At 40.5% G+C, this 143,803-nt stretch overlaps 3 protein-coding genes and 10 non-coding genes across 16 annotated transcripts; 4 read left to right on the top strand and 9 right to left on the bottom strand.

The window, feature by feature from the left end:
- The first annotated feature begins 45,984 nt into the window (after nt 1-45,984).
- Nucleotides 45,985-97,874, top strand: CEP295 (centrosomal protein 295). 2 transcript variants are annotated; one of them, XM_054725800.1, is made up of 29 exons: nt 45,985-46,118; nt 47,226-47,426; nt 49,123-49,247; nt 49,913-50,006; nt 52,810-52,905; nt 58,434-58,574; nt 60,973-61,156; nt 61,374-61,541; nt 64,104-64,319; nt 68,038-68,127; nt 68,284-68,387; nt 71,285-71,422; nt 74,546-74,643; nt 74,916-78,156; nt 79,437-79,584; nt 79,734-79,877; nt 86,174-86,326; nt 89,642-89,745; nt 90,265-90,364; nt 90,769-91,011; nt 91,740-91,879; nt 92,742-92,925; nt 93,573-94,225; nt 96,029-96,160; nt 96,975-97,059; nt 97,192-97,344; nt 97,440-97,533; nt 97,612-97,711; nt 97,789-97,874. In XM_054725800.1, exons 1-29 carry the CDS (start codon nt 46,011-46,013, stop codon nt 97,825-97,827), a joined length of 7,476 nt encoding a protein of 2,491 aa, XP_054581775.1. In that variant the 5' UTR covers nt 45,985-46,010; the 3' UTR covers nt 97,828-97,874. The 2 variants fall into 2 exon arrangements, with proteins under 2 accessions (XP_054581775.1, XP_054581774.1); XM_054725799.1 differs by having other exon boundaries at nt 97,612-97,798.
- Nucleotides 89,872-89,951, top strand: LOC114234353 (small nucleolar RNA U2-19). Its single transcript, XR_003620531.1, has one exon. It is a non-coding gene; the product is annotated as a small nucleolar RNA U2-19 (small nucleolar RNA).
- On the top strand, nt 90,116-90,185 carry LOC114234352 (small nucleolar RNA U2-30). Its single transcript, XR_003620530.1, has one exon. It is a non-coding gene; the product is annotated as a small nucleolar RNA U2-30 (small nucleolar RNA).
- On the bottom strand, nt 97,755-108,313 carry TAF1D (TATA-box binding protein associated factor, RNA polymerase I subunit D). 3 transcript variants are annotated; one of them, XM_054725798.1, is made up of 10 exons: nt 108,134-108,313; nt 106,418-106,545; nt 105,746-106,130; nt 104,384-104,559; nt 104,009-104,069; nt 103,498-103,666; nt 100,987-101,018; nt 99,918-99,970; nt 98,227-98,262; nt 97,755-97,982 (listed from the first exon to the last, which is right to left on the bottom strand). In XM_054725798.1, the coding sequence occupies exons 2-6, from the start codon at nt 106,474-106,476 to the stop codon at nt 103,514-103,516; spliced, it is 834 nt and encodes a 277-aa protein (XP_054581773.1). In that variant the 5' UTR covers nt 106,477-106,545; nt 108,134-108,313; the 3' UTR covers nt 97,755-97,982; nt 98,227-98,262; nt 99,918-99,970; nt 100,987-101,018; nt 103,498-103,513. The 3 variants fall into 3 exon arrangements, with proteins under 3 accessions (XP_054581773.1, XP_028012774.2, XP_054581772.1); XM_028156973.2 differs by lacking the exons at nt 97,755-97,982; nt 98,227-98,262; nt 99,918-99,970 and adding an exon at nt 102,441-102,486 and having other exon boundaries at nt 100,999-101,018; XM_054725797.1 differs by lacking the exons at nt 97,755-97,982; nt 98,227-98,262; nt 99,918-99,970; nt 100,987-101,018 and adding exons at nt 101,223-101,263; nt 102,441-102,486.
- LOC114234348 (small nucleolar RNA SNORA25) lies at nt 98,068-98,195 on the bottom strand. Its single transcript, XR_003620526.1, has one exon. It is a non-coding gene; the product is annotated as a small nucleolar RNA SNORA25 (small nucleolar RNA).
- Nucleotides 98,469-98,596, bottom strand: LOC114234350 (small nucleolar RNA SNORA32). The gene has a single exon (XR_003620528.2). It is a non-coding gene; the product is annotated as a small nucleolar RNA SNORA32 (small nucleolar RNA).
- On the bottom strand, nt 99,218-99,290 carry LOC114234345 (small nucleolar RNA Z40). The gene has a single exon (XR_003620524.2). It is a non-coding gene; the product is annotated as a small nucleolar RNA Z40 (small nucleolar RNA).
- On the bottom strand, nt 99,646-99,784 carry LOC114234349 (small nucleolar RNA SNORA1). The gene has a single exon (XR_003620527.1). It is a non-coding gene; the product is annotated as a small nucleolar RNA SNORA1 (small nucleolar RNA).
- LOC114234347 (small nucleolar RNA SNORA8) lies at nt 100,039-100,176 on the bottom strand. Its single transcript, XR_003620525.2, has one exon. It is a non-coding gene; the product is annotated as a small nucleolar RNA SNORA8 (small nucleolar RNA).
- On the bottom strand, nt 101,093-101,164 carry LOC114234359 (small nucleolar RNA SNORD5). The gene has a single exon (XR_003620535.1). It is a non-coding gene; the product is annotated as a small nucleolar RNA SNORD5 (small nucleolar RNA).
- Nucleotides 101,313-101,443, bottom strand: LOC114234351 (small nucleolar RNA SNORA18). The gene has a single exon (XR_003620529.1). It is a non-coding gene; the product is annotated as a small nucleolar RNA SNORA18 (small nucleolar RNA).
- On the bottom strand, nt 102,631-102,755 carry LOC114234356 (small nucleolar RNA SNORA40). The gene has a single exon (XR_003620532.1). It is a non-coding gene; the product is annotated as a small nucleolar RNA SNORA40 (small nucleolar RNA).
- A 284-nt stretch (nt 108,314-108,597) lies between the features above and the next one.
- C13H11orf54 (chromosome 13 C11orf54 homolog) lies at nt 108,598-129,506 on the top strand. The gene is made up of 9 exons (XM_028156969.2): nt 108,598-108,664; nt 114,567-114,714; nt 117,264-117,362; nt 120,527-120,600; nt 121,146-121,247; nt 122,191-122,367; nt 124,157-124,306; nt 128,163-128,279; nt 129,200-129,506. Exons 2-9 carry the CDS (start codon nt 114,660-114,662, stop codon nt 129,371-129,373), a joined length of 948 nt encoding a protein of 315 aa, XP_028012770.2. The 5' UTR covers nt 108,598-108,664; nt 114,567-114,659; the 3' UTR covers nt 129,374-129,506.
- Nucleotides 129,507-143,803: the final 14,297 nt, after the last annotated feature.

Raw genomic sequence — 143,803 nt, 5'->3', positions numbered from 1 at the left:
CACACACACACACACACACACGAGAGCTGACTGGAGGGATTGTATAGTGCAGTGTGAGGTATATTCCAAGTTTGAGGAAGTCCTAAAATTTCTAGCATCAGTCTCAAACTCACCTCAATCTCTTTAGCAATTACCATTATTGGACCCAAATAATCAGTCTCGGGCTGTGTTTTGAAGCTCAGCCATGGCTGAATTCTTGAGACTTCCTAACCTGAGGCAGGCCCTGGCACAGCTGTCTCCTTATATCACTTTCCCTCAGGTTTGTATTAGTTTTCTAGGTGTGCTATGCCAAATTATCACCAACTGGTGGCTTAAAATAGCAGAAGTTTATTCTCTTACAGTTCTGGAGGCTAGAAGTCCAAAATCAAGGTGTTGGCATAGCCATGCCCTCCAGGGCTCTCAGGGAGGATCCATTTCTTGCCTCTGCAGCTTCTGCGGGCTACTGGCATTCCTTCGCTTATGGTTGCATCACTGTAATCTCTGGCTATGTGACCATTTTTTCTTTTCTTCTTATCTGTATCAAATCTTCCTCTGCCTTCGTCTTATAAGGATGCAAATAATTGCATTTATTCCCCACACATACACACACACACACACACACACACACACACACAGATTACCCCCTATCCCCCCACCAACCCCCCACACACACACACAGATAATCCAGGGTAATCTCATCGTGTAAAGGTCCTTAATTTAATCCCATCCCTAAAGTTCTTTTTTGCTATATTAGGTAAAAGATATGGATCTGAGCCCATGTTTTTTAGGGGGAGTGTTATTCAGCCTACCACACTGTTACTGATTGCTAAAACGTGACTTTTCTGTCACTTGAAGGCAGAGGTTGGCTAAGAGAAAAGGGCTGAGTAGCTCATCGCAGCGTGGGGCATTTTATGGGGCATCCTAGGCTCCTAAAGCCCTCCCTGATTTAAACTACCAAATAAGAGCGAACACTCCGATCCCAGTCAAGTGGAGAGCCTCCAGATAATAGAAGTAAATTACATAAAGTTTTTCAAGCTACCTTAATATTTCCCTTAGGGGGATTCGTGAAGAGTTATTTAAATTTGGCCTGTGTGTAATTCAAATGAACATACCATGTAAATTAAAAATGTCTCAAGCGGTGTCTACCTCTCAAGGTTTTAGGGAAATGGTACTACATCATTTTGTCATCTTTCTGGTCACCCACTATTAAGAGCAAATAGTTAATTGCATAGGGCTTCCACACCTCTTCAAGGTTAGTGGCATTTGAATGTTTAGATTTGGTCCATAAGTCCTGAATGGTACGACCTTACCCTAAAATCCATTCTGACCTGAATCACCCAGCTTGCTGGCCCGTGGCAAGCAAATACACCGGATAATTATGCAGCACTGGCCTTTGCTCCGGTTGGGTACACACAGTTAGCTCGTCTAATCAGGAGCAGCAACGTAGCAATGCAACTTAGGAAAGTAGAAAGACCAGATCTCAGCCCCAGCACTGGATTTAACGGACGATGCTTAAGTAATGAGAACAGCAATATGTGAAAGAAAAATAAAAGCAAGGGACCGAGAAAACTTGCCAGGAAGCTGGTGAGACATTGAAAGCTTTCCTTATAAACAGCAACGCCTGCTTGTTGGGCTTGCCACCCAGCCCCACCCTAAGCAGTTAGGAGTAAAGTCAACTCTGTATTAACTGAATGCTTTCATGTTGCAAAAATGTCCAATAATAATGACATCCCTGAGCTGCTAATTGACTGTGGAATGCTTTAAGAGCTTTATGACAGAAAGAAGGTACAATTAGTTATTATTAGATCATACAATTCATTAACTTTAAAGGGCAAACAAAACCTAAATGGCAAGTGTTTCTACATAGCTCCAGTGAGAAAATAGACTTGTCAGGCCACTGTTCTCCGCTATTAGCAATGTCACTTCCTCACCAGAATGGAATTTGCATACTTTGTCACAATATGAAGTTTTCCTATAAATAATGTTTGGAGCAGAGATAGGTGTGCTAATTTATTTATTTATTTTTAATATATTTTTATTGATTTTAGAGAGGAAGGGAGAGGAAAGAGAGAGATAGAAACATCAACGATGAGAGAGAATCATTGATTGGCTGCCTCCTGCATGCCCCACACTGGGGATCGAGCCCCAACCTGGGCATGTGCCCTGACCGGGAATCGAACCGTAACCTCCTGAGAGAAAGGTTTAAATGGAACTTACATAATAATTTTTCCTGTACTATCCCATTTTCTGTTCCCTAAAACATAAAGGGTATTATATTTGCCCTTGAGAGCCACCAGCCATTAGTTGTAGACTAGCTACTGCTCTAAACAGGCTCGTTAAAATTTGGGGAACCATAGCTGTCATTAAAACAGGCATATAGATCAATGGAACTGAATAGGGATCCCAAAAATAGCCTTTATGGTTAAGTAATATTAGACAAAGGAGGCAAGAACATATAATGGGGTAAAGGCAGTCTCTTCAATAAATGGTGTTGGGAAAATTGGACAGATAGGTGCAAAAATATGAAACTAGACTACCTTCTTACACCATATACAAGAATAAACTCAAAATGGATTAAAGACTTAAATGTAAGACTCAAAACCATAAAAAATCCTAGAAGAAAACATAAGCAGTAACATCTTGGACATTTCTCATAGCAATATTTTTTCTGCTATGTCTCCTCAGGCTAGGGAAACAAAAAAAAGAAATAAATAAATGGGACTATGTTGAACTAAAAAGTTTTTGCACAGCAAAGGAAACCATCAACAAAATAAAAAGACAACCCACTGAATAGGAGAACATATTCACCAATGATACATGTGATAAAGGGTTAATATCCAAAATTTATAAAGAAGTTATACAACTCAATAACAAAAATAACAAACAATCCAATTTAAAAAATGGGCAAAAGACCTAAATAGACACTTTTCCAAAGAGGACATACAGATGGCCATAGACATATAAAAAGATGCTCAATGTCACCAATCATCAGAGAAATGCAAATCAAAACCACAGTGAGATACATCTCACACCTGTCAGAATGGCTATCATCAACAAATAAATAAACAACAGGTGTTGGCAAGGATGTGGAGAAAAGGGAACCCTCATGCACTGTTGATGGGAATGCAGATTGGTGCAGCCGCTGTGCAAAACAGTATGGAGTTTCCTCAGAAAATTAAAGATGAAGCTGCCTTGCCCAGCTGGCATGGCTCAGTGATTGAGAGTTGACCTATGAACCAGGAAATCATGGTTTGATTCCCGGTCAGGGCACATACCTGGGTTGTGGGCTCAATTCCCAGTGTGGGGCATACAGGAGGCACTGATCAATGATTCTCATCATTTATGTTTCTATATCTCTCTCCCTCTCCCTTCCTCTCTGAAATCAATACAAAAATATATTTTTAAATGAAACTGCTTTATGACCTAGCAATTCCACTTCTGGGAACATATCTATAAAAACCTGAAATACTAATTCAAAAAATATATGCACCCCTATGTTCACTGCAGCATTATTTACAACTAGAGGCCCGATGCACGAAGATTTGTGCAAGAATAGGCCTTCCTTCCCCTGGCTGCCAGCACTGCCTTCGCTCTGGCCCGGAGCCACCTTCCGCCTCTTGCCTTGTCATGTCAATTTGCATATTCTCTCCTTATTGGCTGTGGACATTGCCATCTTTGTTGCAGAGTTACGGTCAATTTGCATATTCTGTCTTTATTAGATAGGATAGTCAAGATGTGGAAGCAGCCCAGTGTCCATCAGCAGATGAGTGGATAAAAAAGTTGTGGGACGATCAAGCCGGCAGGGGAGCAGTTAGGTGTCAATCGTGCCAGCAGGGAAGTGGTTAGGCATCAATCAGGCCATCAGGGGAGCGGTTAGGGGATCAGGCCTAAAACAGTAGTTGGACATCCCCCAAGAGGTCCCAGATTGGAGAGGGTGCAAGCTGGGCTGAGGGACACCTCCTCCCTCCCAGTGCATGAATTTTGTGCACCATGCCTCTAGTTTTAAATAAAGTAAAAATTGGGGAACCATAAATTGAAAAGGGTCCCCAAAAAACAAACTTAGAAATCTTTATGTTTGCTCTGTGATTAGTTATCCCATTGATTAGATAGAAAATTCACTGAATGTCTTTATATTGCATCTATTGGGGAATTATCTGGATTCTTTTGATTGCTGGTGACAGTTGCTCAACTCCACCATCCTAAGCTAGGAGACGTATTGGCTTCTACAGTCATGGAAGGAGTGAGGGTGGAGCTGGTCTTAGGGATGCCCATATTCAGGAACTCAAATGCTCCATGGACTCTGTCTCTATAACCTGTGTCTGCTCCTTTCACTCATTTTATTGCCAGTAGGACTTATCCACAAGGAACATGATACAGGCTGCTCGGGGCTTGCAACCTTCTTGCTTAATAATCCTAATGGAAGGAGAACTCTCTTCCAGATGTTGCAGAAAATGTCCAGGGGAGGGCTCTGGTTGGCTTAGCTTGAACTGCATAACTCTTCAAGGATCAATCTCTGAGGACAGGGGAATGGTATATTATAACCGACCCAGCCTGAGTGGGATGCTTATACCATTCCCAAGATTAGTAGGGAATGTCGTTGTTGTTTTTTTAAAATATAAGTACATAAATAGTAACAATGAGGGGAGATGGAATAGCCATAGCCACAGCCTCAGCCACTGAGGAACTTGTGCATTGAGTACCACCCTCCCTCAGTTGGTACCTATTACCTTCCCTGCATGCACACAGGCAGGCATTCCTATTTTGCACTGCAAAGGGTCAGACAGAATAGGTTTAGTCAGAGAAGAAAACTATCTTCTGGAACAACCCTTCCCTCCTTCTCTCCCCCCACCCTCGCCCCAGAATAGATACATTGAAGTTCCAAGCCCCAGTACCTCAGGATGTGCCCGTATTTACAGATAGGGGTTTCAAACAGGCCATTTAGTTAAAATGGGGTCACTAGGATGAGCCCTAGTCCAATATGTCTGGTGTCCTTATAAGAAGAAGATCTGAATGCAGGCATAGAAGGAAGGCCATGTGAAGACACGGGGAGAAAATGGCCATCCACAAGCCACGGAGAGGCGCCTGAGACAGATCCTTCCCTCACAGCCCTCAGTAGAGACCAGCCCTGATTATTCCTTGGTCCCGGACTTCTAGCCTCCAGAACCTTGAGACAATCAATTTCTTCTATTAAGTAGCCCAGTTTGTGGTACTTTGTTATGGTAGCCCTAGCTAACAAGGACATCTTCCCACAGTCACCCATGTCACCATCAAATGAGTTTCTCCTCCTCTTTCCCAGGGAAGAGGAACCCATTCAACAACTAGTTATTGCACAGTAACCATAAGGCACCAGACATTAGGCCCAGGAGCTACAAAGGGGAAGGACGGGATAAAAAGGCATGTTTTATTGTTTTTGTTTTTTCTTAAACCCCCACATTCACTAGCTAGAATATTCCTATCCAGGAATAGCAAATTCGAAGCATAATTTCATAACTAATAAACATTATTACCCCCGGTCTCATGACCATGATCAAGACCCATAATCAAACACTGCACTCTACCCACTGAGCCCAGAGCACTGCCTCAGAATCCTCTTTAACACAATGCTCTAGGAAATCACTACAAAGAAGCCAAAATTCCACTTGAGATGAGACTTACTTGCCCTATGAGGCAGAAGGTACTTATTGCCTACCCAATATCTATCTTCTGCCTTACTGAGACAGCCCTATTTTTATTCAGTAAAAGCAACATTTTTACCTTTTCTTCTCTCTAATACTGGTCAATCCTATATAATAAAAGCCTAATATGCAAATTGACGGAACAGTGGGACAACCGGTTGCTATGATGTGCACTGACCACCAGGGGACACACGCTCAATGCAGGAGCTTCCCCCTGGTGGTCAGTGTGCTCCCATGGGGGGAGCGCTGCTCGGCCAGAAGCTGGGCTCACGGCTGACGAGCACAGTGGCAGTGGCGGGAACCTCTCCCACCTCCCTGGCAGCACTAAGGAGCAGCGAGCCAAGAGGTAAGGAGCAGAGAGCAGGCAGTCGGTAAAGAGCGAGGGGTCCTGGACTACAAGAGGAATGTGGACATCCCCCAAAGGCTTCCGGACTGGTAGAGGATGCAGGCCGGGCTGAGGGACCGCCCCCCCCACCCCCCCCCCCAATTCCCCAGTGCACAAATGTCGTGCACCAGGCCTCTAGTAAGATATAAAAAGAGATACTGACTGGAAGACTCCTCAAAAGAAGGACAATTCAACAACACATGCTCTTTTACCTTCCACTTTATCCTTCTTGCTTTCTGGAATGAGACTGTGATGGCTGGCACTTGCGCAGCCATTTAGGATTATGAGTCCACAGTGATGATGGAAGCTAACACTAAGGATGAAGCGGGAAAAGATGGAAGGAATCTGTTCTCTAAATGATTATGAAGCCTCCGTAGCAGCCCTAGATTGCCTATATCCAGACTCTTTTGTGTTTGGACTGCTACTATTTTTGTTTTCTTGCTATATGTTGCCAGACCTAACACTTGATCTAAAATGATGACATTTTAGAGGTATTGTATAATGGCTTACTCATCACCAATTATCAATGTCTTCTTATTTGTGTCCAGCTGTATAGAGACCGGAAAGCTGAAAACTCAAATACCTACTTCTCTTCCTTGCAGCTGGATGGCCATATAAAATATAAGCCATTTCTGTCCATTGAGATCTAAGTAGAAGTCAGCTGGTGACTTTTGGAAAAAAACTCTCCCTTTTTCCTTCTTCCTCTCTCAGCCTGGAATGCAGAAGCGTGGCTGAGTGGCTCGGCAGCCCTCTTGCAACCATGAAGCAACAAGCATGAAGACAAAAGAAGCCAACAAGCTAGAGATGGCAGAGTGGGAATGTGAAAAGGGCCTGGGTCGCCAGTGGCACCGAGCAATTACATAAGCTCTGGGCTGCTTATTGCTGAGCCTCCTGTCATGTGACAATAAATGGACTCTATTTGTTTAAGCCACTTTGATGGGTTTTCTGTTATTTGCAGCTGAACATTCCTGCCACCATCCCAGACGCCAGCCATGCGAGAGAGGCCTCCATGGACCTCTCAGCACAGGCCTTCTGCCAGCTGAATGCAGCGGCATGAGTGACCCCAGACAGCACTACGTGGGACTGAAGAACTGCCCAGTTAACTCACAGAATTAAAGACACTAAGTTTTGGGGTTATCTTTTGGCAATAGATAACAGAAACAATCACTGATGTAACACCTTAAATATGATGTTTGTTTTCCCCAAGACTATAAAGAAAGCCTATTTAATCCATAAACATGGTACATTTGCAATGAAATAATAGAAAATTTGACATACTATCCAGAATGCCTAGAAAATCAAAGAAGGCCTTAGGTATTGGCAGGTATTGAAGACAAGAAACCTCCCCCCCACCCCCTACCCCCCTACTCCCCATCAGAATCAGATGAAAATCAGAAAAGCACTTAGTCTCCTTGAATATCTCTTCTTCCTGGACAATCTGTTTGTTTGTTTGCTTGTTTGTTTGTTTGTTTGTTTTAAGGAAAGAAGGGAAAAAGAATTAAAAAGAAAAGAAAAACCCTTCAGTTCTGATCACTTTACAAACTCAGGCAGAATGACTTTCACAGGCTTCAGTCAAGTTCGTCAAAAAGTCACTTTCTGCCGAAACCGGTTTGGCTCAGTGGATAGAGCGTCAGCCTGCGGACTCAAGGGTCCCAGGTTTGATTCCAGGTCAAGGGTATGTACCTTGGTTGCGGGCACATCCCCAGTAGGGGGTGTGCAAGAGGGAGCTGATCGATGTTTCTAACTCTCTATCCCTCTCTCTTCCTCTCTGTAAAAAATCAATTAAAAAAAATTTTTTTTTAAAAGTCATTTTCTATATGACTATTTCATTTACTTTCACAGGACACAGAACTTCTCCGAGGCCGGAGGGAAAAGCCTTTTCTGACAAGGGTGAGCAGGGAACTCGGTTCCTTCCAACGTCCCCTTCCTTCTAGCTACTTGGCACGGGTCAGAGATACCAAGGGCAGGCTCCCCTCAGCCCGCAGGCGGCCTGGCAAGCCCCCGCGCGGAGACTCCCTCCTGGCAGGGCCAGCAGACTGCTTCTGACTCCCTGCCAACACCGATCTGCTGGCGCCAGAGTCATAGACAATTGGAAGCAGCAACCCGGCTCCGTGGGGGCTGATACACAGCTGAAGTCTGAGGCGATCCAGTGTGGCTTCCTGTGTACCCGGGGGGTCAAATGGAGGTGGAATAAACTGAAAACCAGTTTTGGCTCCAGCTTTACTAAGTAATTGATGGCAACACAGACAGAGATGAAGATCCTCCCAGAAAAGGAAAGCAGGCAGGTAAATTACTGAGGCTCTCCGAGTGATTCCCAGTTTTGTTGCTTATCTTCGCATGCTGCCTTCTTCATTTATTAACGCTGCTCCTTTGCCTCATTATTTCTGTACATAAATGAGAAGACTTTTTATTAGTGAGTGGCCCTAAAGGATGCCACCATTTCCCCGCACAGACACGTCTGTGTGCGGTGTCCCCACCCATCCCAGCACACCTCAACCTTCCCCTCAGTGCCCCAAATCCAATTGCGGGCTGTCATGAAACATTAGTGAGGTTTAATTACAGCGTCTAATTGCAGTGATAGAAAGTGCTGTGCAGAGAATAATTCCACGCATGCACCAGCATACTCAAAACTTTCCAAAGTAAGACACTGGAAGGGGTGGGATGAGGGCATGCGACAGGGGGTAGGGGTGGCTTGGGGAAGTCCAATGGGGGGAAAAGGGAGATATATGTACTACTATGTGTAATACTTTAAATAATAAAAAATAAAAAAGAGTAAAAACTTCAAAACAAAAAAAAACTTTCCAAAGTGCTTTAACTGGCATTCCTGGACTCCCTTATACTGTGTGCTGTGGGGGACAGTTGAGAAGGTGGCCGCATTCCCTTGCAACCTCTGAAATGAAGATGCTCAAAATATGGGCTGCTTTGACAGAGTGGAGAAAGGACGATCTTCGCCAGACTCTACCCACACTGATCGTGGGGAGACTTGCTGTGTCCAGAGTTCTGTGTTGCCCCAAAGAGGAACCTAGGGGAGGAAATAGCAGGGTTGAGAGGTCGGGGTTTTTCTGGTCTTAATATCTGTCCCATTTGGTCAGCACCTATTACGGGCTGGGCTAGGCACCTTAGACACATACCTTTTCACCGTTAATTCTCAAAGCAGCTCCTTGAGTTAGGGGCTCCTGGCCCCAAGTTGTGGATGGTTACTTCACCTTCACCTGAACACTCTCCTCCCTAACCAGCCCGGCTCCCTTCACCTGGTTTCCTTCTCTTTACCCGTTAGGCCTCCCTCAACCATTACCACCCGCTCTGAGAATGCTTCCCTGACTCCCCTCCCCGGGCCTCTGAAGCCCCACAGCTCCTGTGTGTAACACCGTTTAGCCCCTATTATATGCTGTGTGGCAATTCCTCATTTACTTTTCTGGCCGCCTCTACCAGACTCCTGGGGGGAGGAATTTGATCTGATTCACCTTTGTGTCTCTAAAACTCTGCACAACGCCTGGCCTGTGGCAGGTGCCGAGGAATGTCTCTGAATGAACTGAGTACATTGCCCCTCGGGGAGCAGTTAATAAGGGTGGAGCTTCCGCCCCAGTCAGGGCCCTGGATTCCAAAGCATGATCACAACAGCTTCTATTCATGACTTTTTATTAATGAGTCACAGTATGCAGAGCATTGTTTCAGAGAGAGGAAGAGGGAGAGGGAGAGGGAGGGAGAGAGAGAGAGAGAGAGAGAGAGAGAGAGAGAGAGAGAGAGGAGAGAGAGAGAGAGAGAACTCATTATCCAAGTTTAAACTGATGTGAGAGGTCATGGGGCATCTTCTGGCACTCTTGGAGAATGGGCTTCAGGTGCTATGTCGTGGGTGAGAACAGGGGTTCCCATCCATGGCTGTGCAGGATGAACTGGCTGCTTCTGCAGATGTCGCCTTTCCAATTCTGCATCCTTTCCAGCCCTGCTGTGCCCTGGAGGTTAACAGCCCCTCCTCCTTCCTCTCTTCACAGTACCAAGATTTCACAGCGCACTGGAAAATACCCCGCTCAGGGGTTTAATCTTGTCCCCTCCTATGAGCTGAATTGTGTGTCCGCTCCCCAGAATTCATATGTTGAAGTCCTAACCCCAGACCCTCAGAATGTGGCCATATTTGCAGGTAGCTTCTTTAAGGTGGTAATTATGTTAAAATAAGGTCAGGGTGGGCCAGCCTGATCCAATATGACGTAACTCATATGTGACCAAGGCCAGCAACCCCCCCCCCCAATATCTCTTCTCAGACGTGTCCTTTTAAGAAGAGATTAGGACACAGGTGCAGAGGGGAGATGATGTGAGGACATAGGGAGAAGACAGCTGTCTAGAAGCCAGGGAGAGAGGCCTCAGAAGAAACCAGCCCTGCCGCGGCACCTTCACCTCAGACTTCTGGTATCCAGAACGTTGAGAAAATAAATTACTGTTGTTCAAGCCTCTCAGTCTATGGTACTTCGTTATAGCAGTCCTAGCAAACAGACATATACCCCAAGGTAAAAGCTGAACAAACAACTGGCAAGGTATTTTAAGTAGCCAAGTGGTGGCTTTTAAGCAATAGATGGTCCTATGGGTCCAGTTTTTTGCTACTCCAAGAAGGCATAGGAAAAGGAATTTATGGAGACAAAAGTCTGCATAATAGTACAATGTCCCACCTCCATCCCCGGCAAGAGCATCTCCGCGGGCCATGCTGCAATTGGAAATGCTTCATTTCACCCTGGCTGGGTAGCTCAGCTGGTTGGAGCGCCAAGTCGTCCCAGTGCGCCAAGCTTTTGGGTTCCATCTCAGGGCACATACATGTATCAACCAATGAAAGCCTAAATAAATGGAACAACAAATCAGTGTCTCCCTCTCTGTCTTCCCCCCGCTCCTCTAAAAGCCAATAAATAAAAATTAAAAAAAAAATAAATGTTTCCTTTCCTCTATACAATGTAGAATGCATTGTGTGTTTGTGTATTGTTAATGTGCGAGTGTGTCCAAGCGTCCTAACAGTTATACACAGGATCATCCTAACAGTTATACATAGGCCGAGGAGGTCTAAGTGCACCTCATCTCGGCTGAGAGACTTTGAAGGGGGCTGTTAAAGCCCAGCCTGAATGATTCTGTTGAATTCAAGATTAGACTGAAGAGCACGGACTTTGCAAAATGACCTGATGGGATTTCTGTCCTCCAGGCTTGTCCCAGGAATGGTGGGACAGATATTAAGACCAGAAAAACCCCAAAGGGGAGGGCGTGGGATTTCCCTAAAGGGTGGTGGTTTTGTACTTTGGAGCTTTGAAGAAGAATGTGCTCTCCAAGAGGGTGTGGTCCACCTGAGGATAGAGATCACTGGGAATTGAGGGGTTCGCCTGAGGGGGTCCCCTGTGAAGGAGTGGATTTTGCTCTTGTTTTCCATTGAGGGCAGAAATAACGTTACTTTGCAAAGCCTTTACCTGACAGAGTGCTTTTTCTATCTCTGTGCTCACAGTCTTCACCACAAATTTCCAAGATAGGAAATCAGATAGGATATCCATGTTATAATTAAGGAAACGGTTTCAGAGCAATTGGCTCATTTATAAACCAGGCCATGTGGTTAGAAAAATGATAAACTGGGCCTCAAATCCAGCCTTTGTGATTCCACATTCCACGTCCTTTAATATCTTATTAGCATTTATTGCGCACCCACTAGGTGCCAGGCTTCACGCTGAGAGATATGATGCATTACCTCATTCAATTGTCCACAGTGTGGACGCCACACATTCCCCTACAAGCAAAACCTCCACTCCACCTCCAAACGTGGACATCCAAGTTGAGCAACACTTCGAAGACTGTGCCAGGGGTAGGTTCCTATTCAGAAGCTTCTCTTGTGGTTGCTCAGGGGACAGAAACACTGCTAATTACAGTGACTCCAGAGATCTGTTCTGGGCAGAGAATACTGATGCTGAGCTTGAGTCAGTCTCACAATGAAAGAGTCTAGACCAATGCTGACTAATAGAACTTCCTATAATAAAGGGGATGTCCTATATCTGCGCTGGCCAATAAGCAGCCACTAGCACATGTGGCTACTAAACACTTAGTATGACTAGCGTGAATGAGAAACTACATTTCATCTAATGTGTACTGCTTTCAATGTAAACTTAAATAAACCACACATGGCCAGTGGCTGCCCTTTAGAGAGCACAAGATTCTAGACGATTGAATCAGGAAAACTTGAATTCAAATCTCAGATCTGCATGACCTAGCTTCTCTGGACACCACTACCCTAAAATGGGTAAAACAAGATCTACTTCACAAAGATAATAGATGTAAAGAGTCCAGGAGAAGGCCTGGCATCTATTAGGTACTTCGGGGGAAAGGGGAGGTCATGGTTGTAATTTCTTGGTTAATGTCTCTAATCCCGGCCAGACTGTAAGCCCCATGAGGTTAGAAACTCTATATTAGTTACATATGCATCCCTAGCAATTAGCACAGTATGCATAGCAGGTGCTCAATAATATTTCTTGAGATGAATTTAATAAAGAATTGAAATCTGAACTAAAGCAAAGCCAAAAAACGGGTGATTGATGCTCATTATCCCCCCAGCCCCCAAATGCATTTTTCCTGAATTGCACTTGGAGGTACTGCCATCGGGCCAATATTGGAAGATATTATGAGAAATAGTACTATAAAATTTATGGAAGTCATGTTGTAAATATGTAGTTGAGGGTATTGTTAACTATGTTAAACAGTGAGGTTGTCTGAGGATCGTCAGAATAAATGTCTGTCTTGGTGTAGAATATAACTACTTAGAGTTGTTATAACCTGTTTTATCTCATGGCACTCTCAACTATAAAAACAATGAAGTTTTCATGTTCACATCACAAGGTGTCTGAAAAATCTGGAAATGTAGAATAAACTTATTTTTAACTTATTTTTAGTATATTAGTTACTTTTGCAGACAATATGCTGACTACTACAGATATGTGTCCAAAATAAATGCGCCACAGAATATCAGATTGCTCATCTGAAAAAAAGAAAATAAATCCACTATTTTCTGTTTTGAAACTTTACTTTTGCCACCCTGCTGTATATTGTGCTTTTTTTTTTCAGATTAACAATTTGACTCACTACTTACATTTGAACATGTAACTAGTATAATGTATAAAAATAAACTTACTCTGCATTTCCAAAACTTTGAAAGCTTAGAGCCAAATCTCTGGCCCAGCTTTGGTCGGGGATTGTTTTGTTGTAAAGAACAGAACCCACTCCAGCTAGCTGAACTAAGAAGGAGGGTTCCTGGAAGGACTATCACACTGACCCTGAAAACTGTCTCTCTCCCAGGAGACAGAATCTGATTAGCTCTGTCCATCTAATACTTTGCCCACCCACTCCCCGAATCCTGGTCCAAGCCGAAGAACCAAGCCTACCACAGCTGACCACACAGCAGGGGGAAAGGGAAGACGTGGCTGAGACATTCTGCATATTACAGGAGTCCTTGTATCTATATTACGTATGTTTAGAAACAGATGGGAGACCTGGGTGGCATGAGGGGCTAAGGATGTTGGGGAGCAAAGATGCAATTATCGTTTATTTAACAAACATTTATTGAGTGACTACAACAAAGCCATCTAAGAAACAGTTCTAGTAAACCCAATGAAAACTTAGTTGGGATGCTAACTTTGGTACAAGTCAAAGGTTGCCAACACGCACTCTTCAGCTTTTATATTTTCAGGCCAGTATGACAAAAGTCAGTGTTCAGAGCAATGACCCCAAGGTCATCCCAAGAGCTCCCATCGCCGCTGAAAGACAAACTTCTAGTTCATGGAACTGAGGGCAGGAAAAGGGACTTGTTTATTTGGAAACATTTTCAACCAGATCTGGACAGATAGGCTTTAGAGTCGATTTTAAGTTAGCCTTCCCTTGAACAGAACCCTCCATCTAAGCCCTTACTGTAAAAGATGCAAGTAGATGGGGATAGATAAGTAAAAAAGAACTTTTAAAAAAGAACACTCTGGAGGAATATCATTTAGTGGTTGATGGCAGACACAAAGTGATTAACTGCTGCCGGCATAATCTGTGTGCACCTGCAAAACGATGCAAAAGATATGCCCAAACAGGAGAGTACAAAACTAAGCTGATGGGTTTTGGGCACCTGAGTGAAGAACTCTGGGAAAACCTTAGAGGAGGGCACAGTGATTATGATAGCTACCAGGCCAGGGACCATTGTGCACTTAATATCCAATATCTTATTAAGTAAGATACATGTGCATATGCACATATGCATATAAATATACATGCACATACTAGTATACACACACACACACACACACACACACACTATACATATATACATATATATATCTTGTATATAACTCTGAGAAGTAGGGGTTATTATCACCCCCATTTTACAGATGAAGAAACTGAATCTCAAGAAGTGAATAAAACCTTCTGATTACCCAACCCAAGTTGTTTTTAATAACTTTTGTGGCCTAATAAGTCAATGTCTAAAGAGCAGAATATAAAGTGGAAAGTAAATTAGGTCATTACTCAGTAGTTGTCCAGAGATCCAGCCCAGATCATTCCAGCCTGGAAATGGATTTTGGAGGGCCAGAATTACTCATTTAGCTAAGTGGGTTCTAATTCTACAATTTAAATCAGGAGCAACCTCCATACCAACTCATGCAGAGAAGTGACCACCACTTATGAAAATCCATAAGGAGTCTCCCTCTTCAGTTCAGCTGTGGTGTGGAGCTCAGCCAAGAGTCTTTAACTCAAGCACACATGGGGTGGGGTAGCATAATCGCATTGAGTCAAGATCAAATCTGACCACAGGGAAGTCATCTATTAAAGTAAACCATTCAAAGACCACAGCAGAATTGCATATTAAAAGAGATCAGAAAATGTGGTGCAAATGTTGATGTTTGTTAACATTTTTATTACTGTCATTTTAAAAGGATGGCTTAGCAGAATTTGTCTGTTCTGGGGCCCCCAGTTTGCCTCTAAGGAGCTTACCTTATAAAATTAGTGAACTCAGACTACGGCTGTGAAAACTGGGGCTGAGCAGCCCTGTAAGGGCTTCTCAGCAAAATCAACCACCAACAGATGCTGTATTATTATTTGACGGGGACCGTGTCATGTGGCACAGCCAAGGACATGAAGTCACCTTTGGCAAGAATATAAGATTAGGTAGTCTTGAAGCAACAGGGAAGGAAAAAGCACTCACATTTTCAGGTTGCAGTCACCAATGTGGGACACTGTCCCCTGTATTCCCTTTTACTTTCTAGTTGACCTTTTCCTCGTGGCCCTTTCCTCCGGGCTCTTAAACAGAGGAAGTATCCTCAGATAAACACCACTCCTTCAAAGTGCTTGCCCTCCAGGTATCGGTGCTAACAATACCTATATTTCTTAGCTTTCGCTAAATGTGCAGCATTCTAATTGCTCTAAATACCTAACCTAATTTATTCTCATTTATACCAGTACTAGAGGCCTGGTGCATGAAATTCGTGCATGGGGGGTTGTGTCCCTCAGCCCAGCCTGCACCCTCTCCAATCTGGGACCCCTCAAGGGATATCCGACTGCCCATTTAGGCCCGATCCTACCAGGATATCCAAGTAGTGTCTCCTTCTCATTCTCCTGCTCACCTGCCTGCCTTCCTGATTGCCCCTAACCGCTTCTGCCTACCAGCCTGATCACCCCCTAACCACTCCCCTGCCAGCCTGATTGATGTCTAACTGCTCCTCTGCCAGCCTGTTTGCCCCTAACTGCCCTCCCCTGCAGGCCTGGTCACCCTTAACTGCCCTCCCCTGCAGGCCTGGTCACCCTTAACTGCCCTCCCCTGCAGGCCTGGTCACCCTTAACTGCCCTTCCCTGCAGGCCCGGTCGCCCCCAACTTCCCTCCTCTACCGGCTTGGTCACCCCTAACTGTTCTCCCCTGCAGGCTTGATCGCCCCCAACTGCCCTCCCTTGCAGGCCTGGTCCCTCCCAACTGCCCTCCCCTGCTGGCCATCTTGTGACAGCCATCTTGTGTCCACATGGGGGCAGCCATCTTTGACCACATGGGGGCAGCCATCTTGTGTGTTGGAGTGATGGTCAATTTGCATATTACTCTTTTATTAGATAGGATAGAGGCCTGGTGCACAGGTGGGGGCCAGCTGGTTTGCCCTGAAGGGTGTCCTGGATCAGGGTGAGGGTTCCCTTGGGGCGTGGGGTGGCCTGGGCGAGGGACCTGTGGTGGTTTGCAGTCTGACCACGCCCCCCGGCGACCCAAGCGGAGGCCCTGGTATCTGGGATTTATTTATCTTCTATAATTGAAACTTTATAGCAGGCGTCCTCAAACTATGGCCTGCGGGCCACATGCAGGTGTTTTTGCCGTTTTGTTTTTTTACTTCAAAATAAGATATGTGCAGTGTGCATAGGAATTTGTTCATAGTTTTTTTTTTTTAACTATAGTCCAGCCCTCCAATGGTCTGAGGGACAGTGAACTGGCCCCTTGTTTAAAAAGTTTGAGGACCCCTGCTTTATAGCCTTGAGCGAAGGCCAAGGCAGGCCAGGGCTGCGGAAGCTTGGCTTCCTCCATAGCTGGGGGCAACTCAAGCTTTCTGCTCTCTCCAGCTCCATGGCTGCCGCCATTTTTGTTGGGATTTATTTATCTTCTATAATTGAAACTTTGTAGCCTTGAGTGGAGGCCTGGGCCGGCCAGGGTGTGCAGAAAACTTGGCTTCCTCCATTGCCAGGGAAACCTAAGCCTCCTGCTCCCTCCCTGGTTGGGTTAATTTGCATATTTGCTCCTGATTGGCTGGTGGGTGTGGCTTGTGGGTGTAGCAGAGTGGTGGTTAATTTGCATATCACTCTTTTATTAGATAGGATATATGAAAGCTGAAATCAGAGAAGTGACTTTATGGCTAACACTGGGATTCAAATTCAGTGGTGCCTACAGCCACACTCCTAATTCCATCACAATACTCCCTCTCATACTTCCTGTGTTGTGCACTTTGACCACCTCCTGTCACCTCCACATTCACTGAAGGGTATCCTCTCCTTCCCTCACTTTCATCTTGGAACAGGGAGGGAACCATTGGAAGGATAGGAGAGGTTATAGGGCCACTCTGGGTAAGGAGTGGGAAGGCAGAATTAAAAATAACCAGGAAAAAGTAACCACTGGGAATATCCAAGTATTGCCTCCTTCTCATTCTCTGTCACAACAGCATCCCCCCAACACACACACACACACACACACACACACACACACACTAAGAAAGAGTAACTAGCTAGGTGTCTTTGTGTCTTTTCGTTTCCCACAGCTTGCATCCCAGGCAGAAAAGATGTTCTTTCAGGTTCCTACAGGGAACTGGCTTGAAAGAGAAATGCTGAAGGATTTAAACAGCTTTCTGAATAAGGCAAAACTCAAACTGTCAAGGAGATTCATATTACACTTCTTTCCCACTTCTCCTCACCCTTCTGTCTTTCCTTTTGTTTTTCTCCCTAGAGGCAGCCTGTTCTTTTCCTTTTGCTACTCTCCCTCCCTTTTTATCTCCTTCACAAAAACTACAAGACAGAGAAGCTAATAACATTGCTTTAACTGCATCACAGCATTTGGGGAATTAGGAAGAATAAATGCCATCCCTCATTAGAACACTGTCAGCCCAGAAAAAAAATAAAATAAAATCTAAGAGACCTGGGAGCGGAGTAGCAGGAGCTGCCAGGGAACAGCTCATGGCAGTGAGATGAGAAGAGCTGCATCCCTGGGCGGATTTTGCTTAACCAGCTGGGTTGATGGCAACTTTCACTGACGCTGGCACCATAAGCACAGGACCAAACCTGCAGCAGTTCTCAATATGTATTATTTCTCTCGGATATTTTGGCGGCACGTACGTATACGCAAGGTCTCTAACATTACGCCACTGCCTTGCAAGCCAGTGCAACCCTTGCATCAGAGACAACAGTGGCAAAAAGAACCTCAATAATTTTCAGAGATGTCATTTCTGTGGGTTTGAGCAAACATGGGAACCTCAGGAGGACAGTAGAGAACTCTGCATTCAAAGTCAGGTAAAGGGAATAACACCTACTGTGAGCCACACCTATGGATTCCTAGCATTCCTAGCCTGGGAGCCTCAAAGTCTGCTGGGGAAGTAACCTGCAAGAGAGATTAGAGATAGAGATAGAGATAGAGATAGAGATAGAGATAGAGATAGAGAGATAGAGATAGAGATAGAGATAGAGAGATAGAGATAGAGATAGAGATAGAGATAGAGATAGATAGATAGATAAATGCGACATAAGGCTAAGACTATACAGAGAAGAATTTACTCTGCCTTAATGAGAGAAACAGCTTCCTAACCACCTATAGCCCCACTCTCTCCTACCCTAACCAGCTGCACTCCCTCTCACCCCTCAGTTCCCATCAGTGGCCACACATCCACCCAGAGGCTGACATTACTCCTGCCTCAACAGCAGCAAAGATTCCTCACCTCTGAGAAACCGTCTGATCCTGACCCAGCAACTAGTAGTGCCTTGACCCTTTGTGGTTTCCCAGATTTCTCACTTTTAGCCTATTTCTGACCAGAACTACCCATTCACTCCTTCATCTCTGTTTACAGACTTTGGAGACACCTGACTTCTATCTCTGTCCACTGATATCCTACTCTCATGTATCTTTGGCTTAACCCCCTTCCCCAACCCCTTCCTCACCCCAGTGATCAGCCCAGACCCCAGCTGCCTCCTACTTTACCCGGCCTTGGCCCAATGGAGTCCCTGTGGAATTCAAATGTCTTATTGGGTGGAAGGTCAAGATCCAGCATTCTTGCCCTGGAAGATTTTCTCAGTGGTTAGAGCATCAGCCCAAGGACCAAAGTGTTGTTCAATTCCCTGTCAAGGGCACACACTTCGGTTGCAGGTTTGATCCCTGGCCCTAGTCGAGGCACGTGCGAGAGGCAACCAATCCATGTGTCTCTCTCACTTTGATGTTTCTCTGCCTTCTCCCCCTCTCCTCCCTCCCTTTCACTCTCTCTGAAAGTCAGTGGAAAAATATCCTCTGGTGAGGATTAAAAAATAAAATAAAATCTATTATTCTTGCTTCAGTTAAGTGAGTTACATTACAATCCTGGAAAAATGCAGAAATGATAGAATTCCTCTTGCTATAATGTGCTATCCCTCCCTAAATGAAATTACCCAAACAGTGAGTCCCTACAAGGTTTGGGATCCAGAAAGAGGCCTCTGCGGCTTTAAGAGATCAACCAAGGGGTCACCATATCAGTGTAAATCTCCTCCCCTTTCCTAGTTATAAAATGAACTAACCCCACAGAGGAAGTATGCAAGTATCATCGCTACCTTGAAGAACTCCAAAAAGTACTGTAGCTAAACCATCTAAAATGTCCAGAAGTACTAACATGCTGGGTTTATTAGGGTCTGATTCCTCGTGTGGCTCAGGTCAGCATAAGGAAGGAGTAATGGGAAGCTAACAAGAGGAAAGCCCATGCCAGCTGCCTTCCTTCTCTTTCTCCTGATCTGTACACCAGGTATGAAAATACTGTTCCTACTTCGCAGGGAGATACTGAGGAAATATTGGGAGTATTCCCGCTGGATTTGAAGCCTGGAGGATGGAGGTAGCAGCCTAGGCCAGTACCTGGCACATAGTAATAGCTTCATTAATGTTCGATGAATAAATGATTAGGCCTCCTTTATACCCCATTTTGAATCTTCCAATGAAGTATTCCTTCAATTAACATTTCTTGAATTGAATTCAAATGTCATTAACAGAGGTTAAGAGACCTTTCTAACATGTTGGCTTAGGAGACCCAAAATGTTTCGCTAAAGCCATGATTTCCCTTCTGCTTAGGCAGCATATAATATTTGGCCAAAAATAAATTAATTTGGATCCAATCTATTTTGGCTCTTAAGTTGGTGTCACTGTGCTGTGACCCTCAGATACTAATAGTCTGGTATTTAAAGCTTAAAATCTCTGTTTCAACTGAGGTTGAGAGCAGCCAATTGAATGCAATTGACTAAGAATTTTCCATTGGGTCACATTTCAAACATTGATGTAAAAATTATATTGTGTTTTCTTCTAACATTGTAGGAGTACTAATAGGGAGATGCATCTCTCTCTCTCTCTCTCTCTCTCTCTCTCTCTCTCTCTCTCTCTCTCTCTCTCTCTCCCTGGAGTAATTCTGCAGCACTTAATCAGAATCTAAATAACAGTGACCTAGATATGGCTTTTGAAAGCAGTGGCAGCACTTAAGAATCACTTTACCTGAGAATGAAATGCACTCCCTTCTCCATGAAACCCAGACAGAGTTGCACATGCACACGGGACCTACTGAAGGTTAGTGGAGCCAGGACCCAATGCAAGGAGGAAAATCTGCTGTATTTTTCTCAGAAAACAAATTCATTCCTCCAGAGATCTTGCCAGGATCCAGGGATTTAATAAGGTGTTTTCTGAACCTTTTCATGATCTCCCAGTCATAAGGCCATTCCCTTTACAGCTTGGTCTAAATGATGACATCTGCTTTCCAAGACTTGGCTGCTTCTTAGTAAAGCTGTAAAGATGTCTAATTTGTCTTTGTGACGCACCCCGCCCCCCGCCCCAGTTCAACCTTCTGTACCCTTCCCTAACCCCTCTATGCCACTTCCCTCTGCCCAGTCATCCTTGAGATACCCAGGCCCTCAGCACAAAGTTCTCAGGAAAGGCTTGGCATGTGCACTTAACTACTAGTAACTGGATTTCCTATACTAAAAAGCATTCCCTCTGGAATGAAAGCCTTTACCCCTCCCAATTTTGGGTGGAGGGATGGGGAGACATATGTGTAGGTTAACGCGTGTGCAGGTGTGTATATATCTATGTGCCTCAGGAAGGCCTTCCCCAGTACCTTTCAAGTTCAAGGAATGTATTCTCAGCATGTTGGAAAGGCAAAAGGGTGTGGGGCAGTGACTCTCAACCTTGACTACATGTTAGGATCGCCTAGGAGGCTGTGTAACATATCAACATCTGGTCTCTACTCCAGGCCAGATGATCAGACTCAGCCAGGGTTTAAAAGCACCAGCACGGAAGAACACAGTTGAGCTTCGGCACTGGCAGAAGCAGATTCAAATCTCAGCCCCAATACTTGCGAGTGGCATGATTTGGAATAAATTCTTTAACTTTGGCATATGTTAGTGCTTTCGTGTATAAAATGGGGTAGTGACACCAATCTCACTGAGGTGTAGACCAGTTACTAGTAAATGATTAACAGGGCACCTGACCCATAGTAGGTAGTAACTTTGGTTCCTTTTCTTGACTCTGCCAGGCACTGAACTAGGTGCTAGAAATCACAAAGAACCAGGTACCAGGATAATATCTTGCCTTAAGTAAACAAATACCTTCCTTTTGACAAAGAAAGAAACTTTCAGAGTGGTGATTACTCACTTCCGGATTAGAATCACTCTCAGATTTTTAAAAAAATGCAGATGGATATTGGCTTCAACCCAAAGATTCTGATTTAATTGATCAGAGATAGGAACTGAGCACCACTATTTTTTAAAAGCTTCTAAAGTGAGTCAGGGTTAAAAAGCTACTGTTCTGGAATAAAGACAGATGCATTATTGTGGCAGGAATAATGAATAAGTGGTCAAAAGATGGTTTTGCCTTCCAGCTCTGTCACTTTCAGTATCAACATGAATATATCTCATAAATTCCCCCAAATTGATAATGGAGATAATGTTATTTGGCTTAAAGGACAGTCGTAGGATCAAATAATATAATGTAAGTAAAAGTGCTTTTTAAACCATAAAGCACCATGCAATTTTAGCTCAGCATTCTGACGATGACAAGGTCTTGGGTTACAAGTAGCATGGTTGGTCTGCATCCCTTCCTGAGACTGTTCAGTCCCTGAGGATGGGGTAGAAAATTGGGGCGTGGAAATACAGAAGGACATGATGTTGACTATAACAAGGCTTTGCCCACTTTCTCCAAATGGAAAAAGAGAACGTTTTTCTCTGGGTTAAAAATCCATCAAACGTTCAAGGCAAACTGAAACAGCAAATTTCTCACCATCCCAAACCATTTACTTAATATGTAATCAGTTGGTGGGATTTCTTATATTTGTAATAAAATTTCTGCTTCCCCAATTTGGCTTCCTCTTTCTCCTACAATAGTCCCCCACTGACAGGTCTTCAAGGTAGATTGCAATAGTTCATTATTCTAACCACGCAGGTCCTGGGTATAGAGTTTAATTTAGCTGCCTGTGCGCTACGCTGCTGGGACATTTTCAAACCTTTAGCCCCTGGCTCTGTAAATCAGTCTGAATATCAGCCAGAAAGAGTGTGAGATGTGAGTTAGCCTTGTGTCCACAAAACACCACTCATTACTTCTGTAATGTGAAAATAACAGCAAATGTTGCATTTAAACCTCCTTTGTGGCAGTTCTTAAATATCAAGGAAGATGAATTGGGGGGAGGGTTATAAACGCTGCTCTGATTCCCAGGCCCTTCGGGATTCAGGCACTCCGGTAGCAGTGACCATATGCTGTTCCAGCATTTTTCATCCTTGGTCCCATCTTTTGGGAGTTTGATAAAAATTAGATCTCAAACACCACCTCAGACTCAGTGATTCAGAACCTGCATTTTAGCCTGCACTTCCCACCAGTGATTTCTATGCACAGTGAAGTCTGAGAAGCCCTGTCTGATAATCATCTCATCAAATCCTCATTCATAAATCTAGTTATTTCCCCATTTTACAGATGAAGCAACTGCGATTCAGACATGAACCATTACATGGCTAGGTCAGGACCACACAGCTAGTTATTGCTAAACTGAGACCCGTCCCAGATCTGCTGGTTCCAAGAGCAGAGCACAGAACCTCCTGGCATTGGCCTTGTAGGACTTGGTTATTTATAACTGTCATGGAGAGCATGGAGTCGATAATTTATTTTGCATCCTCCTCTGCACAAAGTAGTTTCTCGGGGGTTATTCTTAACAGATTACCTATAAACAGAAGAAAAAAGTAAGATTGCCACTGATAAGAACCTTTGTAAGAAAGCCAGAGAAAGGCTTCAATCTATGGATTTCTGGTAACCCTGGAAACCTGTGCCTTTATAGAACACGGATAAAATCCTCAGAGGATCGGGGTGAAGATTAGTTACATAATTAGATAGAAGGCAGATGGACCCCTTGGAGAAAGAAATCAATACCCACACAAATGCAGAGTACCAATATAGAAAACACCACCCCCACCCCTTCCCCCTCACCCCACTTGCTGAGGTCATCCCCCGAAGCAAAACGTGCTGTGTCCTGGGTGGGGCCAAACATCAGGGGCTTTGACTGATGGCATGGCCCCCACCATCCTGCATCTCTGTCCTGCCTGATCCAAACTGCAGCAGTGCCACAGGCTGAAGGAACAGCCCTACGCAAAGGAAAAGCATTGGAATAGGATGGGAAGATGAACTAGCCATGGGACCTTGGATAAGTCACTTAATGTCTCTAAATATCAGTTTCCAGAAAATAATGAACATAAACTGAAGAACAAAAACAGACCCGGTGACAGGGAAGCATTGATCAGACTGTCGAACCTCAGAGGGAAGGCAGGGGAGGGTGGGGGGAAAGGGGAGAGATCAACCAAAGGACTTGTATGCATGCATATAAGCCTAACCAGTGGTCATGGACAACAGGGGGGTGGGGGCATACGTGGGGAGGGGTTTGGGATGGGAATAGGGGGATGAGGACTATTATGTGATACCATAATCAATAAAGAAATTTTTTAAAAATCTCAGTTTCCACATTTATAAAATGGGGGATAACAAATCTGCCCCGCCTCCATCATAGACTTTTTGAGTATTAGCTATGTTAATCCATGTGGAACTGAAAGTTCATTATTTTCTCATCATAAAGCCTGATGATATGGTGTTATAATACTAGTTTTTGGTTTTGTTTGTTTGTTTGGCCAAGCCAGGCCAGACACTTGAAATTCACACTATCTTGCTTAAAATGGTCCAGTGCTATGCAAAAGTCATCAGCTTCTGGGCTGCCTGAATTGTGGGTCAAGCTGGATGCTAGCAAACTGTGGAAGGTGTAATAATACAAGTAGTTTAAAAGGGACTAGGAATAATCCAGAAAAGGCCCCTTGACAAAGGAACTCCCCAGTAGCAAGCCCCATTGCCTCATATTCCACTAAAAGAGCAGTAAAAGCTTTGAAAGGCAAATATTACTAGGAGAGGTTAACATATTGACTGGTTGCCAGTCTCTTACACTTCAGTCTGAATTAGTCTATTCACAGATTCCTTCAGTACTGCTCTTAAACTCCCCAACAAAGGGCCCCAACCAAGGGAATTGAAAGATAAATCTGATAGTGGAGAAAAGACAGAATTTTGGAGACTGAGACACTGCCTTGAGAGGCAGGCCTCGGCAGAGCCCTGCAGTGGATACAAGAGGGGACTGGGCGCCTCATAGGAGGTAAAAGTCCAAACTAGTGAAATGAAGAGTAAATAAAGGAATGGTAGAGAGTGCTCAATCAAACTCACTTTATACTTTTTCTCAAGTTCTAAAACGGGGAGAATTAAATCCTGCGTTCCTTTGCCTAGTCTGACCCCCTCTTTGGGACAATTATTTCCCTTTTCTTCTTTGTAGCAAAGATTTTAGTTTGATAGCACTCCAGGTAATGAAAAAAACAAACAAAGCTAATTTAACAATCTTGACTGTTGCTCATTATAAATCATTGTTTATCCCAGACAAGTAATTATCTGCAAGGCTCTCCTACATGTACCATCTTTTAATCAAAAGTCCTTTAAAGTGAGTTGGAAGGCTTTTGTCCAATATAAGTTACCTATTTTTAGACAAATGCATTGAGGGCTCTAACAAAGATTCTCCAAGGTTGTAGACAAGGGAAGTGTTCTAGAACCCTTCACTGGTGTAACATGCTGCCTCAGTTTCCCCAGGGTGATCGGCATCTGGAGAGCTAAAGACAAGACAATGAGCGGAGAGAGGACAGCATTGATCCAAGCAAATACAAAATGGATAGCTCACATTTCCCTGATGGACCCTAATGAATTCTGTTCCCAAGCCTAGACATTTGTGAACCTTCATCTCATTCACATCCCGGCCAGTCACTGGTCAGTGGACACAAAACACCTAGGTTACCCATGGTGCTCACCCTTGACCCCACCCTACCTCCAAATTCCTGTGCTCCTCCAGTTCTGGTGGCTTCTAGCCTCCATGGTCTTCCCTTGTAATTCTGTCCTTGCTCTCATCCATTGCACTTGACCCCTAAATTTAGATTCCAAATTTGATCCTCAGAGCTCTTTACTCACTATAGTAGATTGGATTCACTCATCACCAAATATTCTGATTCTCCTCCCTATGAGAGGATTCTAAAAGCCGGCTCCATCAAACTGCAGAATAGCTATGGGCTATGACCAATGAAAAGTGGGCAGAAGATAGTTTGCCATCTTTCTTTTCCTTCTGTCTCAGTGACCGAACAGGTTCCAGGAGAGGCCACTCTATCGGCCTGGTCCCAACACACAGATGTAGAGTGGCAGTGAGCCATGTTGGACACAGGAGTGAGAAATAACCCTTTGTTATCATAAACATGGAGATTTGGGAGTCTTATCTGTTATGATAGTGTAACTGATTCACACATCCTTGGATTCCCACCCCTTACAGAAACTCTAGACAGACAAGATGCATAGACTGCCAGACTCGACTCCAGCCCCAACACACCGTGATGTTCAGAGAAAAAACGTACACCATCTGCCCAGGAAAAGCAACATCCTCAGGTATGCTATGACGACTCAGCACCTGAAGTGGTATGTAATGTTCTCAGCCCCTTGATGTCATCTGTCTTTCTGGGTTTATGGCCTTTTAACAAAACCTCATCCCAGAATCCAGCGTTCTTGAATGCCAAGATCCTCTTTGAGTAAACGAGGATAATCCGAGAAGGCTGTCCCTAAATCTCATGATATGGCCCTCTTCCAGGCCTTATCTGAAATCATCCATCAGGCCTTGCCCGGGCCATCTACTCACCTAGAAAATTACCAAACTCCATCCAACACTAACTATAGAATTGCATTTCTAAAAACCCAGCAGCAATCATTAGAAGTGTTACTTTTTATGTCAAATTTTCTTCATGTATGGATTTTCCTTTCTTCTCTTTATTCACCTTCTCAACCATAAAAATAAGGTGGCAAATTCAAAAGACAGCTGCTCTAGGGTCTGACAAACATGGGTTCTGATTATGCCATGTCCCCAAATGTGACCCTGGGACTGCCCCTCCTGGCCCGTGAGTCTGGGATAGCTCTTCAGAGCCTACCACTTGCTGGGAGTTGTGCCTGACACTGAGTACGAAGGCTTTCCCAAAAGCGGGGGCTGCTCACTGTCATCACATCTTCTGAGCCCTGACTTTCCTCCTTATTGTAAACAGATACATCCCAGGGGGGTGTGTTTTGGAGAGGCATTTCCTTCATTAAGTCAATGCGTAAAAGTTGTGTATTTCTGTGTTTTGGCTCCTATCCCCACCCCATACCTCCGGGAGACTGTATTATCTTGAGGATTGAAGTTGTGATAGACTCAGTGGCTCCAATGTCTCCAGAGTATAATCAGTGTTCAATACGGGCTGTTAAATAAAATCATGAATGAACTGACTCAAAATGGTGAGTATTACAAAATAATTTACTACTATTTATCCTTTCTATTTATTTCCCCTTAGTTCTCTCAAAGGAAGGGAACATGAATGTGTGTGTCACACACTGAGCTCTTTAGAAGTGGAGTGTTATGTCAGAAAATCTGTTCAAAATATATTCTGTTGACGTCCAGTTGGAGAGGAGAGGGTCTGCCCTCGGTGGCTAGTGATTGTTCATCGTTCTTGAACTCTGCCATGCCCCAAGGGGGTCAGCCTTAAACAGACCGATTCTGCTGTGCTGGTTGATTTTCACTGTGTTCATGGTGTACACAATTTATGAGCTAGAGTTACAGCCATCCAGTGGTTTAAATTATATGTGAAATCATAATACAAATTTTAAAAGGTAGCCAACATCCCAGCCTATGTTCAATTTTGTAGATTGTGAAAAATAACAAGCTTCTGGTTTTGTTCTTAAATAGATGCCGATCTCTCCCTTCCTGCCCTCAGTGTCTGGCTGGTACTCAACCCAACCCTTGCTTTGGGACATCTGTCCAGCTGTAGTGGAACTCCTCCGGCTCCTCCCAAAGCCTGGGATGGTTCCAGAGGCTTCCAGGGGATCTGGGCCCAACTAAGTAAAGGAAAATCTTTGTTACTATCAACCACACCACCCTTTTGAATTGCTCTGGAAATACAGGGTGGCTCCCGTCCCAAAAGCACATTCAGAAAGTAGGCTAAAATGCAGTGCGTTGCAAACTGTGTTCCACCTGCCTCAAAATCCCTAGGATGGGTGGGTTAAAATGCTGACTTCTCAGCCCTGCCCAGATGGGCTGGAGCAGAATTTCAGGGAAGGAAGCATGGAGATCAATATTTTTCATAAGCTTTCTAGAAAATCTTCTACCCAGGAAATTATGAGAATGACTAGAACCTCTGTTAAGAGCACAGGTTCTAGAGCCAGGTGGGACCTAGTTTGAATTCTTACTAGCTATGTGATCTTAGGCAAGTACTTAACTTCCCTACACCTACTAGTAAGTGCCCACACATCTGAAAAATGCCCCCACAGTGTGTTGGAAAGATAAAATGGAATGAGATTAGGCATGTAAGGCAGTGGTTCTCAAACTCCACGTGCATAGGAACCTGGGGGTCTCGTTAACGTGCAAATTCTGATTCAGTGGGTGTGGATTGCAGCTTGAGATGCTGACTTTTTCTAGCAAGCGTCTTAGTACCATATCCACACTTTGAGTAATTGTCAGACACACAGTAAATTCTAAATAAATGTTAGCTACTCCATTACAAGAATTGGCTGGGCAAGAATGGAAAGATAAAGAAAGCAGTGATTTTTTAAAATCACGATCATCCATTGTAATTATCTCTGGTGCTTTGAAAAAAAATGCAGGTGCCTGGGCTTCCATCTCCAAAGGTTCTGATCCAGTGCCTTCACGGGGGAGCCCAGGAGTCTATGTGTTTAAAGTGCAGCAAGTGAGCCAGGATGGAGAACCACTGGATCGAAAGCAATAAGTATCTCAGATGAAACTTAATTTGCAGCCACTAAGAGATGTTAAAATGTCCCACTAGTACAAAACGTTGATTCACCATTGCTATAGTCTGAATGTGTGGGTCTTCCCCAAAATGTATATGTTGACATCCTAATCTCCAGGTGATGGTATTTAGAAGAGAACCCTGGGAGGTAACTGGGTCATAAGGGTGAAGCTCTCATGAGTGGGATAGTGTCATAAAAGCAGCCCCAGAGAGCTCCTTAGCCCCTTCCTCCTTGTGAGAAGATGCCACCTATGAACCAGGAGGGAGGCTCTCACCACACACTGAATCTGCTGGTGCCTTGATCTTGGACTTCACAGCCTCCAGAACTGAGAGAAATACGTTTCTGTTGTTAATAAACCACCCTGCCTATGGTATTTTGTTACAATGGCCCAGACAGACTAGGACACTATGATGCCAGTCTAAAGCATACTGCCTGAGTCATGGCCATCAACAAAGGGAAGAGGAAACTTTGGTCTCAGCTCCTAGACTGTTCTAACAATTCATTATAGGGCCAGTCTCAGTTGCTCTTCTGTCCTTTACTGTACAAAGGACAAAAGGGTTACAAGAGGCAAACACCTTAAAGGGTCCATCCAATTCCATCACTTAAAAGCTGTGGGATCTTGGACATCCTACATTAACTCCCTGCTCCTCAAAGACTTCATCTGTAAAATAGGGCGAACAGCTACCCCACCTACCTCATAAGCTTGTAAGAGTCCAATGAATACTCTATAACTTTGCTACTCAAAGTGTAGTCCACGGACCAGCAGTATCAGCATCGCCTGAGAGCTTATGGAAACGCAGAATCTCAGAACTACGGAATAAGAATTCGCATTTTAACAGGACACTCCCTCCCCACCCAATGATTTCTTTGCCAAACACTTCTTTATGGTACTAAAAAATTATAAGGAAGTGTTGAAAGATGAAATAGCTCTTGGCCCTTAGGGTCCTACAGTCTCGCTGGAAGTCATATATTATACATGAACAATTAGAGATGGGTACAAAGCCAACAAAATTAAGTGCGAAGGAGTGCCCACATTTTCCAGAAACCAAAACCATTAGAAAATAACAGCAGCAACCACAGCATTGCCATTCTTTCCAGCTCAGATAGTAAGTGCTTCCCAGATGTTCCCATAATCAAAAAACAGATAAAGAAAGGAAGAATGATGTTTATACGTCGCAGTGGGATAAAGGGACGGGGTTGCGCAGGACCAGAGTCAATTGTCTTGGGCACTGCTTCTGAAACTTAACTGGGCATCTCATGAAAATGCAGATTCTGAGATGAGGCCTGAAATCCTGCTTTTCTAACAAGCTCCCAGAAGTTTCCCAGGTTACTTGTCCCTGAGGGGTGAGGATTGGGGAGTCAGGCCACCCAGCCCGGTACCAGCAGCCCTAAGGGCCAGAGAGAAATCAGTATCTTAGTACACCTTAACACATCTATGGCTCAGTGGATGGGAAGCACTATTCTCACTCAGATTAATTTGAGCTAATTCATCATTTATATTGTGACCAGAAAGTGTTGTTCCTGCACCCGAGGGCTTCTCTATTTTATTTTATTTTTTTAATTAAGTTTACTGGGGTGACATTGGTTAATAAAATTATGTAGGTTTCAGGTAATTCTATAACACATCATTTGTATATTTAATTGTGTGTTCACCACCCCAAGTCAGGTTTCCTTCCATCACCATTTACCGCCCCCGCCCCCCCCCCCGCCACTTTACCCTCTTCTGCCTCCCGCCCAACCCCCCTTTCCTTCTGGTAATCACCACACTGTTGTAGGTCTATGAGTTTTTTTGTTTTGTTTTATTTTGGTTTTTTGCTTAATCCCTTCTCCTTTTTCACCTAGTCCCCCTCCCCTCTCCCCTTTGACAGCTGTCTGTTCTCTGTATTTACAAGTCTGTTTCTGTTTTGTTGCTTAGTTTATTTTGTTCATTAGATTCCACATATAAGTGAAATCATGTGGTATTTATCTTGCTCTGACTGGCTTATTTCACTTACAATAGCCAAGATTCAGAAGCAGCCCAAGTGTCCATCAGTGATTGAGTAGCTGAAAACCTGTGGTACATTTACACAATGGAATACTATGTGGCCATAAAAAAAAAAAAAAAGGAAAGCTTACCTTTTGGGGAGGTGGGGGGAGGGGGCAGCATGGATGGACCTGGATAGTATTATGCTACCTGAGGGCATCTTTTTCGTTTGGTTTGGTTAATCCTCACAGGAGGATATTTTCCCATTGATTTTTAGAGAGTGGAAGGGAGGGGAGAGACAAAGAGAGAGAACTATGAATGTGAGAGAGAAATATTGATTGGTTGCCTCTCACATGGGCCCCAACCAGGGATCCAGCCTGTAACCGAGGTATGTGCGCTTGACTGGAATCGAACCGGGGACCCTTAGGTCTGTGGGCTGACACTCTGTCCCCTGAGCCAGACCAGCTAGGGCTGAGGGCATCTTTAATGCCTCACACACACAGGGTGAGGATGGACAGGAAGTCACCTACCTTAGTGCGTAAGTATAGCATCACCTTGTGGTCAGATATATGTCAGCCAATACTGTTGCCTGGAAGGGAACTAGCTGGTGATGACATGGTTCTGCAAGCTGAGAAACCTGTCCAGGCAAACCTTTCCGAGTCCCCAGAGCTGTGTAGTCATGCTCATTTGCATGTCTCCCCTTGGAGCAGAACAATGCGAGTGCACACCTTCCAGGAGCTACACAATGTTCTCTCTCTGGCACCTGCTTTATGCACAGATGCTAACGGCCGTGTCAGTTCACCCTTCTGTGAACTCCCCAGGGAACTGGTTTCATGGCATTTTTTTCTTGGCATAGTATTCATACCCCCCATATTCCTGGGACTACATAACTCATATAGTCATACTGACTCATGATATAATTTTTAGAAGGAAATTTATCTATAAGAAAAGAATACCTTCAGTAAACATTTCTAAGAAAGCAAGCCTGTGCAATCTCAATATTCTTATTGGAGAAATTAAAAATCACCAGGGAAAAATGAATAAACTTGACTGCAAAATATATCGTTAACTTCTTTTTAGCAAAAACAAGGTTGAAAGACAAATAGAAAACTGGAAAATACTGTTAATTTAAACAAAGATTTAATACTCAAAGAATAAATCCATAAGGGAAATAATCATAAGAGAAAAGTAGACAAAGAACATAATCTAGAAACTCACACAAACAATGTATGTACAAATGATTGATAAATCTATACGTAAACATTCAAATAATCTCGAAATGCAAATGAAAAGAAAATATTTTGTCTATGAGATTCCTAAAGATGAAAAGTGTTGACAAAATGCCTTTTGGTGAGTGTTGGGTCAATGGCACTGTCGTGTACTCTGTGGATGAGACTATAAATCAGTCAAATGTGTCAAGTATGCCTTTAAAATTCAGATCTTGTAGTCAGTACTGCCATTCTTAGAAATCTACCTTAAGGAGATAATCTCCACTAGAAGATGAATATTCATTCATCTGTATTGAGTCCTTTTACATGTGCCAGGCATTGGATTGGGAATTAGTGGTACAGCTAAGAACAAAACAAGCAAAATGCCTGCCTTCAAGGAGTATGCATTGTAGTCAGGGGAGACAAATGGCAAAGAAATCAATTGAGAGAGAGAGAGAGAGAGAGAGAGAGAGAGAGAGAGAGAGAGAAGAGAGAGAGAGAGAATGTGCATGCACGCGCGCATTGGTGGTGGTAGTGATATTCATAAGAAGAATAAAGCAGGGTAAGGGCAATAAGAAATGGAATGCACTGGTCCTAGCAGGGTGATTAGGAAAGGCCTCTCTGATAAGGAGACACAGAGCAGAGGCTTGAGGAAGTAGGGAAGCAGGGTGTAGGAATACTGATGGAAAGATGATTCCAGACAGAGGAAAAGCAGGTACCAAGGTGGGCCCAGTGAGTCTGGAGCAGAGTGAGGAGGAGTAAAGCGGTGGGGGCTGAGGGAGTGGTCCTCTGAGACTACACAGGGCCTTGTTCACCACAGTGAAGCCACTGGGGTTTCACCATTGGCAAAACAAGCAGAATTGGAGGGCTTTGAGCAAAGCGACGATGGTCTATGACTTGAGTTTGTAAAGATTCTCTGGCTCCTGGTAAAGAATAGACTGGAAGCAGGCAAAAGTGTAAGCAGGAAGACCACTCAGAATGTGATTACAATAATCCAGGTGAGACACGGTGACGGAGAGTGACAGTGGAGATGGTTGAAAGAGCTTGAATTCTAGATATGTTTTGAAGGCAGAGCCATGAGGATCTCTGGACAGAGCAGATATGAGTCATAAGAGATATAAAGGAGTCAAGTTTGGCTCTGAGATTTTTGGCTGAGAGGGACATTTATTGAGAGGGAAAACTTGCAGAAAGAGAACTTAGATGAGATGAGGTCAGAGAAATCAAGGGCTTTCAATTTGTCAAGTTTGAATAGTCTGTTAGACATCTCAGCAGTGATGTCAGGTAGGCACTTGGATTAGGAATCTGGAGTTCAGAGAGAGGTCTGGGCGTATGGATAGTGTTTAGTTCTGAGACCAGATGAGATTTCCTAAGGTGTGAATGGAGGAGAAAGAAGAGGTCTGAGATCTTTTGAACACTGGGATGGCCCCAAACTGGAGGTGAGGAGAAACTATGGACAGTGAAAGGCACTGGCTAATAAAATGGGGGGAGGGGAGGAGACAAGAAAGTGGTTTCATGGAAGGCAAGTGAAAAACTCCAAGAAAGAAAGGAATGGTCAATGTGGCAAATACTGCAAAAAAGTCAAAGACGAAGGACCAGCCATTGGGTTGGACAGCATGGTGGCCACTGATGACCTGTAAGAACTGTCTGTGGAGGGCTGTGGGTGAACACCTGATGAGAGTGGATTCAAGAGATAGCAGGAGGATAGAAAGTGAGATTGGCAAGTATAAACACCTCTTTTAAAAATGTAAGGTGAGTAGGGAAACAAAAAACATGGGCTATAGCTGGAGGTGGAGTGACATCAAGGAAGATTTATTTTAAAGATGGGAGCTATTGATCTGACATCTATGTCTAAAGAAAGGGTATGGCAGAAAGGAAATAATGACAAAGGAATTAAGGGAGATGAGATGGGATGCCTTGGATAAAGGGAGACGCAAAGAATTTGTTACCCAATTGTTTATAATAAAAAACTGGAAATTAATGAAAAGCTTATCAATAGGAACTGGATACGTGATAAAATACAATCATTAAAATTTATAGTAAAGATTCTGTATTTATCTGAACAGTAATGTATCTACAATAAAAAATGATGAGCCCTAGCTGGTTTGGCTCAGTGGATAGAGCGTCGGCCTGCTGACTGAAGTGTCCCAGGTTCAATTCCAGTCACGGGCACATGCCCGGGTTGCGTGTTCAAACCCCAGTGGGGGGCATGCAGGAGGCAGCTGATCAATGATTCTCTCTCATCATTGATGTTTCTATTTCTTTCTCCCTCTCTCTTCTTCTCTGCAATCAATACAAATATATTTTTTAAATATGCATTTTTTTACACTGAGTACATATATAATTTGCTTAAAGTTATTTTCTCTACTTAGAGTTGCTGCGTTAAGAAAGACAACACCCTGCCCTGAAGCCCTCTTAGAGGTTTTGAATGATTTGTTCACCCCTTCAAGGCATCCCTTTTCCCACCTACCTCCTCCTTAACAAACATCAATTCAAATCCCAAGTCTACCACTAATTAGCTTCTTGCTTTTGACCAATATATTTAACCTTCATAAGCCTGTTCCTCCATCTATAAAATAATTATTTTAAAAATTTGCCTCAGGAGACTGTTGGGAGGATCAAAGATGATGATGCAGGTAAAATGCCTAGCATGGTGCCTAGCACATAACAAGTACTAAATGTGCTGATACCTGTTCACTTCCCTAGGGCAAGCCTAGTATGCAAGCTTAGTACACAATTAGAGAAAAAAATGCGGAGGAAAACCCACCCTTATCGATAGCATGCCTCTGACTTTGCTTTTTCCTATTTCTGGCCTCTTGTCTAATGCAGGGGGATTTTTGAAAGCAAAAAAAAAAATTTCCCCAGGCTTCACAATGGCCAGCAAACATTCCAAAATTTGACTAATCTGCCCTCTAGTGGTAGACATAGTAATTGCCACTTCTTTTCCTCTAATTGGAGTTAATATAGAACAGTGGTCGGCAAACTCATTAGTCAACAGAGCCAAATATCAACAGTACAACGATTGAGATTTCTTTTGAGAGCCAAATTTTTTAAACTTAAACTTCTTCTAATGCCACTTCTTCAAAATAGACTCGCCCAGGCCGTGGTATTTTGTGGAAGAGCCACACTCAAGGGGCCAAAGAGCCGCATGTGGCTCTCGAGTCGCAGTTTGCCGACCACTGATATAGAAAATGCCCCAAAGGGTAGCATCTGAGGTGTTTGCCTCACCTCCCACTACTGGTCCTGCCACCACCACGGAAAGGTGCAAAAGTGCCTACCTAAAACTGGCCCAGTGCTCACTACCCTTTTGCTAAGACTTTGAAGGTCCTCCTTAAAATACAAACCTGTATCTGTGCCTAGGAGGAGTGGTCTGCCTGTGAATCCTTTAGCTTGGACTTAGCAGCTGGGACTCCGTGGAATGAGAGTCAGCAAGCCCATGAGCTGTTAGCCATAAAAGTGAGCTTAAAGGGGCCCCAGGCTATTCCGAAAGAGGTGAGTAGAAGATGAGAATCCCCAACATACTTCCTTTGTTCCCTCAAAAATTTTAATTGTCTATCTAGAAGTAATACCTCAAAACAGCAGTTGGTACAATAAGATTGGAAATCAAGTCTTGGAGTAAAGGAATGCATAAATTTTCCTAGCCTTAAAGGTGATTCATATATCTCTTTATCTATCTATCTAGACAGAGACTTTTGACCCAAAAAGTCTATATATATATATATCTAGATAGATAGATAGATATCTAGATAGATAGATAGATAGATATTAGTATGCATTTGTGCTGGTACAAATAACTTTATATTTTGTGTCAAAAGTCCAGGGATTGAGGACCAATGAATTGGAGATAGGGGACTTAACTCATAGACAAAGGATAGGCTTTTTTTAAATTAACACACAGAATTATTTTTGAAGCTGGACCATATTATAATAATCAGAACACAGCACTGAAAAGAATATAATACCTAATATTTGTAGGTATATATACTCTTTCACTTATTAATTGGATATTTATGGAGGCCCACAAGGTTCAAACACTGTATGCTCTACTCAGCCCTTTACGAGTGCAAGATAAATTAGACATGCAGTTTCCTCCAAGGTGTTTGCAGTCTACCAGAGGATGTGACATACTTATAAAATAATTACAACACTAGGTAGAAGGTACCATTAATGCTGAGTAGAGATAGTTCAAAATATAATCTGATCACAGCTGGCTTAAGAAGAACTTTGTTCCCACAAGTAATAAATATTTATTGAATGATTGGAGTGGAGCAGAAAACAGAGTGAACAGGGAGCAATGGGACAAGTATGGATTTTAATGTCAGAAATACATGGGTAGAAACTCAGCGCTGTCACTTGAGCCATGTAACACTTGGGCAACTTCAGGGCTCAATATTAGATATTAGAATGTCTAAGACTACCTTGGCCTTGAAAGATGGGTAGGTTACAGATATGTGGAAATAAAGAGAAGGGCACTTGTTTCCCACTACTTATCAAGCGCATACTTGGCTTGACACTCTAAGGAATCATCCTTCCGAACACATACAAGCAAGCAGCAGGCAGGGTGCTAGGAAGACTAAAGCAACCCTGGGAGTCACACAACATTGGCCCCACACCAGTAAGATGCAAGGAATCCCACACACTTTGCATATCTCTGATTCGATGCTGTGAAGTAATGAGTTGTGAGCGTGTAAACAGCCATTTCGTGTATGTCACTATCCTTGCACTAGCTTCAAGAGGAAGTGTTATGTGTTGAATTGGGCCCCCCAAGAATTCATGTTTTGAATACCATAGACTAGGTGGCTTATAAACAACAGAATTTACTTCTCACAGTTCTGGAGGCTGGGAAATCCAAGATCAAGACATCAGCAGATTCGGTGTCTGGTGAGCACCCACTTCCTGGGTCATAGATGGCTGTCCTGCTGTGTCCTCACCTGGCAAAAGGGACAAGGGAGCGCTGGGGCCTCCTTTATAAGAACACTAATTCCATCCCAGGGGCTACACCCTCATGATCTAGTCACCTCCCAACAGCCCCACCTCCAAACACCATCACATTGGGGGTGGGTGGAATTTAAAATATGAATGGGGGGACATAAACATTCCATCAATAGAACTACCTTCCTGTAATTGTCGGCTTGGTCATCTGGCCACAGATGGGGAAGCGATCTTCTTTCCTACTAAACATGGGCATGGAGAGAGAGGGCTCTGGGTCTTATATATCTTTTTTTTAAAATATATTTTATTGATTTTTTACAGAGAGGAAGGGAGAGGGATAGAGAGTTAGAAACATCGATGCGAGAGAAACATTGATCAGCTGCCTCTTGCACACCCCCTACTGGGGATGTGCCCGCAACTAAGGTACATGCCCTTGACCAGAATCGAACCAGGGACCTTTCAGTCCACAGGCTGATGCTCTATCCACTGAGCCAAACCGGCTCTGGCTATATCTTTATTCTCATTGTCTCGTAAAGAGCCTGGTAATAGTGGGTGTTCATTAAGGGCTGAATTTATGCACCTAAAGGGAGAACAATGACCTTACTAAATAATAACCAGTTAGCCTGGGTGACACGGGCTCGAGGTGCCACATTTCATAAGTAGGGGAAGACTTCATGGAGGAGATAGGCCATGAACTAGAACTGAGAGGCACGAAGGCTATGAAGAGCACATGCCACAACAGGGCCAGGAGTGACAGCAGCCGGGAGCACTGACCTAACACTTACTGTGTGTCGGGCACTGTCCTAAGGACTTTATACCAGTAACTCACTTTAATCCTCCTCACAGTCCTGTAAGCAAGTACCACTATCATCCAGACCCCAGGCAGTCTGGCCTCGGGTCTGCTCTCTCCCCACTATGCTGAGGCGTGACACCAGCTCAGACACTCAGACACGGGGAATGGTCACAGCTTGGTGTGGCTCAGCTGAAGAGCAGCGGAAGGGGTGTCCTAAAACAAGGTTGGCTGGACAAGAGCACCATAATAATAATAATGTTTGCATAGTATTTGGTGGTTTACAAAGTGCTTTCAGATGCATCATTTTGTTTCGACTCTCACAGTCCTGTGAATTTGGCATGGTGGATATTCTAACTCCTGTTTTACAAATAAAGCAACGAAGGCTCAAAGCTATTAGCAATCAACTCAAACCCTGAGCTCTGCTCTTTCTAATGCCATAGTCTAGAGGATTTGGAAAGCTATTAAGAGACATTTGGAGTTGATGCATTATGTAAAAGAGAACCCCTGTAGGTTTAAGCAGGGCAGGAATGCTTACAGAGGAATGCTTGGCTGAAAGATTTGTCCCATGTCACCACTTTCTGGAATGCTGAGGGGAAAAACAAGCCCAAACATACAGACGTTGAAGCAAGCATAAATTTATACTGTCAGCTGTGCTTGGCAGTGTCCCAGGCGAGCAGAATTCCCTTCAATATGCCTGTTTAACCAAACTACAATCATCTAAATAAATATTTTACACCATCAACACACAATAATACCCTGTGCATTACATTATCAAGACATTGCTCCCTTTGGAATTGCTAGAATATCTTCGATTCCCACCTGTCTTCTTCCCGGTGCCAAAGATGTATCACTGAAATCCCTTCTTTCTGGAAACCATAAAGTGCTCACCATATGTGCTGGATCTCTGGCATAGCAGAACCATCAATTGTCTCCTCAGTAGTCATTGCCCCCTTCCTTCTGCTAATCCTAGGCCTCAGTTCACCAGTTATGTAGGGCCCCCACTTTAGGCCCAAACAGGGCATGGTTGGGTACACAGGTGTGTAAGGAATGAACAGGTTGTTGCACTTACCATTCGGTCTTCTAAGAGCCGTTCACAGGCCTGCACTGCCTTTTTGAGGTCAGGATCATGTCTATCATGTGCACTGCTGTCTCCTCAATATCTGGTTAATCACTGTACTCTCAACCAAAGTACTGGCACTTAGTAAATGCTCAATGAATATTCAATGAATGAATACAATGCAGCCAACATGCTTATAAATGGGTAAGTACCATCTTGTTAAGATGCCCAGTACATAGATACAGCCCAGGTTTTTGGGTGAGAGCTCCCATGTAGAGAAATATGATACATCATAAAAAGAACACCAATCCATCATATTATTACTCTTCTAGACACTCTCTATTGGGGGGGAGGGGATTAAAAGAACAGTGGGTTCTCTGTTCGGTGCTTAATGCTTCATGTACATTATAGATATTACAACCCCGTTTCATCAGTGAGGAAACTGAGTGACTGGTTTTCTAAATTAAGTGGCAGAGCTAGGATAAGAACTCCAAATCCAGCAAACTCTACCGCACCTCATACCTGCACCACAAGTGGCCAAGGTCTTCGTTAGTAAAAGGAACCACTATCCTCATTTTCATGGTGGCATGGTCTGTCTCTGTTACTCGTTCATATGCTTCCCCTTTTCTATTCTGTGACCCTGTCCCCAGTTTATCTCACGTGGGACTTCGTGTAGAGCACTGCTTCTTCTCCAGCTTTAATGTGTGTAGGAACTGCCTGCAGATCTAGTTCAAATGCAGACAGTCTCTGGTTCAGCAATTCTGGGTGGGGCCAGAATGTCTGCATTTCTAACAAGCTCCCAGGTGCTGAGGATGCTTCTGGTCCTCAACCACACTTTGGCAGATCAGTGCTATGTTCACAGGTAAATGGAAATAATTTTGGATGATGAGAACTCTGACCCCATAGTACCGATTCATGTTATATAAAAGCTGGATCAGGTAAAGCAGGTTAAAGGGCAGAAACAAAGAAACTGCAGTGCAGAAGTTACCTGCCCGGAGTCTGTACTGGTGGCCAAATTGTAGTATGGTCTTTTATAGTTAACTAGAGGCCTGATGCACAAAATTCGTGCAAGGGTAGGCCCTCGCGGCCCTGCTGCCTCGTGGCCCCGCCCCCCCGCCCATACCTGCCTTGGCCTGGCGCTGCCTGTGTCCACCACCCCACCCCCCTGCCCCGGTTCCCCGGTTCCCTGGAGCCCCCCAATCAGTCACCCACAGAGGGTGGGCTGGGCCTCCCTCTTTGGGGCCATCACAGAGCACCACCCCCCAATTGATCACCCCACTGCCCAACGGCCTGGGCCTCCCTCTGCAGGGCGATTGTGGGGCTATGGCGGGCCCCCCAACCAATTTCATCATGCCCGCCTTGGCTGGCCTGGCGCCAGTGCGTGTCATAGCATGGTCATCTGGAAGGTCATCAACAGTCGTTCTGCTGTTTGGTCGTTCGGTCAATTTTCATATTACACTTTTATTATTATAGATTATATGCTTCTATGTAGGATATTTACAGCTTTTTCTGTTTGGTCTTTACAACTGCTCTATTAGACAGGATGGGTAATAAAATTCCTGGCACATAGAATGCTCAATAGATTTGGGGTATTTTTATCCCTGCTTTATAGAGACTGAACCTCAGAGAGATTAACTGTTGATCAAGCAGATGTTCAAATCCACATCTTCTGACTACAGTTGCAAAACTCTTCCCCACCTCACCCCATCCTCCCCGACTGCTACATACTCTTCTGGGTTGTAAATAATTTCCTTTTTCTCCCCTTTTCATTTAGGCATCCTGTCTTTTTACGTGTGTAATTCATAGTCACTCATTATGAGCCCCCGCACTCCACCACCACACACACTTTCATGTCAGTCTCTCCTATTCAATATGGATCAAGATGAAAGGAAACCCAGAACAGTGAAACTGCTAGCATCACAGAAACATCTTAAAGGACTCCAATCCTAACTGGCTTCAGTTACACTCTGAGATGAGGCAGCATTACATGGTGACCAGTCACACTAAAGCCATTACTTGATCACTGATGATTAACATTCATTCCCAGTGTGATAACAACACTAGAAACTTTACATACATACTTCTCCCTAGGCCAAAAGGACCTAATTAAAATTTAAAGCCAAAACACCAATAAACACAAATGAAAAGTTGTTGGGATTCTTTGCCTCCTGTGGTCTAAAATGAATGTATTAAAATAAAAGTGAAAAAAGGTAACGTTTAGTGCACACTTTGTGCCAGGTACTGTCTTAAGAGCTCTAAACCACACAATAACCTCTTGAGCGCTATTACTACATCCCCTTTAAAGATGAGAAAAATGACTTCTGGGGAGGTTCAGGAACTAGTTCAAGGTCACAGACCTGCTAAGCCAGAAATTTAAACCCAGGCAGTTGGTCTCTAAGTCCAAGATCTTAACTTCTATTCTCTAGTATTTCCCAAGATGCCCAGATGCTGTTTGTCTGCAAGAATTTAAATATAAATCTACAGCCTCTTTTAATTTGCAAAAAAGTGAAACTCCCATTCAAAGCAGCTTAAGTAAAAGGGAGTGTAATGGCTCCTACCAGTGACTTACAGAATGGGCTGACATCAGAGACAGTTGGATCCAAGGACTTGAACACCGTCAGGATTCTCTCTGTGTGTTCCTTGCTGAATGTCAGACTCTTTCTTCCAGACCAGTTTATGGGAGCCCACATGGTGGGTCATTTGGGGAAGCTCCAGTTTCATATCCTAACATGACTCCAGACAGGAAAATATCTGTCCCTCATGGCTCAGGTAAGAAAAATTCACATGGAAGACTCTGGTTGACCCAGTTTAGAGTATGTACCCATCCCTGGGTCATCCCAATAGCAAGGGAGACAGGATACTACGATTTGCCCAGTCTTCGCTACATGCCTACGCCTGTGGTCTGGAGGGCTGGGTCTGTACCAGAAGAGGGCAGAAAGGTGCTGGACAGAAAAAATAAAATAGTTGTTAAACTACCTCCTTAGAGCTTACAAAATGCTCTCATATGATTTGTGCACCTTGAGTCTCACAACTAGCAGGGTATTACTAAGAAAACGTGGGCTACTACCATTGCACTCATCTGTTTACCTCACATCACTGGGTGCTCCACAGGCATGTGAAGTTCAAGGTGTCCAGAGCTGAGCTCATCACCTTGTCACTTCACTGACTCCCCATTTGATTCCGTCCTTGGTTGGTGGCACCATCATCAACATTGCTCCCCAAGGGAAGTAGCCTGTGAGGTTAACTTCACTCTCCCTTTTCCCTCAACCTCACATGCAATTGTTTGTTAGTCCTGCTAATTTTGCCTCCTCCATATTTCTGCAATGTATGCCTTTGTCTAAATGTCCCATAAACACCACAAACTGAAAATATTGAAAGCTTACCTCCTCCCTCAAAACTGCTCTTCTTCCCGTGTTGTAGTTAGGATGTTATCCCCATCCACTTAGTTGTCAAATATGGAATTGGGTATCAAGGTTGATTTCTCCTTCTCCTTTGACTTCCATGCTTATGTAACTACCAGTTCCTAATGTTTGGCATCCGATTGGTCTCTTAAACCCACCCACCTCTCTCCATTCACAGTGCCATCATCTCTCACTTCCTGCAGCAGTATCCTCACTGGAGCCCCCGCCTTCAATCTTCACTCCCTCTGACCTCTTCCACAGGAGGAAGCCAGAACTGATCATGCCAGCAACTTCCCTCTCCCCCACTTCCCATTTTCTAATCCTTTGTTTCCTAGTATGTATGGTTAACTAGACCACACAATCCTATCTAATAATAGAGTAACATGTAAATTACCATCACTCCGCTACGCCCACGATTGGGCGGCGGGACGCTGGGTGGCGGGACTCGGGGTGGCCTATCCGGCCATTGAGAGGCACGGATCCGCTGCCCCTGAGGGGGGCTACCCTGCTGTTGAGAGGTGCAGGGGGCGGGAGTCTGTGCCTCTCAACAGCCAGATCCGTGGCCTGCCTCGGACACCCAGCTGCGCCTCTCAACGGCAGGGTAGCCAGGTGTCCGCAGCAGCCCCCCTCAGCGGCCTTGGACCATCAAAAGTGGGGGAGCTGGGTGCCTGTCTGCTCCGGCACCAGGCCTTTCAGAAGCCTCTGCCGAGCCGGAGGCTTCTGAAAGGCCTGGTGCACCAGCGGACAGGCACCCAGCTCCACCGGAAAAGCGAAAGCAGCATGTAGGGGACCCTACACGTGCATGATTCAATCATGCACTGGGCCTCTAGTCTAGTATAAGGGCCATAATTCATATACCCCTATCTCCCTTTCATGTAGCACACTGTGCTTGGCACAATAAATAGGACCCTGTACTCAACCCCTTTCTGATTATAGCTTGTTTGCAGCAGATAAGTCCTTGACATGTACTAAGTGTGTCGGACCTCGAGAGGCACAGAGTCTCTGGATATGGTTCTACAGCCTGTGGGCCACATGCGGGTGTTTTTGCCATTTTGGTTTTTTACTTCAAAATAAGATATGTGCAGTGTGCATAGGAATTTGTTCATAGGTTTTTTTTAAACTATAGTCCAGCCCTCCAACGGTCTGAGGGACAGTGAACTGGGCCCCTGTTTAAAAAGTTTGAGGACCCCTGCGCTGGCGACCCTTACAGGAAGCATCAGTCTAGCGTCCTCGTACCAAACCAAGTGTGTAGTCACTACACAAATGGATGCAAATCTTCAGGATCTACAGCCGCCCTCGCGGCTCTGGACCAATATGTTCCCCATTCGCGATCTCTGTCCCCTAACGCGTGAAAACAGCATGTTGAGCGACAGAAAGTGAAACTTCAGAGCCGGGTAGTGAGAAACAAGAGGGCTCCACGTGGGGGCTAGCGCGTCCCCGCGCGAGTGAGAGTGCGCGTGCGCGTGCGCGGCCGTCCCGGCGGCCCCCGGGGGAGGCGGGAGCAAGCGGATTCCCGCGGTTTGGCCCCGCCATTGGCGGGCGGTTTGAATGACGGAAATGACGGCGGCTCGGTGATGGCCGTCCCGCAGGCGCACGAACGGCTGTTGGGAATCTGAGCGGCGGTGGCCCCGGGACCTTCCCTGGCGGAGCTACGCCTCCTGGCTCCCGGCCCCCGGCTCCCAGGTGAGTGACGACCGCACCGCCTCCCCGCGACCCGGGCGTGCACGACCCCGGAAGCCTGGGAGCCGGGGGCGCGCCGGGGAGGGGGACGCCGAGCGGGAGCGGCGCCGCGAACGCCGCCAGGCCCGCGGTGCCCGGCCTCGGCGGCCGCTCTCCCAGGCCCGCGTGGGCTTGCGGCTCTGAGCAGCTGCGGGACCCGAGGCGCGGCCCGACCAGACCCGTCCGCTGGCGCGAGAGGCAGCCCCGGGGCCTTTGCGCGTGTGGCTCTGCGCCTCTCCCGGGCCCGGTCGCGCGGGGTCCCGGAAATCCCAAGGATGGTGGGCAGCCGGGAGCGCCTCCGCGGTGCTGCTGCACCCTGCTCCGTGCGTCCTGCCCACTCTCGCCCGTGGTCACCTGGACGAGGCCTGAAACCTGGTCGCCGTTGGAGAGCACCGCCGGCATCGTTTCCTGCGGAGAGCGTGCTCTTTTTTGGTGTCTGTCACCTTTAATTTTTTTAAGCAATAAGTCCTGCCCCAAACTGAGCTTTTAAAACAGTGGGGAGGGTTCGAGTCTTTGGTGGTGTCACCTTCGTTCAGTCACATAATCACCAGGACAGCCTGTTGGGGTTACTCCCATTGTCTGCACAGTTTAGGAAAAAGGCCAAAGTGACTTAGGTGACTTGGCCCCAGAGTCTTGCTGCTTTAAGTTCCAGTGTTGGGTCTTGAACCCAGTCATCTAAGTCTGGTATTAATTTTGTGGTTACAATGTGTCAGGTGCCACTTAATCTGAACAAAATCTTGCAAGATAAGTAGTATCTTTCTTATTGCATAGCAATAATACATAGGATTCCAAAAATCCATTTTCATATGAATAAGTGAGGGAGCAGGGGAAACCCTTCCTCTTAGTAGGTCTTCAAATGTAAGCCTAGAAGGAATAATGTAAACAGAAAATACCTCTTGATAAACAGCACAGTAATTATTTCAGACATCAATCACCAATGGATACTTAACGTAATGGGCAGAAGTTGGATGAGCAGCAGGATACTTACAAAGCCTCAACCCTCTCTCCACCAGATACTTAGAAATGAAAAGTAGTAACTACAGTGGAGAAATCTGGTAGGTAGATACCACCTTAACCACCTGATCAAAATTCACATGGCCAGTAGGAAGACAGGTTCACTTCGTTTACCTTCCTGAAGTGGTGCGCTGAGAAGGCTGCATAATCACTTCTGTGGAGGTCTTGACAAAAATGCGTAACCTCATTCTAACCACAAGAAGAGATGAAACAGATCCAAATTGAGAGACATTCTACAAAATAACTGACTGGCCAGTGTTTTTCAAAAACGTCAAGATTTTGAGAAGAAAAACAGGCTGAGGAACCGTCCCAGATTAGAGGAGTTGAAGAAGACATGACAGCCTCCTCCGCAGCCATGAGAATGTGAAGCACCTGCGTTCTGAAGTCCATTGGCATGGACGCTGGGCTGCTCCTTGCCAACCATGGAGCTTTGCCAATAACTGAGCATAGCAGGCCTGTTCCTGAGAAACAAGGCACTCTCAGAGGGCTTGCTGGACCTTCCTTAGACTGCATGGTCATGTAGGAGGCATCTACCCAGCTTACCTCCCTCCTTCACTCAGTGTCAGATTTGCATAGAAGTCTGAAGTTTTCCCAGCTTTCTCCCCATTTTTTTCTGACGCAGGCATTTCCCCTACTAAGAACCTTTGTGGGCGTAAGCCCACCTTGGTATCTGCAGAGTACCACAACAATCAAATGCAGTGTATTTTCCTTGGATTGAATCCTGGTCCAGAAAATGGACATTAGTGGGATAATTGGTGAAGTTTGAAGGTTTTAACTTTTTGTATAGATTAGTTAAAAGTATTGTGCCAGTGCTAATTTCCTGGTTTTGATTATTGTACTGTGGTTACATAAAATGTTAACATTCAAAGAAGTTGGGGAAAGAGGTTACGGGAATTCTAAGTCTGATATTATTTCCAAATACGTTTAAATTTTGTTTAAGTTATATACAAGAGAAAACAGTTGTTCTCTCACACCGAGGTAAAAATAAACAAATGTAGTTTGCTTTCCTATAATCCTCTAGCAAATGAAATGGTGAATACTCAAAATTCTTGGAAATGACAGTGATGGGAATGGGGAAGTATCAGAGTGACCTGAGAAGGGTTTTCAAATTACAAAAACTTACAGATTCTTATATTTTTTCGATTTTTCTCCAGCAGACTCCCCCAAATAGGGGCATGTTAAACTAGGGAGGAGAGTGAGAATACTGAGTACAAACAGTACCACTAGACGTATAGAACCGGAAATCTAAACACTTAACTCATCCAAACAACAGAATTGTTCCAAGGGGATTTTTGAAAATAATTATTTATTTAAAAATCACCCCATTGTAGTTGTTGAAGAATTGTTTACTCCTCAGGGGTTGATAGGTGATCAAGTTGTGTATAACAGATTGGAAGTTAAATCTAGAGACCAGTAGCCCTTGCAATTACAGCAGTAATTGTGAAAACATTTATTCTGTGCCAACACATCTCTTTAAGTCTTCGGGCTTTTTTGCCTTTAAGTAAATTGGAAATCCCAATTAGGAATAAGTCAGGTCTCTAAGCTAGGTAAACAATAATCTGCTGTAGATGGAGAACATTTTTTTCAAGTACTTCCCATCTATCTGAGAAACCCTGATTTAAGTGCTGCATTAATAATTGATGTTTATAAATAATTTGGACTTTGTTTACCCAAATTAATGTTATTTGCATGTACACAGCCCTTAATTGTCAAATATACTTGTTAAAAATTATCTTTGCTGCCCTATTTTAATAGACATTTTTCCTTTTTAAAAATTCAGAACCGTTTTATTTAAAGAACACAGAAATGAAAAGAAAGGTAGTGAATCCTGGCAAGATGAGATTGAGTCCTAATGAGGAAGCCTTCATTTTAAAAGAAGATTATGAGAGAAGAAGAAAGCTAAGATTGCTACAGGTAAGATTTATTTGGAAGTTTCAAATTCTGTATCTTCTTCCAGTTTTTAGTATTTTTTACATTAAAGTGTTCTAAGTAATGTTGCATTTAAAAACCTTTCTTACTGTACAGCTGCCCTGATTCTTGCATACTAACTAGTTTTAGAACATTTGAAAAATAAACCAAAATGGTAAATATATTGCAGAAGAGTTTGAGGATAGGGGTGAGTTGACTCAATAATTATTGGAAGATAGTTCTTTAAATATTTTTTAAATGATGTTCAACTGATAAAGATTAGGATGACTTTGAATACTCAATGAAAAGATTATTAGCTGCTGAAACAAATTTATTATGAAGTTGTAGATTTTTCTTTTCTAGAAGTCTTTAGAGCAGTGGTTCTCAACCTTTCTAATGCCGCAACCCTTTAATACAGTTCCTCATGTTGTGACCCCCCAACCATAAAATTATTTTTGTTGCTACTTCATAACTGTAATTTTGCTACTGTTATGAATCGTAATGTAAATATCTGTGTTTTCCTGTGGTCTTGGGCGACCCTGCTAGCGGTTCTCAATCTGTGGGTCGCCAAGACCATCGGAAAACACAGTTATGAAGTAGCAACGAAAATAATTTTATGGTTGGGGGATCACCACAACATGAGGAACTATATTAAAGGGTCACGGCATTAGAAAGGTTGAAAACCACTGCTTTAGAGTAAGTTAAGTCTTTGTGAACCATATTTTAGGTGCCATTCTGCCTAAAATAGGAATGATGTACCACAGGGAGTTCTCATCTAGCTCTGTCTATATTCATCTGGGCTATACATTTTATTGAATAATGCTTAACCATTTTAGTCTCTTAAATTAGGTTATTAGAATGGTAATGGCAGTACCATTAAGGCTTGAGGGATATTATACCTAATCATTTAGGAAACTTTAGAAGATGTCTTGAAATTTTAGGATTTTTTTCCTATATCACTTGGATTTTTTTTTTCTTTACATAGAGCTTATCTAATGAATATTCAGGAGAATTGATAGATCTAACGAAAATTAATTTAAGTTTCTTTTTCCAAATAGCTTTTCAAAAAAGGCTTAAGTACTCTTTTTTATATATCTGCTAAATATTCTTTAGGTTCGAGAGCAAGAAAGGGATATCGCTTTACAGAGAAGAGAAGATATAAAACAAAGGAGAAATCGGCAATTTAATCATTTGGCAGAGGCACTGAGGGCAGAATGGGAAGAATCACAGACTCAGAAAATAAACAACTTGGAAAAACTGTATTTGGCAAGTTTAAGAAGTATGGGGGAGGGACACCAACAAGCCAAAGAAAATGTAAGTGACCATTGACATAATGTCTGTCTGTCTGTGGTAGTAATTTTGGTTAAAAGCAAATTATACTTGTTAAATGTTTGTCTGATAAAAAACTGTTTTCATATATAGAATTTGTTTGGGGAAGCCTGAACTTTTTAAATTTAATGTCATTTAAGAATGCTGCTAGGTTCATTTCCTAGTAAGAGTCACGTCAAGTAAACTCTTATCTTCCTGTAATGTTTAATTTGTGTGTGTGTGTGTGTGTGTGTGTGTGTGTGTGTGTGTGTGTGTTAATCCTCACCTGAGGATAGTTTTTCATTGATTTTTTTAAAGTATATTTTTATTGACTTCAGAGAGGGAGGGAGAGATAGAAACATCAATGATGAGAGAGAATCATTGATTGGCTGCCTCCTTCACACCCCTTACTGGGGATCAAGCCCGCAACTCGGCATGTACCCCTGACCAGAAACGGACCCAGGACCCATCAGTCCACAGGCTGACACTCTATCCACTGAGCCAAGCAACCTAGGGCTCTATTGATTTTTAGAGAGAATGGAAGGGAGGAGGAGAGACAATGTGAGAAACGTGAGAGAGACGCATATAATTGCCTTACACACGAGCCCTGACCAGGGCCGGTGATCTAGCCTGCAACTGAGGTACATGCCCTTGACCAAAATCAAACCTGGGACCCTTCAGTCCTCAAGCTGACGCTCTAGCCACTGAGCCAAACCGGCTAGGGCTATCTTCCTATAATGTTTCATTCTCTTCCAGTCTTTAACTGTCTGGGTAAAAAAAAATTAAATAAAGTAACTTTCTTAATCAGAAGTTGTTGTTTTTGAGCATTTTGGACAGATTCAGTGGGTTGAATTCAAATTTCTCATTTCATTATCATTCCTCATATCTCTAATACATATATAGTTGAATGTATATACACTTGGATTTCCTTTACACAGAGTAAAAATTTTTTGATGACTTTCAAATAGGCAAAGTAGAACTTAACTCAGTATTTCAGACTGCCCAATTAACCTTATGTTGTTTTTTATTTTGATTTATGATTGGAAAATATGGGTATACCTTGGAGATATTGCAAGTTTGTTGTCAGACCATCACAGTGAAGTGAATCACTTGAATTGTTTGGTTTCCCAGTGCTTATACATGTTATATTTACACTATACGGTAGTCTAATAAGTGTACAATCGCATTATGTCTAAAAGACAATGTACATACCTTAACTAAAAAGTACTTTAATGCTAAAAAATGCTAACTATCATCTGAGCCTATTGGAAAAATGGACTTGCTCAAAGCAGGTTTCCACAGACCTTGAATTTGTAAAAATCCACAATATCAAGTGCAGTAAAGTGAAGAACAGTAAAACAACATATGCCTGTTCTAGATTGCAGTCCCGGGGACAGTCACACAAAATAAGGCAAGTCTTCAATATCAAACCAATAGTGAGGAAAAGAAATACCTTTAAAGAATGTGGCAATCAAATATGTTCCATGGTCCCTGGTTTTAGGCTGGGTTTTTACTAATGACATTAAGTTCTGACATCAGATTTTTATAGCTTCACTTATTTGTGCTTGAGTGCAGTGATTCCTAAACTTCAGTCATTCACATTCATGATTTTTGCTCTGACTTGGAAGCAACCAAAGATTATACTGTAATGCTACCTTTAAACCCTGAATTACCTGATTTAACATCTTGTATCTATTTTTAGGAACCTGATTTGAATGCTCTGGCACAGAGGGCAGCAGAAAGAAAAAGAAAAGCCGAACTGAGGCATAAAGAGGCCCTGAAAGTACAGAAAAATCAAAAAGAAATGTCAATTAAACGAAAAACCTGGTAAAGTAATAGTTTTTATCATATATCTCCATTGAAGCGGGTATTGTTAGAAGTAGATGCTGCATTGGATATTGTTTAAGCAGCTATTAAAAAAAATTGACAGTATATCCATTGAGTTGTTAATTTGGTTTTTAAAAATAATGTGGGGGGGGATGTGCTTAGGTAGGTGAACATAGTAACAAATGACTTTAGCAACAATTACTAAATTATATAGAAATGTATGGGTAGTTCAGAATGCATGTCAACCAAAATCTCTCTGCCTCTGATGTGAAAAAAATATCAGTGCGATTAAGAACATTAAAAGGCTATAGACTCTTTGGAAGTCATTAATGAGTATTTTTGCATATCGTAAAAATGAAAGAGCCTGTTACTAGTCAGCAATAGTCATTTTATGTAGTGGCCCATCTTAATCAATATTTCTTTTTTTTTTAACCCTAAACTGAAGAACATTAGATGTTCATTGGACTAGTCCCCGCTGTCTTATACTTGGTAAACAATTTCTTAATATCTGCTGTGTATAGACTGTTTATTAAATAACACACTGAGCTTATGGGATCAGATTGGAGGATTTCTTGAGATCCTGTGGCTTTTATATTTTTAATCTTCAGGGATGTACTATAATATTGTCTGAGAAAGTAATTTATGCTGTCTTTTGTTTTTTTAAGGCACATAAAAGCTCGAAAGGAAGCACTGCTTGCGGAAAAAGAGAGGTCTGCCAAAATTATAAGTCTGCCACCTCCTCCTCCAACTCTTTTTGAGGTGAATTACTTTGAGTGTTAAGAAGAACTAGGCTATAATAATTCTTTACTATTAGAATTCAGTGCAGGTCAAAATATCATTTGCTTTAACTTTTTTTATTTATTTACTGATTTTTAAGGAGAGAGAGAGAAATATGGATTTGTTGTTCCACCTGTTTATGCACTCATTGGTTGATTCTTATATGTGCTTTGATTGGGGATCGAACCTACCACCTTGGCATATCCTGACAGTGATCTAACCAACTGAGCTACCCGACCAGGGCCTAACTTAATTTTAATTGTACAAGTAACACATGCATATATCTTGAGTAAATAGTATGTATCTCTACAGTATTAGGACTTTTTTTTTTTTTTTTAGCACAATACTAATATTGTTCCGAATATAATCTAAAATAAAGTGTGTGACCCAGCCAGTGTGGCTCAGTGATTGAGTGTCGACCTATGAACCAAGAGGTGGGTTTCATTCCTGGTCACAGCACATGTCTGGGTTTCGGGTTCAATCCCCAGAAGGGAGGCATGCAGGAGGCAGCCAATCAATGATTTTCATCATTGATGTTTCTATCTCTCTCCCTCTCCCTTCCTCTCTGAAATCAATAAAAATATATTAAAACACAGTCTGTGTTCAGTTTTTCCCAGTTATCTAAAAATATTTTTGGTTACTTGAAAACATGTAGATGTCTTTTATCTTTAAAAATTCCTTTTATTTATTTTTTAAAAACTGGATTATTTGCTCTAGACTTTTCCACATTTAGGATTTGGCCATTGTAGATAGTTACCATATTATAAGATAAAGAGATAAGTTTATATAAGATTATGTAAAATATCATTTTGAACAATTTTATTAAGTGAAGTGGAAATTAAAAGGTACCAGTTCTCTTGTTCACGTTAGCTTTTGGTGGTTATTGGGATGGCTATTTGGATGATTATCAAAATTAGTTATTTTTACCTAAGACGTTAAATAGAAAAGGAAAAACTTACACAAATACAAAAATGTCTAATTTAGTTGTATATACATATATATTTTATGTATGTATGATCAATATAAGTACCCAGTATTCACCTCTTAAGCCTTTAATGTTGTCAGCCTTCCTGTTTTTATGTTGAGCCATCTGCCATGTAACATTTGATCCAACATTCAAATGGAAGAATCAGATTTCAGTCACTCCCTCAGTACCATGTTAAAAGACAGGTGGTATTTTATCCGTGATCCTGTGATTTACCGTTGTCATAATTCCTAATGTTCCTGGAAAACCAAAGTAAAAAATTTACAAAAAGCAAGAAAAACTGTATGATTTAGCAAATATGAATTATATGTTGGATGTAGACTCCCCCCACAACTTTTTATTATGAAAATTTTCAAAATACAGAGAAGTTAGAAGAGTACAATGAATAGCCATTTGCATTGTGTATAGATTTCAAATAGTTGTGCATATATGTATACATTTGAATGTAAATTGTAGAGATGACATTTCACCCTAAATACTTCCGCATGCTTTTTGTAAGAATAAGGATATTCTCTTATGCAATCACAGTAACACCTTAGGAAAATTAACATTAATTCCTTAAATCCATTTAATATTTAGTCAGTAATAAGAATTTTCCAATTGACCCTAAATTGTCATATCTTACAGCTTTTTTTTTTTTTTTTAATTTCAGAGAGGAAGGGAGAGAGATAGATAGAAACATCAATGATGAGAGAGAATCATTGATCGACTGCCTCCTGCACGCCCCCCTACTGGGGATCGAGCCCGTAACCCATGCATGTGCCCTTGACCAGAATCAAACCTGGGACCCTTCAGTCCACAGACTAGCGCTCTATCTACTAAGCCAAACCAGCTAGGACTTTTTTTTTTTTTTTTTCAAACCAGGATCCAAGCCAAGGTTCACCTATTGCTTCTGCTTGTTTTATTTCTTTAGTCTCTGTTAATGTAGAACAATACCTCCCCCAAGTCTTTTATTTTCAGACTTTTTGAAGGGACTGGTTTGAAGAGACTAGACTAGTTTCTCATGTTATGTATTTATCTGGCTTGGTTATGGTCATGTCTATAAGAATTATTCATCATAAAGGTATATTTTTCTCTTCAACTAGAGGCCTGGTGCACGACTTTTGTGCACTGGGAGGTAGGGGGAGGGAGTCCCTTAGCCCAGCCTGCACCTTCTCGCAGTCCTTAGCGCTGCTACAGAGGCGGGAGAGGCTCCTGCCGCTGTCCTTGCCAGCCGTGAGCCCGGCTTCTGACTAAGCTGTGCTCCCCCTGTTGGAGTGCACTGACCACCAGGGGGCTGCTCCTGCGTTGAGTGTCTGCCCCCGTGGTGGTCAGTGTGTGTCATAGTGACCGGTCATTCTGCCATTCGGTCGATTTGCATATTAAGCCTTTTATTATATAGGATTAACAAGTAATCTGAGAGATGATACTTTGGCACCAGAATCTATCCATCCTACATTTATTCATTGGCCTACTTCTGTTTGAAAAAGGAAAAGAGAACTTACTCTTTATCAGTGAGCATGAAGCGCTGTAACCGAATAATCAAACTTAGAATCAATAATAGTAGAGCAACTTATTATATGCTTCCTGATGTGATGCATTAAACTGTACAGCATCACCTCTGTAATACTCTTTTCTAAATATAATCTAGCTTTTAAATCTAATTCCATTTTAATGAAAATACAGGGCATGATCCCATGTGAAAAAAATAAGGATAACTGATGAAAATACAAAATAAATTTTTTTGTATTGGATCTAGCTTTAAATGAAAATTAATGCTTTTAACCTAACAATCTATTTCCTATGTTCCATTTTTTTCAGAACATTGAAGTAAAGAGAACTTCTAATGTGAAAACCAATAGTTCTACCTACCATCATCTTTACGCTTTTGTGAATAGAGAGACAGACACAGAACAGGTGATTGACTTAATGTTTGTTCATTTTCCTCATTTTACTACTTCTCTGTTCATTGAATTGAGTTATCTCTAGTTTCTTGTAAGTTGTTTCCAGATGTCAAAATACCACAGTTCAACTAACATCTCAGAGTAATAATGTTTTTAAAAATATTTCAAATATGTTTTGAATTATCATGTCATGTTTAATATGAATGAGGTTTAATAGGAATGAAAGGAGTTAGCTGTTTGGATGGTTATATTTTAAAATAGCAAATATTAAAACTTTTTAAATCAAAATAATATATGCTCTTTGTGAAAATTTTGGAATTATAGATGCCAGCCTAAATGATAGGAAAAACACGCATGATTTTATCACCAAAAGGAAATGTAGTTAATCCATTAATGAATTCATTATATTCTCTCTATATAAAACATATACACTTTTAAAAACATGATATTTAACAAGTACTTAATATTAAATCATAGAATTTATTTAACCATTTTTCTGTTGTTCCATTTCTTCTGTAAATAATGCAAATATAATAATATTTCTTCATCAGCTTTTTGCAAATAAACTACTTTATTTGTTCAATCATCTTTTTTATCATGTAAGAGCTTCTAGTATGTGTTGTTTGAATATCCTGATATTCAAAGAGTTTAGTTCTAAACTCTTATATGCCACAAAATTTGTCTTTGGCTGAAGAAAGTGGCCTGCTATATTCCTGCGGGAGCCAGTAATTCTCTGAATTATGTTTTGCTACATTTACTTTCTATATATACAACTAAACTAAATTCCTAAATTACTGATGCCCTTCATCATATTTTTTCTTTTGTCATTGACAGTTGCATAGTTTAAAAATGGATTTTTCATTCTAGGAATATTTTTTTTCTATTGTAGCCATTATATTGGTTACTGTGAAATCCAGGAATATCTGCAGACAAAACAGAAAAGTTAAATTCATCAATTTAAAAATTTGTCTAAATGTCTGATGTATAAGATGCAGAAGTAGCATATTTAATATTTATTACTTTATGCACTGCAGATTACAATTCATGAAAAAAATTTTAGAAACATGTTTTCTAGAAAGAGTTTTTTTGGGGGGATTCACAGTTTTTGCAAATTTCACACATCTTTTGAGTTCAGCTACTGAGTAGAATCTTAATAATTATTTCAACTAGATTTTGTTTAAATTTTTAATTGCACTGACACAAATCTATAAAGGATTCTTCCTAAAGTGTTCTTGTAAAATCATTTTTTGATGTTTGGGCAGTAAGAATAAAACTTTGGGTACCTGTCCTGGCCAGTGTGTTCAGTGGTTAGAGCGGTGGCCTGTGCACCAAGGGTCTCTGGTTCAATTCCTGGTCAAGTGATGTACCTGGGTTGCAGGTTCGATTCCTGGCCCTGGTCAGCACGGGTGCAGGAGGCAGCCAATCGATGTGTCTCTCCCACATTATATTTCTCTCTCTCTCTCTCTCTCTCTCTCTCTCTCTCTCTCTCTCTCTCTCCCCGCCTCTCCTCTCTCTCTCTCTCCCGCCTCCTCTCCCTCCCCTTTCTCCCTCTCTCCCTCTCTCTTTCTTCCTTCCTCCCTCCCTCCCACTCTCTTTATTTATTTATTATTATTATTTTATGTTTTATTGATTTTTACAGAGAGGAAGGGAGAGGGATAGAGAGTTACAAATATCAATGAGAGAGAATCATTGATCGGATGCCTCCTGCACACCCCCTACTGGGGATGTGCCCACAACCAAGGTACATGCCCTTGACTAGAATCAAACCCAGGACACTTCAGTCCGCAGGCTGACGCTCTATCCACTGAGCCAAACTGGTTAGGGCTATTTATTATTTTTTAAATTATATTTTTATTGATTTCAGAGAGAAAGGGAGAGGGGAGAGAGACAGAAACATCAATGATGAGAGAGCATCATTGATCGGCTGCCTCCTGCATGCCCCCCATCAGAGATCGAGCCGCAACTTGGACATGTGTCCTTGGCTGGGATCGAACTTGGGACCCTTCAGTTCACAGGCCGACACCCCATCCACTGAGCCAAACGGGCCAGAGCATCTCCCGCTCTCCTTAAAAGCCAATGGAAAAAATATCCTGTGGTGAAGATTAACAAATAAAAAGTTGGGGTTACCTAATTTTTCTCTGACTCTTTATATCCTTTATATTCCTCACTAGAGGCCCGATGCACGAAAATTTGTGCACTGGAGGGAGGGTCCCTCAGCCTGGCCTGCACCCTTTCAGTCGAGGAACCCTCAGGGGATGTCCTACTGATGGCTTAGGCCCACTCCCCACAGGACCAGGCCAATCAGGGGAAGGCGCTGCCCCCATCACCCAGCTGCTGCTTCCACTTCCGGCTGCTGCGGCTGTGAGGCCTGAGCCCTGGGCCTCGCAGCCACCAGGGCTCACGGCTGCCTGAGCCCAGGGTCTCACAGCTGCCAGGGCTCATGGCTGCCTGAGCCCACAGCTGTCTGAGCCCCAAGCCTCGCAGCCACCACCATGGCTGCCTGCCCTTGGCCCTCGCAGCCACTGTGGCTTTGTCCAGATGGACGTCCAGAAGACATCCACTCTAATTAGCATATTACCCTTTTATTAGTATTGATTGTGTCTGGACTTAACATGTTAATCATGAATGTTGTATATTTTAAAGTTTCCCTCCCTTAAAATTTTGGTTTATCAAAATTGACATTTTGCTTTGAATTTACCGTTAAATGATGTGAAGAATTTCAAAACATTTTTGCTTAAACCTCATGGCCTAAATGGAATGAAATACTGTTCTGTAAAGGTTATTTTGTATAATGTTATGCATGTTAATGCACTTTAATTTTATAACGAATATAATTTTGATTTAATAGGATCTTTGTTGTTTTGTCTGGTGTATTTAGATTTGCATAAATATTTATTGGCTTAAAAGTTATATATAATATTTTTACCCTAGCTGGTTTGGCTTAGTGGATAGAGCGTTGGCCTGTGGATTAAAGGGTCCCTGTTCGGTTTGGGGAAGGACACGAACCTCCCTTGCAGTTCTCCTGGCCCTGGTCAGGGGCATGCCGGCAGCAACCAATTGATGTGTCTCTCTCACATCCTTGTTTCTCTCTGTCTCTCTCCCTTTCACTCTCTCTAAAAATCAATGGAAAAATATTCTTGGGTGAGGATTATTAAAAAAAGTTATAAAATATTTTTTAATTAACTTATTTAAAATATATTTTTAATCTATATTTGGAAACTTTTTTTAATATATTTTTTTATTGATTTCAGAGAGAAAGGGAGAGGGAGAGATAGAAACATCAATGATGAGCGAGAATCATTGATTGGCGGCTTCCTGCATGCCCCCAACTGGGGATCGAGCCCACAACCCAGGCATGTGCCCTTGGCTGGAATCGAACCTGGGACCCTTCAGTCCGCAGGCTGACACTATCCATAAGCCAAACCAGCTAGGACTTACATAATAATTTTTTATAAAGTTGTTTGGATATTGCACTCTTAATATATTAATGTCAGTCTCTTTACCTATTTATTTCACTGTTTGAGAGTTTTAAATAATTTTACGTATATACTTAACAAGAGGCCCGGTGCATGGATTAGTGCACTGGTGGAGTCCCTCGGCCTGGCCTGTGGGGATCAGTTGAAACCAGCAGTCCTACACCCCCTAAGGGATGTAGTAGTGCGTGAAGTGGCAGGTGGCCAGGGAGGAGCCTGAGCCCAGGCTGAGCACTGTGCCACTCCCGCTCACCCTGGTTCCGCTGCACCTGCTGCTGCCACTGCTCAGTAGGCTTGCTGCCACTCCGCTGTGGTCTCCACGCATCCATCATAGGGTGATACCAGCATGCCCATGACCAAGAAGGGGCTGTGAGCTCACGCCCAGTCAGTCCCGATCCCGATGGGGGAGGGGTACACAGGGGGAGTGTCTGCAGGAGAGGCTCACACCACCGCAATTGTACTCGCCAGCCATGAGCCCAGCATCTGGTGCCCATTGGTCAGTTGAGTAGCACTCCTGCTGTGGGAGCGCACTGACCACCAGGGGCAGCTCCTGCATTGAGCGTCTGCCCCCTGGTGGTCAGTATGCATTGTAGCTACCGGTCAACCGGTTGCTTAGGCTTTTATATACACTGAGTGGCCAGATTATTATGACCACCCCATCAGTACTTCGTTGGGCCACCTTTTGCCTTCAATACTGAGGTGATTCTTCTTGGCATTGACTCCATGAGATGTTGAAAGGTGATGCAAGGAATCTGACACCATGCCTGATGAATAGCTAATTTGCCTACAAACGTCAGGTGATCATAATAATCTGGCCACTCAGTGTATATAGATAATTTCATGTTCATCATTAATTATTTCAACTGATGAATACAAGTTCAACATATAAAATACATAGAAGATTTGTACTTAAGGTTACATTTGGAATGTTTACCAAGATTTGAAAATGAATATTCAGATATAAGAATCCAGGTTATGTGCCTCTCCCCGTCTTTAGTATTACTATTGTTATGTTAATGAATGTGATGGCTGACTACAATCACATAATCATTGGATGTGTGCAAGTTCTAGGAAGCCAGAAATTATATTAAAGTAGGCGTTTTTGGTGATTTGGTCTTCTTGAGGCTGAAGCCAAGCAGCAGATGTTGGCTGAAAATCAAAAATAAATCTCAGTGCTTTCCTAAATGACTTATATGATTTTTGATGTTTGTGGTTTCTTTACTACTACCTTTCAGCATCAGTTGTTTTAATTGGATTTCTCTACTTAACAAAAAATGTTAGAGAAATGCGTTTGGATAAGTATAATGCAGCAATGTTCAACCTTTTTCATCTCATGGCACATATAACCTAATTACTAAAATTCTGTGGCACATCAAAAAATATATTACATTTTTTGCTGATCTGGCAAAAAAAAAAAAAAAAGGTATAATTTTGATTCATTCACACCGGACAGCTATTGTGTGTTGGCTGTTGTCTTTTTTTTTTTTTTTTTTTTCAATCTAAGGAAAAGAGGTCAGAGCTCCTGAATAAGTAAATAGTTAGGTATTGCATATTTTGAAACCTCTTGTGGCACACCAATTAACAACTTACAAAACTTTATAGTAACAATTTCATCTTTGTCATAGATACATGCTGTGGGCATTCAACTCTTATTTAATTTTTAAAAAAATAATTTTTATTGATTTCAGAGAAGAAGGGAAAGGGAGAGAGAGATAGAAACATCAGTGATGAGAGAGAATCATTGATTGGCTGCCTCCTGCACACACACACACACACCCCCGCCCCCGCAGGGGGGACCGAGCCCACAACCCAGGCATGTGCCCTTGACTGGAATAGAACCTGGGACCCTTCAGTCCGCAGGCTGACGTTCTATCCACTGAGCCAAACCCGCTAGGGCTTGATCATTTAATTTTATTTAAGTAGTAAAACATGATTTTTTTTTTTTCCCCACTGAGATAATTATATTTATTTATTTATTTATTTATAAAACATTATTTTAAAGTTGTTTTGTTTTATTGGTTTGTTTTACACTTTTAAATTGCCTAAAATGTTACTGATTGACTGCTAGCCAGATCCTCATTTGGCTGCTGAAGAAGAAGCTAAAAGACTGGAAGAAGTAGAAAAACAAGCAGAGAAAGAGAGAATGGAGCAGACTGAAAAGGCACATGTACGGGGTTTTCAAGCAATGAAAAAGATCCATTTGGCTCAAGTAAGAATTAAATTCTCACTCTGACCACTACTGACAGACTTAACCAATAGCATTACAGAATTATTAGTGAATGGGCTCAAAGTAAGGAAGTGTGAAGAATGTGAAAATATAGCCTCTGAATCATATGATTTCAAATTTCCCCACTTTCTTTTACCTCTTGTTTCAAATTCAGGTTGGGTGAAGCTGTTCTCACTAATAATATATTGCTGTTCTAAAATTTTACTAATGATGAATTTAGTAAAAGTTAAATATTTTAATCAATTAAAAAATAGCCTGAGAAGAAATGAATCACTTTCCTAATTTGTGCTCTATAAATTCTAGAATTCAACTCATTAAATATTTATTGAGCAGAGCACTTGTTGGCTTCGCAGAGTATTGATTCAAAGGTGGAGTCATGACCCTATTGTCAAGCAGCTTTGGAAATCCGATTGTTGCAGACCTGCAGAATATTTATAATGAAAACTGGCTTCATAGTTCCAGCTTCACTTTTGTCATGCCTATTCAGCAAGTTTTTGTTCTTGAAACAACATAGAAATGATTAATCTTTTTAGAAGTCTAAATTTATGTTTTAAATTTGACCCATGCATTTGGATGTTTTAAATGCTTATCTGAAGTTTTTTAAGTGCTTCTGTGAGAATCAAATGCTTGTCTTTTTTTAAAATTGAACTTTTTGAGGTGACATTAGTAAAATGCCTATCTTATTAAAGTTCATTTGTATAGTTTGAACTGAATTATTACCTTCTCCCTTAAATTTTTAGCTGTTATAAACTGGGAATAAGTTATAACTAAAATAACTGAACGTCTGAATTAGTATCAGTCTATCTAAGGCTTAAACCTATAGAAAAAATTGTGAAAGCATCGTGAACCGAGCACTCCTCCACAAATCAGTGTGTTTAGTGGTGAAGTAAGTGGACTCGACAGTCAGCCTAGATTTTTGCCCCTTCACTCCTCCACTGTTTGATCTTAGGCAGGTTACCTAAGCTCTCTGAGCTCCGTTTCATGATCTGTTTTGTGAGATCAAATGAATTGAATGAAGCCCCTAGGATTGTGCCTGGAATTTCATAAGCTCACAGTAATTTTATCATTGTTGGTGGTAGATGTTATAAATAATTCAAGTAGAAAAATATGCCAAGCTTTCAGTGAGCCAAGAATAGCATACTTATTTAAATAACTTTGAAGTTAATTGAATAAGAAGTTAATGATTTGAAACTTAATGTAAATGAAGTGATTTCATAATTTGATTCTTTTTCAGGGCATGGCAAAAAAATGGAAATATTTTATCTCCAAATGACAAAATATTTTAAACTTTATATAAGAATAAGTAGTGTGTGTATGTAATCACTTGACAAACACTTTGTTATACAGGCTATCCACCTTTTTTCAGACTCAGTGTCTCTTACCCAAAAATGTCATCAAACTATGCAGTCTCATTACTACTAGAGCATTTCCTTCCCCCTGTCTGAACCTTTTTGCTGTAGATCCCATTGTGCCCTGGGACTATATTTCCTGCTGGTGTCTAGTGTCTATTATAACTAGTGTTTGGCTGCTACTTGCCCTTTCAACTTTATCTTTTTTCCTTGAATATCCCTGCCCTCTATGTCCTATCTATAATGAACAGTGTACTTTTTCTGAATACCCTGTGTCTTCATTTCCATACTTTTGTACTGTAGTTGTTACTTCTTTCTTACACGCCTTCTCCTTCACCCACTTTTATCCGGCTAAATCCTCATCCCAAGGAATCAGAAGTCTTCTCTTATGCTCCCTCCCTAGCCTCCACCACCAAAATCCTGTTAGATAACCTCACTGAAACTCCTGCTTAAATTTCCAAATTAGCCAGACTCTCAGCTTAAAGAGACACGTATAGATCCCCTTTAATCATGGTGATTCCAAGAGTATGATGTAATAAGTATCATCTATTAAGCCACAGGCGCTCTGGATCCTGGTGCCTACCTGAGACTGGTATATGCTGCTGTCTACGAGGAGAACTGGTACAGAGTGCACTGCAGGAGCCGTGGCACTTCTATAGAGCCTACTTATATAGAGCCTGACGACTATCCTGAGAAAGGAGAACTGTAACTGGCAGATACCTTTGAAGCTTTGTAGTGTAATCAGTACTACCCACCACCTTAGAGTCCTTACTGATAGAGTACTAATTCCCTGTTTGCTGCTCTTTAGGTTAGGGGTGAGATTGCATCTCTAACATCAGAGGTATCTGACATTTAGTAAATATTTTTGAATGAATAAATTAATGTCTTTTTGTGGCATAACAAATGGTAGAGGAGGGAAAGGAACCCCTGGCCCTGTTTCTCATGATTTATCCACTTTTCCCTCACTGTTAATATTAATATCCCAAGTGTGTGCCTCAGCTGTTGTTAATGAAATCTCTTTATTCTTGAAGAATCAAGAGAAACTAATGAAAGAACTCAAACAGCTACAGCAAGAGGACCTGGCACGTAGGAGACAGACTGTAGCACGAATGCCACCACAACTAGTTGCACTTCCATACAAACGCAGTGAAATGAAAGAAGACTGGCAGAGAGAGCTCGAATTTGCCTTTGAAGACATGTACAATGCAGACAGGAGTAAGATATTTTCAGTAAACTTTCAATGATGCCTTTAAATGTCTTGGTAGGAAAATACGTTTGCATTGATGAAGCAGTTTTTATTTTGAAATGAGTTGTTCGTTTGAAAGAGGTCATCATGTTTTAGACTTACAAACTATAATGGCCTTTAAATTTTTATGCTCAAGTTCTTCTTAGTCATTTTGGAATGGAAACATATCTCTATTTCTTTATTGAGAGGTGAAAGGAAACCTGATTTTGCACCTCGAACCAGAACCTTTGCCCACTGTGACTGATCAGATCCAAGATGAAGAACTGGACCTTTCAATGGAACAAGAAAATTTAGGTGAAACTGAAAAACCTCCAGTGACAGAAGCTGAAACAATATGTCCTGATGAAGCAGACGGTAAAAACATCTTCAAAATTGAATATTACAGTGTTTCATAGAACAAAATGCTAATCATTTGCCAACAGTTAAGAAAAGTCTGGTCTAATTTAAGTGCAAACAGTGCTTAATGGGAATAGGGGTGATGAAAGGAGGAAACAGCATTTACAGATTTCCATTATTAATGATCCTTTTCATATACATAGGAGGAAAGTTCTTTTATTCATATGTACATATAGTCTGAAGATTTTTAGGTTACTTGGTTTAGATGCTTAATTCTGAATTCATTTGAAAGGTCAGCATTTTTTTTTAGACTTTCATCAGATCACCCAAGAAATCCTACTGTGTTAATTATAGCTAGGCACTAAGTGTGTAATAAATAGCACACACTTAGATCTCTTTTCTAAACTTCATCTCTGTCTCCACCATTTTAAACCTTATCACAGGTACTTAAAACTCAATAAATTAACAGCAAATTGATCATCTCTTGACTCCAGAAACCTTGTTTTCCTGTCTTCCTCATCTGTAGTAAACTAGAGGCCCGGTTCACAAAATTCGTGCATGGGTTGGGTCCTTAGGCCTGGCCGGTGATCTGGGCCAATCGGGGCCTTCCACCTGCTGTCCAGGGCCTTCCTTTGTTCCATGCTGCCCCCTGGTGGTCAGCGCACATCATAGCAAGCTATCGAACTCTGGGTCAAACTCCTGAGGGGACACTTTGCATATTAGCCTTTTATATATATTGATGATACCACAGTTTGTAGTTGTCCAAGTTAGACCAATGGTTGCCACTGACACCTCCTACTCTTTTACTCTGTATCTGCTTCGAGACTAAGTCCTCTTCATTTTGACCTCTTTTTACCCCTATACCTATCTACTGTGGCCTTTGTTCAAAACCACTCAGGCTTTCTCATCATTTCCACCCTACACTGTGGGTAGGTAGCCCTTTAGGCTTCCAACTTGATGTGGATCTCCTCTTGGACTTCTTGGGTGATTGCTCTAGGCTTTGTCCCTGTCCCTAGGCCCACACTGCTGTCCAAAGTGTAAGGCCATTGTGGTTTGGCATTAACTTCAGAAGGTGGTTTCAGGGCTCACTTGTCTTCCAGAATTCCCACTTAAATTTCATTTCTGGCCTCTGCAGAATCCTTTATTTTCTTGCCAGATCAGCAGTGCCTTTAAGAAGATACTGGTTTCCTTTGACTCTTTGAGTTGTTTTCATTGGGAATATCATTCAGATCTGTAATTTGTCAGAGTTGCACAGCTTGCCTTATATAAAGGACAGTCACTTTTCAGCTACTGCTGATCCTATTTGGGATTGCTGGTTCGGTGTTGCCAATTCTCTTTATTTTTTCAAAAGAACCTAGGAATACTATTGTTTTTAAATGGTGAGTGAAAGAAGCCAGGTAAAAATAAAATACCTAAATATAATTCCATATTTATATAAAATTAAAGGGAAAAACAGGCAAAAATAATCTGGTCTCAAGGCAGCATAGTGGTTATCTTTAGGAGTGTATTGACTGGAAGGGGCATGAAGGAGTTTTTTAAATGTTTCACATAATGATCTGGATGGTGTTCTATAGAAAAATGTAAAATTCACTGTGCTGTACATGTAAGTTATGACAAAGAAAGTTTAAAGAAAACCATAGGTCAGGCAAAACTATAGTCTGCCAGTTTTCAACCTCTGTAGATTTCTTAAATTTTATTCCTTAAGTCAGAACACTATGCATTCAAAACACAGTTTTGTCCCCTTAGAGAATTGTTAGTATTATACTGAGTTTTGGAATTGTACTATCAGCTCATATGGAAGGATGTTTTGAGGAAACAACTTAAGAATTTTTAACTACAGGGATCTCTTTATGATGGTAAGTGGAAGAAATTTTCCCGGATAGTACCAGGAATACTTTGGGAGCACTTGATTTGGTTTCAAGGTTATAATGCTATGTTTTTCTCTGTAGCTACTAAGTACAGAGCCATAATTGGTACCCTCCTCTAGCATATAGAACCTTACAACACATATTTTCAAAGTTAATCTTACAAATTAAGAGGTATGCATTCTGTCTTCATTTACAAACAGAATAAACATGTTACTGATACATTTTTCAACTTCAAATTTGTGATAGATGCTTGTTGGGAAATAGTTTAATTTTGGTGTCTTTATTAAATTTAAGTTAAAAATATTATTCCTGGTTATAAAATTGTGATTGGGTTTGAATAGCATTGTACATACTGTTAAATTATAAATAATGTGAGGAAAATAAAGTTGTGCTTTTGTTTTAACTACCGTATTTTCCGGCATATAAGACGACTGGGCGTATAAGATTTTCCTGGGTTAAAAAGTCGTCTTATACGCTGGAAAATATGGTAGTCCAATATATCTAATCCATTATATCTAATCCCATCAATATAGTCCAATATATCGTATTTTCCGGCGTATAAAACGACTTTTTAACCCAGGAAAATCTTATACGCCCAGTCGTATTATACACCGGAAAGTACGGTAGTTGTAGCAGTAACTAAGTATAAAGATAGAATAATTTACTGAGTATATAATAGATGATGAATAATTTCTTTTTCCTTTTCTTTTAGTTCCTTTGGCAATGAAGACCCAGCCACTCCCTTCAAAAATTATTTTTAAAAAATTATTAAATAAGATCCGAAACCAGAAATCTCTATGGACAATTAAATCCATGTCTGAAGATGAAAGTGAAATGACTACGACTATTAGTGAAGCTGAGAGTAAAGCACCAACATTTGAATCAGAAACAATTGAAGAGGGAACATTATCCTCTAGGCAGGAGCAAGGTGTGTCTGTCCAGTAGTCTCATTTTGTAGTCCATACACCCTTTCTAAGTTACTTAAAAATATGCTCATTTCTGCCTTGGCACAGTGGCTCAGTGGATTGGAGCAATCAATGTCCCTTATACCAAAAGGTTGTGGGTTCAGTTCCCATTTGGCGCACATACAGGAGGCAACTGATCCATGTTTCTCTCTCACATTGATGTTTCTCTCTTCCTCTTTCTCTCAAATCAATAAAAAACATATGCTCAGGTGAGGATAATATGTATATATGCTCATTCCTGAAAAATCAAAGAATAGAGGTAAAAAAAACCAAACCATTTTAGAGCCCATATTGCTGCTACTTAAAGGCAATATATGTTAAAAAACAAAACAAAAAACTCTAGTGAATCTCCTTCCAGACCACTTTTAATGTAGTAGTATTACTCTCTCTCTCTCTCTCTCTCTCTCTCTCTCTCTCTATATCTATATATATATATATATATATATATATATATTCATCCAGTATAATTGATGAACCAAAATTAACCAGTTTTCTCTTGTTGAGACATTTAGGCTATTCTAATTTTTCCTTAGGAACAACTCTTGAGAGAATCAAAGGAGATGAACATGTTAACAGCTTTTGAGTGTACTGTATTATGTGCTTATTCTTATAATTTTATCTTCTATATTTTTTTTTAATGTGATTGTATTTGTATGGAAATATTTTGCTACCAGGCTTCCAAAAGTAGTGACTCATCCATATTTGGATTTTATTCCAAGTACAACAGGATGCCTTCTGGAAAACATTTCTTCACTTGACCTGTTGACCCCGCCCTCTCTTGGTTTCCCTATCTCACTGGCCCCTCCTTCATGGTTTCCTTTGCTGCTTATCCTGATCTCTACAACCACTAGTCATTGCCCCGAGCTTGTTTCTCAAATCTTTTCTCTTTGTATCAACACTTCCTAGTTCATCTCTAATGTCATGACTTTGTATTACCATCTATGTACTGATAATTTCCAAGGGTGTCTTTTTAGGCTTGATCTCTCCTTTGAACTCCACTCATTTAAATGTCTACTTGACATTTTCCCTTGTATAGTAATCACATCTCAAACTTTTCCAAAACTGAACTCTTGATATCCCCTTCTACCCAACACCTGCTTTTCTTACAGTCCTCTACATTTTAATAATAAGTAGTAAAATTATTTTGCTTGAGCCCAAAAGCTAGTTATTCTGGTTTCTCTCTTTTACATCCTACATCTGAATCATCAGCAAATCCTAGTGGTCCTACCCTCAAAGTACATCCAAAGTCCAGCCATTACTCTCCACCTACCATTCTGGTTTAAGCCACGTTCATTATCTAGTGTAGCTTCCTGTAGTAAACCCTTAATAGGTCTTTTATTTTCAGTTTTTTACCTCCCTGCTATAGTCTCTTCCCAGACTCATCCTGTTAAAATCAGCTCATCATTCTTCTGGGGGAAACCCTCCAACAACTGCCAGTTTCACTCAGTAAAAACCAAAGTGCTTACAGTAGCATCAAACCTTTATGTGATCTGCACACACACCCCTCCCCCATCATTTCTTTCACCCTCACTCTCTGACTTCTTTTTCTACACCTGCCCAACCATAGGCACTGGCTTCCTTGGTATTTTTTTAAATATATTTTATTGATTTTTTTACAGAGAGGAAGGGAAAGGGATAGAGAGTTAGAAACATCGATGAGAGAGAAACATCGATCAGCTGCCTCCTGCACACTCCCCCTGGGGATGTGCCCGGAACCAAGGTACATGCCCTTGACTGGAATCGAACCTGGGACCCTTCAGTCTGCAGGCCGACGCTCTATCCACTGAGCCAAACCGGTTAGGACTTCCTTGGTATTCTTAACACAGCAGACATGGCTCACATAGCATTTGCAGTTGGTCTTCCTGGGTTTTTTAATGATTCACTCTCATTTCCTTCAGATTTTGGCTTAATAATGCTTTCTCAGAAAGGCCTTCAGCCCCTCGCCCCACCCACACTCCCTTCACTTCCTATCTCTTTTACCCTGATGTTTTTCTGTGTCTCTCATCGACATCTGATGAACCATAAATTTACTCTTTTGCTTATTTGCTCCTTACCTTGATACTTTTCCTGAGCACCCTCCAATCCCACAATGTCATCTCCATGAGGGTAAGAACTTGAGTTTGTTCATTGCTAAATCCCAGAACATAGACTAGTGCCTTGTACATAAAAGATGCTCAGTTAATATTTGTTCAGTTAAATGAATAGCTGAAAGCAAGAGAGGTAAGTTCAGAATTCAGACATACATATGATGATAAAGCCATGGGCGTGGAAGAACTCTTAGAAGAGAGAATTCAGTGAGAAGAGGGCTTCTGAGGGACTCCAGCACTTAGAAGATGGCTAGAGAACAGCAAAGGCAGTACAAAGGAGTGGCCAACAAAGTTGCAATAAAAGGGGCCTCTTTCATCTCAATTCACAACCAGGTTATTTTGAAAAAGGCCTTGTATGAGTGGCCTTTCTCTAGCCTCCTTTTGCTTCATTTTCCCCCCCCTTGTTTAACTACACCCATTTGATCCTCATTCAGTTCCCTGAATGTGCCAAGTTGTTTTTACCCTCACAGGGTGTTAATACCTGCTTATCTGGCTGATTCCTCCTTAGCTTTTAAGTGTCTGCTTAAGTGTTATTTCCTAAGAGAAATCTAATACTCTTGCAGAACCCTTTATTTTTCTTATATAGTACTTACCATAGGTTCTAATTTTATCTTTTTTTCTAGGATACTTATATAATGTTTCTGTCCCCACTCACCCTGTAAAACCTCTTTAAGGCCATTTCTTTCTTTCTTTCTTTCTTTTTTAAAGGCCATTTCTTATTTACCACAGTGTCCCTAACATGCAACACTTAAGTAGGTACTGAATGAATAAGTGCGTGAATGAGTGAATATTTAATGCAGCGTTTCTGGCTACCCTGATATGATTGCTTTAACTTTCTTCTCTGCTCTGGTTTCATAAAAATCGTAACATCTAAATATTTCAAAGGTACTTTTAAATTTCTTTAGCTTCTGTTTATCTTTGGTGTCTTGCTGATTTTATGTTTTTCCATTGTGTTTGAAGCTATCAGCAGGCCTTCTTAATGGTTCTTCATTTTTTTCCTTTTTATTTACAATTTTAGTCTTTCATCTGTCTTCTTATATTAGGCTCAAGGTTTTTTTTTGTTGTTGTTGTTTTAAATATATTTTTATTGATTTCAGAGCGGAAAGGAGAGGGAGAGAGCGATAGAAATATCAATGATGAGAGAGAATTATTGGTTGGCTGCCTTCTGCATGCCCATCACTGGGGATCAAGCCTGCAACCTGGGCATGAGCCCTGACCTGAAATTTATATTTTTATTGATTTCAGAGAGGAAGGGGGTGGGAGAGAGAGAAACATCAATGATGAGAGAGAGTCCCTGATTGGCTGCCTTCTGCACGCCCCATACTGGGGATTGAGCCCCAAAACCAGGCCTGTGCCCTGACCGGAAATCGAACCATGACCTCCTGGTTCATAGGTCTATGTTCAACCACTGAGCCACGCTGGCTGGGCAAGGCCCAAATTTAATATATAAAATACGTGGTCATCTGGAAGGTGACTAGATCTTAAATAAGACATTCAGGTGGACCAAGATGAATTGTTTATCTGAGTGCAGAGTTTTGTTACTTTGTTAAGATTAACAGTGATAATATGTTCATAATAATGTATTTATTAATAGTTGAAAGTGATATGCTAACAGTTGACTCTGGACCACTCACTAGTGAAGATCAACCAATTTCATGTGATGCAGACTCTAAAAAGGAACAAGGTATTTTTTTTTACATTTACATCCTCAAATTAAACTTGCTTGTTCTTCAAATCTTTTTCCTAATAAAACTTCATGAAATGAATGTATAAAGAGCGTTAGAGTAGTATCAAAATTCTAAATTGTTAAAACTAATTTTTGTTTTGGGAATCCTCTTAGAAATAAATGAGACCGAGCCAATCACAGCTGTAGCTCAGAGTTCAGTTCTACTCCATCCTCAAGAGGAAGCAATCAGAATTAGAATGGCAGCAAGACAGAAACAGGTAATTTGAAATTTTTGTTTTTAAAGGTTTTGTTCTTCCCCTTGGTACTATAATTTTGTTTGACCAGTGAAATTTGTCTTAATATCTGGCTATATTTGATACCATTTATTCTACCTTGACTTACACATTCAGCTGATAGAAGGCACTTCATCTTCACATGTACTATTCATTTGACCTTTATGACTTCTGCTTCGCATTTTATACTTTTGTATATATCTTATCTTTCCTATAAAATGTATTGTTTTTTAAAGTCGGAGACTTTTTTAAAATGTATTTTATTCTACAGAATTTCTGGTATAGTGCTTTATGCATAATAAGAGTTCAATAAATATTTGTGGGATAAATGGGTCCCTGTCATAATATTGGTCATTTGCCTGGGCTTTGTAATTTTAAAGATTTTTTGAAAAATAGTATTTCAGAAGAAAATTTTAAATTCAACCATCTTATCTATAATTGTGGTTCCATATACTTTAGTAAAAGATTTTATTTATTTATTTAAGATTTTTTTGGTTTGTTTCTTTGTTTTAATTTTTCAATTACATATGACATTCAATATTCAGTCTCAACACAGCTTTTCCTTTATTTATTTACTAGAGGCCCGGTGCATGAAATTCATGCACCGGGGAGGGGGGGTCCCTCAGTCCAGCCTGCACCCTCTCGCAATTCAGGGGATGTCCGACTGCTGGTTTAGGCCCGATCCCTGCAGTTGGACATCCAGCAGTCAGACATCCCTCTCCTAACCATTCGCCTGCCTGCCTGCTTGCCTGCTGGCCCCTAACTGCTAGCCTGCTCAGTGCGTGTCATAGCAACTGGTCGTTTCAGTCATTCCATTGTAACGGTTGCTTAGGCTTTTATATATATAGATTTTAATCCTCAGCCGAGGATATTTTTCCATTGATTTTTAGAGAGAGTGGAAGGGAGAGGAAGACACAGAGAGAAAAATCAATGTGAGAGAGACACATAGATTGGTTGCCTCTTATACACACCCTAACCAGAGCCAGCGAACCTGCAATCGAGATACGTGCCCTTGACCAGAATCGAACCCAGGACCCTTCAGTCCCCTGGCCGATACTCTATCTATTGAGCCAAACCAGCTAAGGCAAAATATTTATTTTAATACAAATTACCTTGAAAGAAGCTAGTTGTTACTAAGTCAGTCAGTTTCTAATTATAGTTTTTATAAAAATACAGCTATACAGTTAAATTCTGAGTCAGTATTTCTTCTCAGATAAATGTTTTTTAATCAATATTCTAAAGCATTATTGTCCAATAGAACTTTCTGTGGTAATGGAAATGTTCTATATTTGTGTCCATGTAGCTACTAGCTATGTGGGCTGTTAAATACTTGAAATATTACTAGTGTAATTGAGGAACTGAATTTTAAATTTTACTTAATTTGAATTCACTTACCTAGTCACATGTAGCTAGTGACTTTTGTATTGACAATGCTGTTCTAGAGGTACTACAGAACTGTAAACAGCTAAATTCAGTGGTTCCTATGCCTGAGGGAAAGGAAGGAAATGAAGATAGGAACTTGCTATAGCCTTATTAATTTTTAACTGTTTGTTACCTGACTAGAAATAGGTAAAGTTTCAGATTGAGACAATTTTTGTTTTGAAAACAAGATCATCTTTTATTATCCTGTATAATAAAACCCTAATATGCAAATCAACCGAACGGCAGAAAAACCGGTTGCTATGACGCTCACTGACCACCAGGGGCAGACTCTCAACACAGGAGCTGCCCCCTGGTGGTCAGTGCACTCCCACAGTGGGGAGCGCTGCTCAGCCAGAAGCCAGGTTCACAGCTGGCGAGTGCAGTGGCGGTGGCAGAAGTCTCTCCCACCTCTGCAGCAGCACTAAGGAGCAGCGAGCCTGGCTTCTGGCTGAGTGGTACTCCCACAGGGAGATATCCCCTGAGGGGTCCTGGACTGCAAGAGGGCTCAGGCCAGGATGAGGGACACCCTCCTCCCCTTGCCCCCCCTGCCTAGTGCACGGATGTCGTGCACTGGGCCTCTAGTCTCTAATAAAAGTGTTCCTCTTAATAAAACTTCACATTCATTTTTCTACTTGTTCAGTAAATATCTATTATGTATTACATATGTATCAGGGACTTGACTAGATGCTGGATTTAGCAAGCAACCAGGTTAGCCCAGTCCCTGTCCTCATGAAACTTGGTCACTCTGACATACGTTCTTTTTACTTGGATCTGTGTGTATATTGGTGTAATATTAGAGTTCAGGTGTCATCCATGTGCCATTGACAGACTCTGTCTCATGCCTGACTATGTTTATCAGTGTATTACTATTTGGGTTCTAAGTAACTGCATTCTTCTATGGGTATGCCTTAGAAAGCAAAGTGTTTGGGGAGGCCTTGACATTTAATTTCTTTGTCATTTCTTACTTAGTACATTGTAAAATTAACCCTTTGCACTCGCTTGCTTTTTTCTCGATTCCTGCTACCGATGCTAACCGTGTCGAGTCACACTCGACATCCGAGTGCAAAAGGTTAAAGATGTGAACACAGAATTTGGCCAAGCATTGTTTTCTATTTCTGTGGAGGTGGGATTTCAGTGATGATCAAGGCTTCCCTGTGCTTCCAGGAAATAGAAATAGTTAATGTGTTGTTGTTTTCTTTCTGCCTCTTTTTAAATTTTTTCCCTTTTTCTCCTTTCCCCCTTTTCCCATCATTCACTCCCTTCCCTGCCTCTCTCCCCCCCTCCCCCCCTCCCCGCACACACACACAACAGCAGCACAATAACAGATAATCCTCTGGGATAATTGGTACTGTTGGTGAAAATACCTGTTTCTTTTCAATGTGATTCATACTATAAACTTTTCTTTTGTGTGAGTTTGTTGTTAATAGATCCATAGTTTTGTGTTTTTCCTTTTTACCTAGATAATGGAAATAGAAGAACAGAAGCAAAAGCAATTGGAATTACTTGAACAAATTGAACAACAGAAGTTAAGATTAGAAACTGATTGCTTCAGAGCTCAGTTGGAAGAAGAAAAAATAAAAAAACCTCACCAGGCTGAGGTAGGATACGGGGAAATCTCATCCCTACATAGACCACTGGGGGATAAGGAAATACAATAAAACCTCAATATAACGTACTAATTCGGGCGAGGGGGTGTCTGCTAAAGCCGAAAGTCTGTTAAATAATAAAGTAGGTTTTCCCAATGCAAATGTTAAAAAATTAACAAATTAGTTATTTTACCTGTTTTTACTTATTAGACACGTTTCTGTAATTAAATCGTATGAAAAGTTTAATTTCACAGAAAAGTTTTATATGTGTAAACTGTAATTTTAAATTTATACTGGAAAGGGCTAGTAAATGCATGCATTCACCAGTCACCTCAAGTAAACAAATGCACATGGCTGGGTTGTGGCTTAGCACACGTGGGAACATTGGCGGCCACCTGCTTTTAAACTGCTACAGAAAGTCACCCCACGAGACAACAGAACCAGTTACAGCAAGCATGTCAAACTCAAAGGTTAACACGGGCCAAATAAGCAACATTTAAGTTTATGTGGGCCGCAAAAAAGCAATAACTTCAATTTTCATAGAAATGTAGGTTTATTTCAATAGAGACATACTGAATACAAAGGGCTAAAATGAGTAATCCTACCTAATAAGAGTAATATGCAAATTAACCATCACTTCGCTACACCCACAAGCCACGCCCACTAGCCAGTCAGTGTGAGTATGCAAATTAACCCCAACCAAGATGGCTGCCACCACAGAGAGCAGGAGGTAGGCTTGGGTTTCCCCAGCAATAGAGGAAGCCAAGCTTCCCACACACCCTGGCGGGCCCAGGCCTCCACTCAAGAATACAAAGTTTCAGTTATAGAAGATAAATCCCAAGAAAAATGGCTGCAGCCACGTAGCTGGAGAGAGCAGGCTAGGGTTGCCCCCGGCGACCGAGGAAGCCAAGCTTTCAACCTGCCCTGGCCAACCCAGGCCTCCGCTTAAGGCTACAAAGTTTCAATTATAGAAGGTAAACAAATCAAAACAGAAATGGAAGCAGCCACGGAGCGAACAGAAGGCTTGGCTTTCTCCAGGCTACAAAGTTTCAATTGTAGAAGATAAATATATCCCAGATACCAGGGCCTCCGCTTGGGTCGCCAGCAGGCATGGCCGGCCTGCAAACCACCACAGGCCCCTCGCCCAGGCTGCTCCACGCCCCAAGGGAACCCCCACCCTGATCCGTGACACCCTTCAGGGCAAACCAGCTGGCCCCCACCCATGCACCAGGTCTCTATCCTATCTAATAAAAGAGTAATATGCAGATTGACCATCACTCCAACACACAAGATCAAGATAGCTGCCCCCATGTGGTCAAAGATCCTGCCCCCATGTGGACACAAGATGGCCAGCAGGGGAGGGCAGTTGGGAGGGACCAGGCCTGCAAGGGAGGGCAGTTGGGGGCAATCAAGCCTGCAGGGGAGGGCAGTTAGGGGTGACCAGATTGGCAGAGGAGGTGAGTTGGGGGCAAACAGGCTGGCAGGGGAGCAGTTAGATATCAATCAGGCTGGCAGGGCAGTGGTTAGGGGGTGGGCTGGCAGGCAGAAGTGGTTAGGAGCAATCAGGAAGGCAGGCAGGTGAGCAGTTGGGAGCCCAGCAGTCCTGGATTGTGAGAGGGATGTCCCACTGGTCCCAGATTGGAGAGGGTGGAGGCTGGGCTGAGGAACACCCCCACCCCCCATGCACGAATTTCGTGCACCGGGCCTCTAGTCATTAACATAAAATAATAGAACATTTTAATAAAAATTAATATTTTTTCTTGAACATTAACTTCCCAGACACTGACTACACAGATTAATAAGCATAACACAAATAAACCTATTTTTCTTGTTCTCTGAAAGCGAAGTATTTCCTGTTGCGCTCACCAAACAAGTCAGTCCAAGACTAATGTAATGATGTGACCATCGGCTGCTAAAATATTTGCTGCTAGTATTAGTGGAGAGAAATGGTACGCCTGCTAAGGCACATAAGGGAAATGAATACAACACGATTATAGTAATCAGTCATTAGCGAATGTTGTAGTTGGTTATTAATAATTATGTATAATAGGATATTGTAAAAATTAAGTTACAAAATTTTTATTTAAATGTTTCTTACATATCATTACATTGGCTGGGCCAAAAAAATATTGGTTGTGGGCTGCATGCGGCCCATGGGCCGTGAGTTTGACATGCTTGAGTTACAGCGAGAGGTGGTATGGTCATGTGCCAATCATTTGCTGAACATTGTTTATGAGCGGTGACTCCTGGATTTAAATATGTAGACTATAGTTAGAATTATATAATATTTATGTCGACAAAATTACTAGTGTTTTTTCCAACATATTGCATATTTGCTAAAATTTGTTAAAAATAACAGTGAATTAATAACAAAAAGTAAACTTTATTTATAAGCAAATCTTGATTTAAAGCATTTATTACTTTTTTTTTTTTAATTGATTTATTACAGTGAGGAAGAGAGAGGGATAGAGAGTTAGAAACATCGATGAGAGAGAAACATCGACGAGCTGCCTCTTGCACATCCCCTACTGGGGATGTGCCCGCAACCAAGGTACATGCCCTTGACTGGAATCGAACCTGGGACCTTTCAGTCCAAAGGCCGACGCTCTATCCACTGAGCCAAACCGGTTTCGGCAGATTTAAAGCATTTAAAAATTAACAAAGTTTTAATTCTCACATATGACATACAGACTGGAAACTTTGTCCATTAAATCCGAAGTCTTTTAAATCAAGGTCTGCAAAATGGAGGGCATATGGCATAAGAAATCATAGCTTTCAGAAAAGTAAAATGCATTTCTGATTCTTATTTGATAATTTCTTTTTTTTAATCATGTACATATATATATAAAGTTGTATATATAAGCTCATATATATGTTTATGCAAACCTAAACGCTTTTAGCTTCTAGAGGGTGTCAGTGTGTATGACCATAATTTGTATGTAATGGGTATGTTGAGCTCTTGGACTTGGTTGGCACTAAAAGAAAATGGTAAATGACTTCGTTTCTTAATAGTAGAAGTGCCAGTCTTTTATTTTAAAAAGTAATAATAAAGCTATATGGAAGTTATTTATAGAACTTCAGTTTAGTACTTGTTTCTGGGTTTGCCTTTTAATTAGTAGCTTTGTCTTTTATTAGGTTGGCAGTTCTCAAGCATCATGCACCATAAGTACTGATGAAGATAGTCATAGGCAGATGATTCGCAACTATCAACATCAGCTTTTACAGCAAAAGAGGTATTAGCTAGGGTACAATTCATGTTTTATAGTGTGTGGCTACATCTTCAGGGTTTATTCTTTATATGAAGATCTTATCGGGATTCCCTTAAATTTATAGCATATAAATTTCTCTACGGGCAGTGTGAACATTGTTCCTTTTCCAGCATGATTCTGGCCCATCCTAGATTACTATTGAATTTAATGTATAGACACTTGAGAATATGGAGCTTTTTTTTTAATCAAAAAAGAATAATATTTATTTGTTTTGTTTTTGTGTTCATTTTTGGTAGGCTTCATACACAGTCTGTTGAAACAGCCAGGAAACAATTACTCCAATATCAGACTATGTTAAAAGGAAAGTATCCATCCATGCCAGCTGCATCATCAATATCTGATTCTGTTGTATCAGCCCCACTACAGAAATATGAAAGACCCACTATTATATCAGAACTTTGGGATCAAGGTCAGAGACCCAAATTGAGCCCTAACAAATATGAACATATACAACCCACACAGATCCCCCAATTAGGACAAGATTATTTTCAGGTTCCAAGGCAAAATCGCTTTCCACAAAGACAGGTAGGGACAACAGAAACAGATGTTTTAGCGAAGAAATGTTTGGGATCACAAGAACAGCCAAAGGAATTTTCACAGACTGAAACACAGCAGAGAGACTATAAATCAGTTCCTAAAGATTCTCATATACTTTCAAGGACTTTATCACATGATAGGCCACTAATACTGCAGCATGCTAATGAAGTAGCTGGCACTTTAGACTCCCAGCAAATGTTCTCAGAGAACAATGAAAATACATCTTCTAAGCCAAGGGAACCTTCTTCATACCTACCACTGTTAGCTGAGCATTCTTTTATATCTCAGCCTACTAAAGTTGAATCTGGAAAAATCCAGGAACCCTCTTCAACAATGAGCAAAGATACAGTAAGACACTCTGTAATCAGCCAAATGCAGGATAAGTCTTTGCCATCCTCAGGGAACATCACAGCCCAGAAAGGTCATTTGAAGCTTCTCCAAGAGCAGTTAGACCTACAGAAGGAAGTTCTTCGGTCCAGACAGGCAGCCCAGGAACAATTGCTTTTGGGCAAACAAAAAGACTTAGAAGGTGAAACCGGCACCTCTATATTCCTTCCATTGGTACCTATGGATTCATTTGCTTCACTGCCTTCTGTCAGAGCTGAATCAGGGAGAATCCAGGAACCTTCTCCATCCAAGAATGACACTGCAGTTCCCTCAGGCCATCCTGGGGTCCCACAACTTCAGGATAGGCTTTTGGGTTTTTCACAGTCTATCTTATCACAGCAAGAAAATTTAAAATTTCTTCACGAACAGTTAAATATTCAGAGAGACAGCATTCAGGCCAGGCGGGAAGCCCAGGAAGTATTACATGTACATAAACAGGGTGAGCTGGGTGGAAGAGTATGGTCTGAACAAACTGAGCCACCTTCTCTCCCCTCGCAGGTAGCTCAGCATACATTTCCTCCATTCGTTTCTGCTGGTACTCAGTCTGGAAAAATCTGGGAGCAGTGTTCATCTAAAAATGAGGAGGGACTTTTTTCAAACCAATCTGAAATCCCCAAATCTCAGGATGGCTCTTTGAGTTTCCTGCAGCAGTTCCTACCTTTGCACAATAGTTTGAAGTTGCTCCAAGAACAACTGACTGCACAGAGGGATGCTCTTCAGGCGAGGCATGAAGCCCAGATGGAATTACTTTCACATAGACAAAGGGATTTGAGAGACAGTAAGTCTGGGCAGATGAGTTCTTCATTTCCACCAATGGGTGCTCAACGTTCAGCTGTGTTGCAAGCTTCTGTTAAAACAGAGCCCAGAAGAATTGAGAATCCTTATTTGTCTGAGAAGGAAAGGACTATTCCCACAAGTCGCTCAGTAATCCCAACATTTCAGGATGAGCCTTTCAGTTCTCCACAGCATAGCCTGCCACAGAAAGAAAATTTGACAGCACTCCAAAGTGAATTTGAAAAAGGAATTTCTTCTGAACAGACTGACACATCTTTATCCCTAACCCAAGTAGCTGAATCTGAAAGATGCCGGGAATTTTCATCAAGTGACAGTGCTGGTCCCTTAAGCCATTCTAAGATCCCAAGGTTTCCGGAAAGATTTCTGAGATTTTCACAGGGTCATTTGGAGGAACACCAAGAATGGCTAGCCACAGAGGAGGCCCTTCACTTTAGCAAAAAAGCCCAAGGAAATATATCTTCTGAACAAACTGGTTCCTCATTTGTACCACAGTTAGGACACCTTTCATTTGCTTCAGTACCTTCTGAATCTGGTAAAACCCAGGAACCTTTTTCAACAGAGAGGGATGATAAAATTCCTTCAAGCCATTTTCAGATCCCAGAATTGCAAGATAGGCTTTTGAAGATATCACAACGTATCCAGCCTCAACAAGATAATTTGAAGGCGCTTCAAGAACGGTTAGCTGCACAAAGGGAAGCCATCATTCAGTCTAGACAGGAAGCCCAGGAAGAACATGAACAGAGGGAGTGGAGGGAAGGAATATCTCCTGAGCAGGCTGGCACCTCTTCCTTCTTACCTCTAAGGGTACAATATTCATTTGCTTCATTACCTCTAACTGAATCTGATATAATCCAAGAACCTTGCCCAACTGAGAGTGATAATACAGCCTCCTCAAGTCATTCTGAAATACCAAGATTGCCTCCTCCTCTTTTGGGTTTATCACAGTCTGTTGTACCTCAGCTTATATTGCCCAGACAAAATAAATTTGAGGAAAAGTTATCTTCTGAGCATTTTATTCAACCTCACCATCGTGATTTGATGGTACTTCAGCAGCAATTAGATTTACAAAGGGAAGCCATTCGATTTAGGCAAGAAGCCCAGGAAGAATTGCTTTCGAAAAGACTAAGTAAATTGGATAAAAGGGTATCATCTGAGCAGGTTAGCTCCTCTTTAGCCTTATCCCAAATAGCACTGCCTGTTGACTCTGAAAGAATCCAGAAGTCTTTTCCAACCAGATCACAGGATAGGCTTTTAAGTTTCTCACAACCTAGTCTGCCTCAGCAAGTTCATTTGACAGCACACTTGGACTTGCAAAATGAAATGGTGCACTCTGATGAGAAGGCCCAGGAGGAACTACTTTTAACCAGAAAAGGTAAGTTGATTGAAACTGAATCTTCTGCGCACACTATTCCTTCTTTGTTTCTACCCAAGGAAAGAGAACATTCATTTATTTCACTACCTTTTGCTGAAGTTAAATATAAAGATATTTGTGAATCGGATTCATCCAGAAATGAACATACAGTTTCTTCAAGCGATTCTGTGATCCCAAAATTTCAAGGTAGACTTTTAAGTTTTTCACAGTCTAACTTAGCTCAGCAACATAACTTGGGACTTCAGAAGCAGTTGGATCTACAAAGAGAAGTTCTGCATTATAGCCAAAAAGCCCAAGAAGAACTGCTAGTACAGAGACAAACCGCATTGCAGCAGCAGATACAGAAACACCAAGAGACCTTGAAGGATTTCCTTAAAGACAGTCAGGTATGTATTAAACTGGAGTACCTAAGAATTAAACAATGGCATTAACCCAACTCAGATAAGCTAAATATTTTCATCTTAGGCCTGAATAAGATCTTAGTTATTGAGAATAAGCAGTTTGACCTTAAGTGCTTTAATTTTCTACCTTAAATAATATGGAAATTAAAACATGAACACTACTTCGCATGGTGTTTATGAGTTAATAGTTATTTGAAGCCCAACTAATTTCAGCCAGTAGTTTGATACAACCAAATGCAAACACTTTTTTTTTTTTTTTAAATATATATTTTTACTTATTTCAGAGAAGAAGGAAGAGGGGGAGAGAGATAGAAACATCAATGATGAGAGAGAATCATTGATTGGCTGCCTCCTGCATGCCCCCTACTGAGGATGGAGCCCCCAACCCAGGCATGTGCCCTTGACCAGAATGGAACCCAGGACCCTTCATTCCGCAGGCCGTTGCTCTATCCACTGAGACAAACCAGCTAGGGCAAATGCAAACACTTTAAAAAATGTAGATTGTTATTTGAAGTTTTGTTGTAAAGGATTTTGAATTTACCGTAAGAAGATTAAATTATGAAATAACCAATTAGAATTTCTCTCCTACAAATAGCAGACCTTGTGCTTTCTGTTAGCACGTTGTTGACATTTGTGTCTGAATTAAAATCAGTCCCCTCTTTATTAATACCTGTTGTAAAATTGGCATGGTTTTAGGCTGATGGACAGCTGGACCTGCTTCTTGTCACTGAATTATAGAGAAGACTCTGGCATGGTCACTCAAAAATTCATAGTTTCCCTATATGGGAGATAAGAGTATATTCTCTTAAATGTGAATGTGCCCATTTTATTTTAAAAGGCTATTTCCTAAATTTATGATTTAGCCTAAGTAGAATTCTATAAATCTTTGATGTTCAAAAGAAGCTTGAGTTGAGTTTATGAGAATTTGAGTTCTAGGGATTTACTAGTCATTTAAAGGAAAAGTAATGGGAAAACAAAGCTGAGGGGGATACTCAAGAAAATAAAGTCTCTTGTTGAAATGTACAATGGAGGCTGTTTTAGGTTGAAGCCTGTGAGTGGTTATACTTCCCAATGGAAATATATCACCCTTTTTATATTAGATATCTTTCTTATTATGTATCTATGGAAAAAATTGTAATAGTGTGATTGATGGAACTGTGTATTTGGTTGAGGTTCTAATTTAAGAAGGAGTTTTAATTCTTATGAATGCTTCCCATGATCCCTTATCCTGTGCCATCCCCACCGTCATCTGTCCACTATTTCAGACAAGTAAGCCCACTCCTGAAAATGACTTACAACACCAGATGCTCAGAGAGTGGCTTCCTCATTTCCAAGACCAAGCAAGAGGTGATCATGAAAAGATTAGTTCTATAGACAGAAGCAACTCTGATGATAATCAGCTGCTTTCAGAAGGTAAGTACCAAGCAGAGTAGTATGATAATTGGGTTTTATTGTAATTATTCCACTGATTATTCTTTGCTTTCACTTCCTGCAACTTGCTAATTAAAGAGAACTTTGTAGTATGTTAATAGATTGTCATAAATTTATCATTGACTTGATAGGTGAACATCTGAACAAAGAACTGGGTAGGAGAGCCTCAAAGCCACCTGTAGCAAAAGTTAAATGTGGATTGGACTTGAACCAACATGAACTTAGTGTGATACAAGAGGTAGAATCACCAGCAAGCGGCAGACCTTCTATACTAGGTAAACAGATGGTTTGATAAATATGGTTTTGTAATAGTTTGACAGTTTTTTCAGGATGCTGATTTTTTGTTGTTGAAGAAGCCTGGCTGTGAGTACTTCTGGAAAGAAATGATTTCTAGCCGAAACCGGTTTGGCTCAGTGGATAGAGCGTCAGCCTGGGGACTCAAGGGTCCCAGGTTCGATTCCGGTCCAGGGCATGTACCTTGGTTGCGGGCACATCCCCAGTGGCGGGTGTGCGGGAGGCGGCTGATCAATGTTTCTCTCTCATGGATGTTCCTGACTCTCTATCCCCCTCTCTTCCTCTCTGTAAAAAATCAATAAAAATATAAAAAAAAAAAAAAAAAAAAAAGAAATGATTTCTATAAATAGTACATAAAATGTGGTCTTAAATGTGGCATTACGTCCCTAGCCAGTTTGGCTCAGTGGATAGAGCGTCGGCTTGCGGACGGAAAGGTCCTGGGTTGGATTCCGGTCAAGGGCACATGCCTCGGTTGCAGGCTCCTCCTCGGCCCAGACCCTGATCAGGGCGTGTACATGTGTTTCTCTCACATTGATATTTCTCTCTGTCTTTCCCTCTCTCTTCCACTTTCTCTAAAAATCAATGGGGGGGGGGGGGGGAAGTGTGGCATTAGGTAACTGGTTTTTTTTGTTGTTGTTGTTTTTTTTCTTGTACTAGTACATGGGGGAAAACCAGTTTACTATAGACAAAATTTCTTTGCTATCCCATATTCTGACACTTGCTTCCCTCTGCTTTCTTTCATGTCTGCCATCTAAACCTGTTTCTTTAGGCTATAACTCAGTTTTTTCTCTTTTCCCTTGTTGCTTTTCTACTTTAGTACCTTTATTGTACCTATACTTTTATAGGATAGGTATGCTTAAAATTCTGGCTTTAAGAAGAGTTAGATATATTTCTACGCTGTACTTCTTCCTAGATCCCATTATCTAAAAAATTCCTCCTGGAGATAATTAGTAAATAGCCCTATTTTAATTTCATGATTATTTTTAGATTTCAGATTCACCAGATAGTTTTCTTGATCAAATTTATCAAAGTAATTCCTTTTTTAAGGGAGAAATTAGCTTTGTCAATAGAAAGGTACATGGTAGTATTTCTATTAGTATTAGTTATTTTGGTCTTCAACCATAAAATATTTTCTTTGTTTCTGGATAAAAGAATTAAAGAAAATAGAGATTGAGAGAAATTTTTTTTTTTTAATAATCCTTACCTGAGGGTATTTTTTCCATTGATTTTCAGAGAGAGTGGAACGGATCGGGGAGAGAGAGAGAAACAACAATGTGAGAAAGATACATTGATTGGTTGCCTCCTGCTTGCATCCCAACCAGAGCTGGGGATCCAACCTGCAATCCAAATACATTAGGTACATGCCCTTGAATGGAATTGAATCTGTGACCCTTTGCTGTGCAGGCCAATCCTTTAACCACTGAGCTGATGGTCAGGGCGAGAGTAATTCTTAAGAATCAATCCCTTTTCTGCTTTCTTTTTATATCTTATGGAACTTATAGCATAGAGTCATGGTTTTATTTATTTACTAGTGACCCAAGGCACAGATTCGTGCACATTGAAAGGAAATTAATTAGAAGGTGGCCGGGTGGGTCTGGACAAAAAGGGCCCAACACGCCCAGGAGCCAACCTCCCAGGTTCCCTCCCTGGTGTCTGCAGAGTGATTAGGGTCCCTCAGGCAGGTGGGATCCCTTGGCCTGGCCTGTGGGGATCGGGCCAACATCGGCTCTCTGACATCCCCCGAGGGGTCCCGGAGTATGAAAGGGCACTCTGCAAACTTGCTGTTGTACAGGATGTGGAACGCAAATGCAAGTGTGCAATAAACCAGATTCAGGGCCAACAGTGCCCCAGCAACAACATAACCCATGGCTGAAGGTAGAATTGCACGACCCTGCGAGGAATCGGGCTCCCTCCTCTCTGGTTTCGGGGTGCATTACCCGAGAACTGCTGCTGCCAAGTCACTACAGCCAGGCAGCTCCTGCGTTGAGCGGCTGCCCCCTAGTGGTCAGTGTGTGTCATAGCGACTGGTTGGATGGGCAGAGGGACACTTAGCATATTAGCCTTTTATATATATAGATTTTTTTAAAAATGATTTTTATTGATTTCAGAGAAGGAGAGAGAGATCGGAACATCAGTAGTGAAAAAATCATCGATCCGCTGCCTCCTGCACACACCCCCACTGGGGATTGAGCTTGCAAACTGGGCATGTGCCCTGCCCAGGAATTGACCTCCTGGGGGCCATACTAGAAAAATGATTTTATTTATTCTAGGCTTTGGAAGTTTTTCTTCTATTTTGTGCTATTTGGCAAACCACAGCTTCAGGAATTGATACTTTTCCTAATTCACAATGAGTATTGGGAAATTCTTAACATTGATGCCTATAATTTAATGAGTCATGTTTCAGGTTTCATAATGTCTGCATGTCTAAAAGGGAAAGCTTTATACTGTTCCCTCAACCTCCACCTCCTGTCCTTCAGCCTTCTTTCTTCAGTGAAGAGTACTTAGATACAAGTTTTGACATTCTTATCTACCTCTCTGACACTCAATATGTCAGTAGTTCTTCTCAGCTCTGCTTGGTGAGCTCTGGCATCTGTCTACTTCTTTCCATTCCCACCACCACTCATTTAATTCAGGCCATCATTTCTTTATTTCTTTATTGGATGGCTGCTATATCTCCTAGTCTTTCTGGTTCCAGTCTAGCTTTAATTCATTTTCCCATGATGTATTCAGAGTACTCTCCCTATATTTCTTTCTGTTTAAAACTCTTCAGTGGTTTCCTTTTGATTCAGGAATAAGTTCCAATTAACTCTTAAGTCCCTAGCTTCCCCTACCAGGCCCCTCATCATCTTGTTCCTTCTTCGGGGTTGGCTTATACCACTTGTCCAATAAACTGTTCCTGAACTGTCAAGTATCTCTCGTGCTCTTTGGAAGCTTTCATTATAGCCTTTATCACACCACTTTAGGAATACTTTTAATCAAAATATTACAAAGAGTTTAAAAAGGCAAATAGTACTCAAAGGTACATGAAAACAGCATTCCTTCCTGCCCTACATACCCTTGCCCCTAATCTATTCACCAGAGGCAGTCACTTTAAAGTGTTTCTTGCATTTACCTCTATAGTTGGCAGGGGATTTTAGAAAAATTTAAGCTAAATTAACACATGATGTATATTTTTCACTGCTGAAACTATTAGTATGCTATGATTATATTTCGTTTGTAAAACTTTTCCTATAGTAAATTGTCTCCCTTTTTTCATTTGCTTAAAACTTCTGTTGACTCTCTTCCCACACTAATATTTTATTAAATACCTCTGATATAATTTGAGGTCACATCTCTTTCTGTTTGTGGAACACCTTTTAGTTGAAACTTGGGGTGCTGCCATTTTGAAATGGCAAAGGTCATTCCTTCCTTTAAATTAGCCAATTGATAAAGACTGTGAGCCTAAGCTCCAATCAAGAGTAAGGGAACAGGAATGAGGATAGAAACCAAGATGGCAGCATAGGTAAACACCTGAAATTGCTGCCTCGCACAACCACTTCAAAACTACAACTAAAAGACAAAATGGACATCATCCAGAACCACAAGAAGGTTGGCTGAGTGGAAATTCTACAACTAGAAGGAAAGAGAAAAACACATTGAGACTCAAAGGAGGTTCGGAAGTAAAGTGCAGAGGTATGGAGGCGTGCATGTGCTCGGAAAGGGCTGGTAACTGAGGATGCGGTTGTCTTTTTCAATCCGGAGAGAGACACAAGCTCCTGACTGCTCTGAACTCCAGTTCTGGGTGAGACTCTGGGGACCCAGACTCATATGGGGAGAAACTGGACTGTCTGGCATTGGGCAGAACTCGAGGGCGGCTTTCTCTCAGAGGTGCTTGCAGCGATTACTGCGGGACACTGAGACCCGAGGGCCTCTTAAGGCAGGGCTGAGGATCAGCCATTGCTGTTTGCTCCGCCCTATGGATTCCCTGAGACCCCCGCCCCATGTAAGCTGTGTGCAGAGGCTTTTGCATATGAATGGTGTGTCCCTTTGCAATCTAAAATTACCTAACAAACTGCAGCTGGGTCAGAGAGACCCAGAACTTCCAAAAGAAGGTCCAAGGCCCCACAGCAGCTTACATTGCTTCACAGCTGGGCCTCATCTGGGCACCTCCAAACCCCAAACAAAGAGGAATCTGCAGATCTCTCCATAGCTCCTGCTGGGTGGCCTTAGGCAGAGGCTAAATTAGCACCTCCTTGGAGATCCAAGAGCCAGTGTACCCAGGGGTCAGAGTGGGACCATCCAGATTACAACTCCTCAGATCCATAAGGGGCACACTCAGGGAGCAGACTCAGTGAGCACCAAAGCCCCACTGAAGCAAGTCTTGCCCCATAAGGGTGTCTCCAGCACAGAAGTTCTCCCATCGTAGACATAGCTGATTCTCACAGCCAATTGGCCTGGAGGCCAATTCCTCCCAGTGGTACCAACAATAATCAAGGCTTAACTACAACAAGACTGTGCACACAACCCACAAAAGGGTGCACCAAGAGTGTCCACCTCAGGTAACTGCGGAAGTTGAGCCACTTGGCTCTATAGGACACCTAGCACACAGAGCCACTCTATCAACACAGGGAAGCAGCCAAAATGCGGAGACAAAGAACCAGGTCACAAATGAAAGAAACAGAGGAAAGCAAACGACTGGATATAGAGTTCAAAACCACGGTTATAAGGTTTTCCAAGAATTTTCTAGAAACTACCAATAAATTTAGCGAGACCCTCGAGGATATGAAAAAGGACCAACTAGAAATTAAGCATACACTGACTGAAATAAAAAATAATATACAGAGATCCAACAGCAGACTAGAGGATCGCAAGAATCAAGTCAAGGATTTGAAATATGAAGAAGCAAAAAACACCCAACCAGAAAAACAAAAAGAAAAAAGAATCCAAAAATATGAATATAGTGTAAGGAGCCTCTGGGACAACTTCAAGCATACCAATATCCGAATTGTGGAGGTGCCAGAAGAAGAGAGAGAGCAAGATATTGAAAACCTATTTGAAGAAATAATGACAGAAAACTTCCCCTACCTGGTGAAAGAAATAGACTTACAAGTCCAGTAAGCACAGAGAACCCCAAACAAAAGGAATCCAAAGAGGACCACACCAAGACACATCATAATTAAAATGCCAAGAGCAAAAGACAAAGAGAGCTCTGACTGGTTTGGCTCAGTGGATAGAGCATCGGCCTGTGGACTGAAGGGTCCCAGGTTCGATTCCAGTCAAGGGCGTGTACCTTGGTTGCGGGCACATCCCCAGTGGGGGGTGTGCAGGAGGCAGCTGATCGATGTTTCTCTCTCATCGATGTTTCTAATTCTGTATCCCTCTCCCTTCCTCTCTGTAAAAAATCAATAAAAATATATTTTTAAAATAGAGAATATTAAAAGCAGCAAGAGAAAAACAGTTACCTACAAGGGAGCACCCATACGACTGTCAGCTGATTTCTCAACAGAAACTATGCAGGGCAGATGGGAGTGGCAAGAAATACTCAAAGTGATGAATAGCAAGAACCTACAACCAAGATTACCCAGCAAAGTTGTCATTCAGAATTGAAGGTCTGATAAAGAGCTTCACAGATAAGAAAAAGCTAAAGGAGTTCATCACTGCCAAACCAGTATTATGTGAAATGTTGAAGGGTTAATGAAGTCTCCAGGCATTTTTCCTGTGATTCAGTACTGAAGGATTATCTGGTTTTAAATAGGTGTTTCATTAAAAACTCAGTAAAATTAAAGTAAAATAGGGGACTCTTTCCCCCTCCCCACATGGGAATTTGTTCTGTGAGGTTCTTTCCCCTTCCCCATGTAGGAGTCTGTACTTCTTCAATAAATTTCCACCTTTGCTATACCAAAAATAATAATAATAATTGAAATAAAATCATCTAAAGGCCTTTGTGAAAGATAAGTAGTTTGTTGTTTTTTAATTTTTTTAAAATATTTTTTTTTTTTATTTCAAAGAGAGGAAAGGGGGAAGGAGAGAGATAGAAACATCAATGATGAGAGAGAATCATGGATTACCTGCCTCCTGCACACAACCCAGTCATGTGCCCTGACTGGGAATTGAACCATGACCTCCTCAACTCTCAATCACTGAACCACATTGGCCGGATAGTAGTTGTTATTTTGTTGCTATATAGGTCAACTCATTGAGTTTAGATTTTTGCCCCATAATATAAATTGCCATTTTAGTTTTGCTCATGCTAGAAACTTAAGCAGAAGTCTAATGAGTCCATTTTTTTCCCTACTAGGTAATCTAGATTTTTATCAAGACAGAGACCCCCTAAGGGTCTCTATAAGTCGAGAACAAAGTTTTCTTGGGACTCCATTGGACTGTGATCCATTTGCTCATCCTCACCCGATTGCCCAAGAGAACATCTGTGGTGACAACTCTAATGAAACAGGTGAGAGATAAAGAAATTGAAAGTGGAATTGCTGTGCACAAGATATTTATTGTAGTGTTATTTGTAATGAAAAATGGTAAATAATTCAATGACTCTTTGGGATTAGAATCATTATGGTGCACCCATACTATTCGATTCTGTGTAGTGTTAAATGACGGGGGAAATCTGTGTTCATGCATTGAAAAATATCTGATGATAATCATCAAAATGTTGGTACAGGTTTACTATTTTTGGAGACTGGATTTTACTTTCTATTTTATATGTTCACCTATAGATTTTTTTTTAAATAAGCATGTATTCTGTAGAGAAAAAATTGAATGAGAGAAGTGAAGTGTATTTAAAGAATAATTAATTTTGCTTTTCAGTTGTTTCACTAAATAAATGCTAGTAGGAAGTATTTGAAGCTATGAGATTTTTATAGTTGGCAACCTGTAAAAATTTTGTGTTTAACCCTTTTCATAACAATTCACAGTTAATACTATTAAATATTATCTTTCAAAAATTCTATATGTGGCTTTCTACATGAGCTGTTTTGTTTTACTTTTATTTATTTACTTATTTTTTTATTTTATTGATTTTTTACAGAGAGGAAGGGAGAGGGATAGAGAGCTAGAAACATCAATGAGAGAGAAACATCGACCAGCTGCCTCCTGCACACCCCCTACCGGGGATGTGCCCACAACCAACGTACATGCCCCTGACCGGAATCGAACCTGGGACCCCTCTCCACCGAGCCAAACCGGTTTCGGCTTGTTTTACTTTTAAATATATGGAAAGTAAAAAGGGTTACAAGAAAAAAAAAAAACATTAAATAACATAATTCTGCCACCCAAAGACAACCAGTGTTAAGTTTCTCACTTTTGTATTTATGTAGGTAGGTAACAAGCTGTTTTACATGTATATTATGCTTACTAACCATACAAAGCATAGTTCTAGTAATGCTTTATTAGTTCTGAAGCAACCAGATTTCTTTTTATTTTAGCTGTCACATATACTTGAGTAATTCTCCTAGTTTTATCTATAGTAGAATGAGATGAGAGACCTTTTCTTTTTGAGGATTTATAGAAAAATTGACTTTAGCCTGTGTTTTTTTAAATTGGAGATTGAAATAACTGCAGAGGATATAATTTCCAATAAATTACATACAGTTTTTGCCCTAGCTGGTTTGGCTCAATGGATAGAGCGTTGGCCAGCTGACTGAAGGGTCCCAGGTTCGACACCAGCCAAGGGCACATGCCTGGGTTGCGGGCTCAGTCCCCAGTAGGGGGCGTGCAGGAAGCAGCCAATCAATGATTCTCTCATCATTGATGTTTCTATCTCTCCCTCTCCCTTCCTCTCTAAAATCAATAAAATATATATTTTTTAAAATTACATACAGTTTTTGACGCATAAAGTAAAACTATTACGTCATTATTTTAGATTTAGCTAAAGGAGACTTGTATTTCCTTTTTATTCTACCTATTGATGCCCGCTGGCCAAAGACTACCATGAACACACCTGTGGTTGAACAAAGCTGCGGTTTTGAATTGTTATAATCAAAGGTAGAAGGCCACTACAGGGAACAATGAGATGTCTCAAAAAGAGGGTATTTGAAAGGACTTACTGGGCCCTGATTGGGTAGCTCAGTTGTCTCCCAATACATCAAGGTTTGTGGGTTCGATCCTTGGTCAGGGCACATATACAAGAATCAACCAATGAATGCGTAAATAAGTGGAACCAACAAATCAATGTTTCTCCTTTTAAATCAGTAAATAAAAGGACTTAGTGTAAGACTTGGACTTCTATTAGGTGATTTTGTGAAAGATTCAATGAAATGGGCCCCCGTTTATTAGTATTGGATGTTATCAGGGAGCAGGGTAATTCTATTTTGGGGTACCTAAAAAATTCTTATTCAGGAAGTAGGAATAATGGGATGAAGCTAATTAAAAGCTGTAACTGGTAAAGAAGCAGTAGTCTCGCTTATTAGCCAGGATGAGATGCTTGGTAATATTTGTGGTCTGGACTAGATTCATGATTTTGTCTCTGTTCAGAGATGAGAGTGGGTGGTCTGATTTTTGTCTTGATCCATCATGGTCACAGAGTGGCCTTTTCTGATATTGGGTGTTCTGTGGAATTGTTATGTGTAACAGAACACCTGGGTCTAGCTGATAGATAGTGTCAGATCAGTTCCTGGCTCTTGGCTGCCTTTCTCCTTCTCATATGCATCCCCAGATTTCTATTGTTTCTATCTTAGAAGGGAGGGTCTTAGTTTTGTTACATCTCCATTCCCTCCCTACCACTGTATTCAGTTCCTCATCACCTAACCTTTCTTAATAGCTTTGTAGGTGGTATTGCTAACTTCAAGCTCTGTACCCATTGCTTTTGTAGGAAGGCAGGAAATGGTGTTTTGCTTCTGAAGGAAAACAAGAAATGTTGCCTTCCTCATAGCATGGAAGAGTGCTCTGTTTAAGGCTTTGCTTTCATCCCCTTTTTAGGGACCTTCTAAGGGGTCCCTACTCCCAGTGAACCATTTCCAAACCAAATAATTTCAGGGACCTGTTCATTGAATTCTTCAATGTCTTAAATAACTGATCTTGCTCCTTTCTCCAATTTTTTAAAAAAGTTTTTATTGATTACAGAGAGAGAGGAAGGGAGAGAGAGAGAGAGAGTGATAGAAACATCAATGATGATTGAGAACCATCGATAGGCTGCCTCCTGCACCCCCCACACCAGGGACCGAGCCCGCAACCCTAACATGTGCCCCTGACCCAATTTTTATTTTTCACTTCTTATCACTATTCAAATGCTACCCTGTTCACTTATCTCTCTTCTTGGGGAATCTTCTTCGTATGTTATAGGGCTCTCTTCAAAAGGGTTTTATTCATAGAAAAACCATGGCAACTACAGTTTTCCAGGGGGAAAAAGTATATTGTGCTGACTAGTAAATGTTTGAATAATAGCCGAAACCAGTTTGGCTCAGTGGATAGAGCGTTGGCCTGCGGACTCAAGGGTCCCAGGTTCGATTCCGGTCAAGGGCATGTACCTTGGTTGCGGGCACATCCCCAGTAGGGGGTGTGCAAGAGGCAGCTGATCGATGTTTCTAACTCTCTATCCCTCTCTCTTCCTCTCTGTAAAAAATCAATAAAATATATTTTTTAAAAAATGTTTGAATAATAAAATGAAATTTTTCCCCCCTTTTAGTTTTTTTAGTCTAAGATACGAAGCAAAAGATGAAAAAACATTTTTTAGGAAAGCAGGAAATTATGCTCTCTGGAGCTAAGAATTTGATTTGTCATAATCCAAATCTTCCTCCCTCCCCACTCACCCCCTTTTCAGTCAAGGTCAAAGAGGCTGTGGTTGAGAATCAGGCAGTATTAAGTTATGCTGTGGACAAAGAAGAACGTACATATCTGAGTGCAGCTGTGAGGCCAGTTAATAAGGTTGGTAATGTCTTAGTGTGCACTACATTGTTAGAGCTGTTTGGCTTTATATTCTCTTTTGTTTAGTTCACAGAAGTTGTGAAATACTAAAGAGTCTGTTCTCTGAGATCTGCTCCTACTGAAGTGGATCAGTGATGAAAATAGCCAAATCTGAGCATCAGAAGACCTTTCAGTCTACCTGATGCATGATCTCTATAGTTCTGAGAAGCAAAAGTATAAAGTAGTTTAAAACAATAAGTTCGTGTGTGTGTGTGTGTGTGTGTGTGTGTGTGTGTGTGTGTAAAGGTGACAGTGGATAACTGAGGACTTGCAGATGGTTGAGTGAGATTTGGGGGGTGGGACATGTATGTATGAAAGGCTGGTCAGGTCTGAGCAATGATGACAAGGTTTGACTACTGAACTTCGAAATTATGAAGGTTTCTCTACTTGATCTGAGCTCAGAATTGATAATTGCTGATGTTTGGGTTTTTCTAGATTTTTACTTCTTACATTGTGGTCTAATGTTCCCCTTATTTTTAGGCTGAAACACAAGAGATTTATCATGAACCATTATCTTCAATAACTATTTCAACTGGAAGCTTAAGTAATGAAAACACAGATTTGAGCTTTACAGATCCAGGTAATAATGTCAAAATGTCTGTAAATAAATTGAAAGACCAGCACCAGTTTAGTTGTAGTACAATGGTGAGAGGAAGCATTGCTTTTCACATTGTGCTGAGAGGGATTTTTTTTTTTTTAATTACAAAAGTAAAGTTTTTATGTCTGATAGAATATTGGATAGTATGATATTCTGAACATAATTGGAAGTCACAGGCATGCAGATCCTTGAGGATGCTCTGTGGATCCCCACCAGTACTTTGAGAAGTATCCACTAATGGTCACATTTTCCCACTCAGTGGGAAGCTATCTCAGCAAATTTCTTGATTGCACTGGTTCCTTATCAATGTTGCTATACCTCTCACCAAAATTTGTCTCTAAGTAAGTAACTAGCCATTAAATATTGTCATTAATCTCAATTATTAGAGTTGTTTTCAGAGCATGTGGACCATGGGGAACAAGGATCTACCACTGGCAAAGAAGCAGCAGCAGCTATTTTAAGTTCTACAGTTCCTCCATCACAAGTTATTAATAAAAACTCTTGGGATGTTCTTAAACCTCTGTCCCCTGCAGCAGAAAAATTTATACCTGGTCAAGCACACATTCAGCAGACGATAGACAAGTACATAAATGAAACAAATTTGATGACTGAAAAAACAGACTTGTGGGGTAAATTATCTTGAACACGTGCTTTTATATAAAGTGTAACTTTTAGCTTTTTATCCCTTTCAGTTTTTATGGCCTGCTGCAGCACAGTCATGCCATGGACAGTGTTGAGGGCTTTTAGTGAGAGCAGGGACTTGGAACCAGTTAGACTCACAGAAGAACAAGAGCTCAGCAGATCATCCTCCACCGTTGAAAAGTTAGCTGTAACAGCTTGAGGGCAGTATGTGTTGTCGGTATTGAGAACAAGAATTCAGAAGTCAAGCAGCATGGATTCGACTCCTAGTTTGACCATTTTACTAACTGTGAGACCATGGGCAAGATAGAGGGGTATTGGAGATGAAATGGAATAATGTACATAAAGTACAATGTCTGGTAACACTCAGATTTTCTGTTTTTAATCATTGACCTGAAATGAGCTACGTCAGAATAACAAAGCTTATAGCAAAGCAGTGATCTCAATGGCCTCTTACACCTAATTAACCTCATAAAATTTTGGGCCTCGTAGAAATGGAGACATATTTGTGAAAGATTTTGATCATTTTTTATGCACTGTAAGTAATAGAGGACCTAATTTGAAAACAACTGTTGGTAATGAAAAAAATGGAATTTTGTTGAATGGGGTTTACCTAAAAATAAGTTTTTATAAATATGTTCTTAGTACTACTTTTCTTGGCTTTATTTGAAAAAGAAATTCATCTTTTTTTTTTTTTTCCTCCTCAAAATTCCAACAGTTGATCTTGACTTTCCTGAATTGGAATACATTTTTCCAAGTTTTCATCGTCAGCTGTTTAAACCCTTGGAACCACAGCCAGATTTTGATTTGTCATCATTATCCTCCGGGATTTCTCAAGAGAGCAGAGACTTTTACCAGGTATTTTAAAGTGGATGCTTCATTTCATTGAATTGCCAAGAACAGTTTGTCAAATTTTCTTCCTTTAGAACAGAACAGTGGTTGTTAATCTTGGTTGCGAATGAGAATCATGTGGAAAGCTTTTAAGAATCCCAGTGCCCAGATTGCACCCCAGACCAGTTAAATCAGAATCTCTAGGAGTACTCAGATATCAGGATTTCTTTTAAAGCTCCCAAAGTGACTCTAATGTGGAACCAAGATTGAAAAAAAACTGCATTAGAATTGTAATTCAGCCTTAATTAAACAGTTCAGGTAAATACAATTTTGCGAATTTTAAAGTCTCTTCCTACCCAGTAAAGGGGTTAAGACTCAAACCACAGTCTTTCTACTTCCACATCCTGACATCCTGGGCTGCTATACATAATTCCTGCCTATCAGAAAATGATGTCAGCTCTGGCTGGTGTGGATGGCTGAGCGTCATCCCATGCACCGAGAGGTGGCCGGTTCAATTCTCCTTCAGGGCACATGCCCCAGTTGCAGGCTCAGACCCAAGTAGGGGGTATGTAGGAGGCAGGCAGTTAATGCTTCTCTCTCATCGATGTTTCTTCCTCTCTAATATCAATAAAGACATATTTTTTTAAAAAAGAAAATGATCTCATCATGTTATAAACTCAATCTGGTTCATTTGTAATTTGTTTTCTAGATAATCTCTTTTTAAAAGTCTTTTTCATATTGACTAAAATGGAAGAAGTAGGTTTGAATAAGCAAATTATTAGTGTGATAGTCAATTGGCAATAAGGAAGAGTAATATCAAAGGAACATGATTACTGACTCAACTTGTAATACATAATCAACACTTTAGCATTTCCCTACTGTTTTCCAGCAGAGCTCAGAGGCGTCAGGTGAAAGCCACCATGCAACTCTGTCTCCCAGAAGAACAGCTTCCTTTACAGCACTGAGGAGGACCAGCCTGCCTTCTCCTCTTAACACACGCCCGAGCCAGCCACCTGACCCCAACCAGACTCGTGCTGCAGCTCTGAGTTTTGGCACAGAAAGTATTATTGAGGGTATGTATGATTCAGCTACAAAAAGTTTAAAACCCAATATATTTTTCTTGATTGTTTGCAGCCATTTTTCTTGGAAATTGTGCCTAACAATTCTTGGTTTTTCTCCATTCCTGTTTGCACCTCTGCCCCCAGTGTTTTTTCTTGGTGTATTCGTTTAAATAACAGAGGTTATGTATGCTTACTTGGCAGTTTTCAGAGTAGTGGACTTGGTAAAATAAAAAAGTTCTTGCTCAACTTCCCTCCTCAACACTTAATCAACAGCTTATCCTCCAAAACTTTTTGCACAAACTTTATGTACATATAAATACACATGATATAACTTTCTGTTTTAACAAAATCAATATTTGGTTCTTAAAAAAAAGAGAGAACAATATTTGGTTCTTTTATGAGGGAAAAATCTCATTGTGTTGAATAGTCATATTTTTTAAAAATAATATTAAAATTGAAAATACATGGTGATATGAGCAGTAGAGTTATTTGAAAGTCACTGTGACCACCCTTTAGCTTTCTATTCATGTTTATATATACCAACTTCCCTAAAATTATAGGAACTAACCTTTGCAATTTATGTAAAGTATTAGGGACTGTATCTCTACCCAAATTTTATAACATACAATGATTAACTGACCTGTTAAACTCAATTGCAGGATCTGAACAATCTTTTCAACAGCTTCTGCCAGAGTTTTCTTCACAGGAGGGGAGCCAGCATGCTGATCTACCAAGTATTTTTAGCATTGAAGCAAGAGATTCTTCCCAAGGCATGGAAAATCAGTACTCCTCTGAACCGACTGAAGTATTACAAAATAAGGGGGAAAATGTTCATTTCCAGCTCTCTGTAGGAAATTTGAAAAGTTCAGTCTTCAGTTCATCTGCTGAGGCTAATGTATTTCATCAGTTAAATATACCGCATAGTACTCCATGTGGTTCTACCACTAGTGAGTGCTCAATGAAAGACCAATTAGAAGGCCAAAGAGAAGGACTGGGCTTTGAAGAACTATCAGAAAGAGGGGTTGATAAAGTGTTACACAGGCAAGGACTCGCTGAAGAGAATAAAAATGAAACCTGTGGAGTTTTAAGTGTAAATCTCCATGTACAGGAAATTGACTCACAATTATGTGTAAGAACAGTGGAGATGGGAACTTCAGTTCAGATACCACATACTATTCAGAATGAAAAATATTTTGAGAACTCTATTAAAGCAGAAATTCCAAAAATCATACCAAACCGATCTCAGCCATCACAATCAGAGCTGTTTTTCACTTCTGGATCATTTCCACTACAGAGCTCTATTCCAGTCTGGGTAAGTGAATTCTGCATTGCATAAATAGCATTTAGAATGCTTTTCCAATATTTTTAAAGGAATATTTGTGTTTTAATTTTTTTTTTAAGATACTGGCCAAAAAATGCACACACATATATATATATACTAGAGGCCCGTTGCAGGAAGATTCCTGCAAAAGGGCTTCCTGCAGCGGTCTCCGCCGCCCTGCCTGCTTCCCTCCCCTCTCCCCCTTCCCGTATTCTTCCCTCCCTTCTCCACCACCTCGCTTGCTTGCTTGCCTCTCCACAGCTTCGCTCCCTTCTGCAGCACTTGGCTTCCTTCTAAGCTGTCTTCAGTCCTCACTCTGCACCTGGATATGCAAATTAACCACCATCTTGGTTGGGTTAATTTGCATACTCACTCCTGATTGGCTGGTGGGTGGGGCTGGTGGGCATAGCAGAGGTAAGGTCAATTTGCATGTTTCTTTTATTAGATAAGATGTGTGTGTGTATATATATATATGTATATACATAATATATTTAAGTATGCATGTTATAATTTAAGAGTAATTATTAAAAGAGTAAAAATAAAAGTTTCCAAACCAGCAATTAAAATATGAAAACATAGAAAATAATTTTAATTCAGTCAAAGGCAGAAAAGGACAAAATAATATTCAACAAAAAAAATTAAACAGCATAGAAGTCCAAACCCAGGGGGACTTTTTTTTTTTTTTTTTTTTTTAATATATATTTTATTGATTTCTTACAGAGAGGAAGAGAGAGGGATAGAGAGTTAGAAACATCGATGAGAGAGAAACATCGATCAGCTGCCTCCTGCACACCCCCTACTGGGGATGTGCCCGCAACCAAGGTACATGCCCTTGACCGGAATCGAACCCGGGACCCTTCAGTCCGCAGGCCGACGCTCTATCCACTGAGCCAAACCGGTTTCGGCCCAGGGGGACTTTTGAAACAAATTTCAAGAGAAACAACAAAGCTACTTGTTAATATACTGAGATAACCAATTTTGTAATCCATCAGAAATCTCCAAATTTGGAGATCTCTGAATTTTACTAAAGATTTTCCTCATATCCCTTCTCAGCTTCGCTGAGGAATGTTGACCAGCCCAGACTTCAGCACTTTCAGTGTTTGACCCCATTGCACTGCATTGAGTCAATCCAGTGATTTTTCAACCTTTTCCATCTCATGGCACACATAATTACTGAAACTCTAAGGCACACCAAAAAATTTATTTTTGTGGATCTGATCAAAAAAATTGGTATGATTTAGATTCCTTCACACCAGATGGCTTGTGCATTGGCTGTTGTCATTTTCTTATTTGACAATCTGTAAGAGCAAAGAGGTCAGTGCCTGACTAGCCAGTGCACCAGTTGAAAATTGCTGAAATAATCTATTTTGTTTCAACTCATTACCTGAATATAGTATTGCTTGTCAACATCTACACCAGACATAATTTGGCTTTTGAATTTTCTTTGTAAATTGTTTAGTTTTTAAAGGATGGTATATTTGGCAGCAGTGGCCTACATTTGGCTTCAACCCATTAGTGCTACTACCTTTAGACAAGCTGTACCCTCTGGTTCGCCGTTAACCTGTACTCATCTGGCTAGGCCTGTGATCCTTTGGGTGTGTAATCCTTGCAGAAGATATTTTCAATTATCACATTATTTCAACCATCCCAGAGTCCTCCAGTATTTCTAAAAGTAGGGGTGCACTGCTACTTTGTTGTGGTTCTTCCTCCAGAATGTACATTTTCACATATTGAAGGTTTAAGGCCATTACTTTTGGACATGGTTTTCTTGGTTTTTTTAATTTTACTGCACAGGAGACAGAGTCTGGCCATGGTATAATGGAAGAACCAGAACTTACGTTAGTAAGCACCAGTGACATCAGTATTACCGAAATGGATTTTGCAAACTTATCCATAGAAGAAAAGGATGAGGCAAAAAGTTTTCAGGTAAATGTCAAATACACTTGATACAGCAACCCATAGCCAAGAATTGGGAAACATAAAAGGCTACTGGTTTATTTCACTTTTCTTTCCACAAGTCCATTCTTTTTTCCATTAGAATTACCTGCAAACTAATTCTCTTCTCCATATTGTGGTTTTCTGCAAGTGCAATAAGCTAGTGAACAGGCGGCTTATTGTGCTCAGAGCAGAAACTGACAGTTGACAGAAAATGCAAAAGCCTATCACCACCACCCCCTTGAAAAACATTTTATCGTGTAATAGTCCTAAATGTTTTTTTACAAATTCATGCCGAAACTGGTGACGAGACAGCAAAGACCTCAAATGCTCCTAAATACATGTATTTCTGATGCTCCAGATTTCACTCAGGCTTGGGTTGAATTGTTCCAAAGCTGAGGCAGCAAGATAAGGAAATCTAGTCTAGAACTGAAATGGATATAAAAAGTGCTATTCTACTATTAAATCCACATTTCCGTTCCTTTTTTCCACCACAAGCAAACCATTTGTTTGCCTGGCTCATAATGAATTCTAATTTAGTAAGGGCTCCAGGTTAATTGATTATATGCAAGTGTTTTTGTGGAATGATGCCTAAGTCTGATTGACAGGTAATCAGAGGGAAACTTTAGAGTAGGATGGGAAAGGAGGCTTGGCTTGGGGGGAAAGCTAGTCATTATTCTCTAGTACAGCTGGCCAGGCCAAATCAAGACTTTCCCTAGCCAGAAAAATGCAATCCTAAAGCTGAACAGGGTTTAGCTAAACTTTGCTATACTTAAGATTTCATCTGTGACTTTCTTGCAATTAGGAGAGTGAATTTCTGCCTCTTGTACCAGAAACAGAAAACTCTGCACAAGACCATTCTGTGGAGGAAACAGCTGCAATATCTGCAGGTATGCCTTCAACATCTGAAATGGGTCAGTGAACCCAAGGGCTAGTGGGAGTTCCCTACTCAAGTTGAAGTTCCAAGCTTGCATGTTGCTCAATGAGGTGAAAATAGCTTCAACTTTTTTTTTTTCTACCAGAAACCCTCTCAAAGTTTACACCTGCACCAGGAAGCTTACAAGAAGCATTTGCAATGAGAAAAAAATCATTTATAGAGAGATCCTGCCAGAGACAGAAAGAAATAAGGAATAAAATACATGAAAACCAAGTAGTTAAGGCAACACTTTCTATAGGTAAGTTCCCAAAAACATTTGGTATCAGTTTCAGAAAGGGAATCTGGCTTATCAAATTACTTGAACCTGGCTCATATTACTTGTTCTCTGCTCAGGTTCACCTGTGAGTGGCCTAAAAAGTAAAGTTAGAGTGTCACTTCCCAAAGATAGAAAGACTGCACAGGCCCTCAAGCACCAAAGGACTCTAAGGTATATATATGTGTGTGCGTACTTTTATATTAATAATGTTCACATTTTTGTCTTTAATTCCACATAAATTTCTTACAGGTTACACAATCAGTTAGCTGAAGTAAAACGGCAAAAGGAAGAGAAAGCAAAACAAGAAGCTTATGCCCAAAACAGAGCTAGAGCAAAAGAATTTCATAAGGTGAGTAAGGTGCAAAGTGGTTTTTCATGTCAAAGGTACACAATTGAAACTAAATTTTACTTTTATTCCCTCCACAGAAAACACTAGAGAAACTTCGAGCCAAAAATACATGCTGACTTTCTACAAAAAGTATATAGGGCTTTTATTATTTGTAACATAGGCACAATTATTTAAAGTTAATAAACTTTTATTTATTTAAGGAATTTCAGATGTTCTTAGTTCTTCCACTGCCTTAGTTCCTCCTGAGTTTGCGTCTTAATCATCTTACTCCCTAAAAAAAGAAGAGTAGGCAGTGGTTAAACTTGGAAAATTTATTTACTTTCCCACCTCACCAATCACTGATATGAGTAGCTAAATCATATATCTCTTCAGGACAAAATAGACACTATTGAGTGTCTATTACATCCTATGGAGAACTTCAATTTTAGGTCACAGCGTTAAGAGCTCCTGGTTTTAGTCCCATAAGCTCTCTTTGAAATGACCTATAAATTAATATTTTTCTAACGTATACATACCTTTTATGCTCAATCCTGATGTCATTTCAGTCTGTCCTATATAACAGGAATAGAGATTATCATGATCACAAGCTGTATGGTAACTGAGAAGGATTAGCTAGACAAAGGACATCAAGGCCCCAGACATCTAAGATGGCTATCATCAAATCTCACTGATTACCAACGGCTATTACAAAAACCTCCTATAGCTTGTGTTAGATTTATAATGGACAGTGATCTGGCAATGTAAATTAAGGTTAGTAAAATGTTCCCAGTAGGCTGAATGCTATGCTATCAACATAGCAAAAAAAAAAAACCTTTTGGGGAAATGTTTTGTGGTCATGTCCACGGCAAATGAGAAACTGCATTCTAAAAGCCTTGGTAATGACCGTTATACTTTGGTGTGGGATAAGATAAAGACAAATAACTTGCCACAATTCTTTTAGTTGAGCTTCTTTGATCTACACTTGAATATGGACATGCTTCAAAAACTCTGCACCTATGGAGAAAGATTTTAATGTTAATATTGACTGAATTTTTCAAAATACATTTCATTAGGGTCCAAAGTATCCTGACAACCAGTTCCCAACTAGCATATATTGAAAGTTCCAGGCTTGAAACTGAAAATAATTGGAATAAGCATCTTTTCAATCAAATTAAATATTGGGAACAAATCTATTTTTAAAATAAGACAACCTTTTGCACTCGGATGTCAAGTGTGACTCGACACGGTTAGCATCGGTAGCAGCTCTTTTTATACTCTGATTCAATTTGAAATGTAAAAAAATCCAAATAAAAAGTTTGTATGAAAAGAAACTCCAGTTTTTTATTCTACTGCCACGCTTTGTAAAATCTGGGGTATTTAAAAAATTAAATCCCAAGTAGAATAAAGGAATCGAGAAAAAAGCAACCGAGTGCAAATGGTTAATCCATTTCCATTCATAAAACTCTCATAGGAAATGTTTGTGTTTATCTTAGAGCTTTCATGTTTTAAAATACATATTATGTAGATAGATGTTCAGATGGCTATTTTTCATTCAGCTCATTCAGAGCAGTTGAACATTTTGCCCATCATCATAACATCATGCTGGTGAACGGTACAAACATAGTGGTCGGCCTCTTTAATGTCCAATCTTCTTTTGTGGGAGTAATAAGCCACCAGGATGGGCTACTGTAGTAAGTAAATAAATGCAAGGACATTAATACTGAAGTTTTAAAAGGAGCTTTAAGTCTCCTGTAAACTAAAAGGGAGTTTGAAGGAAAGTTAAAATCTTACCTATAATCGTTGGGAACTAATTTCCTCAAGCAATTTACTTTAGGGCCCTAGAAGTTAAAATATTAAGAAAAACATTGTTATTTTAGCAGGTGATGTAAGATATACTATTCCTTAATTGTTTCTGAAATTGAAGTCTTATTACTCTACTCATTGAGCCTAGCAAAAAATGTTACAGGTCTCATTGTCACCACTGTAATAAAATTACTGTGATGGAAGCATAACCTGTGTCTCAATGTAGCCACATTAACAAATTTCTGGACACAGTACACAAAAACAATGCCCATTTTCATATAGAATGAGGCTTTAAAAGTTTTTCTCAAGCTTATATGTACACTATGCAAAAGGCTTTGACATCTGTATAGAAGAAGTTCCTGCTGACACTTGCTATCGATAAAGGAAAGAAAACCCTAGAAGCAACAGAAATAGAAAGGCTTACATGGTTAGGGTCTGAGCAGATGGATCTGCCTGTTTTTTTTCATTTCAGACACCCTAGAAAAAGACAAGTATTAGTTCCTACTGAAGATTACTTATGTCTAACTGAACAGTAAGAAATATAAGAATGTCTCAATAAAAATACCAGGTTTAACATGCACAAAGCCAAGAAAACCAACGATGCCAGATACTGAATTTATATTGCACTGTCCTTTGAACACCCAGCAGGAATAAACTACTGAATGCAGATACCATGCAGTGCATTATGACTTAACTATAAACACTTCTGTTTTAAGTATCTGTTGATTAAATCTCATTGACAGATCCAGAAGCATGTTAACCAGCTGACAACTTATGTGCATACCCGATAGACACAGACAATAGTATGAAGGCTTGGGCTGGTGAGGGGGAGAGGGAGAGCATCTATAATACTTTCAACAATAAAGAAGTTTTAAAAAGCGAATTTTTAATTGTCATTTCAATGAGGCAACCATATTAATGCAATAAACTATAAACCTAAGTCACTATTCTCTTTATCCTCTGCAGTAGAAATAAAGGTTACCACTATTCAAACTGTTATTAGGTGGAATTCCTTTGCTATTTTAACATATCCAAGTCTGTATTATATTACTAAGATGAACCATATGGAACTGTCCATTTAATAAAAGGGTGCAAAAAGGGAGGGGACATTTTCATTTGGTATCCCTACACATGCAGTCTCTTCATCTCCCCCCCAATTTTGTATATAAATACAATTATGGCAAATACTTTCACCAAGATATTGGCAATTCTGCTTTATACCTAAACAACTATTAGTCACAACAGTAATGGAATGCAGTACAGCAGTCCTCGAATTAACATCCTTTTGTTCAAGGCGTCCTTATCAAGTTGAGATGCCATAGGTACTTCTCTCATCATTTAGCCTATTGTCAAACTGGCTTCCTTATACATCATTTCACTTAGTCTCAGAACCTATTGATAGTGTTAAGGGAGGACTTACTCTACTCACAAATTGCATTTTTTCACAACTTTGAGTCCTTAATAAAGGAAAAGAAATTAAGTGTTCCACTTACCGCTAACCATGAGTAAGTGCAAATCTTCACTCCTACAGATAAAACATCAAATAACAAGATTGACAAATGTGTGATTAAAAACTAAAACTTATACAGTGCTATATTCAGCTGTCAGAATTATGTTTTAGTTCATGTCTGTATCATTCAGCAGTTGAACAGTTAAATTCATCATTTGAACTGCAATGGTACCCTAAGGTTGTCACACTGTCACCAGTTAAAACTTACCTAAGCTATCACTCCCTAGAATAGTACAGATCTTCAGGATATAAAAAAATACCTAAGATTAAAGAAATTAGAAAGATTATTAAGTCTGCTGCAGTTTTAGCAGCTGTCTTGTAACTCCTTCCCACAGATCTAACAAATAGTTCTGTGAATAAAGGAAGCAACATACTTATTCTATGAGGCGTTTCCAACGACGTAAGTCTACAGAAAAAGACCCATCGGGATAGACCTCAATCATTTACCCATTTTAACCCTTTGCACTCGCTTTTTTCTCGATTCCTTTATTCTACTCGGGATTTAATTTTTTAAATACTCCAGATTTTACAAAGCGCAGCAGTAGAATAAAAAACTGGAGTTTCTTTTCATACAAACTTATTTGGATTTTTTTATATTTCAAATTATTGATACATTTAATACAATTCGACATACAAGCTGCTACTGATGCTAACCGTGTCGAGTCACACTCAACATCTGAGTGCAAAAGGTTAAAAGGCATAAGCAAACCTAAGTCTCTATAGGAAGACAATGAGAACTAATCTCCAACCATTTGAACTCAAAACAAAATTATAAAAATAGTCAAACATCTTCAAATTTGTAATAAACTTAAAATGATCCCATAAAATTGATCAAAGAATTCTAATAACGATGCTCAGGAAGTACATACTGATCCACCCCACCCCCCACAAAAAAATATGGCAAGTAGCTACTCTAGATAACCCAAAGGAGAAATATCCATGTGTAAATTATAGTATTGATTTTTTATGAATTTGGTACTGCCATCTTTCACCTATGCAATTCCCAGATTACACAGTAAAGTTAACGTAATTTTTGCCTCAGAAATGAAGATCTATATGAAATATCTTCTCCTTAGCTACTTGTTATCAAATATAAAAATACAGGAAGTTTTAATGTGGCTTTATATTTATGTTCTTACCATTTGAAAACTTTATACCATCTAAACTTATAAAGTCGTGTCCTGTGTAGTCATTTCTAATATTCTAGTATTAAATCTACCTCTATAGCCCAACTTCCAGTTTTGGGACCCTTTTCCTGCAAGTAAAGTGAGGCTGGCACAGTATCCCTATATAATCGTGATTCCCAAGATTCATTTTCTGAAATCGTGTCCTAATCAGAAGTTAAAAGATCAAAGTTTCTTTTAATAATGAAACCTGTGGAGATTTAGATTATCTGACAATGTGCTACATTTAAACAAATCTGACCCAAAAACTCACCTAAAGAGTAAGACATAAATCCAGATATTGTGTTCAAGACAAAACCCTAGTAAAAAAAAGTCAACTTTGTTAGTGTTATCAACAGCAAAATTAAAATACTAAAGCAGTATAGTTGATATTTCCCTTGTATTCTATGCTTTTTTAAATTATTAATCCTACAGTCCAGTCCTGGAATCAGTGTTTTAGGTATCATGTTCCTTCTTATATGTATCAAAACTCATACTGAACAATGAGTTCTGGGTTGCAAAAGAGGCTTTATTTTTAGCACCTGTATGTAGTTTTTGTCCACAAATTACAAAAACAAACACAAGTGCTATTGTGAAATGCAGTATATTTAGCAATATAATCGGTAATATTTATGGTGACAAAAGACAAATGATAGTTAATATTCCAGGCTGTCAAGAAGGGAAATTATTAAATTCTTATCAGTACTATCAAGATCACTTTTGTCTAAATAAAACTGGGATAAAAATAAGTGTTTCAGATATCCTAAGAAGGGTGACTGGTTATCATTCATTAGTGATAAGACTTGATTTTTAGGATTACAAGCCCTATACTTTGATTCAGTGCTCAAATGATACCTTTAAGCTCTTAGGCCGACATAAACAAGTATAAGCAAAAACAGTGGGACCCTTTCAAAATTTTTATTTTTATTTAATCCTCACCCGAGGACATACTTAAGAGAAAGGAGAGAAATATCCATTGGCTGCCTCTTAAACACAACTGGGGATCAAACCTACACCCCAGGTCATGTGCCCTTACAGGAACCAAACCAGCAACCCTTCAGTGCACAGGATGACAACCAACTGAGCCACTCTGGCCAGGCAGTAGGACTTGATTATTTTACAATAGATTATTTCTGCTATGAAAGCCTCAAGTCTTTTGTACATGCACAATTTTCACTTCAATTTTTCTTAGTAATTACTTCTTATTCTTTAACAGTTTCTTTCTCAAATTTGTTCAGAGGTTCTTTTTATTTTCACCATGGCAGTTTTATCACTGGACTGGCATATATATTCATTACTTTCTGTAGTTTCTTTTTCTATAGTCTCTTTACCTTGACATTCATATTCCTATCTCCTTTTCAGGTCATTCTGTCTTCTGTCCAATGTTTTTTTTGACTTTATACTCTTTTTAGACAAAGCAGCGTCTTCAGTATGTTCTTGCTCTAAATATACATTCATCTTCTTTGGTAATTCAGAACTTACTATGAAATAATTATTCTCCTGCATAAAAGATACCAATATTAAGCAATAGCTAAAACTTTATTGCTTTCTTAATTACACATAACCGAGTTCTGGAGACAACATCTAAGATGTTAAAAATCCAATTAACTTTTGCTTTTATTCTCATTTGATAGCCTAGTATCAAACCTAAAAATAGTACTGAAAAGTCCATGTCACACTCAACTACCCAAAAAACATTTTTATTCTTGCATTTCCTGCGCCAACTATTAAAGCCTTTCCAAAATTAAGCAGGGACTACAGAACAGTAACTACTGCATAAAATTCTTCCTGTACCATCTGAGACCCCCTCCCAAAAGGAAATAGAATAAAAATGTCACTTACCACCAATTTGATATCACATTCATCATCACGTTCAAGATTTGTAGCAACCTCATCCTCTTCTCTGCAATATTCAAAATATCAGATGACTAAATCCTCTATAACCCAATTAATAGCATATTATATAATTATTACACACAAAATAAATAGCAATACTAGCCAAGGAGGAAAATTACCTTGTCATGCATAACACCCAAAACTGGCTGTCATGTGCCAAGCTCATAGAGCTCAACTGTAATAACCCAAATGGCCTATTGTATCTTTGCTACCATCATTATTAAAGTATGAGCAAATTAAAAGCATAAGGATGAATGAGCATTAACATTAAAAAACATTTGATAAAACCTATGACCAAAAAATTGACATGATTAAACTTACACTGACTCTTCAATAGGAGAGATCGATCCATCGTCATCCAAGTATTTATATCTACGACTATCAAGGTCTTCTTTTTCTAAATCTTCACCAACATTCATCTGATTTAAGGATTCCTTAAGGTGGTATTCATACTTCAGTTTTTCAAGGTAGTTGAAAAATCCTCTTGCCACGGCTTGCTACAAATGAGAAAAAATCACAGCCTTACAAAATACTTCCCTCCATCCCTCAACAGAGGTGTGTTCCAAAACAGCAAGGACCCCCTTACCAAAAGAGCTCTCAGTGATCTTGATTTAACTACTGTGCCATATGCAACTCACGTAATACCAACAAATGCTGACTGTAAAAAGAACTCACTGCTACCTAGAAAATTATCAAACTTACCCAAGTTGGTACAACCAAGAACAAATCTTGTGTTGTTTGGGAATTACTAAAGACTTAAATGCAGATAATCTCTTAACCCCCACCCGAGGTTATTTTTCTATTGCTTTTAAATAAGGGTGTGTGTGTGTGGGGGGGGGGGGACATCTATGTGAGAAACACATGGATTGGTTGCCTCCAGCACGAGCCCTCACCAGGTAGAGCCTGCAACTGAAATACATGCCCTTGCCCAGGAATCAAACCTGCAACCCTTCAGTGTACGAGCTGGCCAATGCTCTAACCACTTAAATCAAGCCATCCAGGGTGCACGTAAGCTTTATTATAATCACCTTAAAACATAGGTTAACTGCCTGGCTGGCGTAGCTCAGTGGTTGAGCGTCGACCTATGAACCAGGAGGTCGCCGTTTCAATTCCTGGTCAGGGCACATGCCTGGGCTGCAAGCTCCAGTAGGGAGTGTGCAGGAGACAGCCAATCAATGATTCCCTCTCATCATTTGATGTTTCTTTCCTCTCTGAAATAATGTATTTTTTTTTAAAAGTTAACTAATCCCCTCAAATTAGAATTTAAATCAAGCAATTAAAAATTATGCAAACATTAAATCAAATACAGTAGTATACTACTGTGTCAGAAATTGAATGCTCACTGTCAATGAGAAAACAAAACCTACTAAAATCACTGAACACAAAAGGAGTGTTGTGTGTTGTTGGTTTTTTTTTTTTTGGGGGGGGGGGGAGGTGTTGACCTACGTTACAATTGGGAACCATTTGAGTTTTTGGGATGTTAAAAACCTGACAGGATGAGATCAAGGGATTTTACAGGAACAGCCTTGGAGCACTTCATATACAGGTCTAGTCACTAAATACACCTGTGAAAATTTCACCTAGTAGCCAAGTGAAGTTTGAAGTCCAGTACATCTAAATTCTAAGCGACCAATACACCAATTCAGGCACTTTAGCTATGGGTACCCACACACACTAACTCACCTCAAAGGTTAAAATTTTTCTCCAAGGTAATGGTTTTCTTCCATTCTCTGACTCTACAAATGGGAACTGAGGTCTTGTAACTTTAAGTTGTTTCTTACTTATTTGTGACCTACTGTTTTTCCTTCCTTTTGGTCTTCCCTTTGGTCTTCCTGTTGGCTTATATTTCCTCTTTTTACGTTTCTTTGGTTTCTTTTTCTTGAATCTTTCAAAAATAGCTTTTAAAGTCAATGGTCTTGGTTCTATAGATGAGTCACTGGATGAATCTCTTGCTTGAACACTTTCAAGTGATTGAACACATTTCCTAATAGGATTTCTTTGCCTCCGTTTAGGTGAGGAAGGAACACATTGAGTTTTAAATAAGCTGCTACCAGAGGAAGAGCTATCACTAGGGGGGAAAAAGGGGAAAATTAATGTATCCTCTTTCTATGACTAAATGCTTATTACCAGTAATGTACGTTTCTTCCAAGGACAGAAGCAGGAAAACCTGCTCAGGTTTGTGTCAACCAGGTTTTTCTATCCTTTCCTAATCCTTGAAAATTACCTTTACCACCACTCCTTATCTACAAGGATTTATGCTTTCCTGGTAATTCAAGTACAGTAAACATTATCATCAAATCTATTGTCTTCTAGTGAAAATCTGGCAGTTGCCGTTGATATAAAAAATGCACTTACTTTTGACTTTCAATTTCCATAGCTGAATCAGATACTGTTATATAGTCTGGAGAATCCATTCCTGATATCTTCTTCCAGTCTGTCTCGAAATTGTTATTCCTCACTTGTTCCTTGCTTTCACCAAATTTCTAACATAAAATACAGGACATTATGATGTCTAGTTTCCCCGAACAAGTGCCAGCACAAACAGCTAGTATCCCAGCAATGCAAAATTTGATGCAGATTATGTCATTATATGTAAATTAAGGCACAATCATTTACAAAGCCATTCATATTTTCCTGTAGGAACCAATCATTTCAAATAAAAAATTCTAAAATCTAGAAATTTTATTGATGGGTTGTATTTTCAGTTGTGCCTCTAATGCTATCCAGTGGAACAAGATTCTAGAAAATGTCATCCTCCCCCAAAAAATATCAAACGTCTTTCCAACAACAGGAAAAAATGTAATTTTATCATTAGTCATTTAGTCGTGTGCAATTAATGGCCCAAAAGCAGATGGGAACAAAGCAAGCCTCAGTATACCAGGAAAAATAACTTACTCTCAGTCCATCACACCATTTTTAAACTCCTGGTCTGGGATTTTCATTTGTGGCTTTTCCCGTTCATACTGATTCAACAAAATCACTATGAAACCTTTCTTGGTATACCTTTTTGTTACTATGGTTAGTAATTTAAAAGTTCTGAATTTTCTCTCAAATTCAATGAGGCGATTGGACTAACATTGATGTCCTGTATCTTCCTTTTTTAAAATTCCTTTAAGATTTTACAGTTTTGGGAAATAAGTTAAAATTAAAAATAAAGCCCAGGCAGGGTGACTCACTTATGAACCAGGAGGTCCCGGTTCCATCCCCAGTTAAGGGCACATTGATGTTTCTATCCCTCTCCCCCTCTCTGAAATCAGTAAAAACAACTCTTAAAAAAGTAAAATTAAAGGATGAGAAATTAATAGTGGTTCGCCCTTACAGAGGATGTCATCATTCTTCCACTTTTGCATTTTTCAGTGTTTAACATACTTGACAATGACGAATGAGTAAAGATGAAAGTTATCTTAAAATTTAACATAAAGGTATTTCAAATAAAGGGCAATCAGTAAGGTCACATTTATCTTAGATTTCCCAAATGGACTCACATAGTAATTAAATGGTTTTATTGTAGTTTGAATGCAAAATCAGACTATATCATGAAATGCTCAAAAATAAAATTCAACAAAATTGGGTCCAATGGCACTGGTGGTATACCTGAGGTTAACATTTTTCTTAAATGTTATTAGGACATTCTCAGAATAAAGTGTAGTTAACTCAAAAGTCACTGTTTCGGAAACTTATGTAGAAAGCATTTCTGGGTCCCTTATTCCAAAATTCGGCGAGGCCACGTGGCCTGACAGTGCACTCCCCGCGGCGCGAACAAAGCCTCTCTAACCACCACCTGACCTTGGGGTTACTATCTCAGGAAACCCCTAAACTCAGGCACAGAAGCTGGCCTAAGCATTACCTGGCATTTATTAGCCCAGAACACTTGTCCTTGTCTGTATCGTCTACAATTCCAACGCACTGGATCACACCCACTGTAATTGTGGTTTGTGTCTCTCCACCCTCAGGCCTGACGGCTTCGGCTCGAACCTCGAGAGCTTCGCGGGGGTGGGGGGGCTGGGGAAAGCTAGAGGTGCACCCCCTCCCTCAACCACCAGGCCCGGACGGCACTGTCCTCTTTCTTACCCGTGTGAGTCCGCAGACGGCTGGCACCACCAAGCGCCGGCTCGGGGAGGGCCTCAGCTGCGTACCCGCCACCCGCAACCCAGGCCTGGGAAGCCTGCACACAGGAAAGGCCCAACCGCAGCGGTAGCACGGAACAACCGCCGACGTCCGCCAAGTGCGCGGAGGAAAAGACGGAGCCAACCGCGAGACCTAGTTAATAGTGGGGCCAAACTCTCGCGATAACAGTTTAGCTCCGGAAAGAACGCGAGAGGCGGGAGTAGGCGAAGCGCCGCTCTGGAGGCCGCAGAGGGAGGAGCGATTGCGAGTGGGCGGAGCCTGAACTCCTAACCCAGAGGAGGCGGAGTTGCCTGAGGCAGGGTTTAGGTGCAGGCTTCCCTAACCGATTAGGTAAGTGTTAGAGCCAAGAACATTTAGGCAAACGACAGAAAGAAATTGTGCGGCCCAGTGAACAGAAAGGGTGTGAAGTGCGAGGAAACAGCCTGGTTTGTTTCCGGCGGCCTCGCATTTGCAGATCTGGCGTCCAGGGCGTGGGTGAGTGGGTGTGTGTGGTGCTAGAGTGTGCTGTCGGGTTGTGTCTACTTTGGCCTTCAGAAATCTCTTCTGTGTTAACTGAGAGGATCTTGCTTTGACTCTCACTCAAAATATGGAACCTTTGTCCTGGAACCAGTGTTGCTGCGTAGGGCACCCAGTTCTCTCCACCTTTGGACTTCTGTTAGCTCTTTAAAGTGGGGTCAGCCACCAGGAGTTGGTTAACATATCACTGGAGATAAATTCCTTTTCTCAGCCCCCCCCCCCCCCCCCCCCCCCCGCCCCGCTTAGTTCCCGAGTATTAACATAAACCAGTTTAGAAACTAGCTTAGTTTTGGTGGGGTTTCTTCCCCAAAGCAGTCACAAAACGGAATAAGCTGGTCTGATTTGTGGGTTTTCAGACCTCTTGAGTCATATGATAAGCCAGTAAACCTGTCTAGTCTTAGGTTAGTTAGTGTGATCGCAGGATTGGGCAGACCTAGAAGGTAATCTGGTCTATTCACTCAGTTTTAATCCAAATAATGAACAGTTCCAGGCATAAAAAGTCTGATCCTGTGGGCATGTCCAGTCTATGAAATAATGTGAGCTCCAGGACACGTGTGGATGTCCCATCCACTGCCGTATTAGGGAGCACTGGGCATATAGTTTGTAAGGCTCATTACAAAATGAAAATGCAGGGTCACTTGTTCAAAAATCGGGAAAAGTATCATTAAAGGTCCTAAAATATAAGCTGTGAAATGATCATGCTTTGATGGCCACTCAAAGTATGGAACCTTTGTACTGACTGGAAGCCAGTGTTACTCTGTAGCACACCCAAATATAAGCTCTTGCTTTCTTCTGTAGTTCTCTTTTGACCTGTCATGGTGGTTTAATTAATAATATTAATTTGCTATTAATTATTGATAGCATTATTAATCATGCTATTAAATATTAATTATGCTATTATTTATTAGCATTCATTTGCTATTTAATTTACTCTAAAACAATTTTAAGTTTACATTAACATGATTTTTACCATTCCTTATATTGTGCAATTCCAGTTTTAAATCTATAATAATAAAAGTATAATATGCTAATTACACCGGACATCCTTCCAGAGGAAGCTGGGACTGCAAGGGAAGCCCAGGTCCCGGTGCCAGAGGGAAGCCGGTGTCAGCAGCCGGGGGATGGAAGGCCTGCTCTTGCACGCATTACATGCATGCATCGGGCCTCTAGTACAAATATAAGAACATTTGACGCCCTAACTGGTTTGGCTCAGTGGATAGAGCGTCGGCCTCCGGACTGAAAGGTTCCAGGTTCGATTCCAGTCAAGGGCATGTGCCCAGGCTGCGGGCGTGATCCCCAGTGGGGGGTGTGCAGGAGGCAGCTGATCAATGTTTCTCTCTCATCGATGTTTCTAACTCTCTATCCCTCTCTCTTCCTTTCTGTAAAAAATAAATAAAAATATTTTTAAAAAATATATAAGAACATTTGTTAAATCATTTGCAGAGTCATTGAAATTTCACAATTTTTATTTCATAATGCATGCAAGCATATACTGTTCTTACTAGAACAGCAGAAAATGCATGAGACAAACTCACCTGTTTATTTTTCTTCCTTAATTACACTCTATCAATACTATGGAACCGAGGGACTTTGAATCCCGCTAAACCCCATGGATCATGGGTCCACCAGAATTCTATGCTTACCCAGCTTCACAAATACTTCATGTGAAAGGGGGTAATTAGGAATGATGGTGGGCATGCACACTGCACCTCTCTTCTCTCATTTCTTGCAAGCTCCATTGCCCTATCAGTCTCAAAAAAAAGTTCAAATGTAAGATGACAACCGAGAATTAAACCAAGTGCCATTCTGAGCATATGGCCTTGAGTTATACACACGTAAAGCCAGCCCTGTCCCAGGGCCTTGAGTCTGGTACGTTGTAAATGTTGAATACATTGAGACTGAACTTCCACCAGTTGTTTACTAGGTACTTGGAACGGTTTAAAAAAAAGGAACAGGGCAGAATGGAATCACTTTTGCTAAGCCCCTTCACCAAACCCAAACTTAATAACTAACCTAATTGCAGTTTCAGCCTCTCCCAGGATAAATGTTAAACCAATCCATCTAGAATATCCAGATCAAAACTACTCAGGTAATCTGCTTGATAAACAACCCTCCTGTCCTTTCACCCCAAAAGAATAGGACTTGGCCTAAAAATAATCCTTTCTTTTCTTTTGCTAATAACTTGTCTGCCACCCCCTTCTGACTAGAAAAACCTTCCATTTAGGTACCATCTCTCGGAGTGCCCTTCTACTTACTGGATGGGATGTGGCCTGGTTCACAGATCTCTTAATAAAGCCAATTAGATCCTCAAATTTACTCATTTGAATTTGTTCTTTAATAGAAGTCAGATGTGAGAAACAGCCCTATCTTTAAAGAGATGACGGGTTTAGGGGGCGGGAAACAAAGCAAACAGATCATCATAGGTATCCTCTGAATGCTGTAAGGTCACTCAATACAAATTCTTCCTTATTGCGAGCTGAAGTGTGTCATTCCTTCGCTGGTTAACTGGCATGTGTGGTGAGTTCTGGCTTTGCAGTGTGTTAGCTTTGGCTTGCATTCTGTTTCTGCCACTTACAATAGCTGTGTGGTGTCAGGTAAGTACTGTATTCTCTAGCCAGTTCCCTCCTATGAAATGAGGACATCAGCATGGTTGTAAGAGGTTTTGAGAGAATGTCTGTAAAGTGCCTAACATAGTGTCTGGTACATGAAATGCGGTTCAATAGTTATCAGCTTGGTTACCATAGCTCATTCACCCATTTAGGCATTGTTTCTGCAGTTCCATTTATCCAACTGGTTCCTACTAGTATTTCTATTCCCATCTCTAGACCCTACTTCTGGGCCACTGACTCTCAGCAATGGAGTATGAAAGGTAAATGCTGGGTGCCTCCATGTGGCCCACAGCGGTCCTGGAGCCACTCGGGGTTTATAGCAGAACCTTTCTATCCCTTTCTCTCATCACCCCTCAGCTCCCACTTAAACACTTAAACACTCACTACCACGCTGCCTGCTGGGCTGTTGGCTTGATTGAAGTTCTACATTTCTAAACCAGTTATTCAGTCTATAACCCCCCCCAGGGTTGGGCTTTCTATTTTGGTGAAAAAGTAAACCAAAAAAACAGACCTTTTTAAAGATAGTAAAGGGTGTAAAATTAGGATATATTTTGAATTTAAACTTGAGTCGTTATTATTTGAACTAGAAGCAGAAATATCTAGAATGCTTTTACTATCCTCATTATAAATAAATTACATTAATTGAGCAGATTTTGAAATGTTCTTAATTAGTACTTGCTGGGCGTATGGTAAAGAAAGTATGATGTTAACACTTGGAAAATCTAGGTGAAGAGTATACAGGAATTATTTATATGTATTTCTGTCCATCTGAAATTATTTCTAAAGGAAAAGTTAAAATGTCTAATTCCTGAGCAATTATAGATTATTCAGTTAAAAATATGTTTGAGGCCCTAGCTGGTTTGGCTCAGTGGATAGAGCCTGCGGGCTGAAGGGTCCCGGGTTCGATTCCGGGCCAGGGCACATGCCCGGGTTGTGGGCTTGATCCCCAGTGTGGGGCGTGCAGGAGGCAGCCAATCAATGATTCTCTCTTATCATTGATGTTTCTATCTATCTTTCCCTCTCCCTTTCTCTATCCTATATAATAAAGCCCTAATATGCAAATTGACCAAACAGCAGAACTACCGGTCACTATGATGCGCACTGACCACCAGGGGGCAGACACTCAACGCAGGAGCTGCCCCGACCCTGCAGAGGGAGGTGAATGGCAGCAGCAACTGGGGGCGGGGCGCCACCAGCCAAGGCAGGTGCCAGCGGGGGGCCCCTGATTGCCCTGCCCGCTGGTCACCCCACAGATGGCCCTGATCGCCGGGCAGGCCTAGGGATCCTACCCTATATATTGGGAACAGTCTCTTAGATTTAAAAATTAAAACCTGGCAAGGCTACTCTAACACTGAAAAAACAGGATGATGCAGCGATGACATGCATGGACTCTGGCTTGCACATTTTGTGGTCAGCCTTGATTCTGACACTTATAACTGTGTGACAAAGCCAATTTGCTTAACTTCTCTCTGCTTCAGTTTTTCCACCCATAAGATGGGAAAAATGGTACTATTGCCTCAGAAGGATCATGTTATGGACTACTTTTTATAATCAGGGCAAAAAAAATGTAGCTGCCCATACAACAGCAAGATGCCTTTCACTGTATGGAAAGTGTGGTCACTGGTGCATGCAGCGTCCAGGATTGCAAGAGGGATGTCTGACTGCCGGTTTAGTCCCAACATCCCCAGAGGGGTCCCGGATTGCGAGAGGGCGCAGGCCGGGCTGAGGGAACCCCGCTCCCCATGCACGAATGTCGTGCACTGGGCCTCTAGTGAAATCAGTAAAAGTATATTTTTTAAAAATATGTTTGAGATCATTGAATTATAATTATATAGAACTTGGGGCCCATTATCAACAGTTTATCTTTTATTTGGGAAACAAGAATATGCATATTAATTAAAGTATAGTAAAAGTTTGTGTTTGATAAAGTACAGAAATAAATGTCAAGTTCTAAGTGTATGCAATAGCATATTTGTGGGAGATGTGTAGTTTGAAATTATCATCAAAACTAAAATTCAGTTTATAAGAAACCCGGGACCCTTTGGAAAAGTTAAAAAGAAACTTTTTTTGAAAGAATTTTTCCAGTGCTGCAGAAGGACCACCTTTCACTTACTGAGTAAGCATGTAGCTAGCAGAGACTATTCAGATTAATGAGCTTTTCCATTAACAGTTTTAGTGAGAGTTCCAGCAGTGCTCTTAGAGGCACCCTCAACTTTTGCCTTTGTTCCTTGTTGCAACTGGCCTAGAGTGGGATTTCCTGCCCACATTATTACTTTTATTCGTTTCTTTTGCCTTCATTTTATTTATCTCCCTCTGCTTGCACACTTTATCATCTGAACATTTGAGGTAAGACCTAATTTCTGTGTATATATACCTACTTATTATAAAATATACTTAGCATATATTGTTAAAATATCAAATTATAATTGGTTAGATTATCAGAATAATTAAACATTGAAACTGTTTACTAAGAAAGTATGTTTATTTGTAAATGAAAATTTGAATTTCAAAAGCTAATCATTAACAGAAGTTTATTTCTCTTAGTAATTTAAATTTTCTTTTTTAAAAGTGATAATCTAAGAATCTTGTTTAATTTTTAGCCTAAATGTCAAATATAGAATAGAAAACACAAATGATTTATTATATAGAAGTACTTGAGCATTCTGTACTGTTATGTACAACCATTTAATTACTTCATAAAGCTTAATAACTACTTTTTGTAAGGACCTGTAGTCCTTAGCCCAACCATTAGAAAACCCCATGATACTTCAATCCAGGTCTATGACTAAAGAAAATGAACCCTGTGACCTCTTGGTTTGCCATTTCTTGTCTATTTTAAATGTCAATTATATAAAGTATCGGTATTAAAAGAGATTACTTGGACATTTTGTCACTGGGAATATTGAATACTAGAAGTTGTGGTTGCCTTTTATTTATTTTTATTGATCTTATATATTTTTTTATTGATTTCAGAGAGGAAGGGAGAGGTAGGTAGAGAGAGAGAGAAATGTCAATGATGAGAGAGAATCATTGGTTGGCTGCCTCCTGCATGCCCCGCACTGGGGATTGAGCCCAGCCCACAACCTGGGCCTGTGCCTTGACAAGGAATTGAACCATGATCTCCTGATTCATATAGGTTAATGCTCAACCACTGAGCCACACCGACTGGGCGTGGCTGCCTTTCTGTGAGAACAGAAACCTAATGCCCTTTGCCCTCTTTATATAACTGAACTCTTAATGTTCATTTCCAGAGCAGCAGCTATTCGTGCTTGGTGCACTGTGAACTCCTGTGATAATTAGCCTACAGTAGTTTTATTTGCGCATCCTCACACGTGAAGAAGAAAATGGCCTGTGCTGAGTATTCTTTTCATATGCCAAGTCTAGAGGAACTTGTTGGAGGTAAGTACAATGCTTAAAAGTTTTTAAAATTATTCTAAGGAAAAAAATATTCTAAGATATGATTTACGCAATGGCACTTTCAATACAGAACTTGTTTTCCTTTTCAGTACTTGTTCTATACTATTTGTATTGAGAGTCCAAAATTCTGGCCCTCAAAAAAAAATTAAACTCACTATTTGAAGATGATCATTTTACAGAATGAAAATAAATATAATAATCTACATTTAAGGTTTAAGGGTGTGTGGTGCTCAAAGAATTATACAATTTTGCTGTATTAACTTTTTATCAGTTACAGTATTCTTTAAACATATAACCTACTGTAGTGTATTAATCAGGTTCTTAATATACTATTCCCAATCCCTTATGACAGACTGCCAATGAACTTGCTTGCTTATATGTTTCTGTCTCCATGTATTTTTAAGTATTTCACCTTGTTTAAACAAGAATTTAAGACAGCTTCACAAGATAAATTAGGCAAGATAAAAAAGAAAAAGAAAAAATAGGAATATAAAATGAAGACAGAATAATTTTTAATGTATTTTTATTGATTTTTAGAGAGAGAGGAAGGGAGAGGGATAGAGAGATAGAAACATCGATAAGAGAGAAACATCATCAATGGGCTGCCTCCTGCACACACCCCTACTGGGGATTGAGCTTGCATCCCAGGTATGTACCCTGACCAGGAATTGAACCCACCAACTCTTGTTTCCTTGGTCGATGCTCAACCACTGAGCCATGCTGGAGAGCCTGTCAGAATGCTAACATTTGTTTGACAGCCTTTAGGTTGTATTCTGATGGTAACTCTAAAACCTAACCTTATTTCTCACAGTATCTGTCCTGGTAGTTCCTCTGTCCCTCTGATAAGGTTGAAGTCAAAAAGTGGACTCATATTTTACTTGGTTGTGGCTCTCTTATACCTTCCTATTTTCCCCCAAAACTGAATGACAGCTCATAAATAATCTGTATTGCTAGTACTCTTTACTTGTATTTCTTTTCTATCGGTCTGATATGACAGGACAGCTGAGGCTAGATTTAGGATGACTTCTTGCTTTTTAGAGACTGATTCTACAAGACTTAAACTAATGGTTGACACTACTTTCAGAGAAATTTTTATAAGAACTTTTCATCCTTAAAAGTATATTGCTCTCAGATTTATAACGTTGAGACATCTATGTTTGCTTTTTTTACTTTTTTTTTTTTAAAAACCTTCACCCAAGGATATGTTTTTTATTGATTTTAGAGAGAGGAAGAAACATCAATCGGCTGCTCCCAACCAGGGATTGAACCCACAATCTGGGTATGTGCCCTGACCGGCAATTAAACCCACCCACGTTTTGGTGTATGGGATGGTGCTCCAACAGAGCCACACCGGCCAGGGCACAGATTGAATTATAATATATCTATGGTAAAGTACACTAATCTTAAGTGTACAGCTTGATGAATTTTAACATGTTTATACCCATGTCACTACCATCAAGATATAAAATATTTCCAGCATTGCAGAAAGCTCCTTCATGTGCTTTCCCAGTCAGTATCTGTAACCAAGAGGTAACTACTGTCCTGACTTTAGTGATCTGTTTTTTAAATACATCATATAGTATACTAGAGGCCCAGTGCATGATTGAATCATGCACGTGTAGGGTCCCCTACACCTTGCGCTTTCGATAACAGGGGAGCTGGGTATCTGTCCGCTGATGCACCAGGCCTTTCAGAAGCCTCCAGCACGGCGGAGGCTTCTGAAAGGCCTGGTGCCTGAGTGGACAGGCATCCAGCTCCCACACTTTTGCTTTTGATCACGGGGAGCTGGGTGCCTGTCCGCTGGTGCACCAGGCCTTTCAGAAGCCTCCGGCGCGGCGGAGGCTTCTGAAAGGCCTGGTGCCTGAGCGGACAGGCACCCAGCTCCCCCGCTTTTGATGGTCCGCGGCGGGACGTGAGCTCGCTGCCCCAGAGGCCCCTTCTGTGCCACAGCACAGCCATGGCGCAGACCCTGAGCTCGAGCCACCGCTGGCGACGCGAGCTCAGCGTCCCGCCGGCCCAATCGGCCACCCCGAGTCCCGCCCCCCCACCCCCCCACCCCCCCACGCCTCCTGGCCAAACGCGGGCATAGCAAAGGTATGGTCAATTTGCATATTTGTCTATTATTAGGTAGGATACTCTTTTGTGTCTTGTCTTTCTCAACCTGTAAGCTTCAAGGAAGTTGTTGCATGTAATTGCTTACTTTCTATCAGTTTAAATATTTACATTTCAATATATCTTTGGAATCCTCTCCCCAAAAGAAAGGTAGTCTTCACCTGAGTGCAGTGTTTCTCCTCAGTGGTTTATAATAACTATGATTTATACTGGTATTTATGTGTCTGAGTCTACATGATATCTTGTGATTGATTATGTGTCTAATGTTGAATTGTATTCATTAATAAGATCCCTTCCCCGTTTTTTAATTACACAAGTTTAGATTAGAAGTGCGACACACACAAAAGTTGAGGGAAGATTTGATATGTGGTGACAAATTTTACCTCATGGTAAGTAATCGCTTTCCTTGTCTGTATTAGTTCTGCAGAAGGGGCTACAGGATAACTTTGCTGATGTGCAGGTGTCTGTAGTTGATTGCCCTGATTTGACTAAGGAGCCATTTACCTTTCCTGTAAAAGGTAAGCAATTTTTGCTATTAGCTTTTTTTTTCAGTCCTAATCTTTTTTCTGAATCCAGAATGAGTTTTAAGGACTAAGGATTATTTTAAAGTATCTACAAATAAGGATATTGTTTCAACTTTTAGACTACATTGTGCTTAATTTCTATGCTCACTCTTTTCTTATGTTGGTCAAATATTTTGTACTCTTGTGGAAAGATGGTGTGTTTTATGTATTTTGTAACTTTCATAGGATATATAATAAATATTTAGTAGGCTAGAATCCTTGCTATTACATGAGAATTTTGTTTTTAAGTGGTCAAGTGACTGTTATGGAAGCTTACTTAAATATTTATTTATTTATTTATTTATTTATTTATTTATAAGATGTGAAGAGAACTTAAAAACCTTGTATTTGAATCATCTCTTAAATACTTATATCCTTCAACAAATTTGCCAAGTGATCTTCCAGCTCATGTTTAAAGTGAAAGTAATAGCCCTAGCCAGTTTAGCTCAGTGGATAGAGAGCATCAGCCTGCTGACTGAAGGGTGCCGGGTTCAATTCCAGTGAAGGGCACATGCTCGGGTTGCGGGCTTGATCCCCAGTTGGGGGCATCTCTCTCATCACTGATGTTTCAATCTCTCTCTCCCTGTCCCTTCCTCTCTGAAATTAATAAAAAAATATATTAAAAAATAAAATGAGAATAATAATTACTTAATTATTATTAAAAGAAAATTATTATTGTGGAGTAAATAGAATTTGACAGAGAGTATGATAGATACCTATATCTGATGTCTTAATTTTTACAATAACACTGCAAGGTAAGTACTAGCCCTCGTTTATAGATGTGAAAACTGAACCAGGATTCAAATCTAGATCTGCTTCTCAAATACAACTTTCTCCTGCTACACCCTACTGTGATGAAAAATTTGAAGATAAACACTAATATTCATTCACTCACTTAGTATGCAACTGACATCTTTGTTAAAAAATAGTTTACATGAAAGTCCTGAACTCTAGTTCTTTCTCTGCCACATTCAGATTTCATTACCCTGGGAGAGCTAACTAATGTACCTGGGATTCATGGGGGATTTAAATGTCCTTTTGGGGGGTCTTTCCAGTTTAAACAGTCTTTGATTTTAAGTAGACCTATAAATTCTAGAAGTTTTGTGTGCCAGATGGCAATTTATCTTCACACCTTGAAAGCATTTAGTGCAATGCTATTTTATAGCTATGTTTCTTCCAATTTTTAGGTAATACATTCTCCCCCAATTTAAAAAAATCAAATAAATAAAATAAAAATCAGAAATCACAGAGGGTACAAAGAAAGAAATGTTAATCTTAATTCTGTCATCCAAAGGGTAATACTTTGAACAAGAGGTTTCTTGTCAATAATTTGTGAGTCTTTAAATTACAATATTAAGGAAGTCAGATATGTATATATGACCTTTCATAAGCATAGTTAGGCACTTTCTACATGAACTGATCTTGCTCATGTCCCTGGTGACCTGGGTATGTTTACTAGCATTATTTGATCTCTACATACTTCATACTTTTTGCCCATTGTTACCTGACACTCTCTCTCCCCTTGGTTCTCCCCTCTCCTTCCTTCTTTTGCCTCATCTTTCTTGGTGCCTTTCCTACCTCTGTGATGTTCTTTCCTTCCTCATTTCTCCTGATTTCTTCTCTTTCTAGCAGGCTCTTACATTTGGGTGTTTTCCAGAATTCTTTTCTCAGCCTCTTCTTATTCTATACAATCTCTCTCGGATTTTCCATTTACCCCTGTGGTTTTAATGACTATTTGGATACAACAACTTTGAAATCTGTACATGTCACCCAGATCTCTTTGTTGTTGTTGTTGTTAGCTGTAGATCAATAATTCCAACTGTCATTTATAGGACATCTCCACCTATGTATGCTAAGGACAACTTGAGATCAACAAGTCCAAAATTTAACTCATCATAATTGCCTATTCTTTCTTTGTTCTTTTTCTTAATTTCCTTTTCATCTCTACAAGTCACCATTTTTAGCCATTACTTGTCTTTTCTCTGAACTACTAAAATAGTACTCAATTGGTGGTTTCTCTAAACTTCAGCATTACTGTCTCTTATAATAAAGAGTCTTATCCATGAGTAATTTTTGCTGATCCCATGGAAAACGTACAAAATAGCTAATTATAAATGTAACCTAAAAGAATTATGTACATCTACCATATGCATAGCTGAAAAAACAGAGCAATTATATCTACTTTACTGTGTAATACTGTTAGTATGAAACTGATAAAACTACTTTTTCTCAGACAAAAGGTAATTATTTTCCACTCTACATTAAAAATAAAAGTCTTCTCCCAAATTGTGTCTAGTGGTACCTGTGATGTTGATTAAAAATGTAAGTAGAGCCCTGCCCAGGTGGCTCAGTTGGTTGAAGCGTTGTCCCATACACCAAAAGGTTGCAGGTTTGATTCCGGTCAGGGCACATACCTAAGTTGCAGGTTCAGTTACCAGCTGGGATGTGTATAGTAAGCAACCAATCCATGTTTCTCTCTCACACTGATGTTCCTTTCTCTCTCTCTCTCTCTCTCTTTTCCTCTCTCTCTAAAAGTCAATGAATATATCCTTGGGTGAGGATTAAAAAAATGAAAGTAGAAAGTTCCTAGCATCTGATGTTTACCACTAATTACTTTTCATTTTTAAAAACAACCTTAGGAAAAAACAACTTTGACAAGAGGATTTTGTATATGGATTTCTAAAAGAACTAATATTATGTTTTACCACAGTAAAATATTTTAAGTTAAAATACAATTTTAGCTAAACCTCTCCCCAACTACCAAAAAACCCCCCAAAATTTTAAAGGAATAGGTCACTATAGACAAGAAATTAAATTATAGAAACCTCATCCAATCCAAGTTTTGGCCCCAATTCTAGCCCTTTCCCTATTATAATCAACTTCATATTCTTATTATGCTACCAACTATATCAAGGCATGCTTTGTTATAACAAATTAGAGCCACAGGTAGTTGGAACAGAACATGGATCCTAGCTATTTACATCTTCCAATGCCAACTATTTGTAAAACTACGAGAATGGGAAAGTTATTTACTCGTAATAAATTAAACTAGTGTTTTCTGGCATTTTATAGTAATTTAATTAGATATTTGCCTAAATTTAAGATTTTTTTTTTTTTAGGAATCTGTGGTAAAACTAGAATTGCAGAAGTAGGAGGTGTGCCTTACTTATTGCCTCTTGTAAATAAAAAAAAAGTAAGTGTACTTTTACTCTTCACATTCACATGAAGATTGTAGAATTTGGGTTGATTCCTTTTATTAGAACACTAGAAGCCCGATGCACAAAGATTCGTGCTAGAATGGGCTTTCCTTTCTCTGGCTGCCGGCACCGCCTTTCCACTCCAGCCCAGCCCCTTTCTGCTCAGGCCCCAGAACTACCTCTTTCCGCTCTGGGAGCCACCTCTTTCTGCTCCAGCCCCACCTTCCCACACTGCCCAAAGGCCCTGAGAGACTGGGGGTGGGCAGAACGCCTGTGTCGTCGCCATGGCAAGTGTCCCGCCCGCCCCGTCACTACCTCCTGTGTGTGCAAATTAACCGCCATCTTTATTGGGTTAATTTGCATATCACTCCTGATTGGCTGGTGGCGTAGCAGAGGTATGGTCAGTTTTACATGTTTGTCTATTATTAGGTAAGATTACTAACCAATGTGGCAAGAAATTGTTGATGGACTCAGTCGTAAAAGTAAACCTGGGAATTTGTTTAAGTTATGATTTAAATAATATTGTTTTCCTCTTATATAGGTTTATGATCTAAATAAGATTGCAAAAGAAATCAAGCTTCCTGGAGCTTTCATTCTTGGAGCGGGGGCAGGTCCATTTCAGACTCTTGGGTTCAATTCTGAGGTCAGCATATATATAATTATTTTATTTTATTGATTAGACATTTGGTTTGCCTTTTGCCTTTCCTTCCCTATCAGAAATCTTAACTTTCTGGATGAATTGTAAGTAGTTAATATCATGTCTCTCTACAGATTTGCTATTTGATACAGTTTTGTATTATAGCACATGCTCCAACTGATGCAACTATAATAGGGCGCTAATCCCTAATTTCAGATTTTCTTAGGGTATACACTCTTTCTTAGGTGAGTCCAAGGTCCTGCTGTGGTCTGCTGTGGATCTGGATTGTGAAAGATTGTAATCCTTATACATCAGAGGATTTCAGCTTCTCCATAAATCTTTGCTTTTGGTACAAGAGCAGCATTCGATCAGAAGATGAGTGGAATATTTAATAATCTAGTCAACACCCCTTTTCCGACCAAATTGTAGAAACCTACACCAGTAGTATGATTATTTACAAAATGTAATATCTAGTACTGTGAATGTCAATATATTTCCAACATAAAAATAGCACTGTTTCTTCACATCTCATAAACAGAGGAGTGAATGACATCTTCAATGTGCCCATTCTCTCACAACCTTTACAGATATGACCATTAGTCAATAATCAAGTTCTTCTGCAGAGTCAATATAATTTGCCTACTGTTCAAGGAAAAAAATTTTAATTAGACATTTTAAATAAAGCAAATGTTACAATGTAATAGGAATACTATGAGAAATATTGTAAACATTTTATAAAATGTTTTTTTCAGCTTTTTGATATTTGTAAATCTTTAACATTTTGTTTTGAATCTAAAATTAAATAGTTTATATTTCATGTTTTCTTATTAGATATTGAAATAAAATGTCTTAAAACATAGGATAAAATTCTGTCATATTATTCAAGATACCTTGTTTGCAGAGAGATACGAAGATTGACTAATTTTACCTTATTTATTTTTCTTTTCAGTTTATGCCAGTTATTCAAACAGAAAGTGAACACAAACCTCCTGTGAATGGAAGTTACTTTGCCTGCATTAACCCTGAAGATGGAGGGTGCCTACTGGAGAAATACAGTGAGAAATACCGTGATTATGGGTGTGCATTACTGGCTAATCTTTTTGCCAGTGAGGGCCAACCTGGAAAGGTGATTTTTGTCCATAAAAACACAATGTTCTTCACAAGTTCTCAGCTACAAATTTGAACTTTTATTGCCACAAATATGGTTTTCTAAAAAATGTCCAAAGTGCCTGAGTCAAAGCTCTTTAGCCTAGCTTGTTGTGGCTCCGTGGTCGAGCGTTGACCCATGAACCAGAAGACCACTGTTGGATTCCCGGTCAGAGCACATGCCCAGGTTGCAGGCTCAATCTCCACTGTGGGGCATGCATGAAGCAGCCAATTGATTAGTCTCTTTCATCACTGATGTTTCTATTTCTCTCTCCCTCTCCTTTCCTCTCTGAAATCAATTGAAAGCAGCTCTTTCAATAACCCAGTTATGAAAGATTCAGAGAGTACTACAGGTAGAGTGAAACTCTCATTTAAAACTGAGTTTTAGAATATTAACCCTTTGCACTCAATTGCTTTTTTCTCGATTCCTTTATTCTACTTGGGATTTAATTTTTTAAATACCCCAGATTTTACAAAGCGCGGCAGTAGAATAAAAAACGGGAGTTTCTTTTCATACAAACTTATTTATTTGGATTTTTTTATATTTCAAATTATTGATACATTCAATACAATTCGACATACAAGCTGCTACCGATGCTAACCGTGTCGAGTCACACTCGACATCCGAGTGCAAAAGGTTAAGCAATACTCTTCTTTTTAGGAATTATAAGGTATCAGGACATCCATATGGGGTGTTAGTCAAATACACTGAGTGGCCAGATTATTATGATCTCTGAACACATAATAATCTAGCCACTCAGTATATATATACATTAGAGGCCCAGTGCATGAATTCATGCATGGGTGGGGTCCAGCCAGCCTGGCCAGGGGGAGAGGACATGGGTGGTTGGCCGGCCTGCCTGCTGGTCGAACTCCTGGTCGAGGGGACAATTTGATATTTATAAATCTTTAACATTTTGTTTTGAATTAGCCTTTTATTATATAGGATATACACTGAGTGGCCAGATTATTATGTGTTCAGAGATCATAATAATCTGGCCACTCAGTGTAGATGAACCATGTAGCTGATAATGTCTACCTATAATTAGAATCTATGCAATTTGTTCATTCCTGACTGATCAAACATTGATTGAATTAGAAATGATGGTAGCAAAAAATTATAGCAAGACAGAGGTAAGGAAAATTAATGCCTCACTTCAGATTTACTTCACGTTAGAACACAAGATGATTTCAGTTTTAGCTTTGAGAACACTTAGATTTTATAAATACAGATTGCTGCTTCAGCTACTTTGAGAAATGAGGTAGTAAAGTAAAAATACCTAATAAAGTGAAGATAACCTAAGTCCAGAATTTTAAAGGAAGTGACAAAATGTAATCATTTTCCCCTCCCCTGCAATTAAATAATCCAGTTATGGGAGATTCAGAAAGTACTATAGGCAGAGTGAAAGTCTCATTTCAAACTGAGGTTAGAAATTACACATAGTAAGCAGTAACCTTTCAGCCAGGGAATTCTCAACCCTTGACCGCCTTGACATGTAATGATAAGAATCTCTAGAGTTCAGTGAAGGATTTAGCCATAACTCTTTCTCAGTCCAAGAAAGCATGACTAAGAATTATTATTAGAGTAAATGTTCTATAACACACACACACACACAACACACACATACACACACACACACACACACACACATCTATAAAAAAGTGAATATTTGCTTAATGGCATTTAGATTGTATGTTTTCCTTTGGTAGATATTTACATAAAATTTTGCACTTTAGAACAATGGTATGCATATTTATGTCCTCTCTAGGTCATTGAGGTGAAAGCCAAAAGAAGAAATGGAAAACTTAATTTTGTGACCTGTATGAGACAGACTCTTGAAAAACATTATGGAGACAAGCCTGTAGGGATGGGAGGTACTTTTGTAATTCAGAAAGGAAAAGTGAAGACTCATGTTATGGTAAGGGCCTGTGGGGGTCTGAATGCATGCATTTGTGGATATGTATGTGTGTGCATGTGCTTAAGATCTTAAGGATTTTTTTTTAAATAAATCTGTATTGCCCTAACCGGTTTGGCTCGGTGGATAGAGCGTCAGCCTGCAGGCTCAAGGGTCCCAGGTTCGATTCCGATCAAGGCATGTACCTTGGTTGCGGGTACATCTCCAGTGAGGGGTGTGCGGGAGGCGGCTGATTGATGTTTCTTTCTCATCGATGTTTCTAACTCTCTCTCCCTCTCCCTTCCTCTCTGTAAAAAATCAATAAAATATATTTTAAAAAATAAATAAATCTGTATTGTTCAGATTTTTACAATTGTTCCTCTTCCCCCCCCCCCCATAGCTCCCCTTGACCCGGTTCCCATCCCACCCTCTGCCCTTATGCCCCCCCACCACTGTCCTCGTCCATAGGTGTACGATTTTTGTCCAGTCTCTTCCCACACCCCCCATTTCCCTTTCCCCCTGAGAATTGTTAGTCCACTCCCTTTCTATGCCTCTGATTCTATTATATTCACCAGTTTATTCTGTTCATCAGATTTTTTATTCACTTGATTTTTAGATTCACTTGTTGATAGATATGTATTTGTTGTTCATAATTTTTATCTTTACCTTTTTCTTCTTCTTCCTCTTCTTAAAGCATACCTTTCAGCATTTCATATAATACTGGTTTGGTGGTGATGAACTCCTTTAGCTTTCTCTTATCTGTGAAGCTCTTTATCTGACCTTCAATTCTGAATGACAGCTTTGCTAGGTAGAGTAATCTTGGTTGTAGGTTCTTGCTATTCATCGCTTTGAATATTTCTTGCCACTCCCATCTGGCCTGCATAGTTTCTGTTGAGAAATCAGCTGACAATCATATGGGTGCTCCCTTATAGGTAACTAACTGTTTTTCTCTTGCTGCTTTTAATATTCTCTCTTTGTCTTTTGCTCTTGGCATTTTTATTGTGATGTGTCTTGGTGTGGTCCTCTTTGGATTCCTTTTGTTTGGGGTTCTGTGCACTTCCTAGACTTGTAAGTCTATTTCTTTCCCGAGGTGGGGGAAGTTTTCTGTCATTATTTCTTCAAATAGGTTTTCAGTATTTTGCTCTCTCTCTTCTTCTGGCACCCCCATAATTCGGATGTTGGTACACTTGAGGTTGTCCCAGAGGCTCCTTACACTATCTTCAAATTTTTGGATTCTTTTTTCTTTTTGCTATTCCGGTTGAGTGTTTTTTTCTTCTTTGTATTTCAAATCTTTGACTTGATTCTTGCGGTCCTCTAGTCTGCTGTTAGGTCTTTGTATAATATTTTTTATTTCAGTCAGTGTATGTTTAATTTCTAGTTGGTCCTTTTTCATATCCTTGAGGGTCTTGCTAAATTTATTGGCCTTTTCTAGGAAATTTTTGAAAAACCTTATAACCGTGGTTTTGAACTTTATATCCAGTCATTTGCTTTCTTCCATTTCTTTCATTTGTGACCTGGTTCTTTGTCTCCGCATTTTGGCTGCTTCCCTGAGTTGATAGAGTGGCTTTGTGTGCTAGGTATCCTATAGGGCCCAGTGACTCAGCCTCCCCAGTTACCTGAGGTGGACACTCTTGGAGCACCCCTTTGTGGGCTGTGTGCACAGTCTTGTTGTAGTTAAGCCTTGATTGTTGTTGGTATCACTGGGAGGAATTGACCTCCAGGCCAATTGGCTGTGAGGATCAGCTGTGTCTACAATGGGAGAACTTCTGTGCTGGAGACACCCTAATGAGATAAGACTTGCAAAAGCCTCTGCGCTCATCTTGGATGAGGCTGAGTCTCAGGGCGGAGCAAACATCGATGGCTTCCCGTCAGCCCTGCCCTAAGAGGCCCCTGTGTCTCAGTGTCCCGCAGTAATCGCTGCAAGCACCTCTGAGAGAAAGCCGCCCTCGAGTTTCGCCCACTGCCAGACAGTCCAGTTTCTCCCCTAATGAGTCTGGGTCCCCAGAGTATCGCCCAGAACTGGAGTTCAGAGCAGTCAGGAGCTTTTTTCTCCCTCCTGATTGAGAAAGCCAGCCGCGTACTCAGTTGCCAGCCCTCTCCGCGTGTGCCTCTGTACATCTGCCTTCTGTAGCTCCTGTGAGTCTCAGTGTGCTTTTCTATTTCCTTCTAGTTGTAGAATTTCCACTCAGCCAGCCTTCCTGTGGTTCTGGATGATGTCCCTTTTGTCTTTTAGTTGTAGTTTTGAAATTGTTGTGCAGGCAGTTTAGGTACTATGCCTCCATCTTGGTTTCTCCCTTAAGGATTTTTTTAATGCACATTGAGAATTTTACCTCTAAAGATACCCTGAATAATTTTACTAGATTGTATTACTTTAAAATTTTAATGACAAACAATACTGTAAGTCACATTGTACGATGATGTCTAGCTAGAGTCATGTTAATGTTTTAGAACTTTCTTTTCAATGTCTTTGTTTTTCAGATCAAGATAGATGTGAATATAAGTCTGAGAAGCTGATTATTACTTTAATTGCCAGAATCCCATACTCAATACATAGACTTTACTATTAGAATGGTTGTAGATTGGGAAAAAGAACTAATGAAAATTACAATCTATGGGCTAAAAGTAGTAAGTTTATAAAACATTAAGTATGGAATACTATTTGAAGACAGACCCAGGGCATTCGAGACTTTTAATATAATTTTTAATAGGTGAATGAATCAATGAAGTGATTTTATCAGTAAAGCCATTAGAAAATGTATTGTTTTAATTGTTTTTTATCCTGTTAATTTTAAATGGCATGCCAGCTGACCGTGCAAGGAAGCACATTTGTGAAACTAATTACTTTTCCAAATTATTTACAACAGAATTATAGATATTAAGGAAAATAGTTGTGTGTGTGTGTGTGTGTGTGTATGTGTGTGTGTGTGTGTATATATACACACACACACACACATATATTCAAAGGAAATGAAATCAGTATCTTGAAGGGATATTATACACTCCTGTGTTCACTGCAGCATTATTCACAGTAGCCAAGTTATGAAAACAACATATATATATATATATATACATGTATATATATATATGTGTGTGTGTGTGTATATATACATATACATATATATGTTGTTTTCATAACTTGGCTACTGTGAATAATGTATATATGACTTAAAAAAGAAGGAAATCCTGCCATTTATGATAATATGGATGAATTTGCAGGACATTATACTAAGTGAAATAAGCCAGACAGAGAAAGAAATATTGCATGATATCACCTATATGTAGAATCTAATGGTGATTGTCAGGGGTTTGGGAGTGATGGCAGGGGAAAATGGAGAGATGTTGGTCAAAGGGTACAAACTTCAGTTATAAGATGAATGAGTTCACCCAGCCAGTGTGCCTCAGTTGATTGAGAATCTGGTCATGTACCAAGATGTCACCAATTCGATTCCTGTTCAGGGAGTGTGTGGGAGACAGCCGATCAATGTTTCTCTCTCTCTTTCCCTCTCCCTCTCTCTCTAAAAACCAATTTAAAAAAAAACAAGTTCTAGAAACTAATGTACATAATGGCAAATATAGTTAATAAAAAATACTGTGCACTATAGGATGATACATAAGATTAGGATGAGGATATACTCACAGGAAAGCCGAGGCTACAAAAAGTAAAAATATATTAATAGACTCATTCCTTCATTTATTCGTTCATACGTTTTAGTGTGTACACACTGATTACTGATCCTTTTAAAAACTAAGGTGTATAACTTTAGATGCCAAAAATAGTCAACACAATGTATAAGAACTCTTAAAGTTTTTAACTTAATATAAAATTTTAATTCTCGAAAGTATTCAGTATGTTTACCTGTTTAATGATCTTTTATTGTAGCCTAGAGAATTTTCTCCCTGCCCTTTGAACTCTGATGAAGACGTGAATAACTGGTTGCATTTTTATGAGATGAAGGCTCCTTTGATTTGTCTGCCAGTTTTTGTCTCCAAAGACCCAGTAAGTCTGTATCTGTCTTTTATATTGTAGTATACCACAATGATAATGCTCAAGTTTTAGGATCTTTTTTTTTTTTTTTAATTTGGCATTTTTTTGTGTTGTTATTTAAGAACTAGAATAGTCTCTAGAATTATCTTGAAAGATAAGGAAGCAGGTGGCTAACAATCTTGAGTTAGGCAGAGCAGATTTTACCTTTGAGAAAATGAAGGCACAGGCATTTTAAATAATACCCAAAGTCATGTTATTAAATAGTAGAATTACAACATGACTCATTGTATTTGCTGTTTATTATACTGTTCATTATATTATAATACTATACACTAGGAAAAATATTATAATATAGATAAATTCAAAGTAAATATCTACCAAAATACTGGCTAGTGATATCTTTTGATCCAATGATTACATGCCTAGGAATTTATCCTTAAATATTTGCATAAGTGTGTAAAATTATTAGTTACAGGGTTATTCATGACAGAATTGCTATAAGAATAGAATAACTGGAAATAATCTAAACATCAGTTGGATAGTGGCATGTACATACAATAGAATAGAAGGAAACTCTCTTATGATCTGATATACAAAGATCTCAAGCTATATTGTTTAATGAAGAAAAACAATATGCAGCACAATATGTACAGAGTACTACTATTTGAGTGAAAAAAATAAATCTTTCTACAAGGATATGGAAGAAACTGCTTACATTAATTGCCTGCAAAGAAAGGAAGCGAGTGGTGAGGGCAAGAAATGGAAAGATATATTTTACTGCATATATTCTTTTGAATCATATGAATATATTACCTACTTAAACAATAAAATAAAAACTATCATAATACAAATTTTAAAGGTCTCCCTCCCCCTTAAGTAAATTCTGTTCAAAATAATTTGAATATTAACAGATAGTTTGTCTATTGTTCTAGGGGTTTGATTTGCGATTGGAGCACACTCACTGTTTTAGTCACCATGGAGAAGGTGGACACTACCATTGTGACACTACCCCAGATGTAGTGGAGTATCTTGGCTACTTCTTACCTGCAGAGCTTCTCTATCGCATTGATCAACCAAAAGAGACTCACTCATTTGGGCGGGATTAAGTCAACTGCTACTCATTTAGAAAAAGAAATGATTAACTAAGTTAATTAATCGATTAACGCAGGAATTGATGCAAATATAAAATCCAACAGAAATTATCTCACTACTTAAACTCTCTATTTTTGGCCTTTGAAATGAAAGGTATGTTGACATTATGCTGTGTTTCACAGGTCTATCTCCATGGTTGGCAAACTGCGGCTCACGAGCCACATGCGGCTCTTTGGCCCCTTGAGTGTGGCTCTTCCACAAAATACCACGGCCTGGGCGAGTCTATTTTGAAGAAGTGGCGTTAGAAGAAGTTTAAGTTTAAAAAATTTGGCTCTCAAAAGAAATTTCAATCGTTGTACTGTTGATATTTGCCTCTGTTGACTAATGAGTTTGCCAACCACTGGTCTATCTGAAAAGGTTTATTGGGAACAAAGATACATAATGGAGATGTTCTTCATTCTTTTTTTCTAAAAATCAGTCTTATATTTATACCTTAAATATAAACAAGACCTGGAGTCATGTGATAGGATATTAGAAAAATCAGTGTTGGAAATTTTGATAGTTGTTGAATCTTTCTATTGAATTTTAAAACTTCATTTTAGAAGTCAGAGTGTTTAATAATTTAAACACTTTTCTCATGGAATACAGAGGTCAGAAGGAGCTTTACCCCTTTTGGTGAAGTTCAACCATACTCAGAGTTTGCAATTTCCTTTCACAAACATTAGCAACTAGATGGTTAGCCATGATTCCTCCTCTGTTTGTTCTGCCAACCGGAAGCAGTTTGTGCTTTGTTGGTTACTTGCAAAAAGAGAAGAGAAAACAAACAGCATCAAAATACAACATTGAAGAGAGTATATATTTTAATTTATGTGAGGCTATTGCTAAACATGGCCACTGTCCTTCGAGATATATAAAATTATACTCTTACTGATTATAATGGTTGAAATTTTCCTCAGTGTTCTTCAGTAATCATTAGCCAGAAAGGAACTATCCCATCTTACTAATGCAAACAATGTGCAGATTTAGGAGCTCTTCAATATTAAGCACATGGTAAATCCTCAAAAAATATTTTTGATTGTCTTCTCAGGATGTTCGTTGTAACATGCCCTTTGAGTATAAATTACTAAATATTATTTTTAAATAAGTACTGGTTTGTAGCAAAAAATGATTAAAGCCCAGCCAGCATGGCTCAGTGGTTGAGCATTAACCTATGAACCAGGAGATCACCGTTTGATTCCTGGTAGGGCACATGCCTGGGTTGCAGGCTCAATCCCCAGTGTGGGACATGCAGGAGGCAGCCGATCAATGATTCTCTCTCATCATTGATGTTTCTGTCTCTCTCTCCCTCTCCCTTCCTCTCTGAAATCAATAAAAATGTATTTTTAAAGAGTGATTAAAAATTTATATTCATAATATGACATAATATGACCTTGTGTTTCTTTTTAACATTCTACCTAAGGAAAAAAATAATATTATTATTCATTCATTCAACAAATATGTATTGATACCTACCCTGCCCTCTGGAATGTAAGCTCTATGAGGGCAAGGGCTTTCTTTGGTCACTATTATAGCATTAAGGCACTAGTGCCTGGACAAAGTAGGTACTCCATAAATATTGGTTGAATGAATGGATGGGTGGGTGATTATGCCAGATACTTCACTAAATGCTGGGATCTATCATTCAATCAAGACAAATAATAAGCAAGTATATAATATGTCAGATGTGTTAAGTGCTATGAAGAAAAATAAAGCATTGGATGCATTATAAAGGTGGATGCTATTTTGTTGTGGCCATCCTACACTGAGACAGAATGAACTCCCCACCCAAAATTTGGTTCAGATGAAATCTCTCTCTCTCTCTCTCTCTCTCTCTCTCTCTCTCTCTCTCTCTCTCTCCCCACCCAAAATTATGGAGAAAGGAGGGCAGCTCCCAAGCACGTTCAAAAATGGCTTGAGAGAACAAGGGAAGGAGACTGGCTGGGAGCAGGTGTTTTATGGTGGTTAGGGGAAGGAGCCAGAATGATGGTTCTGCATGCAGTTTGAATTTCCCACAGGTGTTGAAGGAAAGAGTACCCACACTTTCTTATCAACTGGCCAAATGTGGAGCAGAAGGGGTAAAGCTTAATAGCTGTCAGCAGTCAAACATCAAAAATGGAATCCGACTCTATATTAACACTAGAGGCCCGGTGCACGAAATTCGTGCACGGGGGCGAGGGGGTGTCCCTCAGCCCAGCCTGCACCCTCTCCAATCTGGGACCCCTCGAGGGATGTCCGACTGCCTGTTTAGGCCCAATCCCACCTGTTTAGGCCTGATCCCACTGGGCAATCAGACATCCCTCTCACAATCCAGGTCTGCTGGCTCCCAACTGCTCGCCTGCCTGCCTTCCTGATTGCCCCTAACCGCCTCTGCCTGCCAGCCTGATCACCCCCTAACCACTCCATGCCAGCCTGATTGATGTCTAACTGCTCCCCTGCCAGCCTGTTTGCCCCCAACTTCCCTCCTCTGCTGGCCTGGTCACCCCTAACTGCCCTCCCCTGCAGGGTTGATCGGCCTCCAACTGCCCTCCCTTGCAGGCCTGGTCCCTCTCAACTGCCCTTCCTTGAAGGCCTGGTGCCTCCCAACTGCCCTCCCCCTGCTGGCCATCTTGTGGTGGCCATCTTGTGTCCACATGGGGGCAGGATCTTTGACCACATGGGGGCAGCCATATTGTGTGTTGGAGTGATGGTCAATCTGCATATTACTCTCTTATTAGATAGGATAGAGGCCTGGTGCAGGAGTGGGGGCCAGCTGGTTTGCCCTGAAGGGTGTCCCAGATCAGGGTGGGGGTTCCCTTGGGGCATGGGGCGGCCTGAGAGAGGGGTCTGTGGTGGTTTGCAGGCCAGCCACGCCCCCTGGCGACCCAAAAGGAGGCCCTGGTATCTGGAATTTATTTACCTTCTACAATTGAAACTTTGTAGCCTGGAACGGAGCCAAGCCTCCTGCTCGCTCTGTGGCCGGCAGCCATTTCTTTTGGGTTTGTGTATCTTCTATAATTGAAACTTTGTAGCCTTAAGCGGAGGACTGGGCCTGGCCAGGGTGTGCGGCAAGCTTTGCTTCTTCCATTGCTGGAGGCAACCCTAGCCTCCTGCTCTTTCCAGCTCTGTGGTTGCTGCCATTTCTGTTTGGATTTGTTTACCTTCTATAATTGAAACTTTGTAGCCTTGAATGGAGGCTTAGGCTGGCAAGGGCAGGCAGAAAGCTTGGCTTCCTCCATTGAGCACTCAGTATATTCAAGAAACAGCAAGGAGGCCACTGTGAACACAATCAGATTCTCATACATTAACCACCAGTATTTCAACCAGGCAAAAGGACAGGAAAGAAAGAATAGGTATAATTAATGAAAAGGTAGGGGGAAATAAAGCTTTTTAGCAGAAAACATGATTGACCTCTTAGAAAACAAAAGACAATCTATAGTGAAATTGTAGAGAGCACCTGGGAAGGCACATGAGCATTTCTTTAATTATTGTCAGCTGAATCCAGTGGCATTGGCAGAGCCACGTCCTGGAAATACACCTTGCCAGAGGCAGGTGTGTTGTAGGCCTGACCAGCTCAGGCGCCAGGGGGTGGGTTACATTATCTAAATCCAGCCAAGCACCAGGAACAAACACAATTATCTGGGCCCACCCAGAAGTGATGATTACAAAGAAGCCACAAGAATGCACATAATCTCCTTTGTCTTGGGCTTTAGTAAAACTTCCTGGGTTTTGCTGTATAAAATAAATGCGCTGTATTGGCTCTGGGTCCCTGTCTCTCCATCAGAGGACAATGGTCCCACCCAGTCCCAGCTGTCCCTACTGTATTTGTGTCTGTTTCTTTCATTTTCTCAATTCCCCGTCCCCCCTACTCAGGAACTGGACCGCTCTCTAGCCGCGCTGGACACGGAGAAGAGAGAAATATTTATATGAAATTATTAGACTGAGTTCAAAAGGTTCCTAAATATAAAATCATTATACAAAGCGTTGTATTTCTACTAGTACATAACTAACAAGAAACAAAAATGTAAATGTGAAAAAGATATCAATTACAGTGTTATTAAAAGTGCATAGCAATATTTTTATTTAACAAAATCATTTATAATTTTTATGGATAAAATTGTAGAACTGTTGAAAACTTAAAGAAGTTCCAAAAAATAGTTATAACTAGGAAGATGCAATCTCATTAAAGTATCAATTCTTCTCAAAACTATAAATTCAGCCCGGCTGGCGTGGCTCAGTGGTTGAGCATCGACATATGAACCAGGAGGTCACAGTTCAATTCCCCATTAGGGAATATGCCTGGGTTTTGGGCTCCATCTCCAATTGGGGTCATGTAGGAGGCAGCCAATCAATGATTCTCTCTCATCATTTATGTTTCTATCTCTCCCTCCCACTTCCTCTCTGAAATCAACTATATATATAGATCTCCAGTAGGGGGCATGCAGGAGGCAGCCGATCCATGATTCCCTCTCATCATTGATGTTTAATATACATATATTTAAAAACTATAAATTCAACTCATGCCAGTCTAATCCTAGTTGGGCTTTTCATAGAAACCAGTTGATTCTAAAATACATGAGATAGCAAAGGACTGATATAAGTAAAGACAATTTTCAAAACAACTAGATTAGGGGTATTTGATATATAGATATCAAAATGTATACTAGTAAACTTATTAAAAGTAAGAGTGCAATTTGGGCACAGTGAAGGACAATCAAACCAACAGAACAGAAAACCAAGGCCAGAAAAGATCCTCACGTGATTTTTTGGGGGGACGGGTGGCATTGCAGATCAATGAGGAAAGGAAAATGTATTCAAATATAGTAGTGCTGCCACAACCAGTTATTAATATGGAAAAATAAAACTAGATTGGACTCAATACTAGGTGAATTAAAAATTTAAATGTAAATATTAATATGTTTAAAGTTTTAGAAAGAAGTATAAGAGAATATCTTTATGATTTAGGTATATGGAAGTATTTCCTAAAGAATATTAGGCAAACTATTAGAGAAGAGATAGATAAATCTGATCTGACAACATTAAAATGTAAAACTTTTGTTTGTCAAACTATGGCTCAAAAAGGAAGAAAGCAGACCACAGTCTGGGAGAATATATTTTCAAAACATAGCTGATGAAATTCAGCTTGTATTCAGAATGCATTAAGAACATCTCCAGCCCTAGCCAGTTTGGCTCCGTGGATAGAGTGTTAGCCTGTGGACTGAAGGGCCCCAGCTTCAATTCTGGTCAAGGGAATGTACCTCGGTTGCAGGCTGGATCCCAGCCCTGGTCGGGCTCATGTGTGAGGCAACCAGTCAATGTTTCTCTCTGTGTGTCTCTCTCCCTCCCTCCCACTCTAAAAATCAATAGAAAAATACTTTCGGGTGAGGATTAACAATAAAAAGAAAAACATTTCCAAATCAACAAAGAAAAGACAAACATCCAGTAGTAAAATAGGCAGAATTTATGAGCTGGCATTTGGGAGAAAAGAAAAAACCAATGGCCAGTGTTAAATGTTAAGATTCTATTTCTAGTAATGGCAGATTAGATAATTCAGACAAATCATCTCACTAGAGGCAATTTTAAAAGCTGGAATAAATAGAAAATTACCTCTTTGAAGGTACTAATGAGTTAAGATGGGGAGGACTACTAGGCAATTAGTGTCTGAGAGAGAATGGAAGCTCAGCTTCGGTCAGCCCAGTGGTCGGCAAACTCATTAGTCAACAGAGCCAAATATCAACAGTACAATGATTGACATTTCTTTTGAGAGCCAAATTTTTTAAACTTAAACTTCTTCTAATACCACTTCTTCAAAATAGACTCACCCAGGCCATGGTATTTTGTGGAAGAGCCACACTCAGGGGCCAAAGAGCCGCGTGTGGCTCGAGAGCCGCAGTTTGCCGCCCACGGGGTCAGCCAACCCCCATTAATACTTCATGCTTCCTATGCATGATTGCAGTTTTAAAACTGTGACGTTTAGGGTGCTGTATTTCACAACAATAGGTGACTGATTTAAAGAGAAACACATGGTGTCCTGGCAGGTAGCTCAGTTGGTTAGAGGGTCATCCTGATACGCCAAGGTTGCAGGCTTGATCCCCAGTCAGGGCACATACAAGAATAAATCAGTGAATGCATAAATAAGTGGGACAAAATGATATTTAAAAAAATACATGGAAATGGTAAGTCCTGGTTATTTCTAGGAGGAGGGTGGGAGATGTGAACTAGGAAGAGTACAAAGGAGCTTTAACTATATCAGTAATGTTTTATTTCCTAAGGTGGGTGTGACTACACAGATGTTTGTTGTTATCTTCTTTTTAACTCAAATATAAAGTTAAACACTGGCCGGTTTGGCTCAGTTGGTTGAGTGATATCCCATGCACCAAAAGCTCACTGGTTTGATTCCTAGTCAGGGCACACGACCCGGGTTGCAGGCTCCATCTCCAGTAGGGGGCGTGCATGAGGCAGCCGATCCATGATTCGCTCTCATCATTGATGTTTATGATTATTTTTTTAGTCCTTATCCGAGGATATTTTTCCATTAATTTTTAGAGAGAATGGGAGAGAGAGGGAAAGGCAGAGAGAAACACATCGATTGTCCCCTCTCCCCCGTCCTGCACGTGCCTGGACCAGGGCCTGGGCCAGGGAGGATCCTGCAACCAAAATACATGCCCTTGACCAGAACTGAACCTGGGTCCCTTTGGTCCGCAGGCCGACGCTCTATCCAATAAGCCAAACCTGCTAGGGCTTGATGTTTCTATCTCTCCCGCTCCCTTCCTCTCTCTAAAAATAAATAAAAACATATTTAAAAAATAAAGTGAAGGACATAGTATCATGAATCTCCTTTTTTGAAGTATGGTCTTTTGTACATAATTTCTCACATATTTTCTTAAAATATCTTTAAGTTTATACTATACTCAAAACTATAAATTCAGCCCGGCTGGCGTGGCTCAGTGGTTGAGCATCGATATATATATATATATATATACACACACACACATATTTATATATATATATATAAATATTTTATTGATTTTTTTACAGAGAGGAAGGGAGAGGGATAGAGAGCTAGAAACATCGATGAGAGAGAATCATCGACCAGCTGCCTCCTGCACACCCCCTACCAGTGATGTGCCCACAGCCAATGTACATGCCCTTGACCGGAATCGAACCTGGGACCTTTCAGTCCGCAGACCGACGCTCTATCCATTGAGCCAAACTGGTTTCGGCGAGCATCAACATATGAACCATAAAGAATTATGGTGACTTAATTAATTTAATACTTAGTTATTTTTATATTAAATCTAATATTTCCCTATTGTTCTTTTGACTTGTTAGGATTCTCTTCTGATATATTGACATCCTAGATATAATACCATTTTTTCCCTAAGGAGTTATCCATTGTATGTTCAGTGACCTCCACTTATGATAATGTTGGGTGAGGATATCCTATTTGCTTTGGGGAGGATGGGAAAATGTTAATGACAATATACTGTATGATGTTTTTCTATGAAATGTATTGGGATATCTATGTATTAATATTGAATCATGCTATACCAATTTCTTTGTCTTAAATACCAGTGAATTCCTATGAGGCATATTATTAAAGAAGTGACCAGCTTACTTTTCAAGTGCCCACCATGATGCAGTGATGAGAAAAGTCAAAGAAGTGTAGGTCAAGGGTTAAGAGGATTTGGCCCTGAAAAAAAGAGTCTTAACAGGCAGAGGGTGCTGCATTCAGTGAGGAAGAAAAGTGAAGGTAGAACTAGTGCAGAGTGGGCTAAGAACCTGTTGCAAACAGGAAGCCAGGAGAGGGGCTGAGTCACTAAGGATCACAGCCCCTGGGGAAAGGGAGCTGTTTTCCTGTAGGCTTGCCGGTTACGTTCACACCTGAGGACTCTAGAAGTTGCTTTAAGGACCTAAGCTGAGAAGTTCTGCTCTGCTAAAATACTTCTCCAATGAATTAGCTCGGGTCCCACTCTAAGGCTGCTTGCTTCCCATCTGATTTCACATTGGGGGTGAGCGGGGGAAGGGGAGGGAGGGGAGGTTCTCTGAAAAAGTCCAGGGCCTCTCCCCTGACTAGAGTGCGAATACAGCCTTTACCCTCCCATCAGTTTTCTCCAAAGAGGCGTGTGTGAGCCACAGCAAGGGCACAGGCCTTCCAAGGGGTACAGGAATATTAGAAGGTCTGTCCACATATTTTATTTCATCCGTTTTCATTTCTTATTTTTGCGTACACTTCTTAAAACACATTGTTAGGGGTGTCAGCTGAAATACATTTTGCTGACAGACACAAGTTCAAAATGCTTAAAGACCAGATACATTTACATCATCTTTCCAAACCTAAAATGAGAACAGTCTGACAGACATAAAGTCAATTATGTAACTATTAAAAACTGCGTTTTCCACAGAAAATCTGGAATAGTCACTGGTCAATCCTAGAACTCCTTCCTACCTTTGGCCCTTTTTCTCTAATACGTCCTGTGTTTCTGAAATGTTCTGTTTTTCTGAAGGGTGTTAACTACAGCAAAGAAGACTGACTTCTTAGAGTTTAGAATAATGCTTGGGATTAGTTGCATTAGCAAACCTAGTAGTTACCGCTACAGTATATCTACAAGCAGACAGACTCCCATTTGCTTTTGGTTTTTAGAACTCCAGCTTCCTTTTAGGTTATCTGTGAAGCCTCTGTGTGGCCTGTTTTACCATTTATCAGCAATTTACTGAGCATCATCCATGTGCCAGGCATTGTGAATATACAAAGATGAATAAGACATGGTCTCTGCCCCAGCAGAGCTGAGTCTAGTGGGGACTCTGGCTGACATATGAACAAATAATTAAACTAAAAAAGGGTAAGTATTATCCGATAAGGTACTGTACATTAAAGGAACCTGCATATCATAAATAGAAAAAAGTGAAAGGAAGACATGAGCTCCTGGTACTGGCCAAGATACAATAAGCTGACAACAGCCTATTTCTATCACAATTACAGAATACAACACGTTGGACAAAATGCAAAACGCAACTCTCAGAACACTCTTGAAAATTAAGCCATAGCGAGCAGGCTGAAGAGGGAAATCAGAACTTGAAGAATGAATAGTATGATTATGAGTTTCTTGATTTTTCTTTCCTCTATCTCCTGAATTTGACCCCAGGCAGCCTATGTCACACTATGCAACTGGCATGGACAGTAAATATTCCCGACACAGTCCTTAGTGGCCAGAGAACCAGGAAAGGGAGCCCCAGCAGTCAGGGTGTGACAGTCTCCTTTTTTCCCCCCGTTTTCTCTTTTTTCTCTCAGCCCTGCCCAAAGGTAAACATCTGTAACACCAAGAGAAAAACCAGAAAAATGATTCCAGACGAACCAGGAAATGGACCTCCTATGGCCCCATTTTTCTCTCTTTTCCCTTGGCCTTTCATCTGGAGGCTGGTCCCGGCTATGAAGAACGGCATTGCAGTGTGGGGTGCAAAGGACTAAAATTAACAAACTTGGTATTTGTGACCAGAGGAAGCAGGAAAAGGTGTGTGTTGATAGTATTTCCTTATTAGCCTTTTAATGTCTGTAAGAGCTTTGAATGGGTATCCCAAATTATCTTTTGCTGTTCTGTTCTGTGTTTTTCCATTGACCAGTCTTTGAGTTCACTGACCCTACTCTATGTCAAGTCTCTTAGTAAATCTATCCCATGGGTTATTAATGTCAACATTTTTTAGTCTAGAATGTACATTTAAAAAATGTTTTTATTGAGTTCAGAGAGGAAGAGGGAGAGATAGAAACATCAATAATGAGAATCATCCATCGGCTGCCTCACGTAGCCCCCACCCCCCAACCAGGAATGGAACTGTGACCTGATTCAAGGGTTGATGCTCAACCACTGAATCACACTGGCCGGGCTAGAATGCACTTAAAAAATATATATATACATATATATATACATATATATATATATATATATATATATATATATATATATATATATATATATATATATATATATATATATATACACACACACACACATTTGATTATTTTTTTTACAGAGAGGGAGAGGGATAGAGTTAGAAACATTGATGAGAGAGAAACATCGATCAGCTGCCTCCTGCACACCCCCCACTGGGATGTGCCTGCAACCAAGGTACATGCCCTTGACCAGAATCGAACCTGGGACCCTTCAGTCCGAATGCTGATGCTCTATCCACTGAGCCAAACCAGTTAGGGCAGCACTTTTTTTTAATATAGATTGGAATTTTTTGTTCAAACTCCCATCATTTCACCCATTTTCCTCTAACTTATTATTTTATAGTCCTTGCCTCCCATCTCCAATGGTTTGATCACCCATGAATGTGTTCCTATTATTTGTTTTTGCTTCTGATTACCAGTCACTTTCCTGCCTCTTTGCTATATATTATGTGTTCTAGATGGTATCTTTCACTCTTTTGTTACACAGATGGAGAGACTGATTACCCCAATTCAATTAGAGATTGAGCTGGGTTGGGGTTGGGTTGCATTTTGAATAAGGCTGGGGCCACCTCTGTTTAGAGTCTGTTACATGCCTCTCCTGAGGTTTTAATTGAGAGCCTGGCAGATCTGTCTCCTCAGCCCTGAAAGATGGTAGGGAGTTCAGTTCCTTCCTTTGGAAGATTTGAGCTCCATGAAATCTCAAGTCTTTTTCATGGAACACTTCCCACTATGCAGGACTTAGTCTTGTCAGCAGTGCTGGAGATCAGGTACTTGCCTCTCAGAGGAAAGAATTCAACACAAGATAGAAAAGGCAATGTTTTATTAAAAGTGAAAGTACATCTGAGGGACTCTTGGATGGGCAACTCCAGCTAGGTTCCAGTGCCCTGAATGGGCCTAGTTTTAGGCTTTTTATCTTATTCTTGCCCCTCCCTTCTTCTGTCTTAATCTTATTGTACCATTCATCCCTTAGTTGAGGGGCTGGAATTTGTTTGTTCGCAGGTGTTTTTGCAAGATTTGCCCTCTTGGTGCCCTCCTTCCTGTTTTGGTCTAAATTTGATGGCTGTTTTTAGCTTTCCGACCCTCCTTCCCCATTTACTTAAGCATGGTCTTTGATCAGTTTGTCCTTCCTCTGTCCTGCTCTTATCTATCTAACTGCCTACTCTAACATTCTCTGCTCAAGAGTTTGACACCCAATTCGTTGGGGGGGATTATGGATGTAGACAATCATCTGGCTACTTCCTGCTGACAAACGGGCGAGGTTGGGATTGGGTCTCATTCTCTTGCTATCTGTCAGGGCAAAGGGTAAGGTTCTTGGACTCGATGGCCAGCGTGATCAGGATGTTGAGCTAATTTCTGCAGGGGTTTTTGGGAAGGTTGAAAACCCTGATGAACCATTATCTGAGGTGGAATTGCTGTAATCTGGAAGAGACAAATTTTACAAGTAGGTTAAATGAACAGAGACCAAATAGTAGTATCCCTAGTATGATAGGAGAGGGGTTATAAGGGGTCCAAGGAGAGACCATAACCAATTTTTCCGATTTTAAGCAAGTGAGGTTGCCAGACCTGGCAAAAGTTAGGATTCTTTTAGGTTCTTTAACCAGGTTGCGTGGTTTAGAATCTTATGTATTCTTGTTTCTACTTTAGCGGAGTTATTGATGTAGGTGCAACATGTAGTATTTCGAATAGCGCAGACCCCTCCTTCTGCGGCTAAAAGATAGTCCAGGGCAATACGACTGTCTAAGCCTATATTGGTTGATGAGTTGAGGGACTGTTGTAGTTCAAGGAGGGCTCCCCCTGTTTCACTTGAGAGCTTTTCTAATTCAGCGGTGAGATTAGGAAGGATGAATTCGTGTTCCATGTATCCTGCCCAAGGGACAAGGGGAGTAAAGGACTTTCTTTTCCAAGTTAAGGGGTTGTTGTCCAGGAGTCCTCTCTTATGCTGGAAAGGTGTTAATGTCTCGTTGTAGATGGCCAGGCTAGGAGTTAAATATCCTACAGTGCACATTCCATAAATGAGATAGGGATTTAGGCATGAAGTGGCCATGTATCCGGTGGGGGTGGTGTGTACTGAACCAATGCCTGCCTTCCCATTCATGGAATATGCGCATATGTAAACCATTCCCTCAGGAGCACAGATTGTGTTGGAGGTGCTAGTTAAAACCATAGGAACAATGGTGCTACATGAGGAAATATTCGCTGGCCACAACGTGGAATAATATAAGGCTCTAAGTTTGCATAGAGCAGTCTTAGTTTTGTTGCAGACAGGAAACTCTTTTCCCAGACGAGCAGGCTTATGTTTAGATGTTGCAGTATATAGGCAGATAGATGGAGAGGTAGTTATGTTAACCAGAGTGAAAAGGGTGGCATATGTACTTGGTTTGGAAATATATGCTAGCTCTGAGCGCCAGGTTTCATTACCGAATCTGTTCTCTGGCTTAGCTAAATATTGTATGGGGCCTATAGCTTGTGGGTGCTTGTGACAGACCCAGCAATTAGTGATGTTCCCTGATGCTATAGCCTTGGTAATCCTAATTAGTGAGTTTTGGTCCCATGGTTGTGGTTCTGGTTTTAAAATGGTGTTTATTGTGCCTAGTCCTAAAGGGACTTGTGAAGCCAGGAATAGGAATAGAAGGAAATTATTCATTGTGTAAGATTGTAGAAAAGGTCTAAGCAAGCCTTGAAAGGAGTGTCAGGCAGTACATAAATAAGTAAGCAGCCGAGAAGAGTTTTAGAAAGGATTATTGATCCAATAAAGAGCAATTTTGAGGTTTTTCACAGGGAGGAGGGAGGAATTGTAAGACAGCAGAGGAGTAGAAGGCCAAACTAAAAGAATATTAAGAAGTGTATAAATAATAACAGAAATTGAGAAGTAAACTTATCTGGGGGTTGTCTTTTTCTTGAAGAGAAACTTTAAGTTTTCAATTGGTTCGAATTCCCACATCTTGCTTGATTTCTCAGGCTCGTGTGTGACATATCCAACTAGAGATGACAGCAATGTTGACTCCTGAGGAAGTGGAGAACAGGACAGTAAAAGGCCCTATCCATAGGGGTGTTAATTGAGTTCTTGGAGTTCCTTCTTTCCAGGTTTTAATGTATACCTGTAATCCTGACAGATATAAAGATGGGGAGCCCCCGGAGTTCTGTTCAGGCCCTTAGAGTTCTTCTTTATCCAAAATATCGTATTGCTTGTTGAAACTTAGCGAGGGAGGTGACATACGGTAGGCGTTTGGTGGATTCAGGATCTGTTATAAGATAGAGTATAGAAATGGCCGTCCATGTAATGATCCAAAGGTGCTTAACTGTAATTGAGTTGTGGGGACAGTTTCAATTTGGAGGAGGGCTATAGGTAGTAGATCTAAACATTTTTAAGGGCAGTTTCTTGGCAAAGTTTGCCAAGGGTTTTCTTTATTGTTTGATTTGCCCTTTCTACCTTTCTGGAGGACTGTGGCCTCCAAGCAGAGTAAAGATGCTATTTTATTCCTAGGGTTTTGCTAACTAATCATGTGACCTACAAAGTAAATCCAGGTTTATTATCACTTTGTAGAGATTGAGGGAGTCCAAATTGAGGAATTGTATTTTCTTCTTTTAAGAGTATTTCTGGAATACTCTTAAAAGAAGAAATACAATTCTTGTGCTTTCTCAGTCCTGGTGGGGTAGATCTCAATCCACCCAGTGAAAATATTTATGAAGATTAGTAGGCATTTATAGTCTTGACATGGAGATAGTTAGGTAAAATCTATTTGCCAATCTTGCCCTGAATAGGTGCTCCTTCTCTGTATAAGTTGGACTAGTATAGGGGGAGATTTAGATCATTGGGAGGTTTTTTGGGCACATAATGCACAAGCCTGGCAGACCTGTAAAATTGTTTTGTGTAAGCCCTTACTGGCAAAAAGTTTTTTGCATATCAGGACCATATTCTCTCTCTCTGGGTGACAAGAGTCATGGAGGGCTGAGAGGACATGGACTCGCTCTGATTTGAACCATCCCATTGGTCCTTTGATGTACCTGTGTTGGGATGCCCATTCTATTTCTTTTTGGTTTCTTTTCGGTTTTCCGATGGTCTTAGGCTCTATATTTAGGGATTGGCAATTCTGTAGGTAAGGATGAAATTAATGCTCCTAATAATATATCCTTAGAGGTGGCGGCTGCTTTTGCAGCTTTATCAGCATATTTGTTTCCTTGAGTTATTTCGTCATGACCTTTTCGGTGTCCCTTGCAGTGTGTAACTGCTATTTCTTTAGGTAAATGATCTACCTGTAGCATTCTCACATGTATCTGAGTCTACAGGGGACTTCACTTTTTTTTCTACTTAGATCTTGAAAACATTTGGAGTTTATTTTTATTTATGGTATGAGATGGGAATGTAACTAGATTATTTTGCATGTATGACAGATTGTTGGCTCTGGTCCTCCCTTCATCCACACCCCTTCCCATGTTACTCTACAGCAGTGGTTCTCAACCTTTCTAATGCCGCGATCCT

Source organism: Eptesicus fuscus, chromosome 13 (assembly GCF_027574615.1).
Source record: "Eptesicus fuscus isolate TK198812 chromosome 13, DD_ASM_mEF_20220401, whole genome shotgun sequence".
Classification (NCBI taxonomy): Eukaryota; Metazoa; Chordata; class Mammalia; order Chiroptera; family Vespertilionidae; genus Eptesicus; species Eptesicus fuscus.
This window is presented reverse-complemented; position numbering and strand designations above follow the sequence as displayed.

What these genes read in the sequence shown, in the direction of transcription:
- CEP295 (XM_054725799.1), top strand. Translation starts at nt 46,011, where the DNA reads ATGAAAAGAAAGGTAGTGAATCCTGGCAAGATGAGATTGAGTCCTAAT. An exon ending in AGACTCTAAAAAGGAACAAG is followed by an intron (nt 68,128 to 68,283) that starts GTATTTTTTTTT and finishes GAATCCTCTTAG; the next exon opens with AAATAAATGAGACCGAGCCA. An exon ending in TAATCAGCTGCTTTCAGAAG is followed by an intron (nt 79,585 to 79,733) that starts GTAAGTACCAAG and finishes TTGACTTGATAG; the next exon opens with GTGAACATCTGAACAAAGAA.
- C13H11orf54 (XM_028156969.2), top strand. Translation starts at nt 114,660, where the DNA reads ATGGCCTGTGCTGAGTATTCTTTTCATATGCCAAGTCTAGAGGAACTT. An exon ending in ATTTACCTTTCCTGTAAAAG is followed by an intron (nt 117,363 to 120,526) that starts GTAAGCAATTTT and finishes TTTTTTTTTTAG; the next exon opens with GAATCTGTGGTAAAACTAGA. An exon ending in TTTTTGTCTCCAAAGACCCA is followed by an intron (nt 128,280 to 129,199) that starts GTAAGTCTGTAT and finishes CTATTGTTCTAG; the next exon opens with GGGTTTGATTTGCGATTGGA.
- TAF1D (XM_054725798.1), bottom strand. Translation starts at nt 106,476, where the DNA reads ATGGATTCTCCAGACTATATAACAGTATCTGATTCAGCTATGGAAATT. An exon ending in TCTCCTATTGAAGAGTCAGT is followed by an intron (nt 104,070 to 104,383) that starts GTAAGTTTAATC and finishes TGAATATTGCAG; the next exon opens with AGAAGAGGATGAGGTTGCTA. An exon ending in AATGTGATATCAAATTGGTG is followed by an intron (nt 103,667 to 104,008) that starts GTAAGTGACATT and finishes TCTTTTATGCAG; the next exon opens with GAGAATAATTATTTCATAGT.